The sequence below is a fragment of the Strongylocentrotus purpuratus genome, unplaced genomic scaffold (genome assembly GCF_000002235.5).
Source record: "Strongylocentrotus purpuratus isolate Spur 01 unplaced genomic scaffold, Spur_5.0 spur5_scaffold_15, whole genome shotgun sequence".
Classification (NCBI taxonomy): Eukaryota; Metazoa; Echinodermata; class Echinoidea; order Camarodonta; family Strongylocentrotidae; genus Strongylocentrotus; species Strongylocentrotus purpuratus.
The window spans coordinates 2,530,569-2,647,818 of NW_022145600.1; the positions used below are offsets into that span (position 1 = coordinate 2,530,569).

Genomic DNA, 117,250 nt, shown 5'->3' on the forward strand with positions numbered 1-117,250 from the left:
TCCTTATTTTCTCTATTCTTCCCTATTCTTCCCAATTTTTCTACAAAAGGGGGGAATGTTGTTTGATGCCATTTTTCCCCCGAATCCTCTTTTCTTTTTTTTTACTCAAGGGGGGCGTGGTGAGGGGGAAAAAAAAACCTACATTTTTTTTAGTGCTCACTATCACCCCTGGTTATTAAAGAACTCAAATTCCTGTGACTACGTGCCTGCTGCTAGCTGTATCTACCATTATAGTTGATTTTCTGCATTGTACAAGTGATGGGACTTACAGGTTTTTGAACTCTCACCCCTGCCAATCTTTACAAACAAGATAGATCTACATAACCTACAACACAACTCGCCAAAATCAACCTAAGACAAATTGAAAAGCCTTTTCCATCATCTGTCAAACATTGCATGTTGGGTAATCTCAAATTGAATACAATAGGCTGTAGAAAATTATCATGACCTTGAGATAATTTCTCAAAAGTCTTTGTGATGTTCTATATTATTTCATTGAAAAATGTTTGTCTTGTTATGCATGTAGTAGCACTGATCATAAAGATATTTTGGCATTGCTTTGAATTTGCGCACACCAGAAAATGCCAGTGTCATTCCATTTCAATGTTGAAATGTTACTTCTTTTCATTAAATTCTTTCCTATTATTTGGAGAAAAGTAGTTTCAAAGAATCATGCATAAATGGTAAATGTAAAATTTGTTTGTATAAAGTGACTATTTCTACTCATATATGTTAAAAGAGGAACAATTTTCCTGGGCAGAAATCTGAGTCTGCCATTTTGTAAAATAAAATGTAAATGCTGATGATGAATATGGACTATTCTTGTTCTGACTAAGACCTTTCTTTGTGAGTGTGTACAAGAGGCCATTACTATACATTGTAGAGTGTTTGATGTTTGTGAGGAGAAAGATGATTCAAATGATTTTATTTCTCATGCAAAACATAATACAATGAATAAAGTATACTACAAAAAATATACAAAGAAACAACAAATATAATAGTAATGGCACAAGAAAAGAGGAACTAACTAGAAGCAGAGCATGTTGAAATATTAGTTTCTTGGAGGCTGGTTAACAATACGTCTTGAAAACAAAGTATACATAGAATATATTAAATAAAAAATATGTAGCAAAGTAAAAAAAAAAAGATTGTTGGGCTGAAGTGATAGCTTTGGTGCTCTTGAGAGAAAGAAGAGAAGAAAGATTTGTAAGATTTCCTTTTATTTTCTTCAAATCTTTGAATAAGGGACTTTCTAAATGGAGAGGACGGCAGTAAAGAAACCCTGAACAGATTGATTATGCACTCAACTATTAACATTACAACTTAGTCACACTGAGATAGACACCTAACAAACAATAGACCAAAGAAACAAATAACAATTATCTGAAATGGTTACAAGTCGATTGGTTTAGAGTCAGTCTGGCGATGTTACTGAGTCGTCATGATGCCAGTAGTAGTGAGAGAAAGAGTGAGACATGATTAATGACACGTTAGAAGGCAGTAAGTCTAGATATTTTTGTTAAAAAATTATGACCATAGCTAAACTGTAGATCAAAAGTTGTTGAGTTTAAGTGCGCCCCTTCCCCTCTGTTTTTGATGCATGCTCGGATATGTGGGAAAAACCCCTGTACCTCGAAGAAAAAAAATTGACTTGAGATCCTTACTTTACTAGGAGAGTCACACCCGATTCACATTAATACACTACGCTTCTCGCAAACAGGATGTAAACAAGGTGTGTAATGTGCCTACTTCCATAACTGGTAATCTACATACAATCTTCAGATTAGGCTGCATATATAGCCCTGATGATTACAAGTAGAAGAAGATGAATGGCTAAATTAAGAGACAAAGTTGTCCAATTAAAGCTTATCTGCCGTAGTTTACAGGAGGGATTAGACTGCTCTGCAAGGTCGCTGGACAGGTGGTTATCTCATCAACTCAGCTCTCAGTTAACATAAGAAAAAGAGGATCATGGGGGACCAATGGTCACCGATTAGGCATTGTTTGTTATATAGAGGGTGTAGGTAGCTACCAGTAGTGCAGTGGGCCTTTAAGGCTGCATCATTTTTCACAGACCATACTCCCAATTTGATATTTGCAAAGATTTAGTGATCGCATATTTCATTGGTCAGATTAAATTCATAATTTTGTCATTCTGTATCTCTCTTTTTTTTCTTTTTTTTTTGTCCTGCATTAATACATTAAACCAATAACACCAAGGGTTGGATTGTCCTTTAATCTCATGCAAATTAAGTCATGATCGCGAGGAAGCCCAAAAGTATTATCTTTATTTTGTTACAACAAAATTATGGGGTACATAAGCATTATGGAATGTGTATAACGCATTTTGAAACGTGTAATAAACTGATCAAAAGTGGCGAGAGGCTGGAGCTTCCACCCCGACCCCGATATCCTATTTTCCCAGAGAGAGATAGAGATGAGAGAGAGCAGAGAATTAGGGGATCCATGCGGGGATCCATGGGGGGCTTTTATATCGTAGAACGTACTTGCCCCCTATATCTAACATCTCATTTATAGCTAGGCGATTATGAATATGAAATTAACATGACGGTGTAAAAATGGATCTGAAGGTTGCAGTTTTGGACAGTTCGGTGGCAGATAAGAGCAAAATCACACAAAAACAAGTAGTAAAAAACATACGGAAAAGAAGCTACTCTGATCCAAGACAGAACATGTCAAGCGCCATCTACGGGAATAACATTACAGGATAGATCAAGAGGAGGAAGAGATTTCTGAAATCAAAATGTCGATCAGTTTTGTAAAACATCGAGATGCCTTGATGAAAGCATACAAGGACGTCTGTAGTGACAAATCATCCACAGACTGGTGAGTATAACCATACTGGTTAGAATCCAAGAGATGAGATATCGGTTTTCCTGTTTGAAAGAGGAACAGGTGTGTGAATATGTTGTGTGGTTGCGGAAACAGTTGAACCAGGGGCGCTGGCCTTGTCGGCGAGCTCAAGTCACGGGGAAATTACCCGTGTGAATTGCGCGTCATGACCGATGGTTGCCAACTTCCGGGTATGGACTGCTTAATTTCACCTCATATTTCTGTGTCTATCACACTCTCGATCTCCGGCCATAATTTTTAGTGATATGATGGTGATGCCCTCATTTTCCCCCTCTATGTAAAATGAAGTTAAACTAACTCTAGATCATAATTACAGTATTATCATTTGCATGGCCTCTGGAGCAAGAAGTATTTTTTGTAAGATTCTTCTTGTTGCATGTTGTACGTGCTTTGGGCCGCTCTGGGAAAAGCGCAGTTACCAGTATATAAATAATAATAATAATAATAATAATATTGATAATGGTAGTAGTACAGTAGTTAAGAACTAAGCCTACGGTTTACTTCACTCTGTCGAGTAAGGTGGAGGTTGTGATTGAGATAAGACACCCTAGGGCCTTGCTCTAGATAATTTGCTAAAATATCACCTTATTTTCAAGCTTTTACAGGAATTTGTGTGTTTCAGCAGCTATTTTGATATCCCAGCATAATTTCATGGATTTTTGTGAGTTGGATTGATGCTCAATTGAAGTGATTCAGAAGTTTTTCATTTGGATCAAGCTGAAAGTCCTTGGCAGCCATCTTGATTTCTCCAGACCCCATAGTCCCAGACATGCTTCTGGAAGTTTGAGTTTGTGACATCTTTTTGACTTTGGTCTGTGTATTAATTAGGTTGTTGTGTGTGGATGATAGTGTCAGTGCACATGCAGTGTACTGTGTGTGTCTGTCTGTTGACTATCCACTGTTGGCTATTTACTAGCTCCTGTGCTTGGTTGTACTTAATTGATTAAATTAATTAAGAAGTAGAGTGTCTAGTCTAGTCTATATAAAGAGGATTTTAGATCTAAATTTTGTAATTTAAAAAAAAAAATCATGGCTGCAAGTAATATCAGTGACGATTTGCTGATAATTTCCCAGACTGATTCTCAGAGCCAAACTGGTAGGGCTGACAATACAATATCGGTGTTGCAGCCCAACGGCAACGCTTCACTTTCAGTGAGTTCAGATGGAACGGCATGCATTGGCCCATGTAACTCTGTGTACAAGGACTCCACAAAGGTTGACATGTTAGAGTGTGGTTTATGTGGTGGATGGATGTGTTTCAAGTGTTTACCATACAACAAAACTGAAAAGAAGTTATTATCTAAGCCTGAGATACAGTGGAAGTGCCCCAGGTGTTTAAAAGATCCTTTGGCTCAGGCGCAGCTTCCAACTGGCATTGATAGACTTGCCAGCATTGAGAATAAGTTAGACAAGGCTATGGAAATGTTTACAACCAATATACAACTCCTGATAGGCAAAATTGACCAAAAGGCTGATAGGTCTGAGGTTGTTTCCATCCAGACACAACTCACTGCAGTCAAATCTGATTTGGACTCGCTGAAAGTGGACCGACAAACAAATGCAAACAAAGATGTTGGACTCTGTGTGAGTGAAATGGAAGAGAGAGAGGTAAGAAAACTAAATGCTGTGGTTTTCAACGTTCAGGAGAGTGATAGCATAGATGATAAGATTAGGAAAGAGGAAGATACTAACTTGTTTCAGGCAATACTCACACAGATTGATGCTCCACCCACTAAGATCATAGACATTAGACGTTTGGGGAAATACAGCAGGGAAACGGCCGCTGGCAAACCACGCCCCCTTAGAGTTAGCACCGAAACAGTCAAAGAAAGGGACTCGATCATAAAATCAGCTCCGCGACTAAAACAATTTGTTAACACAAAGAGAGTTGTTATTCGTAGAGACTTAACCCCGATCCAAAGAGAGGAAGAAAAAAACTTATACATGGAATTGCAGGAAAAAAAGGGAGAGTCAGCCCGTCAAGGGGATATGAATGCACAGTGGGTGAGAAGGAGGGGAAGGGTGACCAACATCGGGACATATATAGAAGCAGCACAAGCAAAGAGAATGGAAACAAATGTGAGAAGAAAGACAAACAAAACACCCGTAGAACAAGTAAAAGACCTGGAGAGCCGCGAAGACTTCCCAGAAATCAACCAGTAGGTTGTAAACTTAATAAACTCAAGTGCATTTATGCAAATGTAGATTCATTATTGAATAAAAGAGATGAATTTAAATCAATCATTACTTTGTATAAACCACAAATAATTGGCATTACAGAAGTTAAGCCAAAGAATTTACGTTACAATGTTGAAGTAGCTGAAGTGAAGCTAGATAGTTTCGATATTTTTCATAATCTCTACGAAAATGGCCGTGGGATTTGTTTGTATATATGTAAGAGCCTCAAAGCAGAGGCCTATACAAGTTTTTCTGTTAGTAGCTTCAAAGAAGCAGTTTTTGCCACAGTTGATTTTCAGGAAGGTGGTAAACTCCTTGTAGGTCTTTTTTATAGAAGTCCAAACGCAGATAACCGTGTAAATGATGGGTTGTGTGCACTTTTCCAAGAAGTGGGTCAGAGTACCTTTCAGGATGTTTTGTTAATTGGGGATTTTAATTTTCCAGACATAGACTGGGGATTAGAATCTTGTACAAAGGGTGTAGAGCATCCAGCTCATAAATTTATTGAGAGCACTAAAGATGCTTTCCTAGTACAGCACCAAGTTCAGCCTACACGGCACCGTAGTGGCCAATGTTCCAATGTCTTAGACTTGGTTTTTACAGCTAATGAACATGCTATTGCAGATATTACAACCTCTGCCAGTCTTGGCAGAAGTGATCATTATACATTGATTTTTGACATGAAAATAAGAGGCCAAGGCGCCAAAACTGGAGAAACAAGATACATTTATGATAAAGCAGACTATGATGCAATGTATGATAAGATTATGGAAATTGATTGGAATAATGAATTTTGGGAGATGTCCATGGAAAAATCATGGTCTTTTTTCAAAACTACACTGTTAGACATCTTTAATCGTTATACACCAAAGAAAACACTAAACGTAAGTCAGAGGAAAAAACATTGGATGAACAGAGAGACTCTGGAAGTGGTTAGAGAAAAACATAGACATTTCAGAAAGTGGCAAGAGATGAAAAGCGAAAAAAATCGGGAAAAGTATTCTAGTGCAGAAATTGAACAGCAAAGATCTTGTTATAGTAGATCCAGCAACCAAGCAAGGTGGCAGTGTAGGAAGGCGGTGAGTTCATATGAGAAATATATAGCCTCAGGAGTTAAGAAGAATGCAAGAGCCTTCTGGTCATATGTAAACTCAAAAATAACAACTCGGGAAAGTGTCTGTAATTTAACCAAACCTGATGGGAGTAAAACAGAAACGGATCAGGAGAAGGCTGAGGTTTTGCAAGATTTCTTCTCTTCAGTTTTCACCCAGGAAGATTTACAAGATATTCCTCTCCCTTTAGATGTTGAATTTGACACTCCACTAGACGACATACAGATTACGTCAGGAGATGTGTTTGAATTACTGCGTAGACTTAAGCCTAATAAATCTCCGGGGCCTGACAAAATACATCCCCGTCTACTAAAAGAACTAGCAGATGTGTTAGCTCTACCGATTTCTTTGCTGTTCCAAAAGAGTCTTGAAAGTAAACAGTTACCCCAGGACTGGAAATCTGCAAATGTTACCCCGATTTTCAAGAAAGGTAACAAAAGTGATAGTAAAAATTATAGGCCAGTTAGTCTAACAAGCATTATTTGTAAAATGATGGAGAATCTTGTGCGTAAGCAATTGCTTGACCATCTTATGACGAATGATTTGATTTCAGTTCACCAGCATGGGTTTGTAGTTGGTCGGTCTTGCATCACCAATCTTTTAGAAGTGTTGGACCAGTGGACACAGATTTTGGATGATGGAGGCACAGTAGATGCCATATATTTGGACTTCATGAAGGCGTTCGATACGGTGCCTCACCACCGACTGCTTCTCAAATTAGAATCGTATGGAGTTCGTGGGAATGTACTTGCATGGTTAGAGTCTTTTCTGAGTGGACGGCAGCAAAGAGTAGTGGTCAGAGGCAAGCAGTCTAAGTGGGGCAAAGTCCTGAGTGGAGTGCCGCAGGGCAGTGTGTTGGGTCCATGTTTATTTTTGCTATTTGTCAATGACCTTCCAAAAGTTGTCAACTCAAATATTTCGATGTTTGCAGACGACACAAAGTTGTATGTCCGTGCTGATACTGCAGATTTAAGAAAGCAACTTCAAGAGGATCTGTCACGGATGGAAGAATGGGCTGAGAAATGGCAGCTTTGCTTTCATCCTGATAAGTGTACTGTTTTAAGGCTTGGGAAGTTACCGGCAGAAGCCTCTACAGACTATTGTATGAAAAAGGGGACAGACTCTGTAACACTATCTGTTACAAACGTAGAAAAGGACCTAGGTGTCCTAGTAGATTCACAACTATCATTTAAAGATCACATTTCCCAAACAGTTCTCAAAGCGAATCGAGTACTTGGAGTTATCCGTAGGACATTTATGTACCTCAATACTGATACTATGCCGTTTTTGTTTAAAGGCCTCGTTAGGCCCATTTTAGAATATGGACAAGCCGCATGGTCCCCATACAGATTAGGAGAACAGAGAATGTTGGAGAGCGTACAAAGACGTGCAACAAAGATTATTCCTGGCCTTAGAAATTTAACATACCAGGAGCGCTTGACCAAACTCAAACTACCAACTCTTGTTCACAGGCGTAAAAGGGGGGACATGATCGATGTGTATAAGTACGTGAATGGCTTGTACACTGTGCAAGAGATGCCCTTTAAGATGAGTACAGAAGATCGAACTCGAGGTCACTCTAGAAAACTTGAAAAGAAATATTCAAGGCTAGATATAAGAAAATACTTTTTTAGCAATAGAGTCGTGGAACTGTGGAACGGTCTCCCAGAAAACGTTGTGGCAGCTGGGTCGGTAAACTCTTTTAAGAATAGACTTGATAGTCACTGGTCAAAGAGTGTACCAGTAAGCCTTCTGTATGAGCCGGTCTAGGTGTTGTCTATTGTCTCATGTTATTACACAACCTCCTCCCTCCACAAAATAGCAGTAATCACGGAAGAATCCTGGATCGATGAACAGGCTTAGACCTACAACATCGTGTTTTAAAGTAAAGTAAGTAAAGTAAAGTAATAGTCCAAATATCAATTAACACAGAGACTAGAGGTCACGCCCACTCCAGCAAAGCATAGAGAGCTCAAGAGTCAATGCTAATGCGTATTGACCTCTAGCACTGCATACTTGCTGTGAGGCAGGTATTATTAGACCCATACACAAATATACACACCACACACTATTGCATACTAATGCACACAATAAAACCGTTGTGGCTGATCAAATTTGACACTAGACTTACAATTTGAATTTTTCTTTTTAACATCAGTAAGTTGAAAAAATTGTATTTTACTGCTATTCATCAATGTCACTAAAGTACTGATTTTGAGTGAAATCAGATGAGTTTTGTACAGTGGTGTTTGAAATGTTGATAATTAATAAAACAGCTTTCAATTACACAGCCAGGATATATAGTAATGTACCTATGTGTGGTCACGCCCTGAAGAAACGATGTGATCAGTCTACTTGTACTTCAGTGTAATTATTATTTGTCTTCCCACTTCCCACTTCCTGTATTTTCTCTTTCTCACTTCTTTCTTCCCCCCCCCCCCCCTTCTCTCTCTCTCTCTCTCTCTCTCCCTCTCATCACAATTCTGGCTTCATCTCTTTTCCGTAGGGCTGTTTTTGGCTACGAAGGAAAAACATATGACTTGAAGGTAGATGACACGGGAGGTATGTATTATGTAGCATTCATATACAGTACTTCACGTACTGTATATTAAAAAGAAAAAAATCTTGAATGTCAACAAAATGATGAAATTGATCAGATTGCACCTCATAGAATAAAAAAAAGAGTAAAAACAGTTTTACTAAAATATTTATAATAATTGGCAAGAAAAATTCAAAGATATTTTTTTTTTAAGTGTGTTTACAGACCGCAGGAGGTGACAACCTAAAGGAAGAAAATTATTTGTAAAATCCTTAAAGAGAATTGTCAGGCTCTGAACAGCAGCTTCCTCTTCACCTTGCATTCATTGGGGGGGGGGCAAAATTTATGTTCATGTGTGATTTCTTTTTTTTGTCAGAATTGCATTATGACAAATTTATGGTTAAAAATGGACCCTTGTAGATCTATATGGAGCACATGTTACAAAATACAAATGACCTCAAATATCCATGCGTTTAAGATTAATCACTGCCAAAGTGATGGAGGTGCTTCAAGGATACCTGTTTGTTACCCTCTTGAGAAGAACACTTAAATCTGCTGGAGTATCATATATATGTACCATGAATTACATAAATAAATAAGTATTACATAATTTTTGTAAACAAACATCCAGTATTCGTCTTGATGGGCTTTGCAATTTAGTACAGATGATCTTGATCTGCCGATGCGCAGATAGTGTCCATGAACGAATCTATTGTAGCATTAATGACCTGTTTCCAGCAGTGTGTATCACTCGATTATGAATTCAGATTTTGTATTGTTTTGTTTTATTTTCCTTTTTATTATTATTTCTTTTGGGGTTTTATAAATTTGGTGTTCTATTTTGTAGAGGATGGCATTGAGGAGATGGCAGATACCATGAACTGCGCCAAGATCCAGTATTGCTTCTTGAGGGTCATTGACCCTAACAGCAATCTACATAAGAATGTACTCATCAACTGGGTGAGTAGTAGTAGGCCTGTATCTCAAAATGAAGTCACAGAATTGAAATGTTGAAATGCACCTTCTCCTTTTTTTTTTACTTAAAGAGAGGTTGAGCTCTAGAAATATCAGAAGTATCAGAAATTTCAGAAACATGCAATGGGTGTTCAAGACCACAGATGAATGATCTTTGCTTCTCAACTTTTGTAGAAAGTGTATAGTACTTGTACATGTAGTTATTTAATTACCAATGATAATTAAATCAAGCTGGAGAAGTCCCAACCTGTGTGCATTTACATTTCTGCTTTTCAGTGAGTGTGATTTTGGGTGATCCAATATTTGCTCCGGTGACAATCCCCCCAGGCTTTATTTCGTGAAAAGTTTAGGGTTATAATTGGGGTTGCAATTGGGTATTAAATTTGGTTTAGGGTTAAAGTTAGCATTCCTGGTTTAGTGTGGGATATTGTCCACAGAGCAATTGTCACAGGAGCTTGTCTTGTACCACCTAATTTCCAACAAGTATTTGTTAGTTTGTTCATAGTGCTCCAATCACCCCCATATTACTGCATGATAGCCACTTCCCATTTGCTTTCAGCCCGTCTCTCACAAGTGCAGTTCCATGACAGAAACTTGGTTTGCTTTAAACTCTTTGATAATACAGTCACACCTGTCTACAAAGACCACATTTTTTGTTTCCGTTGAAAATGGTTTCTTATTGAAACATACACTAAAGGAACCTGTCTTCAAAGACCACTTTTTGTGTTCCCCTTGGGCGGTCGCTATAGACAGGTTTGACTGTACTAGAGAGAAGTTAGGTGATGATCTGATATTTTTGCTGTGTCTTTAATCTGCAGATCGGTGATGGAGCCCCCGTTTCCAAGAAGGGAACCTGTGCAAGACATGTCCAAGATGTCGCCAACTTATTCAGGGTATGATGAGAGCAGACCATTTTTGTTTAGTATTTCAATTATATTTTTATTTTTTCTTTGTTTCTGTCTATCATTATTTCTTTAAATGGCAATCAAAAACTTTGTATTGAGGTCATTTGTGTTCAGGCAGGACAATTTGAGAAACAGAATGGAGAAAGTTTGAAATATATCTGACAAATATATTTATCACTAAATCTATATGAATCTCTAATTGGCAATTGATCAATGGAGTGTAATGTAGTCACAGACAACCCTCCCGTTTATTGTTTACAAAACTATTGTTAGTTTCTATTTTTCTCTGTGATTTCTCCCTTGGGGCACTACTAAAAACATATTATGAATAGAATATTGTTATAGGTCCTCTAAAAAATAGGGCCCTCGATGTCTATTGGAAACCAGATTATCTGATTGGGCGTGAGTTATGCATACATGTACATGTATGATTTATTGATGGTGGCATGGCAGGGGTTATATCTCCCTATTAATTCTTTTGTTTTATCTTCCAGGGAGCCCACGTGACCGTAAATGCTCGCTCAGAAGATGACATCGACGAGGATAGCATCTTAAAACTGGTGGCCAAATCTTCCGGCTCCAACTATGGCTTCCACAAGGAGAAGCCAACGGGAGATGTTGGGCAGACAGGACCAGTGGGATCCGTCTACAAGAAGACCAACGCAGCCATGGAAATCAAGTCAAAGAGGAGTGATAAATTCTGGCAAGATACAGAGGTGGGTTTCTCCTTTAAAGCGGGACTGCACTACTTGTAGCTAGTTGCGCCCTCTATATAGCCAACAGTGACTAAGCGGTACCCATTGGTCCAACATTGTCCCCTTTTTCTTATGTTATTTGAGAGCTGATTTGTTAAGATAACCACTTGCCAGTGACCATGCAGGGAGGTCTAATCCCTCCCGGCCAAACTAGTGGAGATTGGCTTTAACCTCTTCAAAACCACCATGTTTTTGAGCAGTAGACCTGTTTACTAGTTAATGTATTTTAATTTATGCGTGTTTCTCTCCGTAACCCCTGGTTACTGGTCAATGAATTCATTCACTATGAATGATAGCATTACATGTACCTAGTTTTACTCCTTTTCTTTTCTTTACCTCACCTACATTTGTTCTTTCCCTTTATCTTTTTTCCTCAACAGAGTGATGAGAAGAACCGTGTCAAGCAAGAGACGGCCAAGAAACAGCAAGAACGTGACATCATTGATAAGGAGAGAGTGGAGAGAGAAAAGAGGGAAGGCGCTGAACGCGAGAAAAGAATGGCAGAGAAAATGAAAGATGTTGAGGGTAGAAAGTAAGTACTGTTGACTAATGTTTGGAGATAATTTGTATTTGGTCTTTCCGTTTGTATTTTCTGTCTTCTGTGCAGTCACACTCAAATTTCATTTTGCCATCTTATTTCTTAGAAATAGTGACTGGTTGTGTACCCTTTGATAGTCACATTTTGCTGTCAAAATTGTTTGACATATTTGTTTAGTTTTTTGTTTAGTTTGGGGAGGGGGTTAGATGGTAAGGAAAAAATATACAGAAGTAGAGAGCAGTTTTGCTATGTAGTTGTAATTGTACATTTCTCTTGATGTGAGGATGACATTTTTTACAGAATGTGCTGTTCAGATATTTGAAATTCCCATTGACATTTAATCAGGCAAACTGTATATTTGTATCGGGTTAAGAAAAGAGATATTGCTATTCTGATCGATCAAATACATTTGAATATGTGTCAGTTGCTTAGCACTGATTTTAACTCCTTCCCTGCTGTGGGCGCCAAATCTGGCTTCAGAATGTGAACACAGAAGCATCCACTATCCTTAGTTCATTCTTCCAATGGGAAATGTATTTCTAACACAATTTAGCAAGTGAAAAAAAGAGTTGTATTCCAAAATTATTTGTGAAAGTTCGTTTATGACAATTGTTCAAAGCTAAGTGTTATTGAAGGAATGGAGCACCTGTAATGAAGACATTTCCCCTTTATCGATTCTTGTAGGAGACAAGAACAGAGATCACATGAAGAAGCTGTCAAGGCAGAACAGTCAAGATGGGTAAGTCTTCTTAGTTTTGATCATGATGATGAGAATAATGATAACAATAATAGTAATAATAAGATCAGTAGTAAAGATGATAATAAATAGCAAGAAGAAGAGGAGGAGGAGGAGGAGGAGGAGGAGGGGGGAGGAGGGAGGGAGGGAGGGAGGGAGGGAGGGAGGGGAAGAGGGAGGAGAAGAAGAATATAAAAATTCTAATGATAACATGGATAATCTGGAAGCTTTTGGTATATCAGGTATCACCCTCTTGTATTGATAAATACATTGTGGCACAGGGAGATTAGTTGTGTGGCATATAAAGAGTTAACAAATGAAGCAGTTTGAGGTGTCCTATGTTAATGAGCCCTAAAGCAAGGGAGAGGTCATTGCCTTAACTTTCCAAATTATTATGTTTTGACAGGAAAACAAACAGGAATCAGATGCAGCTCCTACACGAAGGACAGGGCAATCAGAGGAGAGGAAAAAGGTGTGTATGGAGACACAGAATACAGTCAACCTATCTATTATCAAAGGCCACTCAAGCAAAACAGAAGAGAATTACCACTGTAGATGGGTTGTCTTTTCAGTCATGTTCTACAAAACCTGTTAATATTCATTAAAGTATCCAGTTTGATCATGTTGGAGTCCTGAAAAAAGGAATAGAAAAGAAAAGAGGAAGAGATATAAAGAGAAGGGAAGAAAGAGAGAGAAAGAGAGCAAGAGAGAGGGAGAGCAGGATACAGGGGTATGATGATGAGGCTACAATAGATTTCCTTGGGGCGGGGGGGGGGGGGTCTTGAATTCTTCACTAAAATAATATTGAAAACAGACATTGCATGGTTTCTTAGGATACAAACAGTGAAAACGATGTCAAAAGATTACGTTTGTATGGCTACAGTTGCTTGATGACCATACCGGTACTCATCTTCTCACTTTATGACCCAATTAATAAGGTTGGCTTTACAATACATGCTCATTGTTTTCAAGTCGTATTGATATTATTTAATATTCTCAAATGTAATGAGCCATTCAGGGAATGCAACTGAAAAAAAGGAAGGCCTAGTGCTTAGTTAATACTGAGAGTGTCTGAACCATTTTCAAAAACAGGAAATGGCAGCAATGATATCTCAGAGGAAGCAGAGCTCTTCAGAGCCGGTCACAGAAGACCAGGAAGCCCCACCCCCAGTATCACGTGCTCCCGCCGTCAGACCTCCTGCTGCCAGACCTCCCATGCCTGTCCCTGAGCCGGAACCAGAACGGGAACCGGAACCAGAACCAGTATGGGAACCAGAACCAGAACCGGAACATGAGCCGGAACCTGTATACGAACAGGAACCAGAACCAGAACCAGCATACGAGCCCGAGCCAGAACCTTATTCAGATCCGTATCAAGACCAGGTTCAGACCGAGCAGGATCAGTACCAACCAGAAGCCCAGTCGGACCCATACCAGGACCAGACGCCAGCCCAGGATCCTTACCCAGAGGAACCTGAACAAGAACTTTATGAAAACCAAGGTCAGTCATTACGGAATGGTGTTTATGTGCCACAGAGAATATCAGGGGGTCACTAAAGCAGGGCTTTGAGTTGTTAATATCTTTCAGTTTGAAAATTGATTAAAAAGGAACTTGTTAAACTGTTCTTGTTAATATGATTTGCTTTCTAGACAGCATTCAGCAGTCTTTTTGGCGAGTATGGTCCAACAACTACCACCCCCCCCCCCCCCTAACCAAAAAAGAAAATTTATAAATTGACTTTTTGATTATTTTGTGTGCTGTATTTATTTTTTGCAGGATAATGATATTTATTCTATTATATCCACTGGGATGAATACTCCGTGTAAATTACCATCTTTGACCATTTGAGGATTGAAAGAACTTTGACTGACCAAAAATGAAATGGTCAATATGGCCCATATTCTACTAATTCATTTAAACCCAAACCTGGGTCTAAGATTACGTTTAACAAACAAAAACATTAACCTCAAACTAGTATCCTTTATCAAACCCAATTACGAACAGGAGCTGAAATGCAGCGTCGGATTTAAGTTTCAGTAGAATACGGACCTATACAAATGTGACTATGAGTAGTAGAAGAAGTACCGATAGACTAATTGGGCATTTTGTTTTGGTCCTCCTAGAAGCATTGCAGGGCCAGGACCAGGACCAGGGCATGACAGCGAGGGCTCTCTACGACTACCAGGCCGAGGATGATACAGAGGTGACCTTTGACCCCGGTGACATCATCACGCAGATTGAGCAGATCGATGAAGGGTGGTGGAGGGGGCAGGCCCCCAGTGGCGAGTTTGGTCTTTTCCCAGCAAACTACGTGGAGCTCATCTGAGGATGGTCCTAGAGGTCCTATTTCACAAAGCCCTTTCTTAATGACAAATGACAAGAATCAGTGACAAATCTGCTGATGACCAATCAGAAGCAAGGATTTCAGTAGCTTATAACAAAAACTGTCATTTGTCACTGATGATTAGTTCTGTGAAACACCCCCTGGAGAGGTCCATCCGTGTGTCTTGAGGATCGTTGATACAACCTGGCTATGAACTATGGTGGGGTCTGAAAGCTTTGATTAATGGCTTCCCTTTTATATATCATTTTATATAGATTTTTATATGAGTCATGAATTTTGTCATTCAAGCATTTAGGTAAGTGTGGTGAGTGTTGTCTCGTCCCAGTTCATTGGTCCACCTCTCGCAGAAACTTGAGTAAATATAAGGATGAGGTTGTAATATAATGGATTCAGCCTTGAACTTCTGGTCACAAAAAATATGTTATCTTAAGTTTAATCCTTGCCTCACCCCCTTTTAAGATTTAAAATTAGCACTGTTGGTAGAGAGGTAAAGCTAGATTTCTATGTGAGTAATGTGTATGAGATCTATGTAAATGTACATTAATGCTAGGATGTTATGCAGATTCTTCAAATATAGTGCAAAATTGGACCAAAAGTAACTTTTAATGTACACTTCTAATACATATACTCTTTATTACAGTAGGTACATGTACATGTACATATGATATTTACCGAACTATTTTAAATAGAATACATGTGGCTTAGTCCAAATTTTACTGCAAAATCATAATAACTTAACATGCATAAGACATTGGGTTATTTTCACAACTAGTCCATGTTTGGGTAATATTCGTGCTATTGTATTAATTGTATTGTATTTAATGTATTAAATGAATCAATTTACAATACCCGAGACTTCCTGGTTACTTGTTAATCTACTCTCTAAGCTATCGAGTTATACGCAACACTTTTCACCTCTTATTCTAGAACATACCGGTATTGAAAGTGACACTCATGCCTTTTGTAAGTGAGATATTATCACTCCAAAAATTCCTTCAGCATATTTTGTAATTTGTACATGCATAGAAGAACGGAAGTATAGTTTACTTCCTACATAAAATTTAGAATATGTATTGTAGCTACAAGCTGAAATAGCAATGATTGGGAAGATGTGTGGCATGAAGCTGTTCAATAGAAGGAATACAGTTGCAAAATTTACACAGAATCATGCATTTTTTAAATTTGCTCTTGGTACTATAATGTTTCCTGGGATTTAGAAAAACAGAATAATTAACATCTTCAGTCAGCCTGTGTACTAAAACTTTTAATAGACTGTGATAATAGATTTCCTTGTTTTTTTTTAGATTTATGTCTGTGCACCATAAATTTCTTAAAAATACTCGGAATAGCCCCCGCATTTTTTATATTTCATAGGGCATTTTATTTATCAGTAGTGATGAAACTTTAAAGAATATACAAAAAGCTATTGAGAAGGAAGTTATTGTAATGATCTTCACCAAAGCTATTCCTGCTTGAATGGTCGTTGAAATACCTGAGGAAGCTACAAAGTAGTGTACATCATGAACATGTTTTTGTGTAGTAGAGGCAGAGCACTGTTTAAGTCCATTCATTGTTGTATACTTAGTTGTATTATTGTCATTTTTTATTTGTCTTTATAGATACAATTCAATTAATGTATTGTCTTTAGTATGTATTGCTTGTGGTCGTCAAGAAATCATTCAGAGAAAATTGAGCATCTTCTAGAATCATGCTATGTTGATCTTTCATGTCAAATGATACACCAGTTCTTTTAATTTATGTTGGAATTATTCTATAGATTTTCACAATGAATGAAATAAATATATTTTATAAAGCACCGCAAGTAATATCTGGTTATCCATTACATTTTTGTGTATGGATGTGTTTTTTTGTTTGTACTGTATGATGTTTGTGTATATGTATTTTATGTAGTGCATTTATTCATTCATAGTTATAAAAAAAAAAAAAAAACTCAGAAATACTCATTAAAGTCAACCTCAAGGGTGTTTAAGAAATTGCTATTTAACATTTACACATCAAAAGCTCTAGGCCCATACCAGATTCAAAACCCAAATTCTCGAGATTACAGCTGAAGATCTGATCATCGTTTCACCGAACATCCCATCTACTGGTTTGCCGACATCCCATTGCAACAGGTATTAATTTTATTAAATGCTTTTCAATAGGATGTTGGCAAACTTGTAATTATGACTGTTTTGTGAAACTATGCCCAGGTCAATATTAGTCCCTGTCTTCAAGAAAGGTTCGACCATAGACCCATTCTATCTCGATAGCAAGCACTTGTAAGCTTCTGGAATATATAACAGACAGTTATTTGATGAAAAATCTAGTGAGAAGTTGCAACATCTTCGCTGAAAATCAACTTGCGTTTAGGAGGTATAGAACATTGTGAGTAAACTTTAAATTTTTAAATGGTGTAACTGACCGAATTTAGGTTTCCATTTTTAGTAAACTGTATAATAAAACTGCAATAATATATTTTTTGTCTGCGGCGGACATTGGATTGGACAAGAACAATCAATTTTGACCTCTTCCCCCCCCCCCTCCTAACTTGAGCAATGCAGTTGCCATCGCCCTATCCTGCCACTTTTCAATGGGGATGTTGGTTTAAAGGGCAGGCTCGGCAGACACATCCATTGTGAATAGGAATAGGATTCAGTACTCTTTCTCCAGTAGATTTATGCTATCAAGCAAGCAGAGGGCTTCTAAAGAATCCTAGAATCTTCTCCCTCTTTCTTGTGAGGGTGGGAAATGCTTTGAAAATTAGTAATAATGTGTTTAAGATTGGTCAGTTCGAGCCACATACACAAAAAACACGATTGACTTGCTAATCAAATGATAAAAATAATAATCAAAATAATAATTGTTTATCAATGAGACGACTATGATTTTATTGTCTTGTTGTAAGGACAATATGAGTGCCCTGCGAAGGTATAATCATTAATTTACAAAAATGTCATTGATTCTAGACTTTGCAAAGGTACTATAAAAACTGTTATGTACATGAATACACATATCTTGCTCAATTAGTCACACACCAAACAAAAAATACTGTTTTTCAAGAACTGGAATGTTTGATATAATGATGAAATGTAAACGAGGAAAGAAAGACAGATAAGACTTTTATTTTGATGCAGCAAAGATCCTAACTACTGATAGAAAATCAAATTTAAAACGATAACATAAATATAAAGAGAGTGAGAGAATTCAAAATTCAAAATTTACATAATTGCTATCCATTATATTTAGTACGTCGTCAAAATAAGAAAAATAAGATTAAATTTCTGAATAAGATTTTACCAGCATGGTAAGATGAAACGCTACCTAAAATATTGAGAAGGGGAATAAGATCTTTAAAAAGAGTGTTGGCAGGAACAGCCAGCAGGTTAAAAAAACTGAGACAAGTATGTTTGAGGAAAAAATGGGGAAAACTGAGAATGAATAAGAAATTTAAGATTTGTGCTAAATATCAGAACTTCTCAGTGAATGAGGGGGATCTTCAACTATCATGCAGGAAGATTTCTTCTCTTTGAATGCAGTTATACCAATCCAGTCATTGAAGAAAAAAAATTACCTGAAGATTTATGAGAAATATGGTACTCATGTTGTGAGAATTGTGCATATTTGCTAAGGGATTTTTGAGTACCCGGTACCGTAAATGCTTGCAAAAAAAAGTTATATGATAAGTTTACAACATCATTGACAAATTGACAGTTGGAATATTTATCAAATTCTTAGTAATCTTTAACCTCAAAGACTTGTGAATTTTCAATTCTTTGCCAAGTTATTCTGGAACTTTTTCAAATACTTTCCTAAAATTCAGTTGTCATCCCAGAGCAATAAAAACATATTTAAAACATATTACACTTTAGCAGAATGATGCAAATTTAATGATTAAACATACTTCCTATGATTATCAATGCAAAGAATATCATAACATTTAAAAGACTGATTCAGTGCTGAAGATTAAGAATAATTGACACAAATGAAATTTACAGAATATCTTTGGCTTTAACACCAAGATGAAATGTAGTTTAGTACACATTCATTATGCAATATTGCATCCTATAACAATCTTTAGGAATATAATTTAGTATTAATGAAACTACCACAAACAACATGAAATGTCTCAACTTGTCCTTGCCATCTGTTTCACTTACCAGCCTTCATGTAATTAAGAAATCATTTCCTCACCAAAGATTTGAAGTGTTAATGATAATCAACTTAATTAATTTGCTTTAATTAGATGTTCAACCATTTCGTACTTTTGCAGAGCTTAAAATTTAACCTCCTTATTTAAATCTTGTTGCTTCATAACAAGAGAGAATTGCACGAACAGATTATTTTGAAAGATGACTAAACAAACATACGAAAGGAATAAGAAGGAATTGTATTGAACAAACACTGTCAGTAAGCTGCCAAACAAAATGCATTTCATCTTGAGGAATAACAAATATATTTACACTTGTAAATATTAGCACAAGAGTATACCCAATACTGAAACACACACCTGGAGTGGTATTTCAAACTTTTACAGAAGAATGTAGGAATTATATATCAAAATAGCAATAAAATAAAATTTCTTCATATATATTCATTGCTGTATGTACACCAAGGTGACAAGTATATTGCATATAACTTTCAGCCCATAAGAGTCCTCAGCACTTGACACATATGAATATCAAAGTTCTGGACGGAACGAAAGCACCACAAGCATTACATTGGAAAAGGAGCTTTGCCCCTTTTGGATCCTTCAATGTTCTCTTGCAGGTGCTTGAGCTTGCTAATGTATCATTGATCAGTCTAAATTGTTATGTACATGGGAATGAGAAGTGATTACATGAATCATTTCAATAAAGACATATGTTCATATTACAAATGTTTGTGACCACGAGAAATGCTCATTGGTAGTCTTTTAGATTTTCGGTCCTAATCCTAAGAATCCTAATCTGTTTGTAATCAATCATATATACAAACACATACCCAGTTATCAAGAGATTCAGGGAGCTTATAAAGAAAGACATACATTTACACATAGGGGCAAATGATGCCACAAAGCTGATGCCCATACATCTATCTACAGCTGATCCGTGATGAAATAATTAATCTGAATTCTGAATTCTTCAGCTCTGTCGTTGTTCCTCTTTTTCCTCCTCGTCTGCTTGTTCTCTAATGGTTGAGAATGCTGACCTTTGGTACCAAGCTGGATAGCTATGAGTATGACTTACAGTCGACAATGGTACCTTTGGTTCTCTGGGACTGTTCTCACTGCTCGAAATTGACCATGCATCTGCAGAACTTTCCTTAGACTCTGGCGCCACCCTCTTCTTCTTACGCCTCTTCTTTGATGCGCTCTTGGGTCTGTTGCTGTTCCGCGGGACATCACCACCTTCCGGTGGCGAACGATGTCTCATCTCAGGTACCGCAGGAGACTTAATGATGGTATGCTCTAGGACGTAGTTATCGCTCTCATCATTAGCATCATGAGTTGTGGGGTTGCCGACTATATTCTGGGAAGGGATGTGCGGCATGTGGTTCAGGAAAGACTGCATCTCAGACAGAGAGAGTCCACTTTGGTGAGGATCACCTGGCTGAAGCAGAGGTGAGCTCATTGATGGTGGCAGCGGTGGGATATGGGGTTTCCTTGAACTTGACTGAGATTGTTGGAGGAAGTCGTTCATTGCATTCATCTGTTCTACAAATCTCCTCCTCTCTTCATCGTCATCCCTGATTGTTGTACTATGTCCTGGATACGGCGGACTCGGCACTTTGAAGTCATTGGCTGTCTGAGATGAAGAAGGCATACTGAAATCTAGTTCTCTCCCCACTGGAGAGGAAACAGGGATATCATGCTTTGGAGCAGGCAGTGATAAAGGAGCCTTGTTTTGAGAATGGGTTGATACTTTCCTGTGCGTTTCAGAAGTTGCGATATGTTCCTTTGGAATGAGATGTGATAGCACTTCTCCCAAGTCGTCCAGCCTATTGAGAAGAAAAAGTAAAAAATACTTAGTTTTACATATTTGCATATCAAGATATCTCCCCTAAATCTGGGTTTTAAATATGCAAAATAAATGAATAAAGAATGAATAAATTAAGCATGCTGCCTTACTTCTTCTCCATGCGCTCCATCCTTTGCTCCAAGTCCTCATCTTCATCCTCTGCCCTGTCTCTCTTGAACTGGGCCGCACACTCCCGCTCAAACAGGTGCAGATTAATCTCTTCAAGCTTCCTCTTTGCTTGATCTGCAGAGAGAACCAAGAATTATTAGTCCATAACCATCTTGAGTTATTCTGTTTTACATGTATTCCTGCTCCCGTACAATCATGACTTGCTACAAAATTCGGATTATAAGAAGAAGAAGTAGAAGAAGAAGAAGAAGAAGAAGAAGAAGAAGAAGAAAAAGAAGAAAAAGAAGAAGAAGAAGAAGAAGAAGAAGGAGAGGAAGGAGAAGAAGAAGGAGGTGGAGGGAAAGAAGAAGGAGAAGAAGGAGAAAAGGAGAAGAAGAAGAAAAGGAAATTACTCTCTCCTAGGTGACCATTCCCTTAACCTGGGCTCAGTGCGGAAAAAAGTGCTGTAAAAAATGTCTGTGGTCTACCCTTTGCTCTGGCAACAATTGTTCCAGCCTCTATTTTGTCAAAGATATAGAATGTACGTTTTTAAGGATTGCAATTGCATTTTAGTTTAAGTTTTCAATAGCATTAGGGTAGGGTAGGGTTAGAATTAAGAGTAAGGATTAGAGTTATGGATTAGGGTTAAGGGTTAGGATTAGGATTAAGGTTAGTCATAGTATTTAGTCGAAGGTTGTGATTAGTTAGAGCAGGATATCGATCATGGAGCAAATTGACACAGAAGCTTGTGTCATACAAGCTTATCATTACCTCCATTGTCCACCTCTTCTGTACAAGCATTAATGCAGCACCTGAAAACCCATTGGAGTGACTTGTAGAGATGGACGAGAACATTAAAGGGTGGGGGCAACCAAGATTTGTCCTTGAACTCCATTACCAAGAAGTAGTACTCATAGCGCCATATGACCAGAGAATTCGCCTGGATCTCTTCGAAAATTCGACTGCAATACAAAGAAGAGGAAATACAGAGAGTGTGAGTAGAGTCCATTGTGAATAGGTTCATTCATTAAAAGGAAATGTCATTCTTTAAAACAAATCAAAACAGCTTTTGGTGTTTTTATTGATTAAATCAGGGTTGCCTGAAGCCTCATCCCTTTCTAGTACATATATGAACTGAGAGTAAATGGAAAAAGTTATCTGCTCCTGCTCTAGGTTCTCCTTTTCACTTCCCCAAGCTCTCTCTCTCTCTCTCTCTCTCTCTCTCTCTCTTTCACTCAAGTTTTATTTTCCTCATGTGTATTTTGCTTCCTTACTTTCTCACTTATCTTTCTTATTCTCTGCTCTTTCTATCTCCTTCCCTCTTACCCTCTCTCTCTCTCTCTCTCTCTGATCTTAATTTCTCTCCCACATCCTCTCTTCCAACCTCTCTCTCTCTTTCCTCAATTTTGTTTCTCATTTCCTTATCTCACTTTCTCTCTGTCTATCTCTTTCTTAACTTTCAATTTTCCTTCTCCTTTCTCTACCCCCACTCTCTCTCTCTCTCTCTCTCTCTCTCTCTCCCTCTTTGTCATTCAAATTCTCACCTGAATATGGCAACAAGAAGGTTGAGCAGAAGAACGTTTCCAATGAGGAGGTATATGGCAAGGAGGAAGATAACCAGCATGTTCGCTGTGGGACATGGGTCCCCTCCTTCCACTCCACAACCATCCACGTCTCCTATAAGTAAAGATTTGACACAGAAAACTTTCATTGGTTGGAGTGATCATTAATCTACATTTACCGCTCTCCACCCAGGTGTGGTAAATGGGTCCTGGAAGGAATTTACAACTTTAATGCTTTTAGTGCCCTAAAGAAGCTGGGCTTAAGGCAGGGTAATCTGTAGGCACTTGTTTTGAAAAAAAGGTTTGGAGAGTCTGGTATTGACAGGACTGAGGAGGAAGAAGAGTACTATGGTTGGATAGTCTGTAGAGATTGGCTTGGAGAGTCTGGTATTGATAGGACTGAGGAGGAAGAAGAGTACTATGGTTGGATAGTCTGTAGAGATTGGCTTATGGAGAGAGGAGTGTTAAAGACCAGGCAATGGAGCTCTTGGTAAAGGCTAGAAATAGAGCTGTGCAGTAGCATGATCACCAAAGTTGATAGATATGACACCTAGGGAAAGATTCATGACACAGTTCGGAACCTAGATTAGGAGGATTTTACATTTTCAAATGTCCATTACATTACAACAGTTATTTCTATTTTCTTTCTCACATGCAATACACATCAGTGTGCAGTGGGCTACCGAAATGAAAGTAACCTGATGAGAAAGTTTGTAGCAGAGAGTACATCTCTCAAAGCACTTGCAAGAATACCTACCATGCTGTATAGCGTCAAGATAGAGCTCTCCGTAAATCTGGAAATAGGGCACTACAAGGGCGTTCTTGAAGGGAAACCAACCAAAGTCTTGATCAGGGAAGAGCAGTGATTGGCTTGCGACACCATAACCAAGCAAGAACATGGCCAAGATACATAGGAAAGTTACCATCTCATGCATCTGTGTCAAATAAACAAAGAAAAAATCATATGATCATAAAATTATTTCACCATTTTCATTTCATGAGTTGATGAATTGTTGACGGGTGAAGTATCAGCATTACTTGTCATGGATGATAAACTGAATTGTAAAGTTTCCAGGGTTACACCATGTAGCAGCAAACAGCAAGCAGAATGTGAATGCTGCCGTGATTAATAATTGTGGGCATTTTTGGTGGGTGCCAACAAGAAATAAGCTATGCAGGAATCCCTTTATAGGCAATAAATAGCCTCCACTGGGCTATATTCTAGTAAATCTCCTGAATATCCAATCAAAATATACAGGCTCTTATTCCTTTGAAACTATTACATGGTGTTACCCGAACATTTCTATTTTCATTAATTTCATTTGAACATGTTGTTACTGAATTACAGTTACTTGATGAATTAAAGCTTAAATACTAATAAATAAGTGTATTATATAAAACCAAAATTAAATCGGTCAAACTTGTATTTTACGGGCCGACAAAAGCAATTGCCTACCATTTTCCAGATCATGACCATCTTGGGGCCCAGACGTGTACTGGCAGAGAATAGCCTCAGAGTCCTGACATAAAAGAGCATACAGCCAATGGCATAGATCGACCTGCTTATCTCAAGGGCAGGTGGATACCAATGAAGACCAAAGGCCAATATGGTAGGAGCCAGGATGCATATATCAAACTTGTTCCAGCCACTTTTGAACCAGATCTTGAAGCGTTGTCTGATGGCCAACCCACTGTTGCTGAAGATTGCCTTCCAATAGGAAAAGAAAACAATTTCAAAATTGTTGTTTCTTCTTTAACCACATCTTAAAGTCCCTAAAAAGTGTTGGGAGCCCTACAAATTTGATGACAAAATGTCACTTCAATTGTATCATAATTTGAAAAAGAATGTCACTTAAGACACATTTTTGCAAGGATTTTCAAAGCAAATTCGTTAATTGAGGTTGAATATTGATGTTTATTATCTGCATACAACAGAAATTATGTATTGTTTTATCAATATTTGTCTTCAAACACAATTTTTTTTTTTTTTTTTTGGGGGGGGATCTTTCGCAGAAGCGTGTCTTATTCTACATCCTCTTTACAGTATGAAACAATTTAAGTGAAATTTGGCCATAAAATTGATGGCAAATTTGGGGCTCCCAACACTTTAGAGGGGCTTTAAACTGGCTTATCAGTTTATGTGCAATTGATTGATCTGAGTAACATATCTGACCGTGCACCAAAATACCACCAAAAGGTTGCAGTTGTGATTTTTCAGTTAGAGCTCAATAAAGTGTACTAATTATAATAATAATAATTGATTAAGCACTTTTACGGAATACTAATTAAAACAAAAAATGTATTTGGAACAATAAAATATATACATAGCACTTAGCAGTACACTTGATATTTATATAGAAGATAATGACATCTGAAAACTCCATATCCATCATTCATTTTGAACATTTGGGTAGCATAGGACAATGAAAATTTTACACAAATGAGAAATAACTATTTTGTCAAATAGGCAAAAATAAATTGTATTAATAGCCTTACATCCTCTCTTTCCAATTCATCTTAACATCGAAATGGAAACAATATTGTGTGGTGCCTAACATGTACAGGTATTTATGCGATTCTGTGAAAAACTATCAATATAAATTCCTCCCTTTTAGCCGCATATCATGTATTCATAAAACCATACTGTTCATGATAAAGACAACTTTTATCATTCGATCATTTCTTATCCTAAAACGTTATGAATACAATTTATTTAGAACTGATTTTAACATCAACAAGAGTATGATCTGAGGAAAGAAACATATTTCATAGTTTCAATTTTTTCCTCACTTTTTTAGGGGGAGATATTAAGATGTTCAATTATATGTATTGCGTCACAAGACAAGAATATATATTCTTTGTCAAAGTTGTTAATAGAAAGAATCAAAATGACTCATACCTCTGCAATTTCTTCTAGTGCAAGGGTGAGGATCCAGATGAACACAGCGTACTCAACATACGTAGGCTCAGCTCGGAAGAAGAACATGATGAAGAGACTATAAAGCACTAAGAAAAACACGTATGAAACCTGAAACATAAATAAATAGAAACAAAAAGATTGTTAGTTTCTACAAAGCACCTGCGCTCCGTTAAGAGGCTGCAGAGCACTGGGAATATCACACACAATACCTGATTTATCAATAGAAAAAAGCATACTAGATGGTCCATTCCTGCCGGGCAGCCATATTTGAGTGAGGATTATATAATTGAGTGGCAATTGTACAGGTATAATCATTTTAAATCAGAGAATCATAATTGAACAGTTGACTGGGGTAATAACACACTACTGTCTTAAAGGTACCATGTCCTATTTGCAGGCCCCAAAAAGAAAAGGTTAAATTCCAACGGCATTCGAAAGACATTCGAAAGACAATTTATACTAATTTAGAACTTCCCTCAAATTGAAAGTGGTTGAAAATGGCTTTTAGTGGGAAAATAATGACCATTAGTTGTTGAATCAACTTAAGTGATTGCAATCACCTAAGTAATAGTCTGATTTTCAGACCCTTTTACAGAAGGGTCGTACATTTTGTGCTGCATAAAGATTAAATCAGTTTAATTTTGGCCATTACAATAGTGGGTTATTGATGTAGACAAATGCTCATGTATCTGTTACAGCTTATGTCGGCTGCAAAAGGGACATAGTATTTTTAATGTTGCTTTGTAGAAGAAGAAACATTTCTACTATTATCATTATTTATAAAGATAACTTATTGACTCACCATAAAAAAATAGAATCTGGTGATGGGGGCCATATAGAACATCCTGAGCTTCTTGAAGATGCTAGACCTCTGTGATTCTTTGCTCTCATCCTCCTTCTCCTCTTTGAAGCCAATGAGAAGCGGGATGAAGATGGGGAAGAAGATGGTGAGGATGATGTAGATGTCACTGGCAGTGATACCACCAAGCCAGATGTCATGGACGTAGCCCTGGCAACAAGGGTGCGAGATGAATTCCTGGTAGAGCAAAAGAAGGGGTAGTGCGGGATAAAGAGAGAGATAAGGGGATTGAGATAAGCAGAAAGTGGAGGGGAGAGAGAGAAGTAATATAGGGAGAAATATAGAAGGAAAGTAAAATAATATATACAGAAATAAAAGAGGGAGAAATTGGAGTAAGATAATTTAGAGAGAAAGAAGAAAATGAATTCAGATGGAGAAAAAGAAAGGGAATATGATAAAGAGAGGAAAAGAGGAGGATGATCGAAAGGAAAGGGAGGGGTAGTACATAACGAGAGATGGGAGTGGGATTTTAAAAATGAGCAATTAAAGAGAAAGAGATAATGGAGTAGCATAGAATGAAGGATTGATAGTTGTAAAAGAAAGAAGAAAGATGGGCGAAAGGTAAAGAGAGAGACCGGAGAAAGAAAGATGTGTCAGTTACATGAAAATTCTCACTGTATGTATTCTTGCTGGGTTCTCAGCTTATGAAATGAGTTATCATGCAATATGTAACCTTAGAATCAAAATCAACAACAGTCAATAAAGACCTCCCAAATCCTGTTTGTAATACGTTTTAATGAGGGTTAAGGACAGTATATCATGCAGAAGTATAAAATTTCTTGCATATGAAATAAGTGGAAGATTTGCATAGCAAGCTAATTAGGTACCGTGTACATCAGTTGCCATCTTTAAATGAGGATTGTTGTAAGTCAACCTGTAGTGGTGAGATTCGTGTTCATGTTTTGTTCGGCTAGTTTCAGGCTGGATTTAATGTTCAAAATCATATTTACAATCAAATGTGTGAATTCTGCTTCACTGAGATGGTGGCAGCAGTGGGATATAAACCCAGGCCAACTAAATGACTGATGACTAAAATATCATTGGCGTATATACCTTGTTGAGACTCTCTGCAGCCATGTGAATTACAGATTTGTTCCATCTAGCCTGGGGGAAGGAGACCAACTTTCGAGCTAGCTCCTCATTAACTTCATGACATTCCTCAGTCACACCAATGGCCATCTGCTCAAATTTCCTGAAGAGTAAAGAGAAGAAAGAACATATAAAAGCTTCAAGGTTCTCTTTCGTTTGTCAGCTTTTTGTGTTCATACTCAATGTGTTTGAACTCACTGGCTAAATCCATCAGATAGATTTCATTAAGCAAAAGGGTGTCTTTGGTTATAATAGTTTTTGTTTTCTTGATTCCACCTGACTGTATGGGAAGTCAACATTAAAGCAAAGTAAATATTTTCACCACTTCTGAAGTTGATGTCTGAAGTTGATGACATGAAAAACACTATGTAAACAGTCCATTGACAGATTGTGTTATTTTGTAGATATCTGAATAAATGAAAAGTATAAAATAGGTTAAGGTATACAAGTTTTGACTGGTTAAATATTACTCTAATTTTAAAGGGGAAATACTCTGCAGCAGCATAAAGTTCTATAACAGTTAAATCAAAGAAATCTAACTTTCAGGGGAGGGTGAAGGGGCTTGACAAAAATTATGCAAGACCTTCTAGCCTGTATTGTCTAAAGTAGCACAATTAAGACCTAGCTGATGACCTTAGTCCACTGAAATATGCATTGCCCCAAAAATATGATATGTGTTTCATTTAAATTGCAGTAATCATGAAAAATACAAAAAATACAACAAAATTATTTGGGTTATTAAATGGTAAGGTGAGTCTAATTTCATAGACAGCTTATGCATACACCTGTTCAATAAAGAACTATGGAAATCTTTTTCAAAGATGATGACATTGATATTGCCACCCCACAAACCAGTGAACTTACTCAATGTACGCAGTCATGTTACAAAAAAAGTAAGGCGACTCTCAAGAATATGGGCCTTGACCCCTGTACTGACATACCTGGCGTTGATGATGTAATCATCATCTGAATACGGAAGGCTAATCTGTATATCTGACATGGTGGTTAATATGGCACTAGCTGTAATGGCTGAGCTAAGAGGAGCATCCACCTGCTCCCACAGATAGGCTGCAATCTCTGGTCTGCAAATTAAATTAAAAACATAATAAATAATAAATTAATTAAATAACTAAATCTTTTTTTTTCACATTAGATTGATGATCCCTATCAGCTTCCAATATTTCAATGAGATATTTCCTGTTGAATGAAAATATTACCTCTTGAATCTCATGCTAGAGGTTTGTGGGCAGTTTCTTGAAACTGTCATAAGTCTAAGTTCATAGACATCCTATAGAAACTTGTGTTATTTCTATAATACACGTTTCAATAGGATGTCCAAGAAGTTAGACTTATGACGGTTTCGAGAAACGGCCCCCTGCGTCCAATCCTACATGGAGCCAAAAGGACATTACCTCATATACTTTAACACAGTGTTAAGTGTTCATGCCCTTCTGCCTTTTAACAGACGATATCATTATGATAAGCACTGGAGAAATGTGAACACATTCAGAAGGTACTGTACACATTGTTAAGTGTTCATGCCCTTCTGCCTTTCAACAGACAATACCATTATGATAAGCACTGTAGAAATGTGAACACATTCAGAAGGTAAACAGTGTTAAGTGTTCATGCCCTTCTGCCTTTCAACAGATGATATCATTATGATAAGCACTGGAGAAATGTGAACACATTCAGAAGGTAAACAGTGTTAAGTGTTCATGCCCTTCTGCCTTTCAACAGACAATACCATTATGATAAGCACTGGAGAAATGTGAACACATTCAGAAGGTAAACAGTGTTAAGTGTTCATACCATTATGATAAGCACTGGAGCAATGTGAACACATTCAGAAGGTAAACAGTGTTAAGTGTTCATGCCCTTCTGCCATTCAACAGATGATATCATTATGATAAGCACTGGAGAAATGTGAACACATTCAGAAGGTAAACAGTGTTAAGTGTTCATGCCCTTCTGCCTTTCAACAGATGATATCATTATGATAAGCACTGGAGAAATGTGAACACATTCAAAAGGTAAACAGTGTTAAGTGTTCATGCCCTTCTGCCTTTCAACAGACAATACCATTATGATAAGCACTGGAGAAATGTGAACACATTCAGAAGGTAAACAGTGTTAAGTGTTCATGCCCTTCTGCCTTTCAACAGATGATATCATTATGATAACATTGTTAGTACTTTTGGAAACAATAAAGCTGCAGGTTTTGAAGAATACAGTCCAAGAGTCATCAAACAGGTCATTATGTACATATGTAGACCACTATGCCATGTATTCAAACTTTCATTATTAAACGGAGTTTTTCCAGATGAGCTAAAGAAAGCTAAAGTAACACCAGTGTTTAAACCTGGTGACAAGAGTGAATTTACAAACTATAGGCCCATTTCTGTACTGTCAGTCTTCTCTAAATTATTCGAGCGCATTGTTTATAAAAGAACTATTGAATTCCTTGACAAACATTCTATTCTCAATATGGTTTCCGTAGGGATTATTCAACATGTATGGCTCTTACCAGTCTTTCTAGTGAAGTCATAGACGCCTTTGAGGCGAACGAATTTGCAATTGGAGTTTTTATAGATCTGTCTAAAGCATTTGACACAATTAATCACAATATTTTACTATCTAAACTATATCGTTATGGAATACGTGGTGTAGCTCTTAAATTTTTCACCAGTTATCTTAACAATCGATTACAATGTACCAAATATCAATCTTCTATTTCGGAGTTTAGGACAATAACATGCGGAATTCCATAGGGTAGCCTGCTTGGGCCATTGTTATTTATATTATATGTGAATGATATTTATAAATCTGCTGATGAATTGTCTTTTATACTGTATGCAGACGACACAAACATATTTCACAGAGATTCAAACTTGAAGTCTCTTATGGATGCAGTAAATGCAGGTCTTACATATATATGTGAATGGTTCAAATCTAATAAATTATCTATAAATGTAAAGAAATGTAATTATATGATTTTTCACAATGGAAAGAATGTAGATTTAAATGATTTCAATATTGTTCTTGATAATGTCATATTGCCAAGGGTAGATAAAGTCAAATTTCTTGGCGTTTATTTAGATAGTTCCTTGTCTTGGAAATACCATATTCACGAAGTTAAAAGTAAGGTGTCCAAAAACATTGGCATTATATCCAGACTCAAACATCTCTTGCCCAATCACATTCTACGTATGTTATATTGTGCTCTTATACTTCCATATTTTTCTTACTGTAATCTTGTTTGGGCGAATTCCTGCAAGTACAAAATACAAAAGCTTATACTCTTGCAGAAGAAGATTATTCGTATAATATCCGGAATGCACTATCGTTCCCATACTGGTCCCATCTTTAAACAAATTATTTTCTTGAGATTCAGTGATATTAACTTGCACCAACAGGGTATTTTCATGTATAAAAGCATGAATAACATCTTCCCATCACAATTTAGTGATTTTATCAATTTTAAATGCAACTTGGAAACCCATATGTATAATACGAGAAGCGCTGCCAACATTCGTCTCCCTAAACATAGAACCCAAAGATTTCAATTTGACATTCGATACTCTGGGCCAAAATTTTGGAACACCTTACCATCTATTCTACACAAATGCTCTCCTTGCAGACATTTTCCCGTAAGGCAAAAATGTATTTAATTGCTCGATACTGATACCCTCTCTTGTATTTATGTGTGAAATGATCTTTTGTGGAATTTAATGACATGTTTGTATGACCGATTATTTATTTACTTTGATAACTTGTTGCTAGTACCATCTGTATATTCCCAGGAGAATGCTGTCGGATAAAGCTGTTGTCTGTTTGATGATTTTGCTTGTTTGTAATGATATGTACCCGCTGTCTATTTTACAATTGTACTTCGTTATCTTTAGATGTAATCGCAGACACATGTACAGCCCAATTGATATAACTTTCTCTTTATAAGTAAACATGCCTTCCTATACTTAATTCTCTCCTCTCTTCCTTTCACTATTTTTTCTTTCCTATCAACGTTCTGTTAATAAGCACTGGAGAAATGGAACACATTCAGAAGGTACTGTACACAGTGCTAAGTGTTCATGCCCTTCTGCCTTTCAACAGATGATACCATTATGATAAGCACTGGAGCAATGTGAACACATTCAGAAGGTATGATAAGCACTGGAGCAATGTGAACACAATCAGAAGGTATCATAAGCACTGGAGCAATGTGAACACAATCAGAAGGTATGATAAGCACTGGAGCAATGTGAACACACTCAGAAGGTATGATAAGCACTGGAGCAATGTGAACACACTCAGAAGGTATGATAAGCACTGGAGCAATGTGAACACAATCAGAAGGTATCATAAGCACTGGAGCAAAGTGAACACATTCAGAAGGTATGATAAGCACTGGAGCAATGTGAACACACTCAGAAGGTATGATAAGCACTGGAGCAATGTGAACACAATCAGAAGGTATCATAAGCACTGGAGCAAAGTGAACACATTCAGAAGATATAATAAGCACTGGAGCAATGTGAACGCATTCGGAAGATATATCACCTGTCCATGAGAATGGCCCATATGAAGAGCTCCCTGAATGGGTGATCGAAGTGCATCCCTGGGTTGGCTAACTCCACCATGGAGAGGTGCGCAGCCCCTGTGGTGAGGGCGTTCTTAAAACGCTTTGTGTGGATATATTCTTCCTGCGCAGAATTCAACAGGCTCATTCCTGGTTGGAAAACAGAGAAACAAAAAGGATATGTGAGAAAATCGATTAAGAATGCATTGGGGTATTTTTTCTGATTAATCATGCATGACTGAAAATGTCTTGTAAGAGGTATTATGGGGTAGATTAGAAAAGAAGAATGATGATAAGTTGAATTTGCTAAAAGAATTACATTGAACAGCCTAAACAGCTGTGTGCCAGGTCAGCATAAAGGTTTGTGCATGGATGTAATAATCTGATTAGTTCGATATATGTCTGTAAAACCTAAAGGCCACTGAATAATTCATGACTTATCGTAGACTAGATTTATATTTCATAAATTGGAAATGTATTTATTGGATAAGTATTTTAATGGGAAATCTTCCTGACTGGAAACTGGCTGGTATATTTGGTTTGAATTTGTATACAACTGACAGGGTTTATAAAAAACATTCTTTTATTTATTTGCATGACCATTCAGTCAATAAAATAAAAACCATATTCTTAAATTTCATGACTCAAATTCTATTAAAATCTATTCATAATCACTTGCAATGTATCTAGTAAGGTCTAGTAAATGAGCACCCACACATACCTAGACCCATGAAGACAAACACCCACACACTGAGATCCATGCACACACCCTCACACCTAGACACATGAACACAAATATCCACATACCTAGACACATGAACACAAATGTCAACATACCTAGACCCATGAAGACAAACACCCACACACTGAGACCCATGCACACACCCTCACACCTAGACACATGAACACAAATACCCACACACCTAGACACATGAACACAAATATCCACATACCTAGACACATGAACACAAATATCCACATACCTAGACACATGAACACAAATACTCGCATACCTAGACACATGAAGACAAATATCCACATACCTAGACACATGAACACAAATACCCACACACCTAGACACATGAACACAAATATCCACATACCTAGACACATGAACACAAATACCCACACACCTAGACACATGAACACAAATATCCACATACCTAGACACATGAACACAAATATCCACATACCTAGACCCATGAACACAAATGTCCACATACCTAGACCCATGAACACAAATATCCACATACCTAGACACATGAACACAAATATCCACATACCTAGACACATGAACACAAATGTCCACATACCTAGACCCATGAACACAAATATCCACATACCTAGACACATGAACACAAATATCCACATACCTAGACACATGAACACAAATACCCACACACCTAGACACATGAACACAAATATCCACATACCTAGACCCATGAAGACAAACACCCACACACTGAGACCCATGCACACACCCTCACACCTAGACACATGAACACAAATATCCACATACCTAGACTCATGAACACAAATATCCACATACCTAGACCCATGAACACACCCTCACACCAAGACACACAAACACAAATACTTGCATACCACGACCCATGCACACACCTAGACCCTCGAACACAAGCACCCACACACCGAGACCCATGCACACACCCAAACATACAGACCTATGCACCCACACACAAAGACCCACACACTGATACCCATGCACACACCCACACACCACGACCCAAAAACACAAACTCCCACACACCGAGACCATGCACACACCCACACACCTAGACCCACACACATAGGACCACAAACACCCACACAAGAGACCACTGCACACACCTAGACCGTGAGCACAAACACCTACCCACTGAAACCCATGCACACACCTAGACCCAAGAACACAAACACCCACACACCGAGGCCCATGCACACACCCACACACCTAGACCCATGAACACAAACACCCACACACACCCACTCTTACCTAGACCCACAAACACACATGAATACACCCACACATACCTAGACCCCCCCCCCCCCCCCCCTCCCTCCCCATACACACTTACCTGTAAGACTTGTAGACAGTACAAGGAGAGCTCTTGTCTCCCTGTTGGTGCTGCGTCTGTAGTGCCGGTCATTGGTGTACAGGGGTTCATGGTGTGTTCCAGTCAGGAACTTGATGAGGATACCAATATCATGAAGGAAGATTGGCTGGCCAGGCTGGAAACAATTTTAATATCATCATAAAACATAATTAGATATGAATAATAGCATGATGTGAAAATATGTGCAAATATGAATACCATTAGGTGCATCAAGGCTCATTTAGAACTGATAGAAAGAAAGAAAGACATGCACTATTTCTCTCTTAAAACCAATGTTTCAGATCCCTATGACTTTATTTTGAGCAGGAGACAATGAGATACTTCTTGATTTCATTATAAACAGCAAGAAAATTCAAGGTTTCCCTGACCAAAATCTTCCATTTAAAGGAAACTTCAACAGAAATGACAAAGGCCACTCAATAATACCTTTCTGTGTAAGACATCGTCTACCAAAGTTCGTAGAAAGCAGGTGTCAGGGGCGCTGTTGTAGAGCCGTCGGAGTCTGACCACAGTAAGATAGTCCTTGATTATGGCACCACGTTCAATGAAGAGACGCAGAAAATCAACCCTGTTGTTGACAAGGGCATCAGTGATGAATGGATGCAATTTGGGTAGCTGAAAGGCAAAGAATTGGGATGGTAAAGTAGCTAAAGGCATTACAGTGGGTAATATTGGTATACAAAAAGTTGTAATATGACAAATGAATTTAAGATCCAACAGTATAATAGTAAATGTGATTTGGAGAATAATCAAATTGTGTTTGTAGACCTTAACCATAATGTCTTTGGGGCTAGGTTGTAATAAATCAAACTGAGCCAAGGTCTTTTAGATAATGCCTTGATTCAAACCATCTCTAGTTATGAGATGACGACAAATTGAAACTTGAACTTTGTAGACTGAGATACTCACTGGAATGGAGACATCATCAGTGAAGATCTTGCTCTCTGCAACATCTGCACGGTTCCATGACATCGCAAGTGAGAGTTGGTGAAGTGGAGTCACTGCATGCACTGGGAATCAAAAGAGATACAATTCCAAATAGTTGTCATGCATAGTCACATGATCTGACACAAATGCTACAGCAACATTTGATCTGGGCTGTACAGCATCAAAAATACCAATGGTTAGGATAATGTTACAACTCGGTTGGGTTTATGGTGAGAGTTAGAGCAATTGGTCCTGACGTGAAGTCCATAATTTGGTTAGTGTAGGAATTGATTGCTGAACAATTTTTCCTAGAGCATGTGTTCTACAATTTCTACATAATGATCAATATATACATGTTTGTGTCTAAGTCTCTAGGGTTGATTGCAAACACACAGCCCTAGATGTTCCTTAGCCCCATTCTGCATTTTGGTCTCTTTGCCCCGGACATTCATACATTAAAGTCCTATACAATTTGAATAAGAGTAGGGATAAAACCACTGGATAGTGGACCCCCTGCACATCCCAAATCTGCAGGAAGAGAGACAAGAGGGTCACAGTGATTCAGTTCGCTTTTCTCCTCCTAGGCAAAGGTGTCGCCAAGTACTTGGTAATTATAAGGATAACAATAATAATGATAACTCACATTTAAGCAAAGCAGTAAGAATAGCAAGGTCAAGGTCTGTGTGCTCCTTCTTCTGCATCTCAAAGACGGTCAAGAGATCTTCATCCAAAACACACTGGTCAATCTTATCCATAATCTCAACCATCTCTTGGCTTTCATATCCAATGCTTAGCAGGACATGGATCTTCTCACGTAGGATTGGCAGACACGATGGCTTCACACAACGAACTCCCCTAGGATAGAGAATAGCATTGGCATCATAATAAAGGATAAATACTCTTATGAAAAATAGGGTACTAGCTGGCACAATTCTTATCCACTGCCTTGCATTCATGTGCACTCAGGCATACACAATGACTTTCATTTTCGCATCATGTACCTCTCAAGTTGAGATTACTCCATACATTTATATGACTGGAAGAAACCTTTCTATCTATCAAATCAGTTTCAGGAAAACTGGTAGACAATTTGCAGGTTTAGGTCAAATACACATGTACATGTATGCTCACATACTTTGGATTCAAGCACAATTAGAGGAAGAAAGGGAGCAACTCACTAATATTTTCCATTGATTCTGCAAACAGATACCAGTACCTATTGCTTGACAGCTGAGAGCTGGAAGGAAACAAATTGCACATTACTGTTGATCAGTTTGGCATACTGGTACATTTACGGGCTTGACAGCTTAGAGCAAGAAAGGAACAAGTCACCCAATCTTTTCAGCATGCCTATTTGCATATTAGAGGGTTAGGCAACTAAGAGCTAGAAGGGACTAACTCACCCATTCTCTTCAGCATGTCTTGTTGCGTAGGAGAGGATATCAGCTACGCGTCCAGTGCCGTTGCATAAGATGACAGGTGTCCGTCTCTGGACAGCTTGGACCACGGTATCAATGGTATCTACACCTCCCTCTAAGATCACATTTACCACCGGTATACCAAGACCACCCTCTGAATCATGGAGAAAAATAGCAAAATTTTGATGAAATATATTGCATAGCAATTAAGTGGACTATCTGATTGACAAGACCACCTTGGTCTTTTATGGTAGCTTTGATTTGCATCTGCCCCGTATTTGTATAATCTTTTTATTAGAATTGCATAAAAAGGAACTCTAACTTAAAAGTCAACTTTGCCACCATGGTAAAATTTTGTTTCGCTACCAGTGCAAATTGGCACACAGTTTGCCATACATGCCAAGTACAAGTATGTTACAGTTACACCATCCTGAATGCATGATAAAGTTAACCCATTGTCTATAGGAAACAGGTGGCTCCTGTACTAACCCTATGGTAATGAGAGACTTTAGTAGTCAATGGGTAAATAGCCATATTCGAGCTGGGATCAGGGCCCCGTCTTACAAAGAGTTGATATCAATCGTAACTTATTTGCGATTGATATCAATCGTAACTATGTACATAAGAGATAGGAGACTGCAAACTTGCGATTGATTGGAGGACTTACGATTGATTTGGATCGATCGTAACTCTTTGTAAGACGGGGCCCAGACCTACATTGAATATGAAATAAAGTTATACATTTGATGTGAACTTTAATTCATAACTCCACAATAATTGGTAGCATATGGGGAACCGAATGACCAACTATTGACTTGCACATTTATTACCAGCAACCCTGGTGATGTACTGCTTGTTGATGATAGAACCACCATGACAGGTCATTCGGATTTAAAGCGTTCAACTGCTATGACGACATAACGTCGGTGGGGTGACAAAACCTTGTATCTCAAAAATCATGAATTTTCAGGAGAGCGAAAAAAAAATCCTATATTAACAAATTCAGTGCTGTGACACCGTCCTTTCTTTTTAAAACTGGAATATTCATACAATTTTTAATGTCATTGTTGAAATACAGTAAAATAATTGTTTTTATATTTGAAAGTGAGTTTTTGCGTTTATCTACATTGAGATACAAGTTTTTAGTTTGTATTCAAATTGAGATACGAGTTCTTACTTTCAACTCTGAATGAGTTATGAGGATTTGGTTGAATAAGTTACGAGGATTTGAATACACTAACTTCGGTACTGATAGGCCGTGTGTGAGTTACGAGGAAAAGGAATTATGTATCTTTTGTTACGAGGTTTTGTCAGTGCAGCTTCAAAAAGGGTTACAGTTACGAGGTTTAGTTTAAGGGTGTTTGTGTGGAATTTGTGAAAAAACGGAGAAGAAGGCATTCCATGGATTTATTAGGTGGTGTCGTAGGCCATTAGGTACAAAATTATGCACAAAAATCAAAATCTCAAAAAATTGAGATACGAGGTTTCGTCACACCACCGACGATAAGTGTAATATACTTCACATTAATCTTATAATACAGAGCTATGTGAAGACACAAGGAAGCTTTGTTGCCTGCAGTTGTCGTTCATTTCACATGTTTTTAAAACAACCGCAGCGGATTATCAATTCACAGCTGAATAAGCCTTTACTCACCACTCTCAGGTTGCAGCATAGCCTCCTGTATCTTAGACTTCAGCTCCACGCTATCCCCATACCTGTTCTTTCTCCCACAATCGATCATGATGAAATGGGTGTGGTCTGGGTTGAGGGGCGAGGGCTGACCCCTCTTCACCACCGGGTCTACTCTGTAGGACACAGATCGTATCTCCTGCAACAGAAATGGTTTTGAAGACATGCTCGTGATAGGAAACATAATGTATCTACTTACATTTAAACTTGCATGAATGCTTTTAGCCCTTTCGAGAAGCAGACCAAAGCAAGGGTAATATACATTTTTTTTTATTAGAACTTTCATTTAACAAACATCGCTAACTTTCATGCCTTTTACGTTCTGGATGCATCTGTCCCTGCCACTATGTTTCACCAAGCTACCTAAGGTGTTACCTCATTCTTTTCATTGATGAGGCGGTCAGTCCCCGCCACGTATGCCCAGGGCGGAATCCCGATGAGCGCGAACTTTGGCATCTTTTCCTTGGCTATCCTGGACATGGAGCGAGCCTCTCGGATGGCCGTGCCCACAACTTTCCTCACGCCAACGTTTGTGCCCCCGCTGATCACCCATACTGCAATTGTTTGTATGGCCTACGGCAAACAGAAGGACAAAATAATAATAAGGGAAAGAGGGTTTAGCATTTTTATAATTGTTTTCATTAATTTCTCGGTTGTAAGCGCATGAGCACATATTGGGTGGATATATGTTGCACATTATATACCGGTAGGTAAAATGTCTGTATTATTGTAATGAAGTTTTGGTGGGGTCAAACCTTCAGCAGAACTGAATATGTTCACTGGGCCAGGCCATTATTGCCACATGCCCTATTTACCTGGGTCCATTTGCATAAACCCACCACATAAAACAGAAGGTTCTTTCACATAAAACAGAACTTCTTTCGTATACAGCAGAAGTTTTTTCACAGTACAGTATGGCTTTTAGGTGACCTCTGCATTTGTTTGCTTACCTTGATCAATCCTCTGTTGAAGGTGGCCTGGTCTTGAGCATTCAGCTTAAAGTTCTTTGCCCCGCCACTGACTGAGATGACCAGTTGAGGAATGCTGAGTTTCCAGTACTTGGTCAAGATCTTCAAGGCTAGCTTAGGGTCAGTGTTGTTGGAGATTCTCACATACTGCACAAAAAATGAACAGATCACAATAATATTTAGCTTTTATATAGCACTTAATACATATGTCTCTAAGTGCTTTACAAATATACTATTACCCCGGTCATCTCCACAATCTCCACTCCCTGGGGAGCATTCCAGCCAGGCGGTACTTGATGCTCAAAAACTGTTTTACCAACAATGACGGTAGCACCCTACTGGGTACCCACATGGGTGGAGAGTAGCAATTGCAGGTTAATATCTTGCCAAAAGATATTAGCGCCGTGTCGGGATTCTAACTCCCGACCTTCGCATCTCCAGTCAAGCGCTTTAAACCACTTGACCACGACTTTGGGCAGCAATTGCAAATCATCAAGCAAGACATAAAATCATTTTTGAAACTAAGATAAAAAAATTCAAAAAATATTAAGATATGAAATTAAATATATCTATATACAAGGAAGCTAGACAGACAGACAGAAATACAGACGAAGTGAATCAGACAGGCAATGCTTTATGAGCTCATAACATAACTAATGAACAGAGAAATGGAAGAGATTGTAAGCAAATGTTATTAAAATGGCATATCAAGGCAAAGATAAAACTATATTGATACTAGTAAACATTTTTTTCAATGGTATACTAGACATAGAAAATTCAAATCAAAATCAAAGCTTTAAATGGACATGAAAGGCTCATTAAATACAAGAGCAACGTGAAGGCAGCATTAAGCACATTAGCCTGAATTGGTGAGCATCATAATTTTTCGACAAAACTAATTTTATGAACATTGTTGTTAATATCTTGTTGACATATATTGCTAAATACAAGTTTTGGGATATACTTGAGTGATGACTTGAAATGATGATGAGCTCTGTACAACTAGGTAAACCTATCAAACTATAGTTACCTTGACCGGTTTGGGACTTGCCATCTTTCCCTTGAAGTACAACTGGCCGTTTGCATCAGTAGGGTACTCTCTTACGTCCAAGTCTTTGTCCCAGGTTGACGAGCCCTGGCTACTACGATCCAAGTTAGCATCACTACAGTGCTGCCGTGGCAGACGACCGCAACAACAGCTGACATTGAGACAGGAATAAGTGTTAGAGAGAGGTACATCTAACATATCTACTTATTCACTTTCATCCTAAAGCCCACGGACAGCTTTGATAAAGCTTAAACTTTTTTTGCCAGATTTTTATTAATCAAGTTGATGACTAAAAAATTGCTGAAAATTCAAAGCTAATGTGAACATTTTTTTCCTCCCTATGTGGAATATTAAACAAATGAAAGTTGAAACATAATGTACATGTAGACCCTACGTGCTTGAGAAATGGACAGTACATCAAGATATTTAGTACATGTATCTTTTGATACAAATGGAATAATATGAGGATATACGTTTAACAGGTTTCATTCCAATTCTACTTTCACAACTAGAACTAGATTTAACCTTTCATTAGTATTGTTTTCACATATTTTCACACGTACTGTAGTCATTACACCACAAGGATAAATTAATCCATTTTTTTTTTTCATTTTTCTTTAATTCATACAAGAAAAGAGAACCAACATTCTAACCTAAGAACAATTCTGATCAAACTGTCAGCAAATAAAACTTTAAATATCAGGATTTATTAGACAATATCTATTGTGAGTTTGTTTTGTTTTGGGGGGAATGGGGTCGGGATTCAAACAAATGTGTAACTGTATATCGGCTCGGCCCTTTGCTTTTTATGTTATACACAAGTAATCTAATCAAGAGCACTCAGGATAATTTTCCTGAAGTCTCCTGTCACTGTTATGCAGACGACACACAATTATGTTTATCCTTTAGACCATCCAATAGTACTAGATGCAAAATGTGTTAATTTTATTCATAGATGGATGCTTAATAATAATCTTAAGCTAAACGATAGTAAGAGTGAATTTTTGGTTATAGGAACTCCACAAAAGATCTCAAAAATAAGCATTGACGGTGTAAGAGTTGGATCCTCCAATGTGATACCCTCTGTTACAGCAAGGAATTTAGGAGTACCGGTATACTTTGAAACTAATTTGAACATGGAAACACATGTTAAAAATATATGCAAATCAACATACTATCTTCTGTACAATCTCAGACGTATCCGCAAATATTTTGATCAAGAAAGTATGAAATTGGTTGTACATGCTCTTATCACAATTAAGCTTGATTATTGTAACGGGTTGCTGTTTGGAATGCCTGATTCTCTGAAAGCTAAGTTACAAAGAGTCCAAAATGCATGTGCAAGACTTGTCTACCGTCGGTCGAAATTCACTTCAACCGCACCTCTTCTGAGAGAACTCCACTGGTTGCCAGTCCGTCAAAGAATCTCATTCAAAATATTGTTAATTGTCTATAAATCATTGAGTGGTCAAGCCCCTAATTACATCACAGAATTACTTCAACTCAAAGTCCAGTCACACAGTCGTAGCCTGCGCAGTTCCATAGATAAATTATTGTTTCAGATTCCCCATGGCAAAACTAAAGTAACTCTTGGGGACCGTGCTTTTGCTATTGCTGCCCCCAAACTATGGAATAGCTTGCCAATAGAAATACGAAGCACTCCATCTCTCAATGTTTTCAAATCCAATTTAAAAACTTATTTGTTCAACTGAGAGATCTTATTTTGTAGAATTTAGTAAAAAGGAGCTCTTAACCAGCGCAGCTGAATATATTTTGTATAAAAGCTGCGCTATATAAATTTATTATTATTATTATTATTATTATTTTCAATGAAGCATTTCAAATATCAGTGAAAGACACTTGAACAGAAAGGATACATGACCATTTAATACTTACACATTCAGTTTTTTAGGATCTATTACATATCTGATGCATTCTTTCTTTTTAAAGTTGCCTTTAATCCAAGAAGATTGGGTTGGTGTTGGGTCCTAATATCAAAGAAATAAAAAGGTATATAATTGACAAGAAAGTAGTAAGAAAGACAGTAAAATCTCCTTCAATGATGATGTAAGTGTAATATGAACCACATTTCTGTATCATAACACAAAACTCTGTGAACATACATAGGACATTTGGTGCACGCAGTTGACATTCACTTGTTTTTTAAATGCTGTGGTTTACTTTTCATATCAGAACAAGCCTCAATACTATTCACTTGAAAAATACAGAATACTATATTACCATACCCTGGAAACATCTTTGAACTGTTGCTGAGAGACTAACAAATATAATTTGATTGAAGATAAACATTGTAAAACCTATCAGATTCTAAAACAATAGGTACCTACCAACTTTTATTAAGTTGGATTAACTTCTCAATTAAATTGAATGTTCCATTGTATACAACTTTACATTAAGGTCAACAGATACAAAGGCTCATGAACGTATTATTATTCCTTATTTTGTAATGTTTAACCATATAAAATTGATCCAGTTATTCAACCATTCACCATTCAAATTCTCCTCTGAGTATGGTAACGAAATGTTATTTCCGTAATAAATCTACTGAATAATAAGTGATTTTTCACATCATCGGATTGTTCATCAGTTACGCAGAACTTGAAGATAAATGTATTTGTTTGAATATGGCAAGGTCTTGCCAAATCCATATAATTTCATATAATACAGGCATAATTTTATTAAACAATCAATTAACCCCAATGATAACTGTTTTCTTCCTGCCTGTACAATGATAAGGATACTTTATAAAACTCATGGATCATATTTTGTCTTGGCTTTTCTTAGTCTTTCCTTTGCTGACAACAATCAAAGAAGTTATCTCATGGCACTTGAAGGTGTAGGATACATCTATTATCCTGACCTGCATTATCCTTCTATTAAAATACTTACATGTACAAAAGAGCAAGTACGGTATATTTCTGAAAATCTACAATAAACATTCTTACCGCCATATCCACAACAAAGTGTGTTGCCTTGACAACGGATGACACCTTGGCCCATGATGAACCCCGTCTCAATGACCTTTTCTTCTCCTCCTCCTCTAATTTCTCCCAGTCAACCTCATCTCCTGACACTGTATCTCTACGTCGTAATGATGAAGTGCGCCCCACACCATGGATGCTTCGTTGGATGCACACAGACTCAGTGTCTGGGTAAATGCCGGGTGGATCCATGCTGGAAGCATCCGTATCAGTAGACCTCCAGAGAATTAGATCATTGTTGGTTCTGGAAAGAGTAAGTTGCACAGCTGTTGATATAACATACCGTATACAACAAAGTCAATTTATTTACATGCACAATTACGAAAACGAGAAGAGCTTTAAAAACTTTTTATTTTGTCATAATATCAAAGAAGCATCTTTAATTATCATGAGACAACATATCAAAAAGAATAGACAAGGTTCATTGATAAGGAAATACCAATAATACTTTTTCAATGAGTGTGCATTTGACGGATAGGCAATGACTGCTAATTAATTAACAGGCATAATTTAGGATTCAGGAAATATTTAAAGTAAGAGTCTAGTCCATCCACTATTCACAATTATTTACCAAATGGAAACTATGCATATAAAACTAATAATTTCTTTACAAAAAGATGAATTTGTAAATACACTGGGCATGACAGGTTTTACTTGTGCTCAAGCCAGGTGCTATAGTTAAATTTCTTAAGCAACTATTTTGGAATTGCTAACTAGATGCATCTACACCTACCAGTTTCTTTGTTTTTAAACTGAAATTTAATTTGAGATTTTTTCTTATTTGCACTTATATAAAGCTAGTTGACGATATAATTAAGGATTAGGCCTATATATAGTCACCCTCTACTCTTGGTTAAACAGAAACAGAACAATAATGTATCATCCTGAGCCAAGATTCTCATCAATGACAGGCTGATAACAGTTTTGTCCTTCTGGATAATGATAATGTACATGTAGTCATGGCACCAGACTTTTTATGTATAATTTGCCATAAATAATATATTCTTCATATAGTCACTCACGACTGAGTCACAAACAATCTTTACAACTGCACCTTTTTTTCCTGTATTCATATGTGTTTGGCAAAATTATCTTTTTTTATTTCCCTCTCTATGTTTCCCTTGTATGTCTATTATTCTCCTGCTCTCTCTCTCTCTCTCTCTCTCTCTCTCTCTCTCTCGCTCTCTCTTTCTCTCTCTAGCTCTTTCTCTCTCTCTTTCTGTATTTAGGATGGGGATCGACGTTATAGGTCGGCTCCCAAAACCCAATTACACACAATTTCTCTTTCTCCTTGTTAATCTCTCTCTCTCTCTCTCTCTCTCCTGCTATTTTACTTATTTTATCCTCCATCTGAGTTTTAAAATATAAAAATGTTCATGCCGTATTTCAACTATACTTCACTAAAGCAGGCCAAAAGGGCATCAAGTATTGTAGTATACAAGCCTAGCTTTATTTGGTCTTTCCACTCCCTACTTTAATTCATACCAATTTCAATTACACTTTCTATACATAATTTTGTATATACCGGTAGACGTGTACAGGTTTTGTTCATAACCATGTCTTAATAAAATTCATCTCGACAATAGACTTTTATATTCCCTTAAATTTGAATAGAACTGAAGTGAAAGCTCTTAGGCCTAGTATCCCGCAACAGCCTGGAATTAAGAAGCGGGGTGATCGAGCCGGCGGGACAGATGCCATTTCCCCCCCCCCCCCCCCCTGCCCGCTGGTGTGCGAGTTAGAGAGTTGTTCCGATTGCAACGAACAAAACATATCATATGCGTTCACATATTTTAAGAGTGTTATTTGAGTGAAATTATGACAACACAGCATGCAAATACCAAAGTTTTGTACACTAAAGTTATTAAACTTACCAGCTTAGCAATCATAATGCGGAACAAAGCTACGGTTTCATGTACATGTACCTGTTTCGGTCTTCAAATCAACTCCATCGGCAAATCAATCGTTCATGCAACTTTCCAGGATTAGCGTAATGTAGTCATGGCGTCGCGTTCATCAAAATGCTACTATATTAAGAAGGGTGTATTACGTAATACCGTTGGTCTAATAAAAGAGAGTGTAGTTTGTTTAATAGCAGCGTAATTGATTACGTAATTTGCATAACGGATCGGGGAAAATGCCTTGGCTGTATATTGCAATTTGGGCCTATTATAGTATCACTTTTGATGAGGCGGCAACTCATAAAATTTTATCAGAACCTATATTTAAAAAATATTTTGTTTAAGGAAAAGATTACTTTTATGAGCAAATGTGATGATCTTTTTTCTTGTCAGAGAAATATAGTTTATCATATAAGATCTAGAGAGGCGCTTAGTATGTTTTTTGTGTACTAGTGATGATATTATTGTGCCATTTTTTTGTTTTTTGTTTGTTGATAAGTTCAGGATCACAAACACGCTCACAACCTTCCTGTTCTTTCCTAAATTGGTGTGAAATTCATTAATTCTAGACCATACTCAAACAACTAGGAAGTTTTCTTGAAATTAATTGAGCACTTATATTTTCAAAGATGTTGCCTATTAGAAACTCCTCGTGTTGTTTAGACCCCATTTAATTCCTGCATAAATAAATTGATCACATTTTAAAACAAATACTTATTTTGTTCTCAATATACAGTTTTATTACTTATTATTCACATGATAATAATCGTTATAATTGATTTTTATATCTGTTCAAGAAAAACAAGACATCAAATAATTATTTTTTCAATAGAATGGATAAATTTCCATTTTACAATCATTGACAACACTATATCTCCTTCTAATGTTTGGATAATCATAACTTGCCCCATATAGCTGTAAGATAGTCATATACATCTTCTATACACAATATATCTAATCACCTATAGTCTGAACGTCTTATTAAGAAACGTGTAACAAAATCATTGCATTTAGTGAAACACGTAATCATCTGAGCATCATTTAAAACAAAAACTCAATATAGATAAAGGGTCCGGATCTAGTCAGAACGACGAATCATAAGAAAATTGTATGACTAGGCGGGGCTTCTTGTGAGGGCATATATTATCAATTGATTTCTTGAAAAGACTGTAGCTATACTTATTATGTTTCTTTGTACAATTTCTTTTTTCTTGCTTGTACCCCCCTTTCATTAAACGATGATTATAAGTTTCTTTATATGTTTCTTCGTATAAATTTCTAGTAGTCTGAACTGGCTATTAGACTCGTTCAACATTCTTTGACCTAATATACGAAAAAAAATTCAAGAGGTCACTGTGAAAAAGATCATAGAGGAATATATTGACATAGAGTATAGGTTTAATACCCAGTAAGCCTGAAAATTGACTCTGACGTGTTGACATGCCGACATGTAGATGTAACATTAAATTCCATTGATATCTAATTTGAATATCGGATCAAAATAATAGTAATTGATTTAGACAAGGCTGAACAAATTATTAAAATAATTGACCTCTTTAAACATGCAGATTGTGTAATTATATTAATCATTCGTATACAAATTGGCAAGCATAAAAAGAACACATTCCTTTTTCCAATTTGTATTTAATCGAGAGGCGATAGGCGCGATACTGAACTTAGTGGTGAAGTAGTGGACTTACACACATAACCTGGAGGTCCCATATTTGAAACCATGTTGATGCTCTAGTGCCCTTTTGTATAAAAAGTATTATTCCTTATTACCAATTCCCTCAGGGAGGAATCCACTAGCTGCTTGCTTATACTTACAAGCAAGGACATGCTTTCTTAGCAGTCAAGTATTAAACACAAACCATCACACCACCAATGTTATAATCAAAGAAAAGATATAGAGAGAAACATCTTGCAAGTTCTCAAGTGAATGTGTTAAATAATTGAATAATTGTTGCTTCAGAATTCATACACTCGCTCTTCCAAGTAGTGATGCCATTTAAGTTTGTCATGTTTCCATTCCTTGTTATAGCTAAACATCAAATCACACAGTGCCTGTGTGTTTCGAAAAGATAATGTATAAAAGCATGTATATGTATATTTTGTAAAACCATAAAACTTATGCAACATAAATTGAGAAAGTAATAAAGTTATAGCTCTGAATTTTCTAAAACATGAGACCATAAAATGTTCTAAATACTTTTCTTACTGCAATGGAAATACATTTGTTCATACATGTATAATACTCTTTGTGTATTGCCTTTAGTAGCATAATAGTACTCGGCTACTTGCAGCACACACAACGCATATCTTATGTGATGTTACATGTTACATGTAGCACTCTGACGGTCAATATTATATCAATAATGATGGTAACGAAGGGGAAGGGGGAGGGGGAGTGGGAGGGGAGGGGAGGGGAGGGGAGGGGGGGAGGGGGGGGGGAGGTCTTTCACTCCATCCGATTAATGAAACTTATAAATACAATAAATATGTGGGGTGGGACATAAATGAAGCAGGTACAGTGTACATGTTAAAGGAGGTTGAAGTTATGTATACCCCTCCTCCCATTTTCTTTTCACTTTTTTCACTCAATCCTTGTTACAAAAAACATTCATTTTAAAGCGATACTGAACTGATGAACTTTCTGCCCTAGCGTAGTTTATTGCACAGCGCCATCTCTTGGTCAACTTGCCAACAGTGAGTAACACAGTACCTAATTTCCACTTTGTAGAAAGAGGATTCAATCCAGGAACCAGCAGGGCAGCTAAGGAAGCAGCAGTTACGGGACCATACTGCTAAAGCTGACCTGAGATGGCGCTAGAGGGGACTTTGCAGTGTGCGTCTAGTACGGCTTTAAAACAGTGCATATCTTACAAAATTCTGAGCAGACTTATAGCTAACATTCAATTGGAAATACATGAATGGCCTTTTTAAGATCTATGATTTTTAATGATTCTCTTTTATTTCAACGATAACACCATAGTCATGTAAATGTCTTAATAATGGCAATTGGATATATAATTTATTATGACAGACATTTCATCTCTCGATAAAATAGCTCAGAAATCACACAAAATATACTTGATTCAACCCAACTCAATGATGTTTCTTGTACATTGTTATTTTGAGTACCTTCTAAGCTGTATTAATCAAAACAATACCAATTCTAAAATATATTCCACAATACTGCAACTTTATCGTGTATACCACAATCGTAATTCTTAAATAATTACTGCATACATACCAGCAAAGCCTGTGAAGCAGAATATTTGTAATTCATTCATTCATTCATAATGGTTTTATCTGTGTATTCACGAAAGACAGGACAATACACAAAATGCATTTGGAATTTTACTTCTTGAAAAAGAGCATACAAAATTCAAATGGTGAATATCTTAGTTGTGACATACACCTGTAAAGTTCATCTTAAAACAGTAGGACAGGAATCTATACTTATTATTGTCTCTTTACGTTTGATCAAATTATCGAAACAAGTACCGTAAGTAGAAAGCGGTTTCATATTTAAATAACCCTATAGCACCTTCAGGTTACGTGTACTGTAGCCAGTTACTCACTGTAGGAAACCTTAACTGTAGACCACTTTGCAATCACTTTAAGATATATATCGAAAGAGTTGATGTTTCATACATAGTAATAGCAGAGGATATTTCTGAAGGAACCATACATGGACGTAAAACCATACCATCTTTTATTCATCCACAATCTTATTAGACTTGATTGGGAGAGTGAAACTTGACAATATAAAACCATACCAGAATCTACATACGCACAACAAATCAACATATATATAGATAAAACAAACCATTATTGTGAAAGACATATATACTGTGAACCTTTCTAATAGCAATTTTGATATAATAATAGAGATAGATATCTGAATTGCAAAAACTCATATACACAAAAGGAATGATAATCATAGCTTTACTTTGATAAAATGATATGTTGCTCCTGATGAGATAAGTGTATATATTTAAACCAAAGTACCCAAAACATAGAAATAATGTGCATAAATACAGTAACTCCATTTCACTCTGCTTCTTATTCTACTACTACCTGTTTATATATTCATTCAATCTTATTCTTCCACAAACAGACACTTTTCATACTAGCATCATCATTTGAACATAAAGTATATTCAAAATTTGTATCACAAAATCTCTACATTGTTTACATTGTGAATAGTACAGGTTCAGGGAATACCTGTCTTATAGTCTGTATTGAGCCACTCATATACTTTAATAATAATAATAATAATAATAGCACTCATGTGTGTCAGACTTGAAATTCCTGGCACTCCACAAATATTTCTAGTTTCACTAGAACATTTTAGTCCAATACTACCGTTCCTCTCTAGACATATCAGCTAGGGAAGGTTCTGGTTCAGTCTGAAGTGATATCCAATACTACCAGTAATTGATATAATCCTATTTAAACAGGACCATTCCTCTTTAGAACTTTCAGCTACCAGTAGGTAAAGTCTGAAGTGATATCTAGGCAAGTAGTGCATACGCAGCATCCGTTGTGCTGACTGCTTGGAATGTAGCGGTGAAGGCTCTCCGACTTGCTTCATCGATTACCTGAAGAGAGAATTTAAATATGTTCACATGAAGTGGTGACTAAAAAAGGTTTGATTGTTTTAATAATGTTCTTCTTTTCTCTATTTCTATACATGTCTAGATTCATTGATTGGACAGCATTTATCAGTGGTATTACACTTTAATGCAGTTTGAAAGACATGCAACAATGGACCTGTACATGGGGTGTATTCATAAAACTAATTACAATATTCTGAATACTGCACTCTTTTTATAATTTTGTTTTTCTATCTTTCTCTTATCTATACTGCATGTAATTTATCGCAAGGGAGGAGAATTAGAATTATTACCAAGATTGCTTTACATTCTCTTCCACAATAGGGACCCTCTTACATAATGCACAAACTTAAAATAAAATGATCAGTAAGTAAAGCCCATTCTCTTCCACAATAGGGACCCTCTTACATAATGCACAAACTTAAAATAAAATGATCAGTAAGTAAAGCCCATCATCATAAATCTCCCCCAGAAGAACATTTTTGAGAGTCACATGCAGCTTGAATCATTTTCCACTAGTAATTTATCGCAAGGGAGGAGAATTAGAATTATTATCAAGATTGCTTTACATCCTCTTCCACAATAGGGACCCTCTTACATAATGCACAAACTTAAAATGAAATAATCAGTAAGTAAAGCCCATCATCATAAATCTCCCCCGGAAGAACATTTTTGAGAGTCACATGCAGTTTGAATCATTTTCCACTAGGCCACTTGCCACTAAAGATCTAGATGTGTAAACACATTGTAAATTAAACGAAGTCCGGTGTAAGTGAATTATGAAGCAATGTACAAGGAGACTGCTGAATACATGTCTTTAAAGCAGATCAAAGCAAAGCATATCTCACCTGAGTATTGTAGAAATCCTTGGCTGCAAGGATAAAGTACTTGCGATCCACAGGCTCCAACTTGCCCATCCTATTAATGACATGACTCAGTCTGATCATAGGTTAAAGGTCAAGGAATATAAATATAGACTCTATGACAACAACAACGGGACTGCAAGCATATCGACCTATGTTAGAGAGCCCTTCAGTATCAGCACCTCTCAATGCATGATTATGTTCTTGTTCAAGCAATGCTGATGTGCAATGATATACTGTCTAATGTCTTTACGTTTTGTAAATTATGCATTGTCAAAATACCATTGTTATTGTGAAAGATGATACAGTAGCAATAAAAAAAATTCACCTACTTCACCTATCATTGTACCTCTCTGAGAACAAAATAGGCATTTACAATGACAAGAGCATGCTTCATGACTTTGAATATTCTTGGAATATTACGATGAGAAAAAGGCCTGTAGTTAAAGGTCAATTGATGTTTACAACCTTTAACCTTTGACCTGACAATTTCCAAAATGTGAGCACTCGTCTCCCTACAGTGATCCATAAGTTCAGAGCTAAAATTGCTTCAAACAGTCATTGATTTGGCTGTCTAGGTTTTTAAAAGAACCTTAATTTCATGTATATATTCTCTTACTGACCCGTGACATTTGACCTTTTACCCCAAAATCTTATCATTTGTTGAAAGGATACAAGGCCCTGAGCCATTTGTTTGTGGAGGCACTGATGAAGAAGCATGTCAGACTCCAGATCGCCATGGCAACCGGTGTACGCTGGGTGAAGTTTGAGAGTGACAGCATCACCCAGTCACGGACAGACTGGGTCTGACCATTCCGGTGGAGGTTACCAAAGACCTGCAACATGAAGGAATAGAGGTCAATAATTGTTATGTTGTTGATGAATTACCTCACAGGGAATAGTCACTTTGGCTCGTGTTCTTAAAGGAAGATCAAGTTAAACCTGGTTTTCAAGCATACCAATCACCAAAACATGTTTTGCTCTTGATGTAATGGGTTCCATGTGGCTACACTGTATTCAAAATATAAGCTTCTAATATACACCTACACAAAGAGATATTGCAGTTAAAATATACTTTCAGTAAACATAAAAAAGACTTATTGAGTAGACTAGTCGAGGCATTCATATATGCATGCATGCATAGCAGAGGGTGAATACGAAAGCCAAGGCAGACAGCAGGAGGCTTTATGTGATTCTCTATTTCTTCATATCCCTTTACTGTTAACCTATAGAGCACCAGGTTGAGTGTATGTAGTTTGATTTTATTCATTCTAGCTGTGCACAGATTAATTTTTCAGGCAAATGGTAAACTCTAACTTTTACCAAATGCCCTGATTTATTAAACAACTAGATGGAATTTTGACTGCGCGCAGTCGAAAATGATGCCTCCGCCATAGAGCAATTTAAACAAGTTTGGAGTTTAAATCTCCAGTGGTTCTTGAGATATCATGATAACAATCTCAATGTATGGAATTTCATAAGTTGACCTCTGTGACCCTTGACCTTTGACCTACGTGCTCCAAAATCTAATCAGATTGTCTTCCTATGGTGATACACACTATCATTAAGTTTGAAGTTTAAATCTCCAGTGGTTCTTGAGATATTATGATATGGTGATACATACTATCATTAAGTTTGAAGTGAAAATTCTCCGGTGGTTCTTGAGATATCGCGATAACGATCTCAATGTATGGAATTTCATAAGTTGACCTCTGTGACCCTTGACCTTTGACCTACATGCTCCAAAATCTAATCAGATTGTCTTCCTATGGTATTACACACTATCATTAAGTTTGAAGTTTAAATCTCCAGTGGTTCTTGAGATATTATGATAACAATCTCAATGTATGGAATTTCATAAGTTGACCTCTGTGACCCTTGACCTTTGACCTACGTGCTCCAAAATCTATTCAGATCGTCTTCCTATGGTGATACATACTATCCTTAAGTTTGAAGTTTTTACATCTCCAGTGGTTCTTGAGATATCATGATAACAATCTCAATGTATGGAATTTCATAAGTTGACCTCTATGACCCTTGACCTTTGACCTACGTGCTCCAAAATGTAATCAGATTGTTTTCCTATAGTGATACACACTATCACTAAGTTTGAAGTTTAAATCTCCAGTGGTTCTTGAGATATCATGATACCAATCTCAATGTATGGAATTTCATAAGTTGACCTCTGTGACCCTTGACCTTTGACATACGTGCTCCAAAATCTAATCAGATCGTCTTCCTATGGTGATACATACTATCCTTAAGTTTGAAGTTTAAATCTCAAATGGTTCTTGAGATATCGCGCTAACAAACTCAATACAAGGAATTTCATAAGTTGACCTCTGTGACCTGTGACCTTTGACCTACGTACTCCAAAATCTAATCAGATCGTCTTCCTATGGTGATAAATACTATTCCCGAGTCTTAAGTTTAAATCTTAAATGGTTCTTGAGATATTGTGATAACGGTCAAACGGGACGGACGTACGGACGTACGGACGGACAACCCGAAAACATGATGCCTCCGGCACCACCTTCGGTGGCGGAGGCATAAAAAGTGTCCTATATTCTGTACAAATCATTAAAATTTTTACAACAAAATGAAATCATGAAACGAATAAGAGAGAAATTGATCTCTCAATCGCATGATTTCTGTTTAGTTACAGATAATTGTGAAGTAAAAGATATTTGTTTTCTTTTCTATCATGTAGAAAAGATGCTATATAAATTAGTACAACAATTATCATTTCACTAATAAATGAGAAGGATAAGATTCCATTGTGACCGACCTTGAAGACGACGGTAGCCATGAGCTGGGGATGAGGTTGTTGATTGGAAAGGAACTCTCCTATCACCTTATTCATGATGTCCTGAGGTGGGAAGAAGTCATTCAGGAATGGAGGAAGGATGAACGCAACGGCCTTCGCTTCTGATGGGTATCCCTTCCGTATTCTGTAATTGGAAGTTTGGAGGTTCATTGATCAACATTTCAATCGTGATGATACATGTATGCTGAAGAACTCACCACAACAATTTTCAAACAGCTGTTGTTTTTCACATTCCTTTGTAACTTTTTTGGTTAAATCATCGTTGTCATATATGTGACCTGCTATGGCAAAACCCAACACTTCATGGTAAAAATGAAAATTGAGTTCTTGGTGTCATTGGAAAGAGTAAGGTATGACCTTTAATATGATACCTCATTTAAAGAAATTGATTCAAATTTGACAAAGTTATTGTCATTTTTGTGATTTCAATCACCGGAAGTTAATTATGAGATATTGAGGTTTAAAGTTAAGAATTTGGTTCAATTTTCACACAAAAAACATGCACACATTCACTCCATAGCAACGGCATCAACCAAACAAGCTAAAGTCTTGTAATTTTTCAGGCATACTTGACACATACCCAACTTACATTTCTGTTAAAACCATTAGATTTGAATAAATATTAATAAAGTTATGATAATTTTTAAAAACAATAGAAAACAAAAGAATTTCAAAGTTTTTGTTATACTAGGCAAAGTTGCTGGGAAAACGATTCCACGGTTTATTATGTTTCATCAGTACAAAATTGTTCTCGTACACAAAATAATAGCAGGTTACATCAATGTTGCAATAATAAAATGTAATAATGCATTTTCTTAAAATTTATGCTTAATAATAGGCCTATTACAAAACCAGATGTAATAAAAATGATTTTTTTTTTTTTTAAATATATTAAAAAAAAGATTGCAATAAAGTGAAATAACAAATTGCGTTGAACTTGAAACCCGACAGAATCTGTTTTTTAAATGATAATTACTGGAACACAAGAAGCGAGTTCAAAATGATTTATATTTTGTCATATTTAATAAAAGCTATGATAAAAATCATTAGTCTTAATCAAGGCTATTTGAGATTAAAAAAAACAAAAAAAACTTATAAGTCACTCGACAACAGATAACCTATAATTCATGTATTGTAAAAAATATCCTGGTACATTAAGGAATGTACAATAAAGTAACAGTTGAGACAATTTGACAGAACTATTGTCTTCTTGAGATAGAGATTAATAATGCAAAAATATCAATTTCAGTCAATCAGTATCAGATATAAAATAATTATATTCTTTCATTATCAACGTAAAGAAAAAACAATAACGAATCCCATAAAAAATGCAATCTGACTAGTGACTACACTAATCATGAACTATTATGCATTAGTGCCCAAGAATTAATGATGTACAGTTTTGAATCTTTTGAGTTATCTCGTTTCATACAAAATTCACAGCCGAAGAGATCAATAGTATGTACATAGGATAGACATTGTTAATGTCAATCTAACAAAAACCTTTACAAATAGAAACATATGGCAGTGGCCAAACACCGATAATTTAGTGCTGATGTTAAGTGCTGATATGCATCAAGCTTAGAATAAATGAACACATGGAACTATTATATTGCTGAACTGAAATGGCAGAAACTATAGTGGACAAAGTGACTGCTACTTATTACATGTAGACAGAAAAAATACTTTGTACACTTCAATGCTGAATACGTCCTGGAGGAATTTAAGTACCTAAAGTTTATGGTTTGACCCAAGCTATTACATTGCTGAACTGAAATGGCAGAAACTATAGTGGACAAAGTGACTGCTACTTATTACATGTAGACAGAAAAAATACTTTGTACACTTCAATGCTGAATACGTCCTAGAGGAATTTAAGTACCTAAAGTTTATGGTTTGACCCAAGCTACTCTGGTGCTGGACATACCAAGTCCCTAGTCTCTGGCGTACAGAACTCTCTGATCTGCTCATACAAATATTTCCTGCGACTGGCATCAAGTCCTGCAGGTTGGATGAGTGGAGGAAGTGTTGGTGGAGGTGACGAGCGAGCAAGGTCAAACATCTCTTCAGCACTGTCAGACTTTTCCTTGTAAAACACTCTACCAGGATGATCTTCAGTAACTCTGAAGTGTCTGGCGAATGTTATACGAGGAAATCGTTTGAAGTGTTTGCCAAGATGGTTGGACCAGTCGTACACCTTCACAAACACATCCCCCTTCTCATTTCCAACGAGCTGTGGAATATTGACCCCTGACACAGTAGAAGAATCTACAACATTAACTATGTCCTGGAGGCAGGAGACTTTGGTCTTGCGGTACCTTTGTTTGAGGAGGCCAAAGCACCAGTCAGGGGCGAATTTAGTATGTCCCACTGGCAAAAATGAAATTGAGACAGATTTGTGGAGATTACTCTCCACACGCCAACAGAGATATTGGAGCATGGTGTTATTCTTATTCTGTCCAGCACAGTTATCAGCATTGAAGTGCACATGTTGTTCTCCAATCCCGTAGTTTTCCAGAAAATGGTGGATGTAGCTTACAACAACATTGGCTCCTTTACCACAGCTGACGCCCTCATCTGCAAGGTAATTAACTTGAGCAGGCAGACCCTCTGCAGCCATGCCAAAGATGTGGCACTTTCTTTGTGTACGGAAATACGAAGGGCCAGGTTGTTGGGGGTCAGCTGGATAATGCACTTGCTGTGCAAAGTCGAAGCTGTAATGAAAAACTACAGGCTTGGAGTTCGCAGCATTTTTCCCTAGCTTCTTGATAGAATGCTCTCTCGCGACTGCCTTTGAGGCTTGACAGGCTGTCCTGTAGGCATCCCGCTCTCTCTGGGCCTCCAGAAGATGCTCCTCCTGCCTCCTGAGTGCCTCTGTCTTCTCTTCATCAGGAACATTGACCTGCAGACATGAGGGAAAAAGCAAAACAAAACAAAAATCTCCTGATTAGTCGAATTTTCTCATCTACTATTTTTCTTTACAAATTAAATATTTTTTGTTACACTACAAAGTAGATCATTCTCAAATGGAAAACACCAGCTCACAATAAAGTAAAAGTTGGTTGACTTGGAAGAAGAAAAGAGTAAATGTATTGTAGCAAATTTCATTTCATTAAAACACCTGAAATTTGGACAGAGCTTTGTAACGTTTTCCTAAGGATCCAAATTATAATATTGATTATGCTTGGTACATTAATAGCTACATACATGTATATTATAACTCTACGTGAAAATACTTTAGCACCATTGGGGGCAGCAGCGTAAAACAAAATGAAATTTAAAACAATCGGTATTTAGCCAACACACACCTGTCTGGTGATAAGGTTGTTGTTCTGCTGACATGTCCAGCAGAGATCCGTGGCCGGCTTGGCAACAACCACATAGGAGAGGAGGTCGCTCCACAGCTTACGGAAGGTAGACTCAGCTACGGGTCCATGCTCTGGAGCAGCATCTCTGTAGAGCCTCCACAGATGCGCCTTGGTGACGTAGGACGGCAGCAGTTTCACATCAGCCGATTTGAACCCTGGTATCCTGCCTGGTAGGTGAATGCAGTGTTCTGCGGTGAAATTCAAAATAAATTTGACGACCGCCTCTACCTGCTCTAGCTTGAGAAGTTTCTTGCCTCTCCGTCCTCCTGGAAAACAATGAACAAATATTGAACAAAAGTAAGATTTATTATGATCAGTATTGTGTCGGAATAGATTGAAACAGTAAGTAGAGGGATTAGATGTCAAGTTTTGAGTCCAGTTGTAGTGAAAATAACTGTCAAAAAAACCATCGCAATTAACCTTTGGTAGATTTACTATGACTAAATGCATCACAAAATGATAATACAAATTATTATGAAGTCACACCTGAAGATAATAATAATTCAATATAAATGTAATTAAAATAATGTTAACTTCCATTATAAATTTCATCATCTGTGAAAGGATAAGAAAACCACCTCACCTGACTTCTTTCTCCTTGGGATGAGTCCATTGCTGGCATACCACTTCTTGAGATTCGTAAACTTCTGTGGCCCAATCTCCATCAAGTAGAAAAACGTATATCTGCAGATCCGTTTCTGCCCATAGCAAAAATTCCGCATCCTTGTGTTTTTCCTCTCCGTTGGCTTAGATTTCTTCCCCTGGGTCATATTTCCATCATTGATGGAAGACGAAATGATACCCAGGAGAAGTAAATCCTTTTCGAACTCTGTGAGCTCTTTGGTTGAATATCTGAAATGGCAAAATAGAAATGAAAAATAATAATGCTACTAGTATCTACTTCCAATGATAATAATGATAATAAGAAAACCAAATGTCCAACTTGTTGTATTTTTTTCTTCATAAGATACCAGTAGACTGCAGTTTAGTGGTGAAGTATTTTATAAAAGCATACATATTCAGGGTCTACTGATTAATGCTGCAAAAAAGGAGAAAATCTAATTAGCTTAGAATAAATGTAACTATATTTTGCATTAAACTGCAGCTTGTACATAAACATCCAGTCCTTAGACATTATTTTAAAGAAATAGGAGTAAATAGTGACAGATCCAATCATACCTTATGGACTCTTGTTCGGCTACAGAGAATTGTTCTATACAGCGTCTTCCATTGAAGATACGGCGGTTGCATTTATTCACGCGATCCTTCAGCGGTTCCAGATCAAGATCTATTTGTTGGGCCAGATTTGTAGCCGCTGCCGCCTCCTCCTCCACGTCATCAATGACAGGACCCGGTCTCCGTATGACGCTTTCATTGTCACTTGACAAATCCATAGGCTCCTCTGCCTCATCGACCCAATCGCTTTCATCGCCGCTTTCATCGCGGCTTTCACAAGGCTCTGCTGGTCCTGGACCTGCCTCCTCGAACTCATCAGACTCTGTTAAGTACAATTATAAAATAGAGATTCAAAAACTAATATCAACAAGAAGTCTAGACTCCGCAGAGATTTTTTTTATCGGTATGAGAAGCTTCATAAATCATAATCTAATTTAATTATAAATTTTAATTAGAGTCTAGAATCTAGTGCACTTAAAATAAAGTAATCTTAGATTACTTTATTTTAAATCTAGCTTTTGTTGCTCGAAACAAGTCTTTAATAAATAATATGGGCGTAGACCTAATTAAGTAACTTGATTACCTTTTTAATAATGATAATATTAATAAACCTACCAGATTCAGAGTCGGAGCTAGGCCTAGGAGAAGAAGGAGTTCCTCTCTCGCCCGCGGCCAGGGGCTCGGTCGGGTTCGCGAAGTAGTCAGCCAAGTGTTCGGTCAAGCCATGCACGTCCATACCGCACGCCGATGCATCATTCAACAAAGAAGCGACGGTTTTATCCGTTAAATTCCTCTTTTTCCTCGACATTGTACTAGCCACTCGACGAATACACGTATTTCACTTGATATATGAAACTCTAGCTCATTAAAAACAAACTTCTGAACAAGTTTTCGAAGAAAAAGCTGGTGTTTCGATGCGAGAATTTGACCGCTGAACAATCACAACAACAAGGCAATGACGTCATGTGCGAATATTGGCGAATCAAGTGTCTGGATTTGGATCACGTGGCTGGCAACGGGCTTTTGTTTACGGCCTGCTTGACAGCTTATCGAAATGATGTCATCTTTTATGGCATTTTTCATTGGACAATTTTATTTAGGACCGCCCAATATAACCATATTTGGAATAACCGATCCTTTCTCGTTATTTTCGTACCAAGTACGTCAGGGATCGACTCAAACGTGATAAACTGAGAGGGAAAACAACAAGCGATGAATCGCGAACTTTCCCCTCTTTTGACCGCATTGTTTCAACTAATTTCACTGGACAATGGAGCACATGATTAGATACAAAATATAATTAAAAATACTTCTAGATCGTCTTTTGAGTTCATTTTTTCTCTAAATCAATTTATAAAAAATAGACTTTCTGACCATGCAAAAATCTCAGTTGATCCCTAAATTCGAAATTTCATGTTCAAACGGGCCTACAACACAATGGGATTTGCCGAGAAGCGTCGGGTTTTGCCGTAGCGGGTCACATATATGTCTTTGTTTTCAGTCATAGACATCCACTGAAAGTTTTAAAACTTGTTTACTTATAAAACAGTTAATCCTCCAATTACATGTATAAACCGAAAATAATTCATTTATTGTTTGGGCTTTGGGGGTGGGAAGGGGTGGGCCAGTGCATAATGACATACCTTTTGCTCTACTTTTACTAGATAAGATCATAAGACTTAATATTTCCATGTACTTGACTCATAATTGAAACTTGAAGAAAATCAAGAAACTATGTACAAATCAATGCTTCTACTTGTCACCTGCAACAATAGGTTCGATCCTTGGAGACATTCTTAAAAACAGCACTGCGATACTAGTCCTCTTTTTAAATATCAGTATATCTGTTCCAAAAGGAGCTAAATATATTTTTGTAACTTCGGAGAAAAAAGAAATTGTTTACCAGATTTTGTACAGGCATCTATTGAAAAGTGATATTAGAAGGTGCATTTTTTCATAATTGCTCCCAAAATTTATGTAAATAATTTTGTTGAAAGACGGGTACTTAAGTGTACAATGTTCTGATATCAATAACTCAATTTTCATCAAAAGTGGATTTAGCTCCTTTTGGAATTAAAGGAAACCAAAACCTTTATACTTAGTTACTTTTATTGTAAAGTTTAAGATATTTGAAAAATATCAGTGAAAATTTGAACAAAATCGGGCAAGGAATAAGGAAGTAAGAGCTTTTTTAAATTACTAGTCACTAGAGGGCGGTATTCAATTTGATGACATCATCTCTGAACAACTCTCCATGCCTTTTGTACATAAAATTTCACAATTTTTTTGTTTTCTTCATATTTATTTGTGTTCTTGATCCGACTTCATAACATGTGAAGTAGAATATCATTTTGCATTCTATATCTTGCTTTCAGGGGAGTACATTATCTCAATCACAAGAAAGAAGGAAAAACATGAAATTTGATGTACAAAAGGCATGGAGAGTTGTTTACAGATGATGTCATCAAATTGAATACCGCCCTCTAGTGACTAGTAATTTTAAAAAGCTCTTACTTCCTTAATCCTTGCCCGATTTTGTTCAAATTTTCACTGATATTTTTCAAACATCTTAAACTTTACAATAAAAGTAACTTAGTATGAAGGTTTTGGTTTCCTTTAAGCTCTTCATATATTGAAAGACTAACCTATCAAACATGATGGAGACTCTCTCCATGGCAAGTAGTATTTCTTCCGGGTCCTGGGGTTGCATCTGTTGGTGGATGTCATCATCATCTGACGAAACCCCTCTGCCATCTTCAGCAGTGTACATGCTTGTCAGCAGCAGACCTAATGCTGACAGGGCATGCATGGGGGAGGGCAGACACAACCTGGAAGAGCCAGATGCAAAATATTTAGTATACATTCCGATTCATAAGATAGTAAACATGTATGTTCCTTCAGAAAAGATGTAAACAATAGTAAGATGAATAAGACTGCACCTCTAATATGCCTCTGCCCTATATGTACATTCACTAATCCATAAACCTGTGACCTTTAACACCTGACCTCACAAATATAAATGCATTTCTTTTTGTTGTTGGTAGTTTTAAATACTTGAGCCCATCATCATCATCCTTGTCGCCATCGTCGTTGTCGTCGTCATCATCATCATCATCGTGATCTTCATCATCATCATCATCATCATCGTGATCATCATCATCATCTTTATCATCAACATCAACATCACCATCACCATCGTCATCTTCATCCTCATCCTCATCATCATCTTCGTCATCATCATCCTCGCGACCACCATCATCATCATCATTATGACTATCACCACCTTCCATTTCATCAACATCACCTTATCTCAAGATGTCTCACCTGTCAACGCTGAGCTTTTTGAGCATATCTCTCTCCTGAGAGCCCAGTGCATGAGCCACCAGCAGTCTCTCAAAGCCGACCATAATCGCATGGTAAACCAACCAGGATGTAGATTCATCGCTCATAAGCACCATCGTTACACATTGCTGAAAATGAAAACACAAGAGGGATTTTTTACAATCAGTCATAATGTACTTACATTTATGCATATCTTTTATTATCACTTTAAATGATATAAACGGACATTAAGTGTAATATAATTAATTATTTATATACAGCATTTTTTTTTTCTTTTGTTGATCCTAAATACTCTTCATCTTCCTCATCATAATCATGGTCATCATCGTTACCCACATCTATAAATATATATGTATAAATATGATCATTGATTTCATTGACATCATTATCATCACAAGAAGCTACTTGTATCAATCCCAAGAATATCGTGAAAACACAAAATATAAGTTAAGTATTCCACCGAACAGTTTATCTTACTACATGTCATCATCACTGTCATCATCATCATCATCATCATCATCTTCATCATTACCACCACCATCACTGCCATCACCATCTAACAGCAATCATCAAAATCATCCCTAATATCACCACAATCATCACCAGTACCATCATTTTCTTCATTATCATCACTACCATAATTACCAGCCACATCGTCCTCTTCCAATGCCCATCATCACCACCACCACCACCACCACCATACGTTATCACTTCCAACATCAAACCAACATCCTGATAAGAGAAGCTCAAATACATATCTGTACACTGTATCTTACCTGGAGAATGACTTTAGTGAAGTCTGATCCTGAAATCTGACAGCATCACCAAGCATCCTCATCACCACCAATCATCACCACCACCACCATATCTGATCACTTCTAACATTACATTATATCTGTACACTGTATCTAACCTGGAGAATGACTTTGGTGAAGTCTGATCCTGCTGTAAGATCAGAGTAGTACTCCATGATGTAAAACCCTACTGAGAGCATCACCAGGACATGCTTCTGACAAGCTGAACTACTGCTACTGCAAAATCAACGATATTATAAAATACATTTTAACAAATAGTTCCAACTCTTCACTTGCTTACATCAACAAATGGGACAAGCATCGGATTGCCACTGTTATTTTGTTCACACATAGAGTGTACAAGTTTATATATGTGTATCCTATACTCCAGACAATGTGGAAGTCCATGTTTTTAATCCACAGCAAATAAAAGAGTCACAAACTTTTTACATACAAGTAAGGCAGGTCGCAACAGTGAAAGATGGACCCGAGGCTTGAGTTGTGCATTTGTAACATATCCACGCTTTTCCAAAACATTAATTAGGAATCATGATTTCTGAGGAAGCAAATTATTTGCAATGGACTGCCAATAGAAAAGGTTTTCAAAACAGTCCCCTTGTATCAGACACACGTGTAATAGCTTCTTTTATCTCAACCCAAACAAATTATTTGAGAATTAAACATAGAATTTGAAAAATATACATATTTTCTTCTTTTTTTCTTCAGCCCTACATATAATGAAGCCCATTGGCTACGAAAGCAGGTAGCTCCTGTGAATAAAATAATTCAGTCGTAAATGGGCTATGTGTGTACTTTCTCAGAGTCTCTATTAAATAAAAGAAAGAAAGATAAATTGGGGGTCTTCAATTTCTATATTTTTTGTACGCTTCTGGTAATACCATTCTTCCCTTATTTATATGATATTAATGTAATTTCCTTTTGAAACTTTGTCATTCATAAGCCTTCACTTACTTTGAGATGGCCTTGATGTTCGTAGCGATATAATCGGTTACCATAGGAACAAAGACTTGGATATCCTCTACAGCATCCGACTCTAGGATGTAAAGCACCCCGTAGAGCGCCCCCACTCGGCTTGGAAGATGTGTGCTCCGTAACGTGACCTCAAGTAGCTTGCTGACCTTCTCAGAGACATCCTTGTCCTGTAACAGAAGCATGGGATGAGTTGATAGTAATAATGAATAATAATAATAATATAGGATATTTTTATAGCGTACGTATCCACCACCCAAAGTTCTAAAGGCGCTCTAATATTACCCCAGCTCTGCTAGGCTACCGTTTTTGGTGCACACAACATTTAAGGAACTCCCTTCTACGGCTACCCATTTATATGTATGGCGCAATACATATGCTGTGAATCATCATCATCAACACCTGGGTAGAGAGTGGCAAATGCAGATTAATGACTTGCCAAAGGACGTTAGTGCCGCAGAAGGACTTGAACCGCAAACCATGTAATCTACAGTCCAACAATGTATCCATTAGACCACGACACCTCTACTAAGTAGTTTTTTTTAACTTGCATCTTCGTGTGTAGTCATTGAGGCTACCCAAGAGAAACAGGGACAAATTGGTAACTGTAGACAGGTGGTTATTCAAGACATGTTCTACAACACATTTCTTTCTTGAGGGAGACAAAAAAATGACCACTAAGAACAGATGGCCTTTAATGAGAGGTGGCCACTAAGACAGTGTTGCCTGTACAGTGAAACCTGGCCATAAAGAATACCCAAGGGAGACGGTGGGTTGTCCTAATCTACAGGTTTAGTACATGTTTCAATGAGAAACCATTTACAGGGGGGAAAAAAATGTGGTCTTTCTATACAGGTGGTCGCTAAAGCAGGTTTGACTGTACTTGTCTTGGGCCCGCCTGTCAGTACAATCTACCCCACATCTACCCCCACAAAATACATTTATAAAGAGGTGATGACCTACCATTCCTAAAACGGAAGCTGCTTTACAGATGCCTGGAATCACATACTGCGTGACTAACTCGTCTTCCACAGGATGAATCTTGTTAAGCTCCAGCAAAGTCTCATACATCCATTCAAACTGAGATCGCTCAGTGAAGACATCAGAAATTAGCAGTACCTGTTTGAAGGGAAATGGATGCAGAATGTCATGTCATATTAGTCAATTTTAGAAATTTCAATGTCATACAGTTCATTGCAATCAAAATTATCTATATATTAGCTTATTATCTTTCCTAACTTCAATGGTATAATTATCATTTCCAACTCTCTCCTTCATTTGCCATTGAAAAGCATTATCTCATATCATAACATTCCCCCCCCCCCTCCCAAATAAAGAAAGAAATGTAAATGAAGAAGTTCTTACCGACTTGATTGTCTCACAGAGGAGCATGAGCGATGTCCGGCGGGCCGAGCCAGGGGCAAGCCACTGACCATACACCTCAAGGAGTAACACCAGACAGGAGTGGACATCGAGATTGGACGGAACCCTGCTGAGGGCAGCGGGGATGGCCGTACGACCCAGGGGGATGATGCTGGCTTCTGACCGGTTCTGGTTCGGGTCTTCAGTGAGTGGTAGCATCATGTTGTTGATCGCCCAGATGCCATGGACAGAGATCTACAATGGAGGTGGAAAACAAGAATCACAATGGTATTCTGTTCTATCGTTTCCCTTTTCTTTTCCTTTTTCTTTTTTTTTGCATGAAACATGTATATGTACATTGAAATATTAGTTCTGTGCAAGTTCATTGTAATTGGTCATTTTTGACACATACATTAACAACGACAAAGATTTTTGTTGTTGAATTACCGGTAACTCACAAGTGACATTTTCTTGTTCTTCAGTACAAATGACCACAAATATCTAAAGATCTTTTACATATAGAGTAATCCCACTTTGTGCATTTTGAATTAATTACTGCCAAAGTCATGGATGAGCTTAAGGAATACCATTTGTTTTCCCTCTCGAGAAGAATACTTTTACCTGTGTTCCATAGAATGTACCGTTGGTACATAAATTAATAATGATTAAATAGCTTTCATGAGCACATATCCCGTATTCGCCTAGGTGGGTTTTACAATTATTTTACAAATGATCTTTATCTACCCATGCACACAATATCTACAAATTGGCTTATTAAATCACCATCTCCACGATAGGCCATTTTCGTAATGTAACCAAATTTATACTTAAAGGCTTCGATACGAATCAATGTATGCAATTCGTATTTTGACTATTGAAGTACAATTATTCTAAACAGGTGAATGAAAGAATTTGTATCAAGGTGCTTCACAAAGGCATATGCATACATTTAGTTACATAACTAAAATGGTATCAGTGTTTCCACCAAGTGCCTGACCTGTCCCAAGGTGAACTGGTCCTGAGTACCCTCCGTTTCCATGTTAGCTGTCAGCATCTCATCAAACGGTCCTTCCATGGCTGTACTCGTAGCAGGTACCAAAGTCTTTTGAGACCTGTGTTTAATACCAAAGTCAACGACATTAAGTCTTACAGTACCAAGCATGTTTTGAGATACTACCAAAACTTGAACATTTGATGCTTACTTTTAAATGCCTGCACTTCTTTAACCATGTTACCATATTACAAAATGTTGTGTAATAAAGTTGTAGAAAATGTATCATTCTTTCTAATGACACCAAATTTCATTTATAAACATTACCGTACTATAAAATGAGAATAAAGTTTTCTTTTAAGATGTGAGTTGGTCTAGCTGCACATTTACTTGGTCAGCTCTCTGTCTTGGCCTACAAACGTAAATAATCATTTCTGATTGATACACGTCTGTAAAAACCCAATTACACACACACACACACACACACACTTTTAGTCTTTTACATTGATGGTCCTTATTTGTTCAACAGTGTCAAATGTTAAACTAAGAAAAGTTCCTGTACAAAATCTGCAATTTTCTCCAACTAAACATGCTACAATAGCATACAATGATTATGTGACATTTAGAAAGATTGATATGCTCTAAGAATTGATAAAAATGACCAGCAAACACACGGCCTAACGAACGAACGATTGGACAGAAGAACGAACTGATTAACCAACAAGCAAACAAACGTGACTGACCTAGTTGACTGCATAGCTTGCATCTCTCGTTCCACGAGTACCCTGAGCCGACCTAACCTCTGACCCTTCTGGGTGGCGAGGAAGGGCAAGCTGTCGTGTCGTGGGATACAGAGGGGTCGACTGTTGATGGGGTTACCGGCAGAGGGGCGTAGGATGGTGTTCAGGAGCAGGGATGAGATCCCTCGTATGGCTAGACACATCAACTCACTCTGCTCCATCTCCTCCTACAAAAGGAAATAATAATAATGGGTTCTTGTTTAGAGCTCGTGCCTGGCACATTTGCACTCCAGGGGAGTGTTTCACAAAGACTAAAATCGACTTTAATTTGGACTTAAATATGGCAGGCTATTCATGCCACTGGTTGCTCTCACAATTGGTCTCTTAATTACGATGTTTAGATAACTTTTTTTCCTTCAATAATGATCTATCAAATCAGGCAAATTCTGTAGATTTGTGACCACGATTTGTACGTTCCTTGATAAAGCAATGCCAGGAATGGTTAGAGGAACTAGTGGCATGAATGGCCTGCCATAGTTAAGTTCAACTTAAAGTGGATCTCAGTCTTTGTGAAACACTCCCCTGGTGCTACATTATCATTATCCACTTAAGCATTTCAAGGATTCAATTCTTGCCAGGTATCTCCAATCATTCACAAATTTTGCAGTCTCCTATCTCTTATGTACTTAGTTGTAATTGATATTAATCACATATAAGTTGCAATTAACCTGTACTGATTATGAGACAAGGCTTTGGTATGTTATTAAGGCTCTGAATCAAAAGTTATTGAGCCAAACCACAGAAGGAGGAATGCCAGTCTTGAAAGGGATAAACAAACTGTACATGTAGTGAGAGTAAGCCTACCTCCAACATGACATCTTCCGGATTCTCAGCAGGATTCAACAGGCCTAGCAGCGAGGCCCATGTCTCCTCAAACTGGAACCGACTTGTCCATCCTAAAGAAAGAATAAAAAGAAAGGGTATTCAATTAAAAAAAAGGAGGAGATTCCATGAAAATAGAAACACTTCAATTTGATTTTTCTTGTACAGACCACATTTTTTGTTTGCCTTGAAAATGATTTCTCATTGAAACATGTACCAAAGGAACCTGTACATACAGACTACATGCCTATAAAGACCACTTCTCATGTCTCCCTTGGGTGGTCTTTATAGACAGGTTTCACTGTATATTGTATACATACATTCATAAAATCACAAAGGATGCTATTAAGTAGTCGAACTTGTCTTAGTGGCATCAACAACAAAAATACATGAGAGCACTAAGCAATTTAGCTCTGGAAAGCTCAAAAAAAGCTCAGGCAAAATAAGAATAAAATAGTTCAATATGACTGTGAGAAAATTGCACCTTTACCACACCAAATCCTAAAGAGCTTACACGAACAGAAAAATATTTGTTTTTCAGTGGTCACTTTTCTATGGTGGAAATTTATTTCATTCCCCTCAAAAAAAAAATTCTCCAGATGTTGTGGATTCTACAGTAGTGACAAAAATGTGACAGAATGACTTACCTATTGAGTTGACCCGCTGTATGAAGCTCCTGAGCACCGGCTTTTCTTTGAGGAACTCTAATGGAATAGGGGGCAGGTTGGTTTGAGCACGCTCCAGGGGGCTAGGACACCACCCCATCTTCCACAGAAGGGGAGGGGTCCTAGCGAACCCATTAACCAGGGGCAGGCGGGCGAGGCCAACCATTACCCTCCTGATGGGTTCTCTGAGGAATTGAGACGTCTTGGTGAGGTAGGCTTGTTCATCCTTAGGGGACGGGTTCTCGTTCAAGAGTTCAACGAGTTCAGATATCCGGTGACAGGCTTGGAGCTGGTGGTCAAACCCTACAACAGTAAGTCACAAACAAGATTGTTAAAATTGTCTTAATTGGAATTATCTCTGAAACTTTAATCCATTCACTGAATTATCTTCAAATAAAGTTTATATGTATTCTTATAAATTATCATTATTTTGTTGGCATCATCTAAGCCCGAGAGAGTAAAATCACCATTAAAGTGACTCGGTAACATTGCCTCAGATTTTGAAAAAAAATCTTGGATTTGGGTCATGCTGCAATGATAACTATAAACCTTGAGGTCAGTCAGGTATCCCATGACTTTTACAAGCCGAGCGCCGTTTTGTTTTTGTTTCAGAATCAGAGACAAAGTTACACAATCCTTTTAAGGTCCTCTCTGTAGAAACACGATTTTTAAAAATAATTTTTGAGTGCAATCAATACTCCATGGAAGCTAGAGGCATACATGTACATGTACATGAAACTAAGAAGCCCATAATGACCCTTTTAAGTGATGAGAAAAATGATAAATATTTTAGAATTAAACCTGTATATGTAACCGTTACATGCTGAACTGACAGATCTATCTTCATTAATATATGTACATAAACGTAAACATGCAGAAATTCCGACATGAACAGAAAAAGGAGAGAATGATGAGAAATCTGTTTGCTTACTTGAATCTGAGCCGGGCATTTCTTGAAGCTTTGGCACCGTGAAAGGCTCGTGTTCTTCCTTCCACACTTTCCCTGATAAATGGGTAAATAAAAAAAAATTCATCAAAAGGAAATACACAGATTAAATATGAGTAAAACTGCCTCTTCCCTCTTTCTAAAGGCTCATTCAAATATGGTGCAATAAACTGCCGTAAAACAGATTACACTTACACGTCATTGACGTGAAAAATATTGCCGCGGTTTTGCCAGGTCATCTCTCAACAAGCCTTAAAGGGTGGTGAGTTTAATGAAAAGAAAATGAAGTTGAAATTCAATGCTCATAAAATGGACAACCATAGAATGATTTTCTTAGGAAAGTGATGAAAACCACAACCATTACACACAGAAACAATTATATGGAACTACACACTCACACAAGTCAAAGTTTGGTCCAAATTTTTTGTAGTTTCTTATTGTATTATTCTAACATGAGGGCACTTCAACAGAAATCCTTTTCACAGGACATTTCAACTTCAAGACTTGGATAGTTTACATATTATTTGTCATCTTCGCTCAGAACTCAAACCCTCTCTTGGATATGCAACCCACCTGCTTGGATGATGTGATGGATACAGCCAATAGCTGAACAGAACCAAGTCACATGATCGGAACCACCAATCACAATTGAGAGCTCAGGGTGCTGGAGTATCTCAGCGATACACTCTATGGAATGGAGAGCTTGGGCAGAGGATATCGGCTTACCCTCTGATATACTCCAACTCACCAACTGTACAACAGAAAAGAACAGATGCAGAATAAATTTCCTGGATTTGTTGTTTTATAAGGGGCATCAAAACTACAATAATAGTGGGCATTATAGCACACCCAACTGATTCAAAAAGGTATCCATAGTGCACAATATTCTACAAATTACATCCACAGAAAAATATGAAATACATAAAAATCAAGATGAATAAGAAATGCATTAGACTATATTCTATTTGTATTGATCAATGATCCTGTGACCCTTTACATCTTACCTCACGAATCCGAATGATTTTCATTTTTATAATGGTTTTACATACTTGATCCCAGTTTGGTTGACATTGGTTGAATTTTTTGTTAAATTAACACAATAATAAAATATTTTCTCAGATTTTAAACATTTTAATGGCCCTGAAAACTTTAGTCCTCTTACAACCAAAACCTAATCAGTTCACCCATGCATGCTCGTACACACTTCATCCAACTTTGGTTTATTTTGCTTCAACGCTTTTCAAGTTATTGCGGTAATGAGGTAATATTTGGTATTTTTAACACTTTTATGACCCCATAACCTTTTACCTTTGACGTTTTACCTCTTCCACCCAAAATCTAATCGGTTCATCCTTGCATGCTCATACATACTTCATTTATATTTGTATATAATGAACTGCATATAGTCAATTGCAATATCTTTGAAGATACTTTTAAAAAATACACAAAGTACAAGAACAACAGCATTAAATTAGTTTATAATTTTTTTAAATGAAAAGCCTCGAGTCCTACCTCTAATGCTGAGATAGTAAGAGACATCATGCTTTCAGAAGCTTCCATATCAAGATCAAGCTTTAACGTCCTACAAGCCACGAAGTATCGAGATAACGCCCAGATGATATCATCCAGCTGATTGCACCACAAAGGATCCTGGAAGCATTCCATCATCTTGGAATAGTAATCCTTCGCCTCCTGACTCTCCGATGCCGGTTCCAGGATCTGATGCGGCCGTGGGACGAGGGCAGCAAACGCCTTCAGGTGCGTGATGAGGGTTGGCATGGAAGCCTTCAGGAGGGCGTCGAGGGGCGTGGCCTGCGAGGGGTGTTCACCACCTGATGATGGTGCGGTGCTGGATGGGGTAGCGTTGGGGGGCTGAGCACTGGATGGGGTTTGACCGTGCTCAGATGCTCCAACCTGGGTGCGAGCTAACCCTAAGCTGATGCACTCGCCGATCAGTGTGTGGTCAAAGTCCTTTAGTAATATGTGATAGATAATGAAAGATTTGCACGATTATAATCAGGTTTTTTGTGAAAACGGAACTTGAAGCAAATCCCATGCACATGATTTGTATATCACTTAGAGGCTAACTTCATTCCATTTGGTAATAGTATATTTGTAAAGCGCTTAGAGACATTTGTATTAAGCACTATATAAAAGCTAACTATTATTGGTCTTTGTGTCAGGTCTGGTTACATGACCTTTCATGAAAGATCAGGTACTTCACATGTTTAGGTTAGGTAAGATGAATGCAAATAATTACAAATTTTTCACTCCTTTTTTGATATTTTCAGCCCCCAAGCATAGCACTTTCAATTACTCTCAGTTACACGTTGTTGATACAATTGTGTCCCCCTCCCCCCCCCCCCCCCCTCCTACCCCACCATACACCAGCATGGTTAAAAGTGAGAGTATTCTTTTACCTCACGCGTCATGATGGCCAGGATGTCTTCATAGGAAAGCCTGGACAACATGGTAGCACAGTCTCTACTGGATGATGCCGGACCATTTCCACAGCAACACGACTCTACGTGAGATACATACCACTCCTGAAGGCAAAAACATGATTCTTGGTTAAGATCAAATAAGGTCAAATCCAAGCGTTATGGAATGAAATTTATAATAGGAAAACTAAAATCTTGTGGAAGTACCGGTACCTCATAAAAGTTTAATACACGTATATGATATCTCATTCACTAATTTGTACATTTTTATTGAAATGTCTACAATATTTTCTATTCAAAATTCAAAATTCTCAGGAAATGCCAATCTGTAATGCTTGGAATTGACCTTAACTCTACGTCCACTTAGACTGACAAAACAAACAAGCAATGGAATGTTACAGCCAACTTTTGCCACACTCACAATGTGTATGGAACATGTATTCCAGACAAAAAGACTTACAGTCTGCAGCTTATACATTGTAAGTAGTTGATTAGTCATTTAGAATAGCATCAATAGTAAATGGGTATTGCAAAAACTTATGTTATAATACAGTACATTGAGAAACCAAAGCTGTTCTTTTTTTCCGCAGCAGGGCATGGATGAGAAGGGTTATAGGTCACTAGCAAACAAGTAAGTTATACCTTATCCAGGAACACATCTGCAAGATTCTTTGGCAAGTCGGTGGGCAGGTCAGGAGGAGACTGAGCTGGCTCCTCCACGGTCAGGTCAAGCTTTATCCTACTCAGTAGAGACATCAACCTTTGGTTCCTAGAGAGAGATAAGAGAGAGATAAGGCATACAGTACATAATGAAACAAGAAATAAGAAATAGGAAGGACAAAGAAAGGGATCTGTAATGATTTTTTTTTTTTGGGGGGGGGGGAATCACAACCATGGTTCTTCATGTTGCAAAGGAAAAATGAAATCTTCATGAGAAGTAATGTGCAAAAAATGCATAACACAAGATGATATTTACATTATTGATTAAAGATGATTTTAAAACCAACTTATATTGGATACAAGTTGCTTTATTCATCTACCTGTAGGTTTCATTTTGTCAATCATGATTTGAATATAATATTTTGTATAATAAGGGAATCTTTGAGAAAGATCTTTATAATCCTTTCAGATCAGTTTAGAATTTGTCCCATTTCCAAAATTAAAAGCATGTTGATGTAATTCATGATTTTAAAAAAAAATGCACAATGCTTGTTTCTAGGCAATTAAAACTCAATTTCACTGTTTATGACAGAGTATTTTTATCCTCTTACTTTTGAGCCAGCCTGTTTGAGGTTATGAAGCCTTCCAGCTTCGTCAGTTCTTCATGGGTGAGCTGTGTCTTCGAGTGCTGATCTACTCTCTCAGCAAGCAGCATCTCCACTCTCCTGCATGCTAGCCCGCTGGCCACGCGGCCAACCGACTGCCAGTGGGTCGTGAGGAACTTCTCAATCAGAAGGGTGAGAAGCATACCTGTATGGAGAAGAGTTAAATCACTTCAGTCAGCCTTGATCATAGCATATTGAATAAAGTTGACTCTGTGGAGGTGTCTTGGTCTAGTGGATCACATGGTCTGCGGCACCAAGGTCCTTTGGCAAGACATGAATCAACATTTGCCACACAATTGACCCAGTTGACATAATAGGTACCTCTCAGGAACAGATTCCTTGAAATGCTAGGACGCCACAATGGCAGCAATTCTAAAGCCAGGGTAATAATCATGGAGCACCAGAAGTGTCAAGACTGACAGGCTTTTTAGGTGTTACATCCTTCATAATTCTCAGTGCATATATTTATCCATGAGATTTGAATGAAATAAATGAACTATATTGAACAGAATTGAATTGAATTATCCTACATAAATCCCCATCATTTTCAAAGTATTATCACATGGTGGCGTATAGCATTTTGACAACATGTGCGAACCAATTCATGTGACATTGCATGAAGCTTGATGAAGGATTTGAACCACTGACCTGACTGTGTAAGGTGAATGCCGTCTAGTAACCTCAGGGTCTGTCTCACGAGACATGGGTTGTTCATGTGGCTGAATCGAATGTTTATTGCACGAAGGAAGAGACCGCTAGCGGCCGAGTTGCGATGAATTGCACTAGAGGAAATATAAATATGTTGAAGATTTATAAGTTTTCTATTAAGATTCATGTATGATGATACACACAGATAATGAACAGTGATGATAGGCAATGATTATAAGTGATTACCTACAGATTATTCAAGTGATGATTTAAATTCATCAAAGAGCAGTGAAATGTAGTACAGGATGCACAATGTACCACATCTTCATTCTTACAAAAAACTATATAAGAATGAGGTGTTCATCATAATTAAAAGGTAAATACAATATTTGCAATGTTAAATTGCAAATGGCTTGATGATCAGAGTCATAGAAGGTTGTCTACATGGAAAGAAGATGAGGGGAAGATCTTGTAAAGGCTTTCTAGATGATTTAATTACAGAATGTGGAGCAACAGGGTATGAAATGCTGAAACGGATGGCTCAAGACCGAGGTACTTGGAGAGACTTGTAGAGACACTTGATGGAGAATTCTGATTGGGTCACTGAACCCGTCGTACACTGACAGACCACCATTGATGATGATATCGCAAATATGGGAATGAGATTATATGGTTAATTTGACCTAACTGTTTATTTACTATATACAGTAGTTTGTAGTTATTGTTGTGCTTTGATACAAATAAATTTATTTACAAGGGTTGGATTGCCCTTTAAGAGTGTACTATACTGCGAGCTTACCTTACAAGATCTTGAACAGGGAGTTCATATGAGAGCTGCACGATGTCGTTGACGTGGTTGACTACAAGCCATGATAGAGGCTCAGCATCAGCCTCGTTCTCACACTACAAATAGAGAATAAATGACATCCAAACCTCTCTCTTAGTAACTAACGGTGCTAAGAGAACACATTACGAGTATGGACACTAAAATATAGTTATAAAGGATGTAACAAATAACAAAGTATGCATTAGGTAGAAGATTTATAATCAGTGCACAATTTGATACACATGTATTTATTAATAATTAATAATTAATAAATTAATAATTATTATCCCTATACCCAGTTAGGCTGACGAGTGTGTATTTATATTGTATAAGGGATGTATATGGATGTATAAGTATATATATATATATATATATATGTGTTGTATATGCATGTGTATAATTATGTAAATAATTATGTAAACATACATGTATGTATGTATAGGCCTATGTTGTATAAATGCATGTACTTGTAACAAAGTAAATATATATGTATATATATATATAGATGTATATATGCAGTCTAATATTTCAACACTACACTCTTCACCTATGTCTTGCCATTATGTTGTTTATGCATGTCATACACTCCATTGATACTATGTTGCAGTCCTCTTCTTTTCCTCTCTTCTTTTCTCTTTTTCCAAGCTCTCTATCCTCCTCTCCTCTTTGCCTATCCCTTTCTTCCTTTCTTCCTTTCCCCCATTTATAATGTATAATTGCATTTATATATTCGGGCGTACCCACTACAAGCTATGCTTTTCGGGTTTTGCGCGTTCTTCCTTGTAATACAAGTTCTTTAATTATATTTATGTTCCTACTTATAAATTGTATTGTTTAGAAGAAAATAAATGTTCATTTGAATTGAATTGAATTTCTATTGCAGTATGGACATGATTGGTCTGAATCATTTGAATAGTTGATAAGTAAAAAAAAAATCCTTTAAACAGCAACATAAGATTATCAATCATAATTTTCCCCCTTTTTTGTAATATTTCTATAGTTTCATAGTTTAGGACAGCAGATAATGTTGATAAAAACACTTTTTTGTTGTTGCTATTAATGCAGATTATGATTGATCCAGAATCATAGAAATTGATAGCAAATTAAATCAATTCCTGGAAGCATAGTTCCAGGAATTGATCTCGCGGAGAGGTAAGTTGAACTGTACTTCCAGAAATTGATTTAATTTGATATTAAGTAGCTATTAATGTGTATCAAATGTTCATAATCAATTATAAGTACATGCAATCCAATAAATCATAAGTGATTCAATGCACGATTGGTAACTTGGAATAAATTTTGGAACAAATGAAACTCTTTATGACGTTGGGCTTTGGGTTTGAAGTATTAAAGAACGCTTGACAAAACGAATTGATCACTGATTCTACGCACCACATAATCACAGAAAAGGACGAGGGCTCCTTGCTTGACCACCTCCTCCGCAGTGGAGAGCTCTGGCTCCAGGTTTGTCTCCAGGTGATCCAGGCTCCCTGAAGACATGGACTTGGAGAGAGGGGGCTTCTTAGGTGTGTGCAGGATGCGCATCCACCAATCGGTGGAGTCGTAGTTCAGCAGAAGGAGCAGCTGGAGGGGGTATTCAAGGAAGTGAAATGGTACAGTGTCGTGCTCATCAAAATCATTATTAAAATCATTACAATCGTTATCATAGACAAATCTTTATCATAATCATTAAATTATCAATAACATCATCTGCAACATCATCATCACCATACTACCATAATCATCATTATCATCATCAAGTTTATCATCATTAGCATCATCATTGATTACTCAATCATTGCCATTAATATCAAAATCATTACAATCATCATCGTCATCATCATCATCATCATCATTATCATCATTACCACTGTCATCCACTTCATCATCACAATCATCACCACCATTATCAACAATCCTCATCAATATTATCATCATAATCATCTTCTACTTCTCCTTCATCATAATCAATAAGGGCCTCTTGGGCGTGTGCAGAATAAGCATACACCAATTGGAGGGGCCGTAGTTCAGCAGGGGGATTCAAGGATGATAAATAGAATAGTGTCATTCTATCAGAATCACCATCATCATCATAGATAAATTATCATCATAATCACCACTAATTCTTATTCATCATCATACACGTTATTATCATAGACACTATCATCAAAACCACCAGCTTTATCCTTTCACTGCTGCCATTAAAATTGTCCATTCTCCTGCTCATCTTCCTCCTCCATTATCATGACTCACCTTCATCAGCATCAACACCACCACCAGCACCAGCACCACCTATACCACAACACAACCAGCACCTGTAGCAACAGACAATCACCATCATCATCCTCACCATCGTCACCATCTCCATCATCATACCACATGTCTTTAATACCTGACACCATTGTAGCACCAGTACTGGGTCTGTCTGTATCAGTGAATGGAATACTTCATTGAGATGATCGAGAGCAAACCAGCATTTGGACTGCTGAGGTCTGGAGATTAGACTAGCCATCATTACTCCAACTTTCCTGAAAGCTCCTGATTATAAAGGAATAGTATTTTTAAAAAAAGCAAGTTTAATATCATTTGGAAATAGTTCTACCAACAAAACAAAAATTATTTGATTCATGAACTATAAATCAGCCTTTCATAGATTCACAGAGAAAAGGAAAAGAAACTCAGAGAAATAAAGAGAGAAAGAGAGAGAAAGAGAGAGAGAGAAAGATAGAGAGAGAGAGAGAAAGAATTTTTTTAAAGTCAAGACAGAATCAGGAAATATAGAAGTACATGGCAGTGACACTATGCAGAGAGTCAATCAAAAATAAGAGAGAGAGAGAGTCAAAAACACAGAGAAACACAGAGAGATACTGCCTGGCAAACTACAGCATAACATGGATTTCAAAGATGGACAGATAGATGGACAGACAGACAAAGAGAGAGAGAGAGAAAGAGAGAGAAATAGATCTTACCAGATTTGAACATGTGTGTCATAGACAAAAGCAGCCTGGACAGCTCCTGTGCTAGGAAGTCATGTGACTGAACACCTGACACATCTATAGACTTGGAGAATCGTAAGCTCTGTACGGTGGTGACAGTGAACCCTACAATTTGCAGCAAGAATCTACAGAACAACGCAAATAAAAGAAATCAATTAATGTTATTTGATAATGTAAATGTACACAATGTATAGCCCAGAGCCCCATTTTATAATGAGTTAATATTGATCACAACTTTGTACATAAGAAAAAGGGGACTGCAAACTTCTGATTGACTTGGATGAATAGCAAATGTTTATAAGACAGGGCCCTCATCTTATGACTCTTATATCATTTATACCAATATGCAATGACCTTTGAAAAATTAAGTGAACACTAAAGTATAAGGACAACTATCCCTTGGACTATCACCCCCTGGCAACTACCCCCAGAAAATAATGGCTTACAATTATGTCCTTTCCTAACCACCCCCCAAACAAATATACAAACACTCAGTCAACTGACCCCCCCCCCCTCCCTAAATCCCCCTAGCACCCATCTTAAGTACAACTATGTGTGTATGTGTACCCCCTTGGAAACCTATCCTCTGAGCATATGACCCTAAGACAACTACCCCTAGGCCAATTACCACCTAAAGAACACATGTTTAGAGTGAATGGAATGGGATAAAGGATTGCATTATGTTGATATACATTAAAGGAAATGATATCAGTTGAAAAAAATTAATTGATTTGATTAAGCTGGCTACTTAGCTGACCTCGCTAGAACCTCCTCAGGAGGGGTCATGTTGGCATTGAGGGCATCCTCCTTAGTATGCTGGGGGTCCAGGACACAGATGAAGAGGTCAGAGGTCAAGCCTAGCTCCTGGAGACGAGACAGGATGGTTTCCTCCTTGGACTGTGTGGTCAAGACACCCAGCAGGGCTAGAGCCATGGCAAGCCAACGCTGCATCGATACGATGCTAACCTGTACATGGATGATAATAAATCAAATTAAACACTGATAATGATGATCATGATGACTATGATAATGGTGATGATGATGATTGTGGTGATGATGATGGCGGTGATGACGACGGTGATGATTATGATGATGAATTGATTATAGTGATTATGGTGATGATGGTGGTGATAACATAAATTGATGATGCTGCTGATGATGATGCTGATAAAATTATGATGGTGGTGATGATGAGGGTGATTATGATGCTGTGATGATGGTGGTGATTATGATGATGATGACAATTATAATGATGATGATGATGGTGGTGATGGTGGTGATGATGACAATTATAATGATGATGATGATGGTGGTGATCATGATGATGATGACAATTATAATGATGATGATGATGGTGGTGATGGTGGTGATGATGACAATTATAATGATGATGATGATGGTGGTGATTATGATGATGATGACAATTATAATGATGATGATGATGGTGGTGATGGTGGTGATGATGACAATTATAATGATGATGATGATGGTGGTGATTATGATGATGATGACAATTATAATGATGATGATGATGGTGGTGTTTATGATGATGATGACAATTATAATGATGATGATGATGGTGGTGATTATGATGATGATGACAATTATAATGATGATGATGATGGTGGTGATTATGATGATGATGACAATTATAATGATGATGATGATGGTGGTGATTATGATGATGATGACAATTATAATGATGATGATGATGGTGGTGATGGTGGTGATGATGATAACAAGATAGGATGGTATCTTCTTGTTTGAGATGCTATGGGAATGTATTGTTTAAAAACCTGTGACACTACTGTACAAAAGTGTCTCTCAAGGTACCTTACCTGATCATAAGGAACTAAGAGAAGAGCCTTCAGAAGGATATCAACAGGCCTGAGGGAGCTAGGAGCTACAGTCCCTAGGAGATGGTGAAGAACATCAAGGGCAGCTGGACTGTCCAGGTTAATCTGACAGAAGAAAGAACATCAGGTATGAATTTCCAATGACAATCAATCACAGATAGAAATTTAAATCTTCTCTTGTCTATCTGGAGAGACATTCTTTACTAATCAAGTCTTGTAATTACACTAAAAAATAAAGTCTTGCTTCTTCTTCTTCTTTTGCTGGCTATATGTACAGGTATATCTTTAATGAAATATTTTCTACACACTGTTTGTTATTGACACATGATATCAAAAATATAAATACAGTTTAAAATGAAGTATTCAGTATTGAGACAGCTACACAAAGCACTAACATAGTTTAAATTAACAAATAAATTAACAATTTAAACTTTTTATTTAATTTAATAGATTTCCATATATAATACCTGTTGCCTGGCCAGAAGAGGGAGTATCATATCAACAACTTGTCGGGAGAGCCGTTTCCACTTCTCTTCATTCTCACGATGTGCCTGCTGTAGAACTGCTGTGAACATCTCCAGTACCTTAAATGTTTGACAAGATGTGAAATTGATTTGTAAATGTGTATGGATTTGTATGGTTAACATTATCATAGGAAAGTTGCTTTCTTGAGCCTTTTCTTGTTTAACATACACGCACATCTCACAATTGAAAAAATAAAGATGGTATTATTGACATCATCAACAAGTCAATATTTAATCCTTTATAAATTTAACACAGGGGGCCCATCATTCAGTCACTGTAGAGAAACAATTTCTTAATGATTCACCTGATAACAGTCCCATCGTAAAAATGAACTTCACTTGTGCAACTGATAGATCACATTCCATTCACAAATTTCAAAAGAAGTGCCCTGTCAGGAAAATTCATCATCATAAATTGCTCATCTAGAACTATGACCAAATGGTCTCAACTTCATGAAAGGCAAGGTCTGAGTCCACAAGTTTTACTGTACCTAGGAATTATTGGGCATAAGTGGTAGTGGTAGTGGTATTGGTAGTACTAGTGGTAGTGGTCGTGGAAGTGGTAGTAGTAGTAGAGATAGTGGTAGAGGTAGAGGTAGTAGTAATGGTAGTCGTAGTGTTAGTAGAAGTGGTACCAATAGTAGTGGTAGTGGTAGTAATAGTGGTGGCGGTAATAATAGTGGTAGGGGCAATGGAACTTGAAGTTTTACCTGGCTGTAGTGGATGAGTCTGAGCAGCATAGAAACCACTACCTCCCTCTGCGTGTCTAACTCCTTGGCTGATTCTGATTTGTTGTTGGCTCTCAGAATGAAGAGATCGTGTACAAGGGGCTTCAGAGCTGGGACAACTGTGAAAAGGAAGAGTACAGGTAGGGTCCAAGCTTTAGGGTACATCTACATTGCTTTTGACTGATGATAATAAATTATTCTTCAAGGCTCCTTCTAAATGCAGGAGCATAGTAATAATGAGTGATGGAAAATAGCCCTATCAAAAAAAGATTCATATAATTGTTATCATCACCACCATCACTACCATCATCATTATCACTATCATCATCATCATTATCACCACCATCATTTTCATCATTACCATCAACATCACCATCCTCATCACTAACTTCATTGTCATCATTACCATCATTATTATCATCGTCATCACTACCGTCATCATCATTATCGTCATCATCATTATCACCATCATCATCATTACTAACATCATTATCGACATCATCACTACCATTACCAACATCATCATCATCATCATCATCATCACCACATCATCATCACCATTACCATCATCATCATCATCATCATCATCATCACCATCACCACATCACCATCACCGTTACCATCATCATCAAAACCACCACCACCACCATCATCATCATCATCATCACCACCATCACCACCACCATCACCACCACCATCACCATCATCACCACCACCACCACCATAATTTTCTTGAGGGAGCACTTACTATGGGTCGAGGCTTGTTGTCCACTGGCCATGATACCATCACACAGCTGAATGATCTTGGGCATGGCGATGACCGGTTTGCTGTGGAACCTCTCGTATGACAACAGAACTAGGAAGTTGAAGATGTGTGGAATCAGTACTTCATAGCCCCTGGATAAAAAAAAATACACATATGAGTTTATGTCGGTCTTTACAGTCCTAAATTCTTCATTTTATAACAAGTTAAGTGCTCCTGTAAATCAAATCATTCCTATCACTAAAAGTAAGGAAGCTTTATAAATAGAGAAACATACTGGCAAAAACCAAACAAAATTGGATTATTGTTGCCAATCATACTTCTATCTTAATATAGAGGAACATGTACATGAAGATCCAAACCATTAAGATGTTAATCTGGTCTAAGCTGTTCACGTACAAGTACTACATGTACCCTGATTAGGTTTCATATTACCAACACTTTCATTTAGATTTGTCAAATAACAACTTTTAATTCAACGACATCACTAATACACTTTTTATGCATTTCGCACACTACCAAATAATTAATTTTATGAGTTTCTGCTTGGGTATATTAAATCTATTGGTTATTTCACTGTCGATGGTTCACTTGCTATTAACTTCAATTTCTTTCTTTTTTGGAAATAGAACAGTATGCAAATTACTCCATAAATAAATGTTTGTATATGTTTATAACATGATTTTGTTTTTGCAACAGAGTATCACATTTCTAGATACAGAAGTACATGTACATCGAAACATAAAATACTTACTTGACCAGTCCTTCCTCTAAGTACTCAAACTGTTTTATAACAAAGTTCAGGAAAATCTGTCAAATAGAGACAAAATGATGAAACAGATATCAAATGGGTATAGGAATTACAATTTTCATTTCCATTCCAAACATAATCATTATTGGAATATTCTAGGTTTTGAAAGTTGCTTTAATTCATTGCAGTACAATGTTATCTTCATTATCATAATCATCACCACCATCATCATCATCATCACCACCACCACCACCACCATCAATACCATCATCATCATCATCATCGTCATAGCGCTCAGTGCATTCAAGGAATGAATCCTCCCAGGTACCCACTGACTACACCTGGGTCAAGCATGACAAATCTAGATTAATGTCTTGCCAAAGGACATTAGTGCCCCGGCGGTATTTGAACCCTGTACCTTGTGCAGTTGCATAATGAGCAAAAACTTGGGGGCAGAAAGAAAACAAAGTGTTTTATACCAAAAAGTGAGAAAAAACCATGGGAAATCATGTCATTTCAGCAACAATTGTAAATTACTGGTATCGAATTACAATTAAACCATGTTTGATTTTTGTTTGGGGGAGGCAACTGCCCCCTAATCCTGCCCCATCAGTAGTGGTTCACAGTCCCAACCCTTATCAATTAGACCACAGCACCTCTACATGACCCATAATCAAATAGAGGTGACATTGCAGTTGCTGTACCTGATCTGAGTCTAGCAAGCAATAGTTGACTCTGAGCTGGACCAGCTGGGCCAGGAGATGTAGGACCTGTTGCTGTAGGACCACACAGCTGCTGACAGTGTACTGCTTCAGGGCCCGAATCACTAGAGGCTCAAACAGACGGATGTAGTTCTGAACTGCAGTCTATACAGATATGAAAATGAGCATGTATTAGTAGTAGTAGTGGTTATTTTACCTGACTGCTAAGAAAGCATAAATGCTTGTTAGTAAGCAACCAGAGGACCGACGGATTAAAGTCTTCTCCGAGAGACCTGGTAATGAGGATTAATGCCTTACCAAAGGGCACTAGCGCATCGCCTTGGTTTCGAACCAGGGACACCAGATTAGGAGACCACTGCTCTACCGACTGAGCTATCGCGCCTCCTTTAAAGCATGGTTATAGATGTTTCATGGTGTTGATTGGAAAGGGAATGTGCAGGGGTCGCAAGTAAGATTCAAAGCCTGGTCAAGTTAGTGTTTTTATTTGTCCATCAATGACAATCACTATCGTATAAGGGAACCATGACAACCAAATTCTATGAAAGTCCAACTCCTTTAGTGATGCCCTTCAGAATTAATGAAACAGAGATGAACCCACAACAATTCAGTCCTAATATGTCTTGTTTACACAGGGTAGGCTTTCTAGCTTTCAAACTTTGTCAAGTATGTGTCCTCCACTATCTGCTCAGATTCTTAGGAATAATTAACAATACAAAATACAGCGTACATGACAGACCTGTAGATTAGTTTTATAAACACACTCTGTAGCTGATTCTTGAGATCGTATGTGAAGAACTGTCCTTGGGATAATAATAATAATAATTGAATTTATATAGCGCCTTTTCCAGAGGATACAAGGCGCTGTCCCTTAGTCGATCAACAAATTAAGAACTGTAGAGGCATGTTTTCAGTTGTTTCTTGAAGTTGTCAAGTGAAGTACTATTTCTTAGAAAGGCACAGAGTTTATCTTATAGGCGTGGGGCAACAGATTGAAAGGATTTGAAGCCAACCTGTTTTCGGGATATAGGAATGAAATTGGAAATGAACATACATGTATGAATGAATAATGTAAAGCTATTAGTTCCTTTCGATCATGTTTTGAAATCTACAGGGAAACAATATTCCCCTCCCACTTACTTAATCCTCCTCTTAACAAAAGAAACATACAGGAGCTTATCAAGCATGTACATGTAATCTGAGAGAGCTTCGATGAATGTTTGAGGTACTGACCTTGTCTTTACTGCTCTTTGCTGACATACTAGCTCGTCTGTCTGCTCTTGTCTTGATCCAACCAAATACCCTATGAGGACAAAGGACATGAAAGAGAAAGGAGATGAAAGGGGAGGAGGAGGAGAAGAAAAATTGAGAAGAAAACACAGAGGAAGGATAAGGAGTATTACAGTTAAAAAACAAAAGTAGAAAGAAATAAGATAAGGAAGAAACACTTTTCAGAGTTATCATGATTGTTATACCGGCTTGCAATGGAACAGTTTCTTAATTTTTTTTCACATGAAACCAGTTCAATATAAATCTCAAATAATAGATAATATATACAACTAGCCCACTAATTAGAAAGAAGATAGAAAGGGTTCAAATAACATACGGTTTTACATGTTTTCCACATAAAAGCACAGATAGACAAAAAAGGCCCACATAAAAGATTCTCTGCCACAACTAAACCCCCTATATCTAAAAAAGAGATGACAGTGATGCAACTTACCCAACGCTTTCATTCTCTGTATCCGGAGTAGTCGTCAGCTTAGGTCCCATAGAAGCTAAGCACTGAGTGTACTGCGTGTAGGGTGCTATGAAGCAATCGTGATACAGTCCCGGTTTCATGTTGGACGTCAGACGAGCAGCTTTACCAGTCTTACGAGCATGGTGAGGTGAGGAGAGATCTTGAGCACTGGCCATGTTGGTGAAGAACAGAGCCTTCAAGAGCTGGGAGTAGATTAGAAGTGCATATCAAGAAGAGAAAGAAACATTTTAAAAGCAATGATCCAAAAGTAGCTCATAATAATGAGGATTACAAACAAATTAAAGGCATTCTTGATCATGCTATGTACGTAAGTCAATCATTCTTCTTCTTCTTTTTTCTCTTTCCTTCTTTTCTTTCTTTCTTTCTTTGTATCTACATGTATGCTATTTTGAAAGCTTCTTTAATATTTTGCATGTAGATAGTCAGTAACTATTTTCAAGAGATTGTGCTGCAAGTCTCTAGTGTCAAAATAGCTGTTCAGCTATAAATGTGATATTACATTTCAAAGATACAATTTGTTAAGTATAGGAAATGCGTTCAGTTTTAGCAGCTGATTCGAAAAACAGAATATGAAGCAAGATTCATGCACACAACCGTCTAGTGTTATCATACATACCTGTTCAACACACAATATGGTCATCGTAGGTTCAATGGTGACACAAGACTTGAGATAGCCCAAAATTTCCTCAACATACTATAGAAGAGAACAAACAACAAATACATTCTCATTAAAACTGTAAATAAAAGATGCAATGACAGACAAAACATACAACTGAGATTTGAACAAAATTAAAGGCATCACCTTACTTGTATGAGAAATATGCAACGATTTAATATCTAAATGCTGTTACTATAAAAGTAAAAACATAAATAGGCAAGTACTTGTCATAATGGCATCTTGAAAAGCAGGCAGACATTTTTTTTTTTTTTTTGTTGCAATATCTATTTCTTTTTACTTATTCTAATTCTAATTCAAGCTACATGTAATATGTTTGTTTTTTTAACTTAAAGAAAAAAAGGGTCCATTAGGGTTTCCAATTCAAGTGGAGAAGTTACACTATTGCATGAGCAAATCCTTGTTTTCTTTGAGAAGCCTGAGTTAAAAAGAAACTAGATGGAATTTTGACTGCGCGCAGTCAAAAATGATGCCTCCGCCATAGAGCAACTTTACAAACCAAAACGGAAGCAATTTTTAAAATTCAAGTTTGATTGTAATCGATCTGTCGGTTTTAATAATAATGCATTCACAAACATTTTATAGTCATACATAATGAGCCCCATGACCTTTGACCTGATGACCCTAAAATCTAATCAGTTAATTGCCTCTGCAAGATACATATATACATGTCTTGAGTTTGATAGTAATATGTCTATTGGTTCTCATGATAATGCGATCACAAGCTATTTGTGCATACATAATGAGCCATGTGACCTTTGACCTCGTGACCCCAAAATCTAATCAGTTCATTGGCTCTGTTAGATACAAACATGACCCAAGTTTGGCAGGAATCCATTGACCGGTTCTTGAGATAACGCGATCACAAGCTATTTTTGTATACATAATGAGCCCTGTGACCTTTGACCTTCGACCTCGTGACCCCAAAATCTAATCAGTTCATTGGCTCTGTTAGATACATACATGACCCAAGTTTGGCAGGAATCCATTGATCGGTTCTTGAGATAATGCGATCACAAGCTATTTTTGTATACATAATGAGCCCTGTGACCTTTGACCTCCGACCTCGTGACCCCAAAATCTAATCAGTTCATTGGCTCTGTTAGATACATACATGACCCAAGTTTGGCAGGAATCCATTGATCGGTTCTTGAGATATTGCGATCACAAGCTATTTTTGAATACATAATGAGCCCTGTGACCTTTGACCTCCGACCTCGTGACCCCAAAATCTAATCAGTTCATTGGCTCTGTAAGATACATACATGATCCATGTTTGGAGAGAATCCATCAATTGGTTCTTGAGATAACGCGATCACGAGAACGGGACGTACGTACGGACGGACGTACGGACGGACGGACAACCAGAAAACATAATGCCTCCGGCTACTTTGTAGCGGAGGCATAAAAATGGATTGCATTGATTGACTTACATGGCCCACTTCAGTAATAGAAGCTAGCTCTAGTAGCTGACCGAGACAGGATAATGACATCTTGAGCAAGAGGCAGAACTTGTCAGGTTTGGTGAGTTCTAATGTAGCCTGTGGATGAAAAGTGGAAAGTTATGTTAAATGAAGGTTGAAGGTTACTCAACGGGTCACAGGAAATAACATTCTGACAAAAAATTAACATCTTAAAGTATACCCAAAACATTTTTTAGTGCTAACTAAATATCAAGGTGGGCTTCCCCTCTATAACTTGCAAAATTTCTTTGATCCTCTCGTATCAACCCCTGGGGTGGAGCAAAATCTTTGAATTTGGACTAAATCTAGACAATTTTCTCAACAGGAAGCCTGTCTCTACCTTATAGTTTTTGTAAGCTCCTCTCAATGTTTCATATATCCTCATGTAGTGTGCATGCTGGTAGAAGGATCCATAGCTAGACTTCGTAGACTTCTTCTCCTCGGATGTATCAGATTTATCTGGAGGGGAGAGAAAGAGAAACACAGGGATGATTATTCCTTCAGTCAGTTAAAATGCACAAAAAAGTAAAAGCAGTTTAATTTGTCATGAGTCTAATTTGCATGAATGAGTATAGCACATATAGTAGACTATCATGTGTAATAATAAAGTAAGTTGCTACTTTTGAATTTCTTATGTTTACTTATTGCAATTTCTTGAAGCACTTTGGAAGAAAAAAAAATCAAATGACATACAAACGTCATATTTTGTGAAGTGCTATTCATCCATTGTCAGATTATATTAGTTTTCCTGATGTTCTAACCAGAAGAATTACTAATTAAGAAAGTTCCTGTTAAGTACCTTTAACATTATGACTACTCAATTTTCTCATTCTCTTAGACTTAGCACAGGAACTACTTAGCAACGGTAAGCAATGTGTTCACTTCAAAGTTTGACCCCCCAAACCAAGTACTTGACTATTATAAAGATTGAGTGGTTGAGAATCATGGAGTTCTTTACCTGGTGTTGGTTTGTTGGGATTCTGAGGTGTTGTTGGTGATTGGTCTGGTGTGTCTTTGTCCCTTCCTATCTTACTCTTCCTCTTGATAGGACTAAGAGAAGGGCCAGCTGGTAGGGACGGTAGAGCAGTCTGTTGTAGATACATAAATACACACACATATGAGATGATTACTATTACAAAATCAAACTAGATGGAACTTCGACTGCACGCAGTCGAAAATGATGCCTCCGCCATAGAGCGATTTCACAAACCAAAACAGAACCAATTTTTCAAATTCAAGTTTAATTGTAATCCATTTATAACAGGTTCTCAGAATATCGTGATTACAAGCTATGTTTCATATACCGGTACATGTATCACCCTTTTATCTTTGACCTCATGACACTAAAATCTAATCAATTTATTGGTTTTGCAAGATATATACATGTCTTGAGTTTGATGGTACTCAGTCCATCGGTTCTAAAAATAATGCGATCACAAGCTATTGATTCATATATAATGAGCACCATGACCTTTGACCTTTGACCTCATGACCCCAAATCTGATCAGTTCATTGGCTCAGCAAGATACATACATGACCTAAGTTTGGCAGAAATCTATCAATCGGTTCTTGAGATAACACAATCACGAGCTATTTTTGCATACATAATGTGCGATGTGATCTTTGACCTTTGATCTTGTGCCCCCCAAATCTACTCAATTCATTGGCTCTGCACGATACATACATGACCTAAGTTTGGCAGAAATCTATCAATCGGTTCTTGAGATAAAGCGATCACGAGCTATTTTTGCATACATAATGAGCACTTTGACCTTTGACCTTGTGCACCCAAAATCTAATCAATTCATTGGCTCTGCAAGATACATACATGATCTAAGTTTGGCAGGAATCCATCAATCAGTTCTTGAGATAACGCGATCACAAGAAAGGGACGTACGGGACGTACGTACCGATGGACGGACAACCCGAAAACAGAATGCCTCCGGATACTTCATAACAGAGTTAATCGCAAGAATGAACAGAAAGCCAAAATAAGACAGAACATAAACTCAAAGTATGCCTTGTTATTGCCTTCTCAAATCATATAATAGGGAGCTTTGATTTGGAGGACCGACTAGATCTACGACATAAAATTTACTGTCACGTCTCCTCACAGGTCCCTGTCTTACAAAAAACTGTTTCATTGTCGGACTAGACAGCAACGGGCCTGTTCATATGACCATTGTGATCACGTGACCCACTCTTGGAGATCAATCTACAACTGAAGTTCTCGTTTTTATCAGAGCACAGATTTATCCTGAATGCAATCGTAGGATCCAGCCAACGACACATATCAACTTGACTCATGCGCAGAAGGTTTCAGTGCCAATTTTATGTCATAGATCATGTCGGTCGGGCTAATCGAAGGCTACCTAATAATGAGAGGGACCGTCTCAATAAAATAAGTTAAATTATTTCCTTACACACCTGTGACTTGGCGGGGCCAGGCTGGTGGTTATCGATCACATGACTGAAGATGCTGACCAGGCGCGTGACATGAAGCAAGACGCGCTCCACGATGGGCACCAGGAGCCGATTGTTGAGACATTGCCAGCTCTCTCCGCTCCCCTCCCCCTCCTGGGATGGAGAGGTCGCAGGGGAGGTCATCTTCTTGGAGATGCTGCTCTTGAGAGAGTTGGCAGCAGCACCTGTCAAAGGGTCAGGATAAGTTTAAGAAAGAAAATAAGTCTTTTGTAAAGTAAAGTTTTGCTTTGCAGAAATAACTGGTTTACCTTTTTACCCGAAGTAAGTCTAAACCTTAAGCCAACTTTGGTTTCATTTGCTCCAATTTTTTTCAAGTCAATACAGTACGGAAGTATTTTTAAACAGTTTTATTACCCAGTGACCTATGACCTTTAACCTCTTCCACCCAAAATCTAAGCAGGTCATCCTTGTATACTCATACATATTTCATCCAAGCCTTGTTTGAAATTGCTTTAATACTTTTCACGTTATTTAAGTAACGCAGGTGTATGAACTGGCTACCTGGTAATGCTAGAGTAATAGTAATTGAAGGGGTCAGTGGAAGAGCAGTGTAAATACGGATCAGGTGACCCTCTGCAAAAATATTACTATTATAGCACGTTGACTACAGAATTCCCTATTTCCCACAGGCATAATACAGGGACAGCTCAGTTCCAGTAAGCAGTGGGTTAACATTATCACGAGGCTACTAATTTATTTGTCTCCTCACCTAGAAGTAGATTGGTTGCCAATTGAAGCATGTCATGTTGGGCTGCTAGGTCCAGCATAGCTACAGAGGAGGTGAGAAGAGAGACAACCAGTGGTAGACTCCCGCATCCAGTCCCTCCAGCCAACTCCTCAGGACTCACTCCACTTCCTGTGCTCCCAATGCTATGGCAATAAGGTGAAAGGAAGAAAACCTCTGGATGATAGAGTCTACTTTGTGAGCATTAACAAGGTTTAGGAATCATTCTTTTGAAAGGATACTTTATTCGAGGTCAGGAATAATATTGGGGGGATTACATGTATAGATATATATAGCACAACTAAATTTAATGTTGATAATCCTTTGTCACGGCAACATACAAATAATAATCAAAACAATTGAAATAAGAATCCTTGAGAATTCTCTCAAGGTTTTTTATTTCAATAGTTTGTTTTTTTATACATATACACACAGTTGTACTAGGGGCAGTGAATCTAAGGATAATGGTGGAGGGAAGGGCTTCCCTCCTTTTCCAAATGAAAAAAAAATACCTCTTTCAATGCTTAAAGATTGTCCCTTTACTTCAAAATTTGCCCATGAATACTACAAGAGAAAGCCTTGTATTGAGATAGACCCTTTGAACTATTCAACAAGGGAGTGAATGAAGAGAATAAGATTATTAGTCAGAAAAGGAGATTTGAAAGAAAGTATGGATAGAGAAAGAGATTGGAAAAGGAGATACATGGGAAAGAAAAGACAGCATGGTTAAGAAAAAGGAATAAGTGTGAAGAGAGACTGAAAGCCCCTGTCAAAAACACTGAGCAAAGTACAGTGAAACCCGTTTGTAAAGACCACCCAAGGCAGATGGTCTTTATGTGCAGGTTCCTTTAGTACATGTTTCAATGGGAAACCATTTTAAAAGGAAACAGAATAAGTGGTCTTTGAAAACAGACAGGTGGTCACTAAACCAGGTTTGAGTGTAGTTACCTAGTGCCTGATCCTCCTTTATACGTGAGACTGCTTTGCCTCTGTAGCTTGGGATGGCTTCCTCCGTCATGAGAGCGAGACAGAGAGGAAGGGTTCTGAGAGCATCCCCAAGCACTTGGGTGCTGTGTCACTGGGAAACTGCTTGAGAGCCTTGCGAGGGCACGTACACACCCATACTGCAGTGGGAAAACAAAGAAAAAAATGTTAACTTTGTCCTTTCTTTAAAGCCTGTCTGCACAGGTTTGACCAGGAGGGATTAGACCTCCCTACGTGGTCACTGACAGGTGGTATCTCATCAAATCAGCTCTCACTTAACATAAGTAAAAGGGAATCATGGGACCAACGGATACTGCTTAGGCATTGTTTGCTATATTGAGGGCGCAAGTAGCTACAAGTAGTGCAGTCCCGCTTTAAGATAGCGGTACATGCATTTCACAAAGGAACATCTTTGAAATCATTTAATAATTCTCATTCTATGTCTTAGTACAGGATTTCCAAAAAAAAGTTTCAGGAAGAAAAAAAATCATAATTCTGTAGTGTTGCCAACTTTCTAAAGTATTTGTGTATTCTAAAGTGATGTTCTCTTGAACTGTTATAAATCACACTTGAGACTATCATAAACTGGCATTGTGAGGTAAAGCTTCATAATTATGCTCCTTCTGACTTTTGGGCTTTTCCTCTATAACAAAGATTTGAGAAGGTGTTTCTCAGTTTGTGCAAGCTAGCTGGCAAGGCTTATACGACATACACTTACATGGAAATACACATACTTCTTACAAGTGATGCAGGGTACATTATAGGTCTGAGGAGATTTTGGTATTTTAGGTATTTTAGCAGATATTTTTCAAGCAATCTCATTCACGCTTGTGCTTTGATTAAACCAAAGAATGAGGTTGCATTGAACCTAAGCACTATTCAATTTCTATTTAATCATCTGCATTTGTTTTAAAACAAGCATTTTTTTATCACAACCCTACTGTGAAGACTGTTTTGTGCCAGGCATTGTTGTCAGTGGATGAGGTTGTTATATACAAAGTGAGAGAACTGTATGTTTATGACTTCTTCTTCTTCTTTAGGATAATCTGCCTCATTCACTGCTGAAGATTCTTGAAGATGATTGTGTAAGTGCATGTGTGTGGCGACATGGGGATGCCAAGGTGTGAAGGTGAAAGGTGTATATATACATAGTGCCAGTAAAAATGTTGCCAGAATTTACTTCCCGTCTGTCTTTAGTTGTTGCTGGAAGGCTTCCAATGACGGAGCCATGTTGATACATGACTTATCATTGAGGTACAAAAATGGAATATAAAGAACCAAGAGTTTGACTCACAGTGCTGTATCTGGACATGGTGTTGCTCATGACATCAAAGAGTACAGAAACCATCCTGGAGAGAGCCGATTCAGAGAATGCACATCCTCCCTCTGAAGATCTGCTTTGGAACACTGGCAGGCTTTCCATGGTGGCTGTAATGGCCGGCGTGTAGGGCTGGAGGTCCCTCATCACAGGGTCCAGGTAGCGGGACACATGGACCTTGGCTAGGGAAGAGATGGATTCCTGGTGGGGTTGGTCCACTGGGTAGAACAGCTTTGGTACAAGTCTAGACATAAAGAGATTGATCATTCAAAGTATAGATCGATGAATCATTTCTGCCTAAATGTACAAATGCTTTGCAACATTATACTTGCATAAAAACTGGTACCTACAAGAACATGTACCAGCATATCCTTACAGGCATACTTCAAATAAAGTAAGTTAAAAATACATTACATACAAATCTTATAATGCTATATTCATTGCACCAACAGTAGAACCAAGTTAATCTGAAATCATTCCTATCTTTCAACAAAGAAGAACCATCAGCAAAATAACAGTTCCAAATTTAAACTTAACAAAATGATATCAATTCACAGTGATATGCATGTGATTGAGGTCAGGTTTCTCTTGTTTCTTTGGCGGTTATTTGTAATCTCACAAATGCCTCTTCTTTCAAACAAACCACAAATATATAGACAGAGGAATCATTAAAAAATAAAAATTAAATCAGACTCTGAAAAATAAAGTTTTGATAAAGTGATAATAAAGAAATAAAAAGAGAGAGGTAGGGGGCTGTCTCCTGACTTACTTGGAAAGTGCCTCTCCAGCTGCAGTTCTGACCCTGCCATCTTCACTACCTATGAGCTTGAGAACCACCTCCTCTAGGACTACTCTCTGAATATCTTCTCTCTGTAACAACAAAGTAAAAACAACAACAATAAGTAATAATAATATTCTGTTCTTGTATAGCGCAAAGCACATTGTGATATAACATACCTGCACATATGCGCTTCAAAAGAGCTTTGGAATTACCTAGACTTTAGCTCCGCCCGCCGTTATCGATGCACAGAGTATTTCAAGTCAGTATTCTTGAAAGTTGAGTCAGAGCGCCACTGTCAGTATTACAACACACACTCCGGCAACATTTATTCAGTCTGTGGTAAACTTTTGGGGATTCAACATTTGCTCCAGGAATAAAATTGCTCTGGGCATTCTTTCATCAAAGATATAGGGTTAGTGTTGGTGTTGCAATCCAGATTTGAATGATGTTCTATTTGTGTTGTGAATTCTTGAATTTGATAGTTTATCATTTCAGTGTAACATCCATTTTGCAATGTTTGCTAAAGCTATATCATAGAAACTTCAAACAAATTGTGAATGGGGGAAATGTTCCTAGCCACTATATCTAGCACAATTTATCACAGATTGTTTTCATTAAGACAAGCTTACCATGAACGTGTATCCTCTCTTCAGCTCCTCCACTTTCCTAGCCTCAAGATAGTGAAGCAGTCTGTGCATAATCAGGACAATACATAGAGAGAGACAGCCAGACATATATAAAGAGAGAGAGACAAACAGACAGACAAACAGACAGAAAGAGAGAGAGACAAACAGACAGACAGAGAGAAAGGGAGATAGTGGGTAAAGAAACATTAATAAGACAAGAAGGGAGCTAGTGGAAAGGATGCATTACCTTTTTCTGAGATACTGCAATTAATTTGTTTGCCATTACAGATCATATCAGAACTACTGCCTGTTTTGCAGATGTTATATATTTCCTAGCAACTTCTGTTGCAACTTCGTATATTCCTAAATGTAGTATTTTGAACTGGGGTGGTATTATGAAAACTATTGGTATGTTATCTATTATGTTTAGTGAAAAGATGTACATTGTCATAACAAATCATTATTAGGAAAATTCAGTGATTAATATCTGCACAAAGTCGGCTGAGTAGACATCTCTGCTAGCACCAATAAAATTGTTTATTCCGCAACAATTACAGTTTGTTTTGAGATTTAACATCTTTTATCTAACATAAAGATAGCGTTTCATAATATGTATCTGTATCTATAGTATATCTATGAAATATGGGTTTTCATCTATCGTCACTTACTTGAAGTCAAATCCACTAATCAATTCCATTAGCTCCACTTGAACCAACCAATACGTGGTACTGGACAGTTTCAAAAGGTCATAGGTCAACGTCAGGCCTAAATTGCCATGACAACTTCTGCATAGCTCTTGAAGGCACAGCTGTATAAAGACACAAAGCACATTTAAAAGACTGTGAGTATAAGCAATAGTACAGATATTTAAAAATATATATATCGTCGGTGGGGTGACAAAACCTTGTATCTCAATTTTTTGAGATTTTTTTTCTTCCCATAATTGTGTACCTAATGGCCTACGACACCACCTGATAAATCCATGGAACACCTCCTGTCTCGGTTTTTTCACAAATTCCACACAAAGGACGGTGTCACAGCACTAAATCTGTTGAGACAGGAAATGTTTTTTCGCTCTCCTGAGAATTCATGATTTTTGAGATACGAGGTTTTGTCACCCCACCGACGATATGTATAATCTGGTGAACTTGACTGATAGTTCACTGTAGCCAATATTTGATAAACCTTTACATGTCAACCTGTAAATGTAGATGCTACAAGTGAAACAGGACCTTCAACGAAAGACCAGACTCATAGTACAGGGAAAATGGACAAGAAATGAAAAAGATAATGGTGGCAATGATGACGATGATGATGATGATGATGATGGTGATGATGATGATGGTGATGATGATGATGATGATGATGATGATGATGGTGATGATGATGATGATGGTGATGATGATGATGGTGATGATGATGATGATGATGGTGATGATGGTGATGATGATGACGATGATGATGATGATGGTGATGGTGATGGTGGTGGTGCTGATGATGATGATGATGGTGGTGGTGATGATGATGACGATGATGATGATGATGATGGTGATGATGATGATGGTGATGATGATGATGATGGTGATGATGATGATGATGATGGTGATGATGATGATGGTGGTGATGATGATGATGAGGATGACAATGATGATGATGATGATGATGATGGTGGTGGTGGTGGTGAATATACTTTGAAATTTTGTACTTATTCCCGTACATTATACTTGATTTGAAATATTTTATATTTTATTTTTTTCTTGTGTGGAATCTACTCTTATAGGCCTGTATACAAAATATAAAAAAAAGAATTTAAACGTTTTTTTATGTAAAATGTGGAATAAATAAACTTCAAACTTTAAACTTCAATGATGAAGATGATGATGAAAATGATGGAGATGATGATGATGATGTTGATGATGATGATCTGGTTTAGACATACCTTGGCCGATTGACATATACTTCTTGCAGTGACAGAGGAATCATCCGAGACCGATGTGGAGAGCAGGGACACCAGATACTCGATGCTTACTGGATCTGCACAGAACAAACATACAGTAATCACAATTGATCCAAATTGACAGCAACTTAACTTTAAAAAGGTTAATTACAATCACATCTCTTAAAGCCTCTCTAAAGTGTTGGGAGCCCCAAAGATTTGATGGCAAAATTTCACTTAAACTGTATCATAGTTTGAAAGAGGATGTAATTTAAGATGGATTTTCAAAATTTCAAAAGTTGAATATTGTTGAAAGAATACAAATTTTAGGTTTTCTGCATACAACAAAAAACCCAAATTATGTATTCTTTTATCAATATTTGTCTTCAAAAACATTTGTTTTGAAGATCCTTGCAGAAATGTGTCTTAAATGACATCCTCTTTCATATTATGATACGATTTAAGTGAAATTTTGCCATCAATTTTTTAGTGCATTTGAGGCTCCCAACAATGTAGAGGGGCTTTAACATAAGAGGGTAAAAATGTAGAGGGTTTGTGATTGCTTTGGATAAATTAAACTCTTCATAAGACAGGACCAAGATACTATATCAATACTAACTGATAATTGGTAATGCTCGACATGAAATTGCTGAGATGACACTGATTCAGATATTACTGATTGACAGATCAGGGCCCTGTTTCATCAAATTTGTTATCAATAACCAGTTACAACTAACCGTTATAAGCTACTGAAATCATGTTATTTGAATGGTTGAAGGCAAATTTGTAATAGATTTTTTGAATTTGTAAGTGATAACAAGTTTTACGAAACAGGGCCCTGGATCTTTTCTTATAAAGAGTTGCAATTGATCAGGATTAATCGCAAGTCATCAATCAACACTTACTTCTATCTCTGTAGTACAGAGTTGCGATTAATACCAAGCTGTGATCAATTTTAATAAATCGTAACCGTTTATAAGACCAGGCTCAGGTTCTCATTTCTTTCATCATGTACATAAGAATAAACATCTGGATCTACCTGACAACACACAATCTATTATCATTATAATTACCTCTTTAATGTGAGACTTACAATTGATGAAACAACACATCATGAATATAAATGCTAGCAGATGAAATTCTGCAATAATGGTTCTTATCCATGAAGATGACAATACAACAATTTTGAGGACAGAAGTAGGACTATCACAACGGACCAAGCAAAACTAAAATAACAGCTAAGATCTACTGGGATAACTTCAAGGAGCTGCTAAAGGGATTCACTCCAAGATCTAATGGCGATAGGGAAAAAATATAAACAAAAATACAAGAGTACTCCATAGTAGAGTAGAGGTACCTACCTGTATTACTTTCTTCACATATCCGCCAGCACCAATCAGTGTACAGGTAATTAGATTCAATCAGAGAAGCCTTCAACATTTGACCAATCAGCAGTAAGGTTTGTCCTCTCAGCTGGGGGTCAGAGTGACCCACATACAGAAGAAGGTCACGGATGTATTGCTCATCTGTCAATTGAAAAAATCAAATGTTGTTTATTCATGCCTTCATTTGTTTAATCATTAATTTGTTCACTCACTTATTAATTTATTGATTTCATTATGTCTTCATTCATTTCGTCTTCATTTATTCATTCAATTATTTATTATTTTTCTTTTTTGTCATTTATCCATTTTTATTATTTATTCATTAATCCATTCATTTATTTCTGAATGATTGCATTAAACATATCACTTACATACTGAGTAACTTTGAGTAACTTTGTTATTTACACAGAAATACTAAACAAATGTATCATTACTGCTTGGGTGGCATTCATTCCAAAATGGATTCTTCTTCCGTAAAATTACAAGTATAATGCGCTATACAAGAATCTACTGATTATTTTTATCATTACAATCTCATCACTTGTCTGTCAAAGTACAAAAAGAAGCAACAACCACAGACCAGCATCATCTTATCTATTAAACTAGATGATACTAACCTTCTACTTTGGCTCCTCCTTCTGTTCCTTTGAAGAGACGGTCAAAGAAAAGCCTGGGGTACATGCCGATGATATGACCAGCACAGCCCATGGCCAGTACCTTCACGCTGACCCTAGCCTTGCGGTCAGGGATGAGTGACCCCTGGTAACCGGTCAGTAGGAAAGAGCTGGACAGTAGACGTAAGAGATGACGCAGGGGCAAGTCCTCATCAGTATAGCATCCTGTAATGAAGAAGAAGAATATTATCCCATTGACTGCTGAATTATCTCATTCTCATAGATTTTCTTAAAGGAGCTACACGGTGTTAGTATGCAATGGGTGAAATTGTATCTGCACAGCGCATATCACATGATATAACACCCCAACCCATGTACTAACCCTTTCGCTTTAGCTCCAGGAACAAGTATCAGCACAGAAGGTATTTCAAGGAATACATCCTTCCAGGTACCAATTAACACCTGGGTAAAGAGAGACAGCTATAGATAAGATGTCCTTGTCAAAGGACATATGCACCAGGAGGGTAGCAGGTCATACAAATTACAATGACAAATATTTTATTTTGAAATTTGTGAATTGAAGCATACAAAAGGAGGAATTAATCAAGAATGAATGGATTTTGCTTTGTGTCATTAACTTTGCCGACCAAATGTTTATGCAAGGGTCACTCTGTGGCCTGGACCCACCCTCCTCAGAGGTCGCCAAATATCGACGTCGACTCGACGCCTAAGCCTGACCCTGACCTATTTGTTGTTGTAGTGAAGTCCTAACGTTCGTTTTTCTTCATTGGGTGAAGCTTTACTATACAAATTGATGAAATGTGTGAAGCTTTGACGAGTAATTTGTTTTTTCTGGTGATGTGACATCGAATCCAATCGGTCGCCTTGTTTGTTCAGGTGATGTGACATCGAAGCCACTACCGGTCGCGTCGAAAATATGTCGAAATCATGTCGAAATCGTGCGTTTCAAAACAACTATTTAATTTTTATTCCGGTCACTCATGCACTCGCAGAGTGATCGTCCTGAGGTCACCGAACTTTTCTCCAGCGAAACTGATTTCGAGATTTCACGAGATCGTTTTCGAGTAGTCTACTAGTCTCCTACACATAACTAGTTGCGTGAGTATTCGCAGTATACGTGCCTGAAAGGCCAGCCTCAAGTCTGGAAACGAGACTAGTAGCCTACGAGCTGTCGGTATTGTACCCAGCATGCGCAGCGCAGATCGTGCCAAGTTTTGGCCCCAAGTTTTTGCGAGGTGAGTTGAAAAAAAATAGAAAGTTCAGAGTTTTCCGATCATTTTGAGACGGTACTACTCCGACCCTGTTTTACGATTGATTATTAACGAAATCTGTGCATAAAACTTAGCCTATATTTTCGCGAGATTTCAATGTTGACGTATTCCACAAAGGTATTACGCCACAGCAGTGCCGTGCGCTCGAGTCGAAGCCTTACGAATATGGTGAAACAGTGGTGAAGCTTGAACTATGCAAATGGCCAGTATGGTGAAACAGTGGTGAAGCTTCAGACCGGCCGAAAACTTACAAAAGTGAAGCCTCACCTATGGAAAACTGACACAAGTGAAGCCTCACCTATGTAAAACTGACAAAAGTGAAGCATCACCTATGCAAATAATTCAAAGGGTGAAGCCTGGACTAACACATTTGCTGATAAGAGTGATGCTTTGCCTTTGTTTTTTGTAAAGCACATGAAGTGATGGTGAAACCCTGAGGTTACAAATAATTGGCTCAGGTGAAGAAAGGTGATGACCTGAGGAGGGTGGGTCCAGGCCACAGAGTGACCCTTGCATTAATTGTTTACGCCCTGATTATCATCAAACATTCCTACTCACCAATATCTCCAGGTCTAAATGTTACTTCTACATCAGGTGAGCCTTCTTCAATGGTGGCAGTCCTGTCCCGTATAGGACTGATATCATCTGTATCTCCTGGACTGTCCAAGACCTCATCACTAGAGGGCGTTGTAGCAGCGTAATCATCTGCCTCAATGCCTTGCTCTACCTCCTCTCCACCATTCTCCATTACACCCTCCGACCCTACCCTTCCAACATCTCCTCCATTGTCCTCCACACCACCGATCGCCATATTGGAGTAATCGGACGTTCCATCATCCATGACGAGCTCTGAGGTCTCGGTCTCAAGATCGGCCAGACTGGCGTTGCTCTGGTCACCGAACGCGGAGAGGTCACGGGAGGTGCGGCCCGATTGGGCGTCGGCATACAGAGAGGAGGGGATGGACTCTAGACTGGTGGTTGAGTACCGGGCGGAGGTGGGTGTGGTTGCTAGACCGGAAGATGAGGTCTCTGATGGTGCTGATGTAGAGTACTGGTCTTCATCGAGACCCGAGTCGGTCGTGAAGGTGCTACCTTCCTCACCTTCTGTGGGATGAAAACCGATATGCTCAAGATATCGTAACTTTCATTCGTCTAAATATGTACCACTCCTTACATAATTAATAAATCTCAATCATATTTAGAGTTCTTTTGACCTTCAGAGGAACATTTTTTGTTGACGTGTCATGGTCTTATGGATACATGCATGTACAGATTCTGGATCAACTTAAGTTCACCGTTATACAGAAGAACAAGAAGAGAACATGGGACTTTGGGGTCACTGAAAGCAAATGAAAATCTAAAGAGTCCCCTTTATTAAAAAGAGTTAGTATGGAACCCTAGGTGTTGAAATCTACCAAGCGCTGAAGAACTTTTCTTCTGAACAGAAGTCCAGGGGGGTGTTTCACAAAGATCCTAAATAATAATAATAATAATAATAATAATAGCCTAATAGTCCACTCCAAATTTTATTAAACCGAAACGGAAATTCTTTTTGCCCAATTGATCGTGAGCCCGGCAGCCACTGAGCAGCGCCAGATCGACGTTGCTCTATCCCTTATTGTTGAACGCCAAACAAGGTAGCAACAACTCCCATCTTTTAACGTCTTTTGGTAAGACGCGGCCGGGGTTCGAACCCACGACCTCCCGGTTGTGAGGCGGACGCTCTACTTACTGAGCCAACACTCCGGTATATTGAACTTATCTCTAAGTTGGACTTAAAAGTTTTGGAACGCTGTTAACATCTATTATAATATTTTGTAAAAAAGTTATTTTAAGAGGCTTAAAATGTTGATTCAAATCATTCATAATTTTCTATTATGAAAGAGATTTCATATTCTTGATGTGGAATTTATGAAAAGTCTAAAATACTTCAATTTTACTTCTGAATGTATTTCATTATAAGGCTACAAATGGCTTTCCATAATATTTAAGTTCAACTTAGAGATAAGTTCAACTTAGCATCTTTGTGAAACACCCCCCAGTCTGTATTATTCCTACCTGTGGTTGATCCAGCTGGCCCTTCTCCATCCTTCGGAGACCCTTTCTCCTTGTCTTCATAGATGCTGATCTTGGCAATCCCCTCCTTGGACATCAGGATGTCCAGTAAGGGTTTGGGAGGGTCCTTCAAGAGCTGCTGAAGGGCATCCAGTGTTGCAGTCAGGACGTTGTGGTCAGCGTGCCTGGTGCAATGGATCAAGTACTCAAAGATCTGTGTCAAAACAAACGCATATGAAAATGATGATAAATGACTGGAACAAACTATTTAAAAGCATTTGGGGGAATAACTTATGACTGAATAGACTAAACCCTTGAGGAGGAGGTGAGTTGGCTCATTCGGTAAAACAACTGACTGTCGAACCAAAGATCTTGGGTTCGAATCCCACCCTGGCAGAAGATTGAAGCCTGCGTTGTGTGTTAACGTGCCCCTCACGTTGTTTCATAGACGCAGGCTATGTTAAGTGGAAAACACTCAGTCCCTCGTAGAGGACGTTGAATGGAGGCCCCATGTAGAGAAGAGTCACTACTTTAGCACTTTAAGAACCCACTGCACTATTTGTATAAGTGTAGGGGGAAACCCAGGTGTAGTGGTCCACCTGCACACCCCCAATCAGTTATACCGGGAGGAGAGACCAGAGGGTTACAGTGATTCAGGCGACGCCTAATTAATAATAATAGTCCCGATATTCACATCATAAATGACATTGAGAAGCATTTGATTTTCTAACTTAATTTCATTTTAACTTCCCCAGATACAAGGTATCATACAAACAAACATAACTCTGACACTGATGAAGCAAACATACCTTTACAAGTTGTTCATCTTTGACCCCAGTCTCCTCTTCCTTCTTGGTGACCCCAAAGCTGCCCTTTAACCCTTGTTCCTTTGCTCTCTGCATGACCAGATGAGGGACGGTGTAACGCAAGCAGAGCAAGACACCAAGGTGGATCTGAACAGGGAAACTCTCCTTCACAGGTATTACAAACACTACAAAAAGAATAGAATGCAAACCACTTCATTACACACTTAGTTGAAATTGGGTGCATAAATATCATAGCGATGAATGTTTTTAATTGATTAAATTTCATGAATGTGATAGTCCTTCACTTTATCCAACTTTCAGACTACACTTTCTGACCTAACATTTCGCTTAATTCCTCCATTTTTTCCATTTTTTAACATAATTTACCAACATCCTTCAATACAAATACTACGATGTCGATGATGTTAATCTATGTTTTCAATTAAAAAACATCCACTCAGTATGAGAACCTTCACAGAACATAAATAGTTGCTACATGTATGCCTGGCATTCCCCAATTATACATAAAAATAATATTTTGATAAGTTAGAGGAGCAAGTTCTTCATTCATAACTACATGAAAAACGTGCAAACAAATAAAAAAAAAATTAAAAATATACATTTATAGGCAAATATAAAAAGCTTGAGTGCACTTTTCTGTGTAAAATTGATTTTGATCTATGATATCAAAGAATATGTCATCTTGTAAAGAAAAAAATGTAAAGATATCACAATGAGACATGGTTTATCTTCGTAATCACTATCAAACTCACTGAGTAGAGCCTGCACAAGCCATGAGAAGTAGAGGGCAGGCTTGCGACCGTACTGACAGATCAAGACAATACACCTAGCTGCTGTTCTCCTTGTGGTGGCCGAGGTGTGCTTCAGGTTCGGGAATAACACCTTCATCAGATTCTGTAAGATGATTTCAAAAGATATTGATCATAAACTCTTAGAATGTGATATATCTTTCAGGACTATTAGTTATATGGCTTGAAGATTTGTTCTTCATAAAATTCTGGGGAAAATGATCAAAAGACATTAAGGACTTTGATGCAGAGATAAGAGAATGAGGCTGCATAGGCTGGGAAGCCACATCATTCTATTAATGTTCAATATATATAAACATACTTGATCCGTTATCCTTACAAGCATACAACATTACAAAGTCAATGTTGGTCTTGTGATGTAATCTGGTCAATGAATCCAATCTGAATGACTATCATTTTATCCACATAGGCAAAAGAGGTCCAAATTCCAATTAGTTGTTTCAGACTTGCACGTTTTGAGATTAGGAGAATGAATGTATTCTATGGAACGACTTACCAGGTACCTGTATGAAGATGAAAAAAAAATCGAAAAAAATGTAATAAAAAGAGAAACAAATAATCACCTTGACTTCTGTGTCTGTAAGAAAGGTCCCAAGAACTGGAAGAGTTTTGATGAGGAAATTCATCAAGGCTTCCTGTAAATTAGAAAAATAAAGTTCATCATGTTATTGTACTATGTAAAGGTAACCACTCAATCAAAAAGCATTCCATAACATTTACTAATGTAAGAAACTTGCTTTCTGGCAAATGCCAAATGGAAAGAAAATGTCATGAAACAAGACTAAACTACTCATTGTCATGTCAATGTATGACAAAATTTACATATGGTACTTCAATGACTTACTGTAACAGAATATGAAAATAGAACAAATATTTTTCCTGCTGGTTTTCGCTAAAGTTTCATGAAAACTCATAATATATACACTCATGAGTCTTGAGGTGTTCATAACCATGACATACTATGCATTTACACTAATACTCAAGGTACAATAGTAACAATAGTTTCAATGCATGTCTGATGATTATTTCAATTAAAAACAAGCATTGTGAAAGATTTATTTCTTCTTTTTGTTTTTTTAAGCTCAGAACAACCAGGGGATTTATAGCTATGATTCCCACATTTCCTTCTTTCCAGAGCTAGACTGACAATGGAAAATATCATTAGATTATTTGGTTTAAATGTTGAATAGTTGAAGGCCTTGGATGGTTCTCCAACACAAGCTCCAGGCTTTATCTCATCAAAGACTTAGGGTTAGACCTAGGGCTGCGACTAGGTGTTACACGTAGGCTAGGTTTACCTATAGTTAATCGAGTTAGGTCCAGGATTGAAAGTTAGTCTAGGAAACTGACTGCAGAGCAATAGTAACTGGAGGATCTTCTGTCATAAACCCTTTAGGAGCCTGCTGCATAAAACTTACCACTAAAAATAACTTTGCCATCAATATTAAATACCATGGCAACATCACTCAAAAGCCAATCAAATCAAGGTTTCCATGGAAGTTACCATTAATGGCAAAGAAACCATCAATCCTAAGTTTTACGCAACAGGGGCTCTGACATCCTATCCTCACCTGAACAATGTCCTCCGGTCTCCTGGATATCCTGGCGATACTAGGAAGGAGATTGATGACGTAAGGTCTGCATTTCTGAGGGCGGATCAGGTGGGCCATCTCTGCAAACCTCCATAGGGCTGCACGAAGACTTCGAGAAGGTCCATTCTGGATGTGAGAATATATTAATGGCATGTGTACATTAAACAAACCTACATGGATCTTGCTACACGTACACACAAAGAGGCATGTATGAAAAGGTACAAACCTGAAGTCAGTAGGCCTGAAATGCTTTCTGTAATCATGATTCTTTGATCTGCATTTTATGAAAGTTTGTTGTGTTGTTTGTGGTGGTGGCTGTGGTGGCAGTGTTTTTCTTTCTTTCCCTCAGAAATTCCTTCATGACTTTGATTTAAACACTAAAGATGAATCCATGTATAATCATTCTTCTTCATCTAAAATGGTTGGTTTACTAACACATTCTCATTTTATGCATACTTTGGAAACAAAGGTTTTTCTTGAACACCCGATAGCTTGCCTGAGGCTTGCCAACATAGCAACGAGTAATGCAGACTGGATTCCAAGTACTATAGTTCATTCTTAATAACAGGCTAATGGAATAACTCGTCACTAGGTCCACAGGAAAGAAACTTCAATTAATTTGAATACGTAAGTAAACCAAATTTTCCAAATTTCCTGGAGTTAAAATAGATGCTATATGTAATTCTTTTTTCTTTTTTTTACTAACACATGAAGTGATTATTCATCAGTATTTGATTGTGTTCTTAATCCCTGGAATATTTCTTATAATCCAATTTTCTGAAATCTTCAAATCTGATCATAACATACCTTCTTAATTTCTTTGTACAGCTCTAACTGCAGCCGACCTAAACTGCTTTCCATGCAAGCCTAAAAATATAAAAAAGAAAAAATACATAAAAATATATTGTATGACAAAATCACAGACAGCAACCTGATTGATAATAGTTATTAATATGACTTTGTAAAGTGAGTTCTTCGGTTATAGCATTTGGGATCATGAAAACAAACTCCTGAATAAAAAGCAAATCATTTCATTGTTCCATATCATATTCTGCATGCCTGCATGTCCCCCCCCCCTCCCCCCTCCCCCCCCAAAAAAAAAAACATGACAAAGATATTTTAAATAAGATACCCGACTATTAATGAAACATTAATAGACGTTTGATTATTATTTCAATAAATAATCAAAAGGCTCTCGGTTATCAAACATGATATACATGTACATATAGATTCATTTACCTCATATGAAGATTCTACATGTATGCACCTAATTGGTGAAGCTGCAGGCATGAAATTGGCTGACTGCTGGGCAGTGCAGTACAGTGACAAATATTTGACCGGGCATAGTTCTCTACTTGCACATACAACTCAAAGAATGCAATGGGCACGCTTGAAGTTAACAATGGGTATGCACACTGAGACATGCGCAATGCTCTTAGACTCTACAAAGAAATACATTTTGACAGGCATATTTTGAGGTAATATATCTTTTTGACCATTGACACTGAGGATGGGGTAAATAAAACAAACATTGACTGCTTAGTTAAAACTATAGCTCCACTGTGATCTCGAGACTGCAATATGCCCCTCGACTTCGTACCAGCGCATAGTACAGTTTCAAGATCACATTGGGCAATAGTTTTAACCGTGCCCTTCAAAGCAGCCCATATTTAGTATAATAACACATTACCTTTATGACCTTGTTGAGACACTCATCTGCTTTCAGTCTGATATCTGACTCACTATCATTGCAAGACGTCAGAAATATCTCCATGGCGATCCCAAGAAACTTGGGAAATTCTCCAAGTGATCTACAACAAAAATATTTTCCAAAACGATTAAATTTAAGCAAAGACATTTCTGAATAGACAGCTACCAAGGACCAAATTATATAAATTCCAGCAATATCTCCTTGTCTATCACTGAAATTTATGGGTTGTAGATCTAACATAATAGTAATATCATAGATATGATATGATATATAGAGAAAGAAAAAATAAGAATTTATCTCATAGTAAACTAGGAACATGTGTGCAAAAACATCTCCTAAAATCAGAGCACCAAGGCTAGATTACAAATGCCATCTTAAAATGTTGTGAAAACCATGACGTTAACACTTGCACCAAAATCTGAGACAAGCAATCATATATCAGGTATGGGTTATGTCAAATGGAACTTAAAAAATGGATCAGCCAGTACAAGTTTACATCTGTATCATAATTAAAGATGATTTGTACTTTTAAAACAATGAGAGTTCATACCTGAAATTTGCAGTAGAAATCCCTTCTGCAATCACGGTCAGGTTAGCAATATAATCCTTCTTGGTTAGCGTTACATCTTTTTTCCTAGAAATAAAAAAACACAAGATGTAAGAGATTTAAACTCATAAACAAAACCAATGACACCAAAAGCCCTAAATAATGACTTGAATCTCAATGAGGGCTCTCATATGGGGCTCAACATTAGCTTTCTTCACAGTGGTCCAGATTGAAATTGTTGGGGTTTATGTACGCTGGGCCGGGCCCCATCTAAATGTCAACATTAGGGGGTCTCTACACTGTTCAGAAACTTTGACATTATAGCATTTTGATTTTGCAACTGTTTCAGCCTACAAACTTTTGCAGTCCCGAGACAGTAGATACCAATTTTCTGTTTCAATTTTGACTGCATACTTTGACAAATTTACTATCTACTTTTGTTAAAATCTACATGCAAAACAAACTGGCTTCTGAACTCAGTGAGGTAAAATTTCTGCTAGAACATGCCTTGTTATACTGGTGTTCTTTCTATTATTCTCATAAAGCAAACTAGACTCCAATAACTGAAAGAGTTAGAGTCTTCAAGACCATCTCTCATTTGGGAGAGAGCCCCAGCCCAGGCTGCATCAATTTCTCAAATCATCATCAAGTCTAACTCTAAGTTTGTGGTCATCTCATAGGCATAGATAAACAAATTACATTAAACATGTTTCAATGCAATGGGATGTCCTTGAAAATAGACTTATGACGATTTTGACACGACATATGCATATTCTTGGTCGGTATTGACTATTGGAGGGGCCTAGGCTGCGCATGAACATGCAAGCCGAGAAGCCCATTCAATGTACCAACCCAGGCTGGGCAGAAAATACACACAAAACGGTCAATGATTTTAAGTTGATCGACAGCCCGTCTGGAATCTCCGCAAAATGTGAAAAATTGAACAGCATAGGGTAGAGTGCCCAGTATTCGGTCACTTTATGAGGAAAAATCGCTAATATTTTGAATTATTACCTCTTTTATTTGGCAATCTACCCATCAAAAGAAAAGAAATTTATTCCTCTAACAGGATTTTATAATCACTTAAAATATAGAATAATGATAAGCAAAATACTTCCGAAAGAAGACAGAGCATTTTTCTGCCCAGAATTCGGTCGCGCCGAATGGAATTCGGTCGCGCCGAATGGAACTCGGTCACACGATTTTTGCGTGGTATCTCCGTTGCCAAGGTGTGAAGCGTATTTGTGCACTATATGGGAAATTATGGGTATACGGGCCGCACGCATGTGCGTACGTCGGGTTGCTTTGCCTGGTCGCACGTACGTACATGCGAGCTTGTATATAAAGGGCTTTCAGCCCGCTGCCCGGGGCAGAATTACCAGTAACCAGATAACAGAAGTATAGACTACGCATCGGAGTGCACTACAAGCAACGGAGATCATCACAGCAACCAGCAAAGGACAGCATCGACGGATTCTGACATATAGTGACGACTCTGGTGAGTAGATTTTACTTTAGTGGCGCTGCGAGTCTTCACTCGTTTCTGCGCAATTAAATTGAGCGAGTTTATCGTTGCGCTTGATATTATTGTGCAACTTGTATTTGTAGTCGTAAATTTGTAGCAGTAAGTTTCGAGCCGTATTTTGACTTGTTATTTACTAGATCTATATCGATCTACGGCGTTCTCGCGGACAACTTCGTGGACCCGAGGAGAAGTAACAAGTCCGTATATCGCTTGTTATTTCTTCTTCTAATTATTGTAGGTCGTAATTTTAGGGTTTTTTCCGTAGAGTAGTAGTTTAGGACCCGTTTTCTTAGCGATTTTTGTATTATTGGGTGTGGCAAGGGACGCCACGTCGGCACGCCCTAGACGCTATTTTTGCATTCCTTCTATTGTGTACCGCACCCCATACCCTATGGTACCTTATTGTTATACTGGGTTGGAGTTTTTCGGGTGCGTACCTTGTATGAGTGATTGTTTGAGGCTGGGTTTATCCCTTCATTTACCTTAGCTTTGGCGTATTATCTTTGATATTTTTGATTGTTTGGGAGTGAAAGTATTTGCTTGGTGTGATTTGGGGTTCATTCACCTCTTATTGAAATTGTTTTTTCCACCCAATTTCGGAGTGCCGATATTTTGTGAGTGGGGAGGGAGAGTGAACCACAGTGGTTATTGCATTGCTGCTGGAATTAAATCTTCGCTAATTTAATTGATCATCGCTAATTTGATTAATCATTTTTGAATTAGAGTTGCTCTCCTACAATTAATTAATCATTTTTGAATTAGAATTGCTCTCCTACAATTAATTAATCATTTTTGAATTAGAGTTGCCCTCTTACAATTAATCAGTTTGGAAGCAGAGTTGCCCTCTTACAATTTTAAGTAACGGGCTTCTCGCTCCGAATGATTTATTGGGTTCAATGATTGTAGGCAAGGGCATATAATTAAATATACTGTTAGGGTTTATATTTTATAAATCGTAGTTAAGTTACTGTAGTGAATACAAATATATATTTAAAAATACAAGTTTATCAAGCTGTTGAATTAGGTCTGAATGTTAACCGTGACATATAATCAACGGCTGTGAATATTGTGTTTGAATATATCGTATTTAAATTTATTGATAGGAAATTAATTTATTTATTAATCGTAGTGTAAGTTACTCCGCCAAAGATATATTGCGGGGACATACAAATATTTCTAAAGAATACAAATTCATGTGAGCGGTTGAATTTAGTCTGAGTGTCCACAACCAGGGACATATAGGAAATTATGGGTATACGGGCCGCACGCATGTGCGTACGTCGGGTTGCTTTGCCTGGTCGCACGTACGTACATGCGAGCTTGTATATAAAGGGCTTTCAGCCCGCTGCCCGGGGCAGAATTACCAGTAACCAGAGTCGTCACTATATGTCAGAATCCGTCGATGCTGTCCTTTGCTGGTTGCTGTGATGATCTCCGTTGCTTGTAGTGCACTCCGATGCGTAGTCTATACTTCTGTTATCTGGTTACTGGTAATTCTGCCCCGGGCAGCGGGCTGAAAGCCCTTTATATACAAGCTCGCATGTACGTACGTGCGACCAGGCAAAGCAACCCGACGTACGCGGAAAGCTGGGACGCGCAAACTCCAACCTTTTCAACGAGAGTACACTTATTTAACTTCGTCACTGAATGTCAGTCATCAGATTTCAGTTTTATTACAACTACACAAAACTCGAAGTATAGGTTTTGAGAAGAGAAGAAGCTGTACAAGCAATCTAATTCATATTAAACCCTCTGTCTCATTGAATGTGAAGAGAACTTATGATCTACCAATTCTTTATTTGATGAACGCGAGGTCAATAAAAAACAAATTTGATGAAATTGTTATTGCAGTTAATAATTATAACGCTGATATTTTGGCGATCACGGAAACCTGGCTGGATCCAGATACACCGATTGATTACTTCTCGATGGCCGGATACATGTCTTTCTCCAAGCCAAGAGTTGGGAAGAAAGGCGGAGGAGTAGCAGCTTACATCAAGCATCGCTTCAAACCACGGGCTCTCCCGATCGACGTACCTGATGGGCTGGAAGTCATCTGGATTCACCTGCGACCACCGCGATTACCTAGGAGAATCTCGGGCATCATAGTTTGTGTTGTATACTACCCTCCTAAGCACCCGACTTCCGATATATATATTGACCATATTGTTTCCACTATTGATCATTTATTAATACAATATCCATATTCCTCCCGACTATAAAAACAAGCGAAAGATAAAAAACAAATAGTCTTTAGCTTGTAAATAGAGCCGGATATTGGGAGGGTATACAAACTTAAAAAGGGTGGGCTCTCGAGAGCTCCAAACCCTCCGGAAGGGGTGGGCTCTGAAGAGCACCAAGCCCCCTCCCCATACCTCCCGGAGCGGGAGGGCTCTTCAGAAGAAGAGCACCACGACTCTCCCCTACTCCCCAGCTGGGGCAAGGGAAACTTCTCCAGCAGCTGAAGCCGGCTGGGGTGATTCCCGGTCAAGGCTACATCCAGCTCCACAATGATTGGTCACTCGAATAATGATAAGCAAAATACTTCCGAAAGAAGACAGAGCATTTTTCTGCCCAGAATTCGGTCGCGCCGAATGGAATTCGGTCACACGATTTTTGCGTGGTATCTCCGTTGCCAAGGTGTGAAGCGTATTTGTGCACTATTTTCACACAATTGCGCAATAAAGCACTGAATGTCAATGCGTTAACCGAATACTGGCCGAGCGATACCGCATGGCAAGGGAATCGTATAAATACCCCTTGCACATCGGCAAGTGCGTCATTTGCAAATTTGCTGCACTGGAGTGAACACGGAAGTGATTCTCTTCACACACATACTAAATTCTTTGCGACAGCACACCTAGTTGTTTTGCAATAGACTTCTACATATGGCTATGCATGTTAGCGCATGTGCTAAGACTTGTAAGAGAACGCGGAAGTGCAGAAAGTTGTGCGACACTGACCAATTTCGAGCTTAGTTGGAGATCTTTCCGGGGCCTTAAATCTGATTTAATTTTGAGAGTTAAGAAAAGTTGTTCAGCTGCCTGAATTGTGCAAGTTTCGTGGCTCATCAATTATTTGTTTAATTTTTACAGCTGTTGAAACGGCTGTCTGACCAAATACTGGGTCTGGGAATGGACCGAATACTGGGCGCGCTACCCTAGATTTTTTTTTCCTCCTTTCTTCTGCTTCCATATTTTGTTTAATGCAACTTGAATTCGGCATAAATATTCATAAATGAATGATACACGTCAATAAAACTAAAAACAACAACATACATGTAGATGATAGATCTACACCATACACCGTCACGCCTACTTGAACGCACAACCCACATTGATTCAGTGCAGGCTTCACTGTGACTGTGAGCTGCTGTGGCTGCCCTACAAATCCCCATTAGGATGAAATGGGAGTGAAATGGATACTCACTTCGCATCTTTGGTGCTCGTATCATCAGCCGATGTCGAGCTCTGCTGGTGATTTTTCAAGGCCTCAAAGGACCTCGCGAGCTTCTCCATGTTGGAAACACTGACCGCTCGATTCATGATGACCAATTGTCCTCAAATTCACTAATTATCTCGTAATTCCAACCATCATTAACTAGAAAATTTACGGTAATTCAACAGCTGATCATCCTTAGCCACGAGAGGGCAGCAGATGTTTTAAGTTCTGTCATGTAGGTCTCACATCGAGAGAAAAGAAAATACAAATTATACAGAAATCTCTAGTTTGATGGGTTGGTTGTATATATTGCTTAATCTTAAAAATAACCAGAGATTTGAAATTAAAAATAAAATCAATTTGATGATATGATAGATAGGAACAATTGAACTAGTTTTTAATTCACCTCGAAATATGAAGCCAAAACGTAAAAAGAAAAAAAAAATGGGCGTGTACATCAAAGGGGGAATTCGAAGCGAGATGCCACAGGAGTAAATGGCTCTATATTATGATCAAAATATTTTATTTTGTTTAGCTGCATCTCTATGCTAAGGGTTGTGTGCACTGCCGACATAACATCTTAGCGTTATTATAATTGTAATTATCCTAATCTTATGCACACCCCCCCCCCCCTCTCTCTCTCTCTCTCTCTCTCTCTCTCTTTATCTCTCATTCTATCTCTCACCGCTCTCTATCTATCTATCTCTCATTCTCTCTCTCTCTCTCTCCTCTCTCTCTCTCTCTTTCTATCTCTCACTCTATCTCTCCCTCTCTCTATCTATTTCATGTCTCTCCCTTTCTAGCATGTTTATTTAGCTATATTATCCATCTATCTATTTACTTCATCAATCTTTCTGTCTATCTATTTATCATTCTATATAGCTATCTATCTACTTTGAGAAATAAACTTCAATCGTAAATAACTGACTTCTTATTACAATAAAAATTTTCGTCAATCGTTTAACTGCACTGATTGTCAAAGAAAAAAAATAGACAACAAACAAACACAACGACATCGAACATAAATGTATTGAAGTATTTCATAATTTATAGCTTTAGTGTTAAGTTGATAATCACAATAATTTTCCAAGGGTTTTGATATTTTCTGACTATTCTTTGAAATTATCGGTACGGATTCGGTTATGTCGTTCATTGGCTCAATCTCATACATAACAGTTTTGTAGTTCATCATAATTATTGTTAACAAGCTGTTTGTACTGTAAGTCATTCAAATCTTAGTTTTGTTTGTTATATTCAAAAAGAGAAATCTTTCTTCCATGAGACGTGACCAACAGTTTCTGTATCTGGATCTGGATGTGTACGATACAGGGCCCTGGGCATAAACGCATCGGTAGAGAGAGAGGCCTAGGCGCGGGTAATTAGAAGGCTCTGCCAATGGCCTTCCTGAATGTGCTGGTTGATGTGGAGTTTATATGGTGTTTTCGTCCAAATGGTTCCATTCAATGATGGTAGATGGGTAGAATGAGCTCCTGTTGTTTTCAGTTTGTGCTCTGATGGGGTTGTAGCACTTGCTGTAGTTGTTTGTCACTCGTCTGTCTATGATATTTGAGGTATTACAGTTTTCAAATTGTCTTGCAAGAATACGTCGTTTGGATTTGATTGGTTGAGCAAAGTTTTGAATCGGGAGAGCTGGCACCAGCCCCCGACCACTTTGAAGAAGAGGGTGAGTTTGGGGTTTCTTCTTCTTTCCTTTAGGCTAGGGAGATGGAGCTCGACAAGCTTGTTGGTAAAGAAGCCCTCATCTCTGGTCACATATTTTCCTGTGATGAAGCGAACTGCTCGTCTTTGGACGTTTTCAGGTCTGTTGATGTCCTTCTGCAGATATGGATCACAGGATGTAGCCCCATATTCAAGGAGAGATCTTACAAGTGCAGTGTAGGCTGTTCGCTTAATGTCTGCAGGAAAGAAGTGGAGGTTTCTGCGAAGGAGGGATAGGACCCAGTTTGCCTTTTGGGTGGTGTTTGCAACCGTGTTTCTCCCACTTCAAGTTCTCCCTGGTGAGGGATATCTTGGACATATTTCAGGATGTGGCCACTAAGTTGGTAGAAGAAGGAAGACTTGTTTGGGCCATTCGTACTTTATATTAGTACTCTGCAGGCTGCCTTGTGCTTTATTTCTGTAGCTTGAAACTATCTGCAAATTTCAAGCTAGGGTCTTTGTATCATGATGAAAGATTAGTTGATTTTGTCAAGAAGTTAGAAAAAATCTTTGATTTTGTTGCAAGTTTCTTCTCCATCACTTTGGCTTCGTTTCCTTCTCGATTTGATTCCTCAATATATATGTTTCTGAGATAAATGTCATACAGACGAGGTTTGTCTGATGTCATCTCTAGTTTATAGGCTTTGTTAAACCATGCCAGTATAGTTTTGGGAGAACCGCTGATAAGAAGACTCCATCAACTCCTCCGTGAGAGGCTGAAATGAAAGACGGCTCTCCACCTCCATGTTCATGGGACACAATCTGTTTTTCGACCATGTTTGCCAGTTTTCTGTTAACAGCACTTTCTTGCCAACTGCATTAAACTATCAAAAGCTGTGCTAAACCATTTTTTGTTAAATTTATAATGGCACAATTCTAATCGTTGGTTGTACTCATATGCACCCATATGCATCTTCTTCTTTCGTATGAGGTAGTAGTATTATATATTAAGCTATTTCTTGAAGCTGGGTAAGCCAGTTGACTTATGCATCCTTTGGGCTTGACAGATCAGTTATCCCGTCAGGTTTTTGATGAGAAGCACGCGATAATTATTTATTCTCGATCTACATGCATTATGTTGCTGATGTTGCTTTAGTTCCCTGCAATGGTAAACAAATTGAGAAAGAAGAAAAAGTGATTACTTACTGTACATGACATAGTAGTTAAATCGTTTTATCTAATTTATCATAATAAGAAGGTTAAAATGTCACAGTTATATTATCAAGGGTAAAGACAGAAATAGGTTCGTCATTAAAGATTAGCTCACATTATTCTCGGACTTTTTAAGGAAAGAGCTAGAAAATACTCACTATGGAAATAGGGTTTCCTCACCTCGATTCTGCCAATGCAACAGACCACCATCATTATGATCCCAATCACCGCGTTTATTACCAAGGAATAAACTTGAGATGCAAGTTAGCTAGGGTCCTTGCATCTTCTCCATCACTTCGGCTTCGTTTCCTTCGCGATTTGTTTCCTTATTGTTTATCTTTCTGAGTATAATGTTAGACGTACAGACGAGGTTTGTCTGATGTCATCCCTAGTTTAGGCTTCATATTTAAAACCATACCAGTGCAGTTGGGCGCACCGCTGATAAGAAGATTGACTCCATCAACTCCTGCGTGAGAGGCTGAAATGAAAGATGGCTCTCATCATGTTCATGGGACACGATCTGTTATCTTCGACCATGGTTGCCGGTTTTCTGTTAACCGCACTTTCTTGCCAACTGCACTTTTATCCAAAGCTGTACTTAACCATTTTTGTTTTTAATCTAAAATGGCACAATTCTAACTGTTGGCTGGACTCATGATAATACGGTAGATTGATGAAAAGCACGCGTTGGTGATTTATTCTGGATGTTGCTGATGTTGCTTTAGTTTCCTGGTAATGGTAAAACAATTGAGAAAGGAAAAATGATTACTTTATATACATTGTATACACAAAGTTAAATCGTGTTGTTTAATTTCTAATCATAATACGAAGGTTAAAATGTCACATGTATGTTATTAAAGGTAAAGATAAAAATAGGTTAGTCATTAAAAAACATTAAAATTAACATTATTCTCAGACTTTTTAAGAAAGGAGCGAGATAATACTCAATATGAAAATAGGGTTTCCTTACCTAGATTCCGCCAATGCAACAGGTCACCATCATTATGATCCCAATCACCGCGTTTATTACCAAGGAATTAACTTGAGATGCATCCAGGTTCATTCATGCTTATTGTCGAGGCTTGGATGTTACACAGTGCTGTCATGTAGCCGATTTGCAGGAGGGTCGGCTGGTGATGATGGCCGCTCGCTTATGCTGCTGTTTAAATGACATGAAAATGCAGAGTAGGGTTCACTAACTTGTTTTCAGTGATTATGTTTGTATATTTTCTAAGCTGTGTGGCATGCTAAAAAGACGGTGCTCCATGCACATATTACTGCTGCAGAAGGGAGGCTGACAATTATTATATAGGCCTAATAATGTAGAGCATTATCATTGAGATCAATTTTGATTATATTTCATTTTATTTCCTTATTGGAATGATTATAGAATATTTAGAACAATAATGTGTTGACAACGAAAAGAACAACCTGCAAAGACTAGCCTATGGAATTTCTTAACTTAAACCATATTGCCAACCACTTTATTAACTATTAACATCTGAAAGTATATAAACCCATCATGATGACCAATCAAAGTGGGGCGGGGGCGGGGGGGGGGGGGGGGTAATGCTCACCGATGATTGGCTTACATCTTTGTTTTCACCAGAGCAACAAAACAGCTTCTTGATGATAGTTGTATCTCCATCTCATTCCTCCTCGTCCCTGATATCCAAGTGGCTGCTCCATGCTCGTCGAAGCCCGTCTTTACCATATATACTCCTCCTCCTCCTCTTCTTCCTCCTTCTCCTCTTCCTCCTACTCCTCCTCCTCCTCCTCCTCCTCCTCCTCCTCCTCCTCTTCCTCTTCCTCCTCCTTCTCCTCCTCTCCTCCTCCTCCTCCTCTTCCTCCTCCTCTTCCTCCTCCTCCTCCTCTTCCTCCTCTTCCTCCTCCTCCTCCTCCTCCTTCTCCTTCTCCTCCTCTCCTCCTCCTCCTCCTCCTCTTGCTCCTCTTGCTCCTCCTCCTCCTCCTCCTCCTCATCTTCTCCTCCTCCTCCTCCTCCTCTTCCTCCTCCTCCTCCTCTTCCTCCTCCTCTTCCTCCTCCTCCTCCTCCTCTTGCTCCTCTTCCTCCTCCTCCTCCTCCTCCTCATCTTCTCCTCCTCCTCCTCCTCCTCTTCCTCCTCCTCCTCCTCTTCCTCCTCTTCCTCCTCTTCCTCTTCCTCCTCCTCCTCTTCTGCCTCTTCCTCCTCTTCCCCCTCTTCCTCCTCCTCTTCCTCTTCCTCTTCCTCCTCCTCCTCTTCCTCCCCTTCCTCTCCTCCTCCTCCTCCTCCTCTTCTTCCTCTTCCTCCTCTTCCTCCTCCTCCCCTTCCTCCTCCTCCTCTCCTCCTTTTCCTTATCCTCCTCTTCTTCCTCCTCCTCCTCCTCCTCTTCCTCCTCCTCCTCCTCTTCCTCCTCCTCCTCTTCCTCCTCCTCCTCCTCTTCCTCCTCCTCCTCCTCTTCCTCCTCCTCCTCCTCTTCCTCCTCCTCCTCTTCCTCCTCCTCCTCCTCCTCCTCTTCCTCCTCCTCTTCCTCCTCCTCCTCTTCCTCCTCCTCCTCCTCTTCCTCCTCCTTCTCTTCCTCCTCTTCCTCCTCCTCCTCCTCTTCCTCCTCCTCCTCTTCCTCCTCCTCCTCCTCTTCCTCCTCCTCTTCTTCCACCTCCTCCTCCATCTCTTCTTCCACCTCCTCCTCTTCTTCCACCTCCTCTCCCTTCTCTTTCCCCTCCTTCATGGTGTCGTAGATGAACAGAGAGACGCTTAAGCAGATGTTGTTGATGACGGCCCAGAGATAAGATGTAGATCCTGACTGTCTCTCAGCGCAACCCGATTTAAAAAAAAAAATGAAATCATTGACTATACCTGAAGGTATGATAAAATAAATCTTTCAAATCTTTATCGGCCCGATGATTCTATTATTTTTATACTATCATATCTGATTATTTGTATAACAAAAGTCATATTTTTTTGTTCTGCCCCTAATTTAAAGGAAACATTTTTTGGGGGTCAGTTTTTAATTTGTTGTTGTTATTGTTCTTTCTTTGATTGATGTTTTGTATTCGTTCCTTTGACTGTTCGCCTTATTTTGTGATACATAACGCATCTTTCTGTATTCGACCACTGATAAATAAACCCTTCAATTTTCTTTCTTTATGCTTCTGATTCATATTAGCACTGGCGTACTGCCCCCCCCCCCAAAAAAAAAATAATAATAATAATAAAAATGATAATAATAATAATAATAATAATAATAATAATAATAATAATAATAATAATAATAATAATAATAATAATAATAATAATAATAATAATAATAATAATAATATTAATAATAATAATAATAATAATAATAAAATAAATAAATAAATAAATAAATAAAAAATTAAAAATGGTTTAGTTCTAATTCGATACGAATGATCTACAAATGTTGCTGAAATGACACAATTTTCCGGGGTTTTTTTCTTTACTTTTTTGTAAAATATAACTCATTGTTTTTCTTTCTGCAACAAACTATTTTTTTTTAATCATTAGCCACTGCTTTCTACCAACCTAAGAGGAGTGCGATC

The 117,250-nt window shown here is 37.8% G+C and overlaps 4 protein-coding genes across 4 annotated transcripts; 1 reads left to right on the forward strand and 3 right to left on the reverse strand.

Moving 5' to 3' along the window:
• Window positions 1–2,715: 2,715 nt before the first annotated feature.
• LOC115923970 (drebrin-like protein A) lies at window positions 2,716–15,138 on the forward strand. The gene is made up of 10 exons (XM_030985338.1): window positions 2,716–2,847; window positions 8,671–8,726; window positions 9,551–9,663; window positions 10,497–10,571; window positions 11,078–11,299; window positions 11,719–11,870; window positions 12,561–12,615; window positions 13,019–13,084; window positions 13,705–14,113; window positions 14,737–15,138. The coding sequence occupies exons 1-10, from the start codon at window positions 2,765–2,767 to the stop codon at window positions 14,937–14,939; spliced, it is 1,434 nt and encodes a 477-aa protein (XP_030841198.1). The 5' UTR covers window positions 2,716–2,764; the 3' UTR covers window positions 14,940–15,138.
• A 2,650-nt stretch (window positions 15,139–17,788) lies between these two features.
• LOC115924300 (transient receptor potential cation channel subfamily M member 1-like) lies at window positions 17,789–45,273 on the reverse strand. Its single transcript, XM_030986399.1, has 23 exons — window positions 45,118–45,273; window positions 43,208–43,487; window positions 42,138–42,229; window positions 40,224–40,392; window positions 39,176–39,340; window positions 38,601–38,798; window positions 38,190–38,364; window positions 36,521–36,689; window positions 35,761–35,972; window positions 35,100–35,200; window positions 34,617–34,805; window positions 34,152–34,305; window positions 32,055–32,223; window positions 28,436–28,576; window positions 27,459–27,597; window positions 26,349–26,582; window positions 25,526–25,654; window positions 24,083–24,334; window positions 23,384–23,561; window positions 22,609–22,741; window positions 21,836–22,026; window positions 21,067–21,199; window positions 17,789–20,936 (listed from the first exon to the last, which is right to left on the reverse strand). The coding sequence occupies exons 2-23, from the start codon at window positions 43,433–43,435 to the stop codon at window positions 20,081–20,083; spliced, it is 4,407 nt and encodes a 1,468-aa protein (XP_030842259.1). The 5' UTR covers window positions 43,436–43,487; window positions 45,118–45,273; the 3' UTR covers window positions 17,789–20,080.
• Window positions 45,274–49,519: 4,246 nt separating this feature from the next.
• On the reverse strand, window positions 49,520–111,035 carry LOC591027 (huntingtin). Its single transcript, XM_030985339.1, has 58 exons — window positions 110,830–111,035; window positions 105,879–105,962; window positions 105,308–105,428; window positions 104,425–104,484; window positions 103,597–103,743; window positions 102,589–102,660; window positions 101,969–102,110; window positions 101,199–101,380; window positions 100,393–100,603; window positions 98,893–99,438; window positions 97,046–97,267; window positions 96,405–96,569; window positions 95,047–95,141; window positions 93,776–93,915; window positions 93,111–93,171; window positions 92,470–92,570; window positions 91,677–91,944; window positions 90,347–90,522; window positions 89,384–89,544; window positions 88,618–88,838; window positions 87,149–87,278; window positions 86,531–86,649; window positions 86,161–86,268; window positions 84,668–84,745; window positions 84,013–84,233; window positions 83,523–83,592; window positions 82,275–82,436; window positions 81,574–81,629; window positions 80,805–80,953; window positions 80,039–80,175; window positions 79,272–79,388; window positions 78,787–78,909; window positions 77,706–77,914; window positions 76,922–77,073; window positions 76,345–76,490; window positions 75,345–75,536; window positions 73,926–74,029; window positions 73,127–73,260; window positions 72,425–72,623; window positions 71,796–71,922; window positions 71,133–71,258; window positions 70,225–70,683; window positions 69,286–69,463; window positions 68,698–68,769; window positions 67,749–68,069; window positions 67,084–67,175; window positions 66,223–66,446; window positions 65,486–65,600; window positions 64,492–64,743; window positions 64,090–64,245; window positions 63,109–63,296; window positions 62,256–62,373; window positions 61,325–61,470; window positions 60,646–60,828; window positions 53,418–53,580; window positions 51,305–51,465; window positions 50,615–50,705; window positions 49,520–49,751 (listed from the first exon to the last, which is right to left on the reverse strand). The coding sequence occupies exons 1-58, from the start codon at window positions 110,943–110,945 to the stop codon at window positions 49,665–49,667; spliced, it is 9,156 nt and encodes a 3,051-aa protein (XP_030841199.1). The 5' UTR covers window positions 110,946–111,035; the 3' UTR covers window positions 49,520–49,664.
• LOC115923971 lies at window positions 55,223–59,483 on the reverse strand. The gene is made up of 5 exons (XM_030985340.1): window positions 58,616–59,483; window positions 58,004–58,322; window positions 57,408–57,676; window positions 56,765–57,090; window positions 55,223–56,358 (listed from the first exon to the last, which is right to left on the reverse strand). Exons 1-5 carry the CDS (start codon window positions 58,806–58,808, stop codon window positions 55,363–55,365), a joined length of 2,103 nt encoding a protein of 700 aa, XP_030841200.1. The 5' UTR covers window positions 58,809–59,483; the 3' UTR covers window positions 55,223–55,362.
• Window positions 111,036–117,250: the final 6,215 nt, after the last annotated feature.

Bases quoted from the DNA above. Each gene is read 5' to 3' on its own strand.
- LOC115923970 (XM_030985338.1), top strand. From the start codon at position 2,765: ATGTCGATCAGTTTTGTAAAACATCGAGATGCCTTGATGAAAGCATAC. The intron at 13,085-13,704 runs GTGTGTATGGAG...TTTCAAAAACAG, and splicing joins AATCAGAGGAGAGGAAAAAG to GAAATGGCAGCAATGATATC. The intron at 14,114-14,736 runs GTCAGTCATTAC...TGGTCCTCCTAG, and splicing joins AGAACTTTATGAAAACCAAG to AAGCATTGCAGGGCCAGGAC.
- LOC115924300 (XM_030986399.1), bottom strand. From the start codon at position 43,435: ATGGATCCACCCGGCATTTACCCAGACACTGAGTCTGTGTGCATCCAA. The intron at 36,690-38,189 runs GTGAGTAAAGGC...TCCATGATTCAG, and splicing joins TATGCTGCAACCTGAGAGTG to AGGGTGGTCTTGGTATACCG. The intron at 22,027-22,608 runs GTGAGAATTTGA...TTTGTATTGCAG, and splicing joins CTTCTTGTTGCCATATTCAG to TCGAATTTTCGAAGAGATCC.
- LOC115923971 (XM_030985340.1), bottom strand. From the start codon at position 58,808: ATGTCGAGGAAAAAGAGGAATTTAACGGATAAAACCGTCGCTTCTTTG. The intron at 57,091-57,407 runs GTGAGGTGGTTT...ATTGTTTTCCAG, and splicing joins CCCAAGGAGAAAGAAGTCAG to GAGGACGGAGAGGCAAGAAA. The intron at 56,359-56,764 runs GTGTGTGTTGGC...TCATGTCTGCAG, and splicing joins ACAACCTTATCACCAGACAG to GTCAATGTTCCTGATGAAGA.
- LOC591027 (XM_030985339.1), bottom strand. From the start codon at position 110,945: ATGAATCGAGCGGTCAGTGTTTCCAACATGGAGAAGCTCGCGAGGTCC. The intron at 105,429-105,878 runs GTATGAACTCTC...TTTTTGTTGTAG, and splicing joins ATTTCTACTGCAAATTTCAG to ATCACTTGGAGAATTTCCCA. The intron at 64,744-65,485 runs GTCAGGCACTTG...CCTCCATTGTAG, and splicing joins ACCAGTTCACCTTGGGACAG to ATCTCTGTCCATGGCATCTG.